The sequence below is a fragment of the Quercus lobata genome, chromosome 5 (genome assembly GCF_001633185.2).
Source record: "Quercus lobata isolate SW786 chromosome 5, ValleyOak3.0 Primary Assembly, whole genome shotgun sequence".
Taxonomy (NCBI): Eukaryota; Viridiplantae; Streptophyta; class Magnoliopsida; order Fagales; family Fagaceae; genus Quercus; species Quercus lobata.
In genome coordinates this window covers 62,680,414-62,824,592 of record NC_044908.1, presented here as the reverse complement: position 1 = coordinate 62,824,592, position 144,179 = coordinate 62,680,414, and the positions used below count along the sequence as shown (strand labels likewise).

At 35.1% G+C, this 144,179-nt stretch overlaps 10 protein-coding genes across 12 annotated transcripts; 4 read left to right on the top strand and 6 right to left on the bottom strand.

Annotated features, from left to right (window-relative positions):
• Positions 1–7,076: 7,076 nt before the first annotated feature.
• On the bottom strand, positions 7,077–15,421 carry LOC115990912 (MDIS1-interacting receptor like kinase 2-like). Its single transcript, XM_031114680.1, has 3 exons — positions 12,889–15,421; positions 7,582–7,623; positions 7,077–7,366 (listed from the first exon to the last, which is right to left on the bottom strand). Exons 1-3 carry the CDS (start codon positions 15,419–15,421, stop codon positions 7,077–7,079), a joined length of 2,865 nt encoding a protein of 954 aa, XP_030970540.1.
• Positions 15,422–29,866: 14,445 nt separating this feature from the next.
• On the top strand, positions 29,867–31,689 carry LOC115990911 (desiccation-related protein PCC13-62-like). Its single transcript, XM_031114679.1, has 3 exons — positions 29,867–30,192; positions 30,483–30,708; positions 31,318–31,689. Exons 1-3 carry the CDS (start codon positions 29,867–29,869, stop codon positions 31,687–31,689), a joined length of 924 nt encoding a protein of 307 aa, XP_030970539.1.
• A 16,567-nt stretch (positions 31,690–48,256) lies between these two features.
• Positions 48,257–54,861, top strand: LOC115992534 (probable RNA 3'-terminal phosphate cyclase-like protein). Its single transcript, XM_031116737.1, has 4 exons — positions 48,257–48,976; positions 49,166–49,341; positions 49,718–49,931; positions 54,146–54,861. Exons 1-4 carry the CDS (start codon positions 48,440–48,442, stop codon positions 54,353–54,355), a joined length of 1,137 nt encoding a protein of 378 aa, XP_030972597.1. The 5' UTR covers positions 48,257–48,439; the 3' UTR covers positions 54,356–54,861.
• A 2,478-nt stretch (positions 54,862–57,339) lies between these two features.
• Positions 57,340–62,153, bottom strand: LOC115988498. The gene is made up of 5 exons (XM_031112072.1): positions 61,578–62,153; positions 60,621–60,833; positions 59,553–59,701; positions 59,396–59,464; positions 57,340–59,288 (listed from the first exon to the last, which is right to left on the bottom strand). Exons 1-5 carry the CDS (start codon positions 61,764–61,766, stop codon positions 57,776–57,778), a joined length of 2,133 nt encoding a protein of 710 aa, XP_030967932.1. The 5' UTR covers positions 61,767–62,153; the 3' UTR covers positions 57,340–57,775.
• A 14,780-nt stretch (positions 62,154–76,933) lies between these two features.
• Positions 76,934–79,258, bottom strand: LOC115992301 (putative FBD-associated F-box protein At3g50710). The gene is made up of 2 exons (XM_031116454.1): positions 77,937–79,258; positions 76,934–77,834 (listed from the first exon to the last, which is right to left on the bottom strand). The coding sequence occupies exons 1-2, from the start codon at positions 78,900–78,902 to the stop codon at positions 77,373–77,375; spliced, it is 1,428 nt and encodes a 475-aa protein (XP_030972314.1). The 5' UTR covers positions 78,903–79,258; the 3' UTR covers positions 76,934–77,372.
• A 3,908-nt stretch (positions 79,259–83,166) lies between these two features.
• Positions 83,167–83,643, top strand: LOC115990910. The gene has a single exon (XM_031114678.1). It carries the CDS (start codon positions 83,167–83,169, stop codon positions 83,641–83,643), a length of 477 nt encoding a protein of 158 aa, XP_030970538.1.
• An 878-nt stretch (positions 83,644–84,521) lies between these two features.
• On the bottom strand, positions 84,522–94,480 carry LOC115989792 (small RNA 2'-O-methyltransferase-like). 3 transcript variants are annotated; one of them, XM_031113664.1, is made up of 10 exons: positions 94,267–94,478; positions 93,311–93,572; positions 93,054–93,143; positions 90,735–91,198; positions 90,370–90,615; positions 88,489–89,444; positions 87,685–87,836; positions 87,493–87,609; positions 86,622–86,738; positions 84,522–85,264 (listed from the first exon to the last, which is right to left on the bottom strand). In XM_031113664.1, the coding sequence occupies exons 1-10, from the start codon at positions 94,272–94,274 to the stop codon at positions 84,821–84,823; spliced, it is 2,856 nt and encodes a 951-aa protein (XP_030969524.1). In that variant the 5' UTR covers positions 94,275–94,478; the 3' UTR covers positions 84,522–84,820. The 3 variants fall into 3 exon arrangements, with proteins under 3 accessions (XP_030969524.1, XP_030969522.1, XP_030969525.1); XM_031113662.1 differs by having other exon boundaries at positions 93,311–93,585; positions 94,267–94,477; XM_031113665.1 differs by lacking the exon at positions 84,522–85,264 and having other exon boundaries at positions 86,628–86,746; positions 93,311–93,585; positions 94,267–94,480.
• A 13,335-nt stretch (positions 94,481–107,815) lies between these two features.
• LOC115990909 lies at positions 107,816–108,694 on the top strand. The gene has a single exon (XM_031114677.1). It carries the CDS (start codon positions 107,816–107,818, stop codon positions 108,692–108,694), a length of 879 nt encoding a protein of 292 aa, XP_030970537.1.
• A 4,455-nt stretch (positions 108,695–113,149) lies between these two features.
• On the bottom strand, positions 113,150–115,581 carry LOC115990908 (putative FBD-associated F-box protein At5g56700). Its single transcript, XM_031114674.1, has 4 exons — positions 114,748–115,581; positions 114,294–114,437; positions 114,018–114,188; positions 113,150–113,224 (listed from the first exon to the last, which is right to left on the bottom strand). Exons 1-4 carry the CDS (start codon positions 115,579–115,581, stop codon positions 113,150–113,152), a joined length of 1,224 nt encoding a protein of 407 aa, XP_030970534.1.
• An 8,819-nt stretch (positions 115,582–124,400) lies between these two features.
• Positions 124,401–125,894, bottom strand: LOC115990907 (F-box/LRR-repeat protein At3g26922-like). Its single transcript, XM_031114673.1, has 3 exons — positions 125,006–125,894; positions 124,761–124,904; positions 124,401–124,676 (listed from the first exon to the last, which is right to left on the bottom strand). The coding sequence occupies exons 1-3, from the start codon at positions 125,882–125,884 to the stop codon at positions 124,401–124,403; spliced, it is 1,299 nt and encodes a 432-aa protein (XP_030970533.1). The 5' UTR covers positions 125,885–125,894.
• Positions 125,895–144,179: the final 18,285 nt, after the last annotated feature.

Below are 144,179 nucleotides of genomic sequence, written 5' to 3'. Positions count from 1 at the left end.
TATGCCCATCCCAAACCCACCCATTTAACACCCCTAATTCCAAGAGTCTCTTTCCATCTCAAGAGAGCTTAAAGTTCGGTGTTGCTTCAACTAACTTTAATTATTTTATAAATTGATTATTTTATAACATGCTAAAAGTTTCTTGGTTTGGTGGCATAACTCCCTGGAATAAGTGAGTTTGCTTTTGAGTCATTGGCTCCTTTTTGGCTTTTGGGGGAGAAATTGAATTGGGAAACTAGTAATTATTCAAAACATATAACCTTGTTGGATGAGTAGTAGCTTTGAAGAGGATCGTATTTTGAGCAACTGATAGATATTTCCCTTTCATCAAAGTGCTTATAAATGTTTTTGAATGGATGGGGAGTGCAAACATGCATTGGAGGAGATGGAAGAGTACCTAGGCAAACCTCCACCAATTCACTTTACATTAGTGAAAATAATCACTGATAGGTAAAGAATGTATTGACCCCTTATGATGAATTAATTGATTAATTAGCCAAGTTTATTAATTAATCAAATTAACATGCAAAATGCATGGTAGCACAAACAAATCCCCAATTAACTAAAGTGTAGTGGATATTAAATTGATACGGTGATTTGTTTACGAATAGGGAAAAAGTACACGGCAAAAACCCCACCAGGTGATTTTAAGGTCATCACTCCTGAGAATCCACTATTATCAAAACAAGTGATTACAAGTAAAGGAATCCCAGTACCTTATACCAACCTATAGTTGAACCTTTACCCTAATACCCAATTGGACTTGTTCTGTAGTGACAATCTCTTATTTTCAATGCATGGCTTCCAGTATGTGACTAACCAATAGATGCGCAAATGTCAGTATGCAACTTGATCACCAATTTGAGAAGGATGTTGGTTGTAAAGTTCTTTAGTTTATTACACGATGAAGATCTCTAAAAAACTGAGTTTCATAAACCTCGATAGATAACCATCTATCAAGCTAGCTATCGAGCCATGAGTTTCAGCAGCTTTTAAACCTTGATAGATGTTAGCTTTCGAGTTTTAAAATGCAGCACTTTCTCACTTGATTTTTGGACAGACTTGCATGGCTTTAACACTTGAACTTGAAACCTTGTTCCTTGAAGTATTAAACACATCATAGATCTACCCAATTACAAGTAAAGTGCATTTTGTCAAAGGATTAGCCAATTACATAAAATATTGACATATGGTCCTAACAAAGAATCACATATGTCCTAACAATCACAAGAAAATGCAGGCCCTACTTTTAAGCTCACGCCATTTTTGTATGGACTGTCCACACCCTCAAGAAATCCCTACACAAACCAAATGTCAAGATGACTCATTCAGTCGTCTATTGAACTAAGTGCATTTGACATTGTGTGGGCTTTAGCAAACTTTGTGGTTGAATTCACACTTCAAGAGGACAAAAAGCAAGAATGTACAAAAGACTCCCAAGACAATGAACAAAGGGAAGATCAATATTAGGTCATTGATCACCAAGTAGGCAGAGCATGGTTGGTGTTAACTTCCCCTAAAAACCAAATTAAGCAATATGTTTGGAATTACCAACCACCACTAGCTAGACTAAGTACTAAGCCTTAATATTTAGACGTACTAAAGCTCATGAAGGCGGTAGGGATTAACCGGGTAGTTGTCAATAGTGACTCACAGTTGGTCATAGAGCAAGTGCACATAAGCTATGAGGCAAAGGAAGACTGAATGAAGAAATACATGGAAAAGTTCAAAAGGTTTCAAGGTAACTTTGTTAAGTTCAAAATCAAGAATGTACCACACGAGCAAAAATGCATAGGCAAACAACCAAACTAGCATTGACACTAGAGCTCAACCCTCAAAACTCAGTCCTTAGTGTACTCATGGCTAAGCCATCTATTTTGAAATGAGTAAATTAGATTTAACCACATTGTCAATAATATAAAAAGTTGACTATCAACATTTTGGTTTTTATTTATAGTATTGATGACATGGTTATATTCAATTTACTCATTTCAAAATGGACAGATAGAATTGTATTGATGGGTCTTAACTATAAAAGACCATATGTTTTCTTGGACATTAAAACTAAGCTAATCACTGATGTATTTTAATTTATGAATTTACCTTGCAAGTGCAATTTGCAATTTACCCTTTTATTTTTCAATATTTAAATTTTTTGTTTTTATTTTTTTTCATAAGATGCTTAATTGACTCTAATATATTATGTTTACTTTTCATATACCATTTTAAAAATCCTAAAGGGTTACTATGTAGAAAATTAAGAACCATTTGCTTTAAATACAATATTTAATAAAAAAATTATAAACATATGTGTATACATATTCATATACATATACACTAAATTTCTTATAGGCTAAATTAAAACTACACCCCCTAACTTTGCCTAAAATTCAACTAAGTTTTATCACTTTAATTTCTTTCAATTTAGTCCTTTTAACTTTTAACTTTATTCAATGTTGTTAGATGATCAACATTAAGTGCCTAAAATATTTTTTTTTTAATAAATTTTCTCACAGTATAAAAATTCATAATAATAAAATTTGAAAAAAAAATATTTAATTCATTAAATTCATATGAAAATTAAAAAAAAAATTTAAAAATGAAAAATATGAAAAGAAAAAATTTCAATCCCAATTCATCGTTACCATACTTGCAATAGCATTGCCAGTACTTCGTAGTGTGAATTATTATAATTAAATTGTCCCTGTCATGAAATGCCGTAAATAGTAGGAGTTGGATGATGGTGAATAAAAAATGATCTTGGTAATATAGTAACGGCAACAATTATAGTTAATAAGGATACACCAAATCTATTCCCCATTCATTTTCCTATTAGTTTTATCCTTATTTTGGACCAATAAAAGCAAGTTGTGTCGTATTCTATCAAATAGAGATAGTGTAAATTTATTCATAAAATTCTCTCTCCTAAATAAATTATATATTAATGTGAAGATTTACCCCCTTTTCCTTTTTGTTACCGTGGATTTTCGTAATTTATCTAGATCTCAATACCAAAATATATAGAAATTTATCCAGTTTATAAATTTAACATAGAAGAAAGTAACATTAACTATGGATTAGAACACCTTCTCAAAAAAAAAAAAAAAAAAAAAAAAAAACTATGGATTAGAACATATTATTTTTGTTTTGGGTAATATTGGATTAACTAGAGTGGATAATCAAACAACTTCTTAATCAAGAAGAATTGTCCTATAGAGGAACTACTGTTATTAGGAACATCAATTGCCATGAATATGGCACTGTAAAACAATCAAAACATGTGAATTTTTTTATAGGAAAAAGCAGGTCAAATAGGATAACATTGAATATTACAAAAGTAAGTAAAATATGACCTTTAAATATTGGAATTTTTTTAGAACCAAACACTCAAAATGTATGGCTAAAAAAAAAAAAAAAAAAAAAAAAATTAACATAGATCTGAACTATATATGTGCTCAATGAATTTTTTTTTAATATTTAGATATTTTGTAGTTACATTTTTTTTTTCTTATAATGCTTATTTAATCATAACATATCATGTTTATTGTTCATATACCAATTTAAAAATCCTAAAGGGTTACAAGTGTAGAAAATTAAGAACCATTTACTTCAAATACAATATTTATATAAAAACTTTATAACCATAACCATAAACATATACATGAGAATTTTTTATATAGGCTAAATTACAAATCACACCATTTAAATTTTACTGAAGTTGAATTCAATTCTATGACTTAAATTTAGTCAATTCACAAATCTAACTTTTAAGTTCATTCATTTCCTCCTATTAATTTATGTAATTAGATTTCTTTTTCTTCTAGCAAGTAAATTTATTGAACCATGAAATATTTGCTAGCCAACACAAGTGTAGGGGCGAAATTCCCAAAGTCAACAATGGGCCTGGGGCCCCACACAAAGCCTAACCATGACCCAAAGGGGAATAGGGGCCCAAAAGACTTCTGGCCCAATCCCGTGGAGCCCGGTTTGTTTTAAAAGACGTCCGAGGAGGAATGTCTCCTAGGACACACCAATATGGGCCCAATGTGCGTCCCTTCCACAGTGAAAAACCATCCCAGACGAACGTGGATAGTAGGATGAACCTCACACAGCAGGAAAGAGGAAAATGTAAGACGTCAGGGAGAATCCACAACTGCCGCATTAAATGCAAGAAAACTACTTTTTCAGCCGCATTAATGTGGAGAAGACAGACAAATAATGTTACATTGGCCAGTGCAACTCACAGAAAGATAAGGAAGATGTTCGATGGGACAGGCACTCAAGTGAAGGTCCAGATGGTTAACAAGTATAAGGTCCTTATCAATTTAAGAAGGCTATATAAGAGAAGGAAATCCCCATGAAGAGGGGATCGGAGAATTGAGAAAAAGAGAGAAAGAGAGAGAGAGGTGAAAGAATTCTGTAGTCTGTAACCAGAGCAAGAGGTGCACTTATACGTCTCCTCGGATCGATACCCTGGGAACTAAAATGGAATATTCTCACGTTCAATATGTTGCATGGCATACTTCTAACTGACATTCACTTCGTCTAACCCTAATTCTGTAACCCGCTCTCTACAAATTCATTGTCTGGGGACTTTTGGGCCAGAATCACTTACTTGGTGGGCCTGGGCCCCAAATACCGCCCCTACAACAAGCATCTGAGATTGTGGGGGCTATTCTCTGGTATGAGCAGAGGATTGTTAAGTTAAAATGACTTTCACAACAAAAGTTTTTATTTGTTGTTTGGAAGTAGTAGTTAATTTACCTTTCTGAATTTGCAGCGACAATTCTTAAAGATTTGTTTAACCACCATGGACCTTTATCAGTACATTTCCATCATAATCTTCTAGTATATAATGCAATGTTTGCACTAATGCCCATGGGTGGTAAAATTGATGATAGTGTAAATAATAGAAAGGAGCCCTATGTTTTTTGGTTAAATGGTCAAAATCATTAAAGGCTCGATTGACTTCTTGTTACCAGTTGAAGGGGTTAAATAATTTGACTTCTGGCTTGTTTGGGGATTTTAAATGTTATGAGGTTGTGACGAAATTTGTTTGAATAAAGGTATTTGTTTTTCCAATACTGTAAGTTTAATTCTTTTTTCCCCAAATTCAAAGTGTGTTAATATATAATACTGTGAAGGTGTATGATTTACTTTTGATGATGTTATATATATATATATATGGTATATAATTAGATAGTTAGATATAATATTTAAGGGTTAGTTAAAGGGTGATAAAAAAAAATTGTAAAAAAGTCAGTTATTTTTCTCATTTTCCATAAAAGTTTCTCCAAATATTTCGTAAATCAATACCAAAGGCAAATGTTAACTTTTCCCAATATTCTCAAATGTGTAAATGGAACATTCAGATTCTTACTAGTAGGAGTAGGGGAAGAATGTGTACTTTTGCAAGTAGGGGTCGCTACTGTCCCTGCTATAGCAAAATGGTGTCGTGGTGGTGGAATGAATATCTGTTGGGAACTTACAATTATTGTAGCTGAATTGAAGGCAGAGCCAGCGAGTTAGATTAGGATGTGCCGATGAGGTTGGTGGTGGTGATCTGGCGTTGCCGGAGGTTGGTGGTGGTGGAAGGAGATGAATATCCATTGGGGTTTTAATGGACAGGTGGCCTGTTTTGATTTGTGGAGCATGAGGGTGGTATATAGGGTTTGGGACAGAAGATTTTGATTCCCAAAAATAAAAAATTGTATTTAAATGTAAGATGATCATAATTTTATAGCGGGTGAGGCTTAGATCCAGTACATCCAATGCACTAGATCCGTTGAGATGGTGACACGTGTTTAAAAGTGTACATATGTCATTATTTCAATAGATCCAACGCAACTGGACATTGGACCCAAATTTCACCCTTTATAGCAATTGTTCAATCCCTTCCATAAGTGGTTGAATTCATTGAAAACGGTTAACTTTCTTATAGACGGCTTTAATGGTTAAATCCCTAGCAATCTCCTTATTCAATTGAGTTGTAGGACCCAAATCAAATGGCACAGAGCTCCCACTTTTATTAATACCTAAATCCAACAAAATCTTGTTTCTTTTGTTTGAAAAGAAATTGACCCATCTGAATGTTGTTTCCTATCTTAGAATAAGGGTGGGTTTTTCTTGTCCAAAAATAATAATCTATATCTATATTTATATACTTTATAATAATGGAAGCATAATATTTAATGTTACTATGCTCTTGTTGCACTATATCATCGTCCGCATCATTTATTTCTTTACTATTTTTAGTTTCCCAATTTTTTGTTATTTATTTATTTTTTTTAACAATGCAAAATATATAAAATGCTGATATGTTTATACACCATGACTTTACACATTCTTATGGTGGTTCTAGCTATCATTTAATGTTAGCAATGTGGTTTGTGGAGAAGGTATTTACATGGTTTGTGATACTTAGAAGTTGAAAAACTACATTGACATTTATTTTTATATCTCGAGCTTGATAATGCTATATACTTATTTTCCTCAATTAATGACCAAAACTAATTGGTGATATTTCCCAAATGAGATGTGATAGTTACATACTTTACAACTGAAATCGTGTTTTGAAACACATAATTTTTTTGGTTATAATTGTAAAAACTTGATTTTACAAAACATGATTTCAACTGGAGTGTGTATAGTGGTATATAATTTTGTGTGCGCAACAATAATTAGCGTTCTCAAATTGTTTCCTTTGGTGGTCTATGTTGATCCGATGATATCATTCTTGTTGTACCCATGATACCAAGAAGGCAACAAGTTGTACTAAATTTATCGTAATTCATATTATTTCATTAATATCAATTCTATCTAAAGAAAATGCGAAAAGGTTCTCAAGAAAGAAAAATATAAAATAACACATTGTGTATTTGTGTGGATATTAGGATGTCTTAATTTTTATATAAAACTAAAACACTGCCCACTATTCCATCTATACTTCCTCATTCATCAGCATGCATTGAACTACCATGGTTCCTCTGATTATGAAGCATATCAATACAGACTAAAGATTATAATGGAAACTTATGAGAGAGAGAGAGATGCCAGTTGGAGTGAGTAACATTTACTTAAGCTTTCAATAGTGCCTGAGACACCACACGCATGGTGGGTCTGCAATTTGGAGTTATGTGTAAGCATGACAGTGCCTGCTTCACTACGGAAGCCACATCTTTCTCAAACAGAACAGTAGGAGGTGGAAGACGTAGATCTAGCAGTTCCTTTAGCTCGATGCTCTGTTCAAGTGTACTTAAAGACGATATAAGCTCAGCTGGATGTTTTCCCATGATCACTTCAAGTGCTAGAACACCAAAGCTATAAACATCACTTTTTTGAGTCACTCTCATTGTGTATGCTAGCTCTGCAACAAAATACAGTAAAAGAAAACATCACAACATTACATACTAACATTGTTATATTACAAAGCTATCTAAATTGCCAACTTCTATTGCTGTCAACTGACCCAATTACTAAAATTTGTTCTTTCTTATAGCTTTACCCTGAATTGAAATTGTGGAAACAACCACTTTTCAAATAAAATAGTAAAGTAAAAACAGAATTGCAAGGCAAGCTTACCAGGAGCAACATATCCATACGTGCCTGCCATAGTGCAGTGAACTGCTAAATGGCGGATAACTTAGTCGTATATGAGGCGACTACCCTCCTAGAAATTAAGGGAAAGAGAGAGAGATAATTTAGATTAAAGTTCTGCATGCCTCTTATTTCCTCTTGCTGTCATTAAATACAAACTGGACTGAATTTCAAATACAAAAGATAACTGAATCCTAAGGGAGTTCTATCACAAGATAACTCCTTATTAATTGATAATGACAATCCTAAGATAACTCCTTATCCTAATCAAATAATAGATTAAATAACAATTCAAACGATACTAATCTTGAGGCATTATTCTTATTAGAATTCTTTCTCTAGCCACCTTTTGTTGCAGCTACACCACTTGACTCCACGTGGTCTTGGGACATAACATTCCGTTCCCCTAGAAGACGAATCTTGTCCTCAAGATTCAAATGAGGAAATTGCTGCTGGAGGTCCGAAAAAGATTCCCAAGTAGCGTCTTCCTCTGCTGTTCCGGACCAACGCACTAGTGCATCTTGAAGGACTTTCTTCCCCACTTTGCGCCAGCGAAAATCCAATATCCTAACAGGTTCGAGCTGCAAGTGACCATCATCTTTCATTAGGGGCAGTTCCATAGCAACACGGTCCAAAGCACCCAATTTCTTCTTAAGCTGAGAAACATGAAAGACCGGATGAATCCGCGAATGATCTGGAAGTGCCAACCGATAAGCTACCTTGCCCAAACGTTCCACAATCGGATATGGGCCATAGAACCGCGGGGAAAGCTTCATGTGTCCACGAGTGCGAATAGACATCTGACGGAAAGGTTGAAGGCGAAGATATACATAATCACCAACCATAAATTCTAGCTCGCGTCGATGTCGATCTGCATTAAGTTTCATCCGATGCTGGGCTGTCACCAAATTTTCCTTCAAAAGCTTAAGTATCTCATCCCGTCCTTTCAATGATGCCTCCACCTGTGCAACCGCTGTAGTGCCATGTTCGTAGTTATGAATGGTGGCTGGAGCTCGACCGTAAACCGCCTCAAAAGGAGTCATACGAGTGGCAGTATGGTAACTGGTGTTATACCAATATTCAGCCCATGGCAGCCATTGCAGCCACTGCTTCTGCTTGGAGCTGGCAAAACAACGCAAATATGTCTCAAGGCAGCGATTAAGAACTTCCGTTTGTCCATCAGTCTGCGGATGATAGGCAGAACTCATGCGTAATTCAGAGCCTTGTAGCCGAAAGAACTCCGACCAAAATTGGCTTGTGAATATAGGATCCCTGTCAGAAACAATGGAGCGTGGCATGCCATGGAGGCGCACGACTTCTTTGAGAAAGATCTCTGCCACTCCCTTTGCTGTGTAAGGGTGTTTCAAGGCAATGAAGTGACCATATTTGGATAAGCGATCCACCACCACAAGGATCACAGAGAAGCCATTTGAAGATGGAAGACCCTCAATAAAATCCATGGACACATCCTCCCACACACGATTTGGAATTGGTAACGGTTGCAGTAGTCCGGCCGGAGCTAAAGAGTCATGTTTATTGCGTTGGCAAACATCACAACGCTGCACATAATCTTGAATATCCTTCTTCATGCCGACCCAATAGAAGCTGGCAGCAACTCGTTTGTAGGTGCGAAAAATTCCCGAATGTCCTCCAATAGGAGTATCATGAAATTCATGGAGCAAGGCATTCTTGAACCGAGAGTTTTGAGGCAAAACCAAACGACCCTTAAACCACAACTGCTCACCTCGAACTTCATAACCATGGTTACTGGATGGATTCTTGGACAAGGCTTCTCTCATGGCTGTTAATTTCGAATCAGTTTGGGCTTCACGCTGAATATCAGCAAACCAAATGGGCTGCGGGTAGGTGATGGACACGAGTTCGCCATGTAAACGAGAAAGAGCATCGGCTGCCATATTCTCACGACCAGGGCGATATTCAATGTCATAGTCATATCCCATTAACTTCACAATCCATTTTTGTTGGTCCATAGTGGAGATACGCTGCTCCAAGAGGTATTTCAAACTCCGATGATCAGTTCGAATGCGAAACCTCCGTCCCACCAAATAGTTTCTCCACTGGTTGACAGAAAGAACAATGGCCATGAGTTCTTTTTCATAAGTTGATCTACCCAAAGCTTTTCCAGAGATGGCCTTGCTGTAATAAGCCACCGGTCTGCCTTCTTGCATAAGCACAGCACCTAGACCAGTGCCTGAGGCGTCGGTTTCTACCACGAACTGTTTGGAAAAATCAGGCAGCATGAGTACTGGGGCTTGGACCATGGCTTGTTTGAGGGTGTGAAAGGCCTTCTCAGCTGCATCAGACCAGCAGAAACCATCTTTCTTCAGCAATTGCGTGAGTGGAGCTGCAATGGTACCATAGCCACGGATGAATTTCCGGTAGTAACCGGTTAACCCAAGGAATCCACGTAAGGCAGTGGTGTTAGTAGGGACCGGCCAGCTCTCCATGCTACGAATCTTTTGTGGGTCTGCAGCCACTCCTGCGGCACTAATAACATGTCCCAAATATTCTACTTCTTTTTGGCCAATTAGACACTTAGAGTGATTAACATATAATTGATGTTTCAGTAAGGTGCCCAAAACAATTTCTAAGTGAAATAGATGCTCATTCCAAGTTTTGCTGTAAATCAAAATGTCATCAAAGAACACTAGGACATACCGTCGTAGTAGTGGTCGAAAAATATCATTCATCAAGGATTGAAATGTGGCCGGCGCATTTGTGAGGCCGAATGGCATGACCATAAACTCATAATGGCCATCATGAGTGCGAAATGCTGTCTTGTGCACATCTTCTGGCTGCACTCGGATTTGGTGATATCCAGATTTAAGATCCAGTTTAGTAAAATATGCAGCGCCATGCAACTCATCCAATAACTCATCTATGGCTGGGATTGGATACCGATCCTTCACCGTTACACGATTTAGAGCCCTATAATCCACACAAAAGCGCCATGAGCCATCTTTCTTTTTAACCAAGAGAACTGGAGAAGAAAAAGGGCTGGTACTTGGTTGTATAATACCGGTGGAGAGCATCTCTTTGACAGCCTTTTCTATCTCATTCTTTTGGATGTGTGGATACCGGTAGGGCCGCACACTTACCGGGCCGCTTCCAGGCTCTAGAGGAATACCGTGGTCATGGCTATGGGGTGGTGGTAGTGTGGTGGGTGCCTGAAACACTAACTGATATTTTTGCAAGAGTGCATCCAAGGCAATTGCTTGGTCCCTAGATGGTTCTGTGAGATTAACTTCTATGGAACCTCCTGAAAGTTGCATTACACCAAACTTGACGTTGTTTGATGCAAGTCTTGCAATAGATTGCAAAGACTGGTGCTCCACCGTTCCTGTGCCTTCCCCTTGGAGAACAAACCTTTCATCCTTGCACCAAAATTCCATGGTGAGACGCTGCCAATCATGTAACACTTGCCCGAGACTTTGCAACCACTGTATACCCAACACAACATCAGACCCTTGTAAATCTAACGGGTACATGTTGGTTTTGAATCTGTAGCCTTGAATCTCTAATGGTACTGCTAGATAAATTTCATCACATCGTAGTCTTTCTCCATTGGCCACCATGACTTGGAAAACTGGTGCCGGTGCCTTACAACAATTCATACGCTTAGCAAATCTTAAACTGACAAAGTTATGGGTGCTGCCACTATCAATAAGGATGTGTAACTTCCTTCCATGAATCATGCCAGTAACTCGCATCGTTTGGGGTGTGTTGACACCTGATAAGGCATGGAGCGAAATTTCCGGAGTTGATTGTTCTTCTTCCCCTTGGACGAGCTCCATTGTTTCCAAATGTTCAACCGTATCATCCATTGTCTCCAAAAGGAATATTTGCTGTCTCTTGCATCGATGCCCTGGACCAAATCGCTCATCGCAGTTGTAGCACAAGCCTTTCTCTCTTCGAGCTTGCATTTCCGCCCATGAAAGTTTCTTGAATGTTGGGTTTGAAGGTCGAACCCCAGATGTGGTTGGTATTGCAGGTTTAATTAGTGTTGGTGTGGGAAGCAAAGAAGGTTTATACGGTGGTGGTTGTGATGGGAAATATTTAGGTGGTGTTGCTATGGAAGATGTGTGCTTCAGCCTCTGAATTTTATCTTCCTACAGCCGGGCCAAGCTTGTGGCGTGAAGCAAGGTGGTGGGGCGGAAAAGTTTAACTTCTGTCCGTATCTCCTCCTTCAATCCGCCCACATAGCTGCCCACCAATGCTCGTTGGGGCCATTGACGGACACGAGCGGCCAATCGTTCGAACTGCGTTTGGTACTCTCGCACCGTACCTGTTTGATGTATCTTAGCCAACGCTTCGTCAAAATCTTCATAGTCGGAAGGCCCAAACCGGATGCACAAGGCTCGAGTAAATTCCTCCCACTGCACGTTTGGCTGCGACTGCTCATACCATTGGTACCACTGCAAGGCGTCATCTTGCAGATGAAAAGATGCCAAGAGCACCTTCTCGTTCGGTTCGGTTCTCTGATAGTGAAAGAATTGTTCAGCCTTGTAAATCCATCCTGTTGGGTTTTCCCCATCAAAGCGAGGAAAATCTAAGCGCGAGAATCTGGTCTGTAGGCTGCCGTGTTGAGTGCCTCGACTTTGTCCTCTAGAACTTTCTCCAATCTCATGATTCTGATTGATGGAACCATTGTCGCGGTCACCATTGTTGTTGGTCTCGTCCATTCGCATGCCCTTTGCCTCCAAGGCTCGACTTATTTGGGCAACAGCACTAGTGAGAGCATCAAGTCCTGCCTTCATAGTAACAAACTCCTCCTTTTGAGACTCAACCTGTTGCCGGATAGAATGGGTGCTAACTTCCAAGGCCGACAATCGGTCATCATTGGTGGTTGATCGTGTATGGGGTGGGTTGTTTGCCATCTGGCTCTGATACCAAATGCAGTGAACTGCTAAATGGCGGATAACTTAGTCGTATATGAGGCGACTACCCTCCTAGAAATTAAGGGAAAGAGAGAGAGATAATTTAGATTAAAGTTCTGCATGCCTCTTATTTCCTCTTGCTGTCATTAAATACAAACTGGACTGAATTTCAAATACAAAAGATAACTGAATCCTAAGGGAGTTCTATCACAAGATAACTCCTTATTAATTGATAATGACAATCCTAAGATAACTCCTTATCCTAATCAAATAATAGATTAAATAACAATTCAAACGATACTAATCTTGAGGCATTATTCTTATTAGAATTCTTTCTCTAGCCACCTTCTGTTGCAGCTACACCACTTGACTCCACGTGGTCTTGGGACATAACACATAGCTGTCCAATTACTTGACTCAGGCTTCAAAAACCTTGCTGTGCCAAAATCAGAGATGCAAGCCTCAAACTCACTATTCAAGAGCACATTTTTGCTTGAGATGTCTCGATGAATGATCGCTGGAGTGCAATCATGATGCATGTAAGATAAAGCATTAGCTATATCCCTAACAATGTCCACCCGCTTGCTCCAACCTAGCTTTTGGGCTTCTTCATCATTGCATAGGACATTAGCCAAGCTTCCTCGCTCGATGTAGTCATAAATTAGGAATTTGTGCTGTCCATGAGAACAGAACCCATAAAATTTTACTATGTTTCTATGTCGTATATCTGATAACACTCGAATTTCATTCTTGAAAGTCTCCACCATCTCTTCCTCTTCTTCACCTTCCAAGCACCACACTCTCTTTATTGCTAGTACATGTCCTGTTGGCATTTGCGCTTTGTAAACTCTTGCAGTTCCACCCATCCCAATGCAATACATGTCGTCAAAGTCATTGGTGACTGTGATGATATCTTCATATACAATCTTCCCATCGAAATTCAGTGCTGAGAATATGTTTCCACTATTTGATGTTGTTGCTTCTTTTGACTTGCTTTTGAATTCGGCTCTACCTGAGAGAGTTAAAAACCCAACCAAAATAGCAAATGATAACAACATTCCAAACAAACAAGCTCCAACAATGATAAAAACTCTGCGTCCAGCAATGCTATGAGCACCATTCTCCAGTGATGTAACATTGCAGGGCCGCAAACGTTCTACTATGCCACATAAATCTTTGTTGTTGCTGAATGCTGTTAGATTTGCATGGCGAAAGAAATCATTATCAGGAAGTGGACCTTCCAATTCATTGTATGATAAATCGATGGAGGTTAGTCCTGTCATCTGGTTGAATAAGGGAATGGAACCAGAGAGCACATTGTGAGAGAGATTCAGGTACTCCAACATTATCAAACTCCCAAGTTGAGGAGGTATGTCACCAGTGAGTCTATTTTGACTTAGATCAAGTAAGCCTAGGTGGGCTAGATCACCAATGGTATGGGGGATAGTTCCATTGAAATAGTTCTTGCTCAAGCACAAATTGCGCAGCCTTGAGCAATCCCCAACTTTTTCTGGAATTTGTCCGCTCAGCCTATTGGCAGACAAGTCTAGATCCTCAAGATTGGAAAGGCCACCAATTTCAGGTGGCAACAGACCTGAAATTTGATTGTCTCTCAAGTGCAGGAAGATGAGATTAGATAATCTTCCCAATTGCTTTGGTATTTCTCCAACAATTTGGTTAGAAGAGAGATCAAGCAGACCGAGTTGGTTCAATTTGCCAAGCTCACTGGGTATTTCACCGGTGATCTTATTACCAGCGATTCTCAGTGATTTTAATTTTCCACACCCTCCCCATTGAGGTGATAGCACCCCCTTCAAGTCGTTGTAGCTCAACTCAAGGTAGTTGAGATTTGGATACACTCCAAAGTCCTGGTCTAACATTCCAGTAAGTTGGTTTTCATGGAGTCTTAACCTTGTGAGGCTTTTGCAGTTTCTCAAGCTTTTCGGGATAGGACCTGAGAGGTTGTTAGAGAATGCAGTGAATACTTGAAGAGGTGCTTTCTGACAGACTGGTGGTAAGTGACCGGAGAAGTTGTTTTCATTAAGTTGGAGATTCTCTAAGGATGAGAGATTTGCTAATCCTTGAGGTACAGGACCGGATAACTGATTTTTAAACACCCGCAAATTTTTCAGATTTTTAGCACTCTGAATTGTCTGAGGCAAGGGGCCGGAGAGTCTATTTTGATTTAGATATACTATGGTCACTTGGCTGAGGTTACCAAGAGATGGGGGAATAGGACCCATAAGATGATTTCCACTTAAAGCCAAAGCATCCAAGTTTATCAAATTTCCTATTTCGGGTGGAATTGAGCCAAAGATGTGATTATTCATCAAAGCTAGTTCTTTCAAATTTGTTAAGAGGCCTATTTGGGAAGGTATTACCCCAGTAAAATTGTTGTTCTGGAGCTCAAGAAATTCAAGCCTTGTCCAGTTGGAGAATAGTCGTGGGTCTAGTTCGCCATTTATCAAGTTATTGCCCAGATAGAGCAATGAAAGGTTAGTGAGATTGGTGAGGGAAAGTGGAAGATTACCAGAATGAAAATTCATTGAGAGATTAAGGTGGGTTAGTCTGGAGAGGGTACCAATTTGGGATGGAATGGGACCAGTGAGAAGGTTGCAACTGAGATTGAGACTAACAAGGTTTGGAAAGGAAGAGAAATCTAAACTGCTGAGATTACCTCTTAACCGTGCGCTTGGCAGGCTTATTTCTGTGACACTTCCGGCCATGTTGCAAGTAATTCCGAACCACATGCATGGGCCTGTAGTAAGCTTTTCGTTGATATTCCCCGGCGTCCATGACTGCAGAGATGTTTGGTTTCCAAGGCTCCCTTTCCATCTCAGGAGAGCCTCAGCCTCAAAGTTTGGTGTTGCTTCAACGTTGAATGATAACAGATAACATGCAAGTAGTGCAAGGAAAATTATGGACATTGTGTGTTTGTGTACCAGTGTAAAACAATATTTTCAGTTTTCCAAGTAGGTCACTATTGGGGTTCCATATATGAATGGAAGGTTAACTTTAAGCACCTTTTATAAGCATACAATACGACCAGTCTATACAAAAACAAATCTTTAATTTGTTTTATTTTTTGTATTTCATTTTATGTTCCATCAATCACGTTATCTTTATAACGTATTAAAAGGGTTACTAAATTATGAGAAGGATTACGCATCATTTTCTGTTAAAGAAGAAATTATTCACGCCTATATTTGGATTCTTTGAATCAAACGCCAATTGATTATGACTATAAGGATAATAACTACTTTGTTTTTTAAGTTATAGTCAAACATTGTATTATTCTTAATGAGAAGACTATGACTATAAGAATAATAGAATAAAAATAAAATAAAATAAAAGGACTGTCTATAAGAATAATAGAATCTTTGACTATGACTAATTAAAAAAACAAAAATCAAAAATTAAGGGGAAACATTTTTTATGTGATCTGTTGTTAATAGTACATGTCATTGATCATTAAAGTGACGATGGTATATATCTGACCAAGGAAGATCTTATAATATGAGAAAGTATAGGAAAAAAATTTGCATCATAACTTTTGTCATAACAATAATGTGATCGATTATGAATGGTGGGGTAAAATCATAAAAGTGGATTTATATGTAAGTGATTATCCATGCAACTCACAATCAACAATTTAAACAAGTTGTAACAAAATTTGTGACAAATGTAGGATTGTAAACGAGTTGAGTAGAGTTGAGTGTTTAAAATTTAGGCTTGTTCACTTAATTTTAATTCAAACATTAGGTGTGCTTGAACATCATCAAACAAGTTCGAGCTTAATTCATTTTCTTGTAAAATACAAACTTGAACTTGTTTACGAGTTACTTAAGTATCTATTCCTTTTTCCATTTATAGTAAAACTATAGCTAAAACTTTTTACTATTTCACAAATTTATGAATTTTTACTATAAATAGATTGTTTATATTAACAATAAATTAAAAATAATAATTTGATATCATATGAACCTATTTACAAACTTATAAATTTCAATCTCCAGTCTACATAGGTATATTTTTGGAAAAGTATACATATAAAATATATGATTTTTGTAATTAAATCGAGCCTCTTGTTAATGAGTTTGTTCATGAACACATTTTTATATTTGAGCTTGGCTTATTTAGTAGTTGCACCTAAACTTGGCTTGAGTTTGACTTGTTTGTTTAACAAACGAATATAAACAAGACTTTTCCCATGTTGAGCTCAAGTTATTTATAGACAGTTTGGTTAATTTACGGCTTTAGACAAATAGTGTGCTCCTAAAAAACTTATTGTTTATAGCTTGTGGGAAGGGGAGGACTTTGAAAAATGCTTTTACGAAAACTAATTAAAATTTTATTCTTTTTGGCTTTGGTCCCCCAAAATTATGAACTCCTTAGGCTTGAAATAATTTTATTTTTCTTTTAAATTTTAATATTGAGGAGGTTTAAACTTGTAATGGAGCAAAGTTGTGTCATAAATGAGAATAAAATAATAATTAATCATATTATAGAGATATCTCTTATTTTCATATGTCTTATTTTCTTTATTTTTGAGGAAAAAAAAAAAAACACTCTTGAAGTTTTCATATTTTATCTGAAAATTTCTTGTTGAGTTTTAAAAGCTATAATACTAAGAAGTTAATTATTAAAAAAAATTAAAAAAAAAAAACGAATATAAAGTTAAGTTTAAAAAAGACATGGAATCAATAATCTTCATATGGTGCTAGTTTACTTCTTTATCAAAAGCATGATACTTTTTACTAAAACCTTTTTTTTTTTTTTTGAAAGCTTTTACTAAAACCTTTTTAAGCAAATACATACATATAGTTGTATTTTTGTTATTAAAATCTCGCCCCCCATGCTAAAATTCCTTGTCCGCATGTATATAAGGGCTGGAAAATGTCTAGAGTTTATAAACAGGATAAAAAGGCTTGCTTGCAACAATGTATGTTTTTTTTTTTTTTTAGCACCTACGTAGTAATCTTTCAAATTTTGATAACTAATATATGTAAATTCACATCACTTTAAAATTTAGGCTAGGTTATATATGTTGTGTATGAACACCGGTGTTCATACACAACATACGAAATTGATGGAATGCTTTTTTTTTTTTTTTGGTTAAACCACCCGGTATCCGAAATTGATGGAATGCTTTATATATCACAAAGAACTAACTTACATGATTACATTTCTAAAACCTATAAGTTAACGTCCCTTATATAACAATGATAAGAACATGTGTTAATCTAAAAATATATAATTGCAAATGCAATCCATACTTAAGCTCAAAGAAGGACTGGATTTATTTCTAACCACAAAAAAAAAAAAAAAAAAAAAAAAAAATGTTGAATTTCTATTTAGTATTAGAATATAAAGGGTAAACTACAATCTATACTCCTAAAATTTATGAGTCTTTAGATTTTAAACTATGAAGTTTCAGAATTTGTATTTTATTCCTTGAAACCATTTTCTGTTTGCATTAACAGTCCATCCATTCATATTTTCCATTTAGTTTTACATAAACTTACCAAGGATGTTTAATCCACCCAATAAAAATGATGTCACGTCATTTTTGTAACCTAAAAAACTTTAAATAATTAAAACAAAAATGATGTGCTGTGATGAAAATGATGTGATATCATTTTATTGGATGAATTAAACGTGTGTGCCAAGCTTATGTGACATTTAACATAAAACAATGGTTAGAGGGACTGTTAATGCAAACAGAATACAACTTTATGGGAGTAAAATTCAAATTTTAAAACTTTAATATGTAAAATCCAAAAACTTATGGAGTGTAATTTGCACTTTAACTGAATATAAATATACCAAGATAATTAAGAATCAAAATTTCCATTTTAAAAAGAAAATAACCCAAACAAGCTATCAAGATAAATAGCTAAACAGTTATCTTTGAATTAAAGGTTTTAGTTGTTATAATTCCAACTAAGGGTATGTTTGGGATTTCCTTAAGAAGTAAGTGTTAAGAATTCGTATTGCTCTAGTCTATGTTAAGGGAGACTTATGGTCCGTTTGGATTGAGGGGAAGGGAGGAAGAGTGGAGTAGAGTAGAGTAGATTTAACTCAAAATTAGCCTGTTTTTAGCCAACTCTACTCTACTTCCCTCTCCTTTCCCCCTCCATCCAAACAAGGTCTTAAAAAGCTTTGAATGAGCTCTTTGGTAAAATTTGGTACTCAGTTTGACAAGTTTGCAAAAGATTTCTGTCCCACTTGAAGTTGAAAAATAAGCTAAGAATTTTTCACTCCTACAGTCCTACTGGAATAAGAGTCTTCCTTGCTCTCACAGGAGGTGTGGGTGTCGGCTTTACCATGAATTCCACAATAGAACCCACATTGAGTAAAGAGTTCTTTCACAGCGTGATTGGGGTTGATCAGATTCGGAGGTATTGCTTTGAAAACAAAATCACCCTAATAAAATCAAACGTCAAAGCTCATCGTAGTCTTTTAAAACGACCCTATAATAGAGCAATTTGCGCATTCCAATTGGTTTGAAATTCAGGCTATTATAATTGGCTAGACAAAATCAAGCTACACAGCGCCAAATATGGAAAGCTCATGAAGTCACTGAAAACGATATTCTAATTGCAATTTATTTGTCCCTTTACGAGAAGAATTAAAATTCAAATCTTCTCTTTGCCGAAACTATTGGAAAAGAAGAAGTGGTCCATGGAACTAATATTAGACCATCAATAAAGGCTTAAAAGAATCGTCCTTGATTGGTAGTCTATATAGAAAGTAAAAACTTCAAACATTCTAGATCACTAAGAAATACAGAGGAATCTACGGGCTCCGTAATGTTAGGCATGACGAACCTAAGAAGCAAGTTAGAAATCTAATTTTGTGAAAATCAAAAGTACTTGAATCATAATTAATTTGAACACCATACGCCTATGGCGTAATGGTTACTCTACAAGACAACAACTACAAGTTTTTGTAGGTAAGGGGAGTACTAAGGATTAGAGTTTAAGTTTCTATGAGAGAGTTTCACACATATACACTTAGCAAAAATAATTAATTACATATAAATCTTTTATATTTTATATGTCCAAAAACATATAAAATTAGTGAATAAAGTTCATATTTTTGCGTGTTATCTTCAATCTTTTTCCTTAAACCAGGTTGCAAAAATTCACTTGTTAGTGTTTATGCGATTGAGTGGTTAAGTCCCATAATAATAAAAAGAAAACTAAATTATTACTATAATTAATATATATATATATATATATATATATGAGAGTCTAATAAAATCATATCTTAAGTTTCTGAGTTAATTGTTACTATAATATAAATTTATGAGTCTAAACTTTTATCTTACGTATTTTAATTTTATGAAAGAAACCACTTTAAAATCGAACATTGTCATATAAATAATATACTTATAAATTTTGCTTCGCACAAAAGAATATAACTTTTTTTTTTTGGAGGGAAAAAAGAATATAAATATGATTGGACTAAATATAAACTCATTTTAAGTGATCAATATAAAAATAAATAAATTGATTATTTGTATTGCTTTGTAAAGTTTATAAACTATATGACTCATAGGATAGTGAATTAGTGTTGTGATTCTTATCTAAATTATGGGGGGGTAAAAGGAGAATTTAGTCTTGGTGAATTTCAGAATAGAGTGAATAGAATGAGTGATTCTAAAAGCATCAAAAATGATCTTTGAACACTTGCATTAGTATATTTAAAATGGTTGAAATGCAAAATTTTGGCCAATTATCCTTAAAAATCATCCACCCTAGTTCATGTAAAATTAGCATTTTTCCATTTTAACTACAAAGCAATCACATTAACTCATTCAAAAATTTATGTCTATTTTTTACTTAAGAACTAACTTTTTCTATTTTATATAATCATTTTTAAAAAACACTCATATCATATTATCTATTCTACATTCTATTTTATTTAAACTATCGGAACTCACAAAGTTATTTTGTTAATTTGTTATAATCAATTAAAACATACCAAAATCCAAATTTTGTGTCAACTAAAAACGTGTAATGTGGATAAATAAAGACCAAGAAGGCTTCCTTATGCGGCAAGAACATCTTGATTGACAACTTTAGTGTGGATTTCTGGTCAACAAAACAAATCTATTCGAGACCCAATTAGGCCTTCTATATATATGTATAGGAACCTAACATATAATGGAGAGGTCAGAGTTGAGAGTTGAGAGTCCCTAAATTAATAGTAATATGGGTTCTAAGTGTGCTCTTCTTACGGTGGTTGTATTTTTTGTTGCTCTTACACTCTCCTTGGAAGGGAGCGCAAGAGAATTGAGGGACACTTTTAGTAATGTAGACCCGCCTTTGCCCTTCGACGAAGAGAGCGTGTCATCAACAAGGCAACTAGCTGAAACTTTTAACACTGGTCAGCCACTTTCCCTATTGCTTAATTTGTGGTTACATTTCTCTCTCTCTCTCTCTCAAAGTGTGTATATATATATATATACACACACACACATGCTTATATACACTAGTATGTTATGTTATATTATATATTCATCAAGACTCTAGTAACAAATCTTGTCTTATCAACCCCCCCCCCCCCCCCCAAAAAAAAAGTGACAAATCTTGACTATAATCTAAAAGGGTTTCATTAATTGGTACTTTTAGGTCATTTGGTAATGATCATTTTCAGAAAATTTTAATGCCATTTTTATAGGAAATATAAATAATAATAAAAACTATTGAAAAAATCAGATTTCTTTTTTTCATATTATATATAACCTAATACCCTTAAGGTATCTGTAAACTTTTCCTAATCAAGAATAATAACATTTTTCATTCTAAAAAATAATAATAATAATAATAATAATAATAACAACATTTTTAGTTTAAAAATTGTTCTATAGTTTCTTTGGAGCCAAATATTTGAAGAGAATTATTTGAATTTCAATTTTTAGTAATGCAAACATGAATAAAGTACCCCAAAAAAAAAAAAAAAAAAAAAAAAAAAAAAACACAAATTTTACTCATGATCAGATTCATGGATAAATTTAAAATTTTCTCATGATTATGTATAGATATATTTAATTCGCATATGTATTTTCGTGGGAGTAAAATGTTCAAATTTGTCATTTGTCATGTGTTGTTAAAATTTGTATTACGTATGCTATTAATTATTCTTCAAACGCTAATTTTAGACTCTCATGTCCAAACTAGGAATTTTATCCCTTTTCCAAGTGCCACTAATACATACATACATACATATATACATATATATATATATATATATACACACACATACATACACACATGTTACTCTGAATATATATATATATATATATATATATATATGCTCCAACAGTCCAACTTGCATGGTTGCAGGAACACCAACGGAGATTGCTGATACCTATCCATGGGAGTTAGGCCCTAATTCTAGTATGGTTGCTGGAGAGGATAACGCACCCCCAAAGCAGCCGAGTTAGGCTCTATATATATATGCTCACTTTGATCGGCTCGTCATAATTGTCAAACTTTATTTCTACCATATATTAATGGGTGCCTGTGTCTACCTTTACGCGGAAGATTTTCCCTTGCCCTGGATTTTTTTTTAGAAGAATATATCACTTGTTTTATGCCTATGTGTAGAAGCAAATGTGATGTAATGGTATATGCAGTAATAGTGTAATCAAGCTTTCTTAATAAAGATGAGAATGAATCAAAATCTCTTAGTATGACCTCATCAATTTGCATTTACTTATGAGCTCTGGTGCATTCAAACCACAAATCCGACAAGCCCAACTCAATCAATCTGACTTGATTTTTTAAAGTTGATAATTAAGTTAGATTTTTTCTTAAATTTTTGGGTAAGTTGCACTCTGTGGCTACCCAATTTTACTGTGAAATCATTTCTTTGATCAGGACGAGGGAAGGAAAACAAAACAATCAAACTTGAGCTAATGAGACGCACCAAGTGTAGCCAACTATCCCGGCTTGGTAAATATATACCAAATTAGGCCATGAGTTTTATTGCAAAATATAAAATTTGTGTTGGGCTTTGTGAATCTTAGTTGTGTTTGATCCAATACGACCCAAAACAAAATTGCAATGGTTTTTAATGGAAGATTTTCTAAGACTTAGTCCATGAAGCGAAAGGTTGGACCGATAGGCCCAAGCCGTAGTGCTCAATGTGAATTCTGTGCGCATGATAGAAAAACTGTTGTTTTGGAAATTAGGATTTAGTGTTGTTTTTTAAAGAGAAAACTATATTATTGCATTTTGGATTTTTCCATGTGAATAGTGAAATTCTTGCAACTCCGTGGACTTAAGTAAATTGCTGAACCATGTAAATACTATCTTGTGTGATTGTTTTCTTTGGCGCATATTTTTTTTCTATTTTTATATTTCATAGATCTGAGAATTTCGTGGACATTCCCTTCAATTTGAGGTCATTAAGTTGAAGAGATATGTTAAACCGACATGTATATATTTCAATTCTTTATCAAACGAGTGGTCAACCATAAAGATCAAATACAAAAATAGACGATCCATATCACAAAAATAAGGAAGTTTTCACATAGCTTTTCTTAGATAATGTGTCACTGATAAACTTCTTTAAAGCTTTTTGAACATCATTTGGCTTTGTAATACAATAAATATGGTTTTAGGATTATTTTTATTTGAAATGGATCCATTTCATTATTCATACAAAATATTATAAATTTAAAAGTATATCCAATGCCATATTATCTAAAATTTGGAGAAATTACACTCCACTGATCTTTTGAAGTTTAGGGGAATGACACCCAACTCCAAACTTGAAGGAAAAAAAATACTCTTTACTCTCTTGAAGTTTAAAGAAAATATCACTCCTCCCTTTATGTTTATATTAGTAACAAAATATTCTAAATTTCTATAAAATTATTTTTACCAAATTTTAACCATGAATAATAAAAATATAACCAATAAATTTAGGATAAAAGTACAAATTTTATCAAGCACCAGAAGACTTGCAACGGCAAATCTCTCCACAACCCTTTGAAACAAGAAAAAAAAAAAAAAAATGTAAAAGTCATACTTAATATTTTAAAATACTCCTTAATTAAAAATTTAATAATTGATTTTAATTCTAAAAGGGAAAATAATTTTGGAAACCTGGCCTTAAGCGAAGGGCATATTATTACATCACATTTTTAATATTAATATAACAATATTTAGTCAAATGGATGTTAAGAGGAAAAGTGTTTTTCTTTCAGATTTGAGGCGGATTGCCATCATCACTCCAAACCTCAAGCAAGTAGTGAATTTTATAGCAAGATGGCTTAACATTGACTCATGTGACAAAACAAGGGAAAATCGAAATGACATGAAAATAATAATAATAATAATATTAAATGCAAGTAGTTAAATAAAATCAAGTTTGTTATGAAAAGCATGATTAGGGTTAACTCTTTTAAGTGATTCTCCACCAAATAAATGGGCCATGTCATAACAAATGAAGAAAATGGCCAGGGTTTTCTTTCATCTAATTAAGGTGGACCAATAATTTCAAATAGTCCTAATAAGGACTGTCCCAACACAAAACAGAATTGCCTGGCCCAAGTTAAGAAACAAATACAATGAAACACACCAAAGAAAAACTGATTAGGCCAATAACAACTCACTAAACAGATTTTTTTAACCCACTTAAATTTAAATCCACATATAGATCTGAGAGAAGCCCCGTAACCCCATTTCAACTATCAAGTTAGGACCATTAATTTAGTTTTGTTATAATTTACAACTCTCATTTTCAGCTCTAACCCACACATAAGATCAAACTATTTATACTGTCGGACTACAAAACAACACAAATAAAAATTGGGAGATGAGATTTTATTTTATTTTATTTTATTTTATTTTTTTTGAGTTTTAGAAATATACCCAGAAGCACTCCCCATGAGCTTGGTCTGATGGCATACCAGTGCTGGTAGATCTGATGCATGCACTGCCGTATTATTCTGGTTTGCACTATTGTTTGTCTTTAAAAAACAAAAAACAAAAAAAACAAAAACAAAAACACACATTTTCCTTTTCTTTTTCTTTTTTTTAAATCAAAAAAAGTCCCAAAAGTTAAGCAAAATCTATAAAATTTCGAACAGTAAATTTGAGATTAAATTGAAAGCGAAAAAATGTTAAATTTAATAAGTAAAAAATTGAGAGATTTAAACATTAAATGAAAATGTGTGAATTCTTTATTATTTGTTGAAATTGAAAGTTTTGAGAAAATATAGATACTTAATAATAAATAACTCATAAATAAATTAAAGATTGTGTGATTTCTCATGTATTTAAGATAAAGATTAAAACCATGAATAAGAATAGGTTAAAAATATAAAGTTAACATGTAATTGGGAGAGAAATTGTAGAGCTTAGGCACATCATTATTCAATCAGTATATCAGGAACTCATGCACAAGGGGTATACACCATAATTGATGAATGAAAAAACAAAATACGGTGTCTACAACAGAGAACATAAATTTACAACTTGGTCTATTTGAAAATTTTTTCTTTTTCTAGTCAGCAACCAATGCATTATTGTTTTTATGGAGAGAAAGAAAGGGTAAGAATCAATTATCCAAAGTACCTTCTTGTGATTAAAATTTTTTTTATTGACTTTGTGATAATCAATGTACAAAACATCCTTTTGACCATCATAGGATAAGTATAGTTGGTTTTTTAATTAGGTTATAGCTTTGATAAAGAAATTCATGAATAATCTTTTTGATATCTCTTTACATGCTTGAAATTTCATAATTTGGTTCACTCAATTTTTGTTTGATGGTTAAAATTGAAATTGAAAAATAATTTAATGTCTCAGCAAAATTTGTGCATCAAAAATTATATCTTGGAAGAAAAATTTAGAACCTTGAAATACTTTTCTTCATAAAAAAAAAAAAATAAAATAAACTACTATTAATCAATCTTCACAAATATATATACTCTCACAAATAACTCTTTGGTGCAACAGGTGCAAACTTCACTCTAGCAACATGGTAGTCCATTACTTCAAATGACTATGTGCCAACCTCAACCCCTTCCCCCTTTTGTCTTTCTTTTTTGGAACTTGTTTTTCTCTTTCTCGTTATGTTTTTAAGTTTCAAAGACAGTAAGAAACCCTATTATGTACCCCAATAGGGGTTACATATAGTAAAATGCAATTCTTGATGTAGGCGAACTGGCAAAGATCTCAATGGTAAATGTTCTTGGGAGGTTTTTCTTTATTACTAATTGCAATCATCAAGTATTGCAAGTCCTTTGTCTATTACTGAATTTCTCCAATCTTGAGAAAATACTTCTTGGTGATCCAAGTTTAGTTTATACATGAATTAATATTATAAATGGTTTTATATTAGTCACTGTAAGGGGAACGAACATAATTACCACACTGTGATTCACCGGCCAAAGAAAGGATGCCGAAATACATGTCCAAAATAAGAAGTCAACCCAAATCTCGATACTGAAAGCCCAAGCCCATGGAATAGTTGGGCGGTCCAGATAGGCCACTGAGGTACCCATCTATTCTTTTCTAACCAAACAAATGACAATAGGTCATTTCTCTTCATTCTTTCCCTTTCTCTTAAATCAAACATAGCCTTATTCTCAAAAAAAAAAAAAAAAAAAAAAAAAAAACATAGCCTTAATCAGGGCAGAGCCAGGGGTGAGATGGGGCAGTTACCCCCCTGACTCCTCCAAAAAAAAATACCTTAACACCTGCAATGTAATGTATATTGAAGTAGTTTGCCCCTTCCAACGGAAAATAATTTAATTTTTAATAACTATTACCTGAAGAAAGCCACCCATTGCAAGTCACCCACTTTCATCATTTCCTTCTCCTTCTTTTAAATTTTTTTTTGGTATGCCCATTTGGTTTTACCCTCCAGTTTTGTGATTAAGCTTTGGCATTTTGACTTTTCTGTCCCAATTTGTTAGTTTTGTGAGCCACTCCCATGTGACTAACATTGTAATTTAAAAGTAGAGTTAAAAGTTTGCATCATTTGTTTCTTCTTCAGAGAAGGTATACCACATATTGGGTGCATAAGTCTTCCCTCTCACATGAGGGTGAATCCCACAAGTGTAGAATCCTCCCTCCCACATGAGGGTGGATCACATAAGTGCAGAGTCCATCCCCATGTGAGAGGAAGGACTCATGTATTCGATACATGGTATATTTTTCCCTTCTTCAATCTGTCCTCATGTTTCTAATTACTTTTCCTTTTTATTTATCCAGTATTATATAATAAAAAAATTATTATGGTTATTAGGTGAATTATGGATTTATAATTTTAAGATTCATGCTAATTAAAATATGGGTTTGATATATATATATATAAATATATATATATATATATATATATAATGGTAACTTAGAAACGGTACATCGGTATTTACCAATACTTAAATATTCTATTCTAATGGACAAATAGAAATGAGGTTCGAAACGGTATTCTTAATATTTCTATTTATTGTACTTTTCTTCCTTATTCTTTTTTTTTCTTTCCTTATTATAATTATAAGTATCTTGTTAATAAATGCCCTTAGGGAAAATTTAAAAAAAAAAAAAAATTTTGACATCACTTTCATAGGAATTATAAAAATGTGTCAAAAAAATTAATTAATTATTTATTTTTCCATAAAAATTTTCTAAAAATATTTCTTAAACCAATATCTTAAGGCATCTATTAACTTTTACCTAATTATAATGCTATAAAAATAACTTCTTCTTTTTCACAATTGGAAAATAATTAACTGTGAGTGATGAACAACTTACATTCGTAGACCCACCAGTTTTTCCTTCACAACCCACGGCTTTTTCCTTCACAACTCACAATCCACTACTTTAACAATTGTCAAATTGATTGTGAAAAAATTGTGTATGCATTACTATACGACAATTTAATCAGTAGGTCCAATAGTCCTAACTTTCTTAGATTGATTTTTTTTTTTTTCTAATTTATTTTAAGCAATCAATTTGTGTCTAAATTTTATGTATATAAATTAATTTCTCACTTCGATCGTTAGTAATTATGATTGATTATTTTTGTTTCTTTGTTTTAATAATATGAAATATATACCTGTAGTTACAATCGTCTATTTTTTTTTAGTATAATCAATCAATATTTTTAGACTAATTTTGGTTTTAGTATTTTTTTTTTTTTTTCAATCTTGTCCCCTGGACTGAAATTTTGGCTCCACCACACCTATGCACTACACTTAACACCCTTACTTGACACTCAGAGACTCACAAACTAGAAAGATGGTGCTTAGTTCATATTTATACTTGCTAGAGGTCGGTTAAGTAACCTACATTGAAGCTTCTAGCTTCATTTAATTTCTGTCAGTACAATTAGGACATGGCAAAATGGGCCAAAATTCACTAACCAGATCCAAATCCAAAATTTTTAACCCGAATAAAAAACGAGCCAACTTGAGATCCGCCCGGTTTTCAAACTTTTTTTTTCCCTAAAAAATATTTAGATTACGTGCCAAGATGCTAAGTGCATAGACATAAAGGCACTAAGGATTGCATTAGCACTGCCTAGCTATTTGGTAGCCATTAGTGACACTAACCATGCCCCATTTATTATATTAAAAAAAAAAAAAAAAGAGTTACATTAAAGGAAGAAAATAAAAAAGGAAAAAGTATCTACAATTACAAGTCTACACTATTAACTGTCCAACATTAAGTTAAATACTAAGCAATGGAGTTAAATAATAAGACTAAACTAAAAGTCTGACTAACACAAAACAAAACTAAAGTAAAAGAAAAGGTCTAAAAGTCCATATCATTAGTAAACTTTGAATCTGAAATGTGTAAACTTAAAATATATACTTTTTGGAGCTCCTTAGAACCTCTCTCTCTCTCTCTCTCTCTCTCTCTCTCTCTCTCTCTCTCTCTCTCTCTCTCTCTCTCTCTCGTTGTAACTTTGTATAGCTATGAGTTATTAATTTGTTAACATTATTGTAAAGAATTTTACTTAAGCTTAAAACCATCAAAATTGGGAGGATATGAAAAGATTTATGTTTTTTGGTTTGTTTGTTTTTTCCCCTTCACATGTATAATGGTAACAAATAGTCTAATAGTAGGTGCCCACTTAATGAAAATAAATAAATAAATAAAACAACAAAGGGTATTAGGTGCAATTTCTTTCCTTGATTGATTTGATTCATTCTCTCTAAAAATTTGGCATTTATTTGTCTTTTTTTAGTTTTTTTTTTTAAATGTGAAAATATTGGTCAGCCCGACCCGACTTGCAACCCGATTAGCCCGACTGCTTTTCAACCAATTTAAAATAACCTATTTTGACCCACAACCTAATTGACTTGACCAAACCCAGCCCAACCCAACAGTTTGCCAACCCTTGTTCTACAAGTTTCCAATTTCTATACTTCTCCCCTTTTATTTTTATTTTTTATTTTTTATAAGACTTCTCCCTTTTTCTTATTTCTTTCATGAGGCAACTTCTAGAACTTTTAGGCAAATTGACCCTAAGATTTAATTGTCTAGGGAAGTTTCTAGAGAAAATATAAGAAATGTTTTGTAGATATTTCCAGAGGGAGCAAGAGAGAGAATCCTAGAATGAGAGAGGCTGGTGTTGATTTCTAACAGCAATTACTTTTATTATTATATTATATACTAATAATCATAATATGCCGCTTCAGCAATTACGAAAAATATGGTAGAATTGGTTGGTATTAGACTTACTATACAGGACAACTTCCATCAATTGGTATGAGTCAAACCATATGAGTTCCTGAAAGTCACTACAAGCAATTCAAGGTCTACCTTCTTGTCCTTTTTCTCTTCCTTTATCAAATTGCTACTAATAGGATTTGAATCCATCTTTTCCTCCTCCTTTAACGAATTGCTACTAATTAGGACATACATGATGCCCTCATTAGCATCAATTCCACATAAGTTCACAACTCAAATAAAATACAATTAACTTTTACATTTTCAAACCATCCCCTATTCAACAGCCCCAATTTTACGAGAAACTACACCCTGTTTCGGGTGTATGTTTCTCCTGTCTCACATCTGGTGGGACCTACCAGTTGTGGGTCCCAACAGCTTGTGAGATGGAGGAAACATACACCTGAAACAGGGTGTAGTTTCTCCAATTTTACATGCAAAGTCAGTGTCCATATTCTAAATATAAACGATAGCATCTACAATGGCATTATTCTAAATACAAACACTGGCACTATTCTAAATATAAACAGTGGCATTAGCCGTGTGACATTTTTTTTCTATATATAACCAACCATAGATTATATATAAATATATCAGTAGCGTCATTAATCTAACATAATGTTAGCAAAAAAGTCAAAAAAAGTCAAAAAACAAAAAACAAAAAAAACTATGGCACTGACTTCTACTAACACAGTCACCATCACCAGTATACTAATCTCCTTCCTCTTCCTTCCCAAATTTTATTCTTCTGAATTCACCAAAGGCCATTTACCAGTAATAATATCGGATGTAGATCTTTTGGAATTTCCTCTAAATTTAGAGTTCTTAGAAGCTGAATTTTTTTTGTATGGCTCTTTAGGTTATGGTTTAGATAAAGTTGCACCAAATTTAACCAAGGGAGGTCCAACACCCATTGGCGCTAAACAGGCAAATCTGGATCATTTTACTCAGGATATTATCAAGCAATTTGCTTTCCAAGAAGTTGGACACTTGAGGTTTTTCTCTTGAAATCATTATTTTCTTTTTTTGTTCTTTTTTTTTTGTGGTTTAAAGGTTGATGGTTTCTAGTTAGTTTAATTGATACAGATTTTTTCCCTTGAATAAGAGATTTGGGTTTGAATCCCACCTATATTGAAAAGAAAATGTCTTAACATAATAATAAACAACAATTATCATAATTATAATTATAATGTAGATACTATAGATTCTAAATCCTATTGCAGATATAAATTTTTATTTTTCTTAAAAGAATGTCATAGTACTAACTATTAAATTCTTGATGCAGGGCCATTCAAAAAATAGTTAAAGGATTCCCAAGACCGTTATTGGATTTAAGTAAAGAATCATTTGCAAAAGTGGTTGACACTGCATTTGGGGGAAAATTGACCCCACCTTTTGATCCTTATGCCAATGGAATCAACTTCCTTCTTGCATCTTATCTTATTCCTTATGTTGGACTCACTGGCTATGTTGGAACAATTCCAAAACTCAAAGCCCCTGCTTCCAGAAGGGTAACCAAGATTTAAACTTTATTATAGATCCCTAGCAATGTTCTATCAGATAGTAATAACAATTTATTGCTTCTATGCGCATGTGTGTGTATATACATAGTTATATACTACTATTATTTTTATAGAATAATCTATCGTTTTTTTCCTAAGAAATGGTAAAGGTTGACAAATGGAATTTGTAATTTTTAAAAGTCCAAAATTAAGTTATATTTGGTGTAACTCACCTAATAATTTTTTATTGGATTACTATATATTAAAAATCCTACCACTAGATTATATATGTTCTCTATATTTTAAACATACACGCCAATTTGGTATCAATTAGATGAAATTTAATTTTTAATCCACATTCTCATTTTTTTTGCCTAATTTTAAAGTTTAAAAAAAAAAAAAAACTTTAAACATTTTATAGGTGAGATAATAATTAATCTCTAGTCATCTTTATATTTTGCATACATATAAGTTATAAGGAGACAATGCAATTCTATTTATTGATAAATTTGTCAAAATCAACATTTGATATATAGTTATTGACTAGTGTAACGTTGGTAAAAGTTACACCCACTTTAATTTAAACCAAACCTTTTTTTTTTTTTTTTGTTTGTTTAGCTTGTTGCAGGCCTTTTAGCTGTGGAATCAGGTCAGGATGCAGTTATTCGAGCATACCTATACGAGCATGCACATGAGAAAGTGAAACCATATGGACTAACTGTGGCAGAGTTTACACATAGCTTTTCAGAACTAAGGGATAAGCTTGGACATGCAGGTTACAAAGATGAAGGCCTTGTGGTTCCCCTAAGTAAAGGTGCAGAGGGAGAGGTCACGGGAAATGTGCTTGCTGGAGATGAAGACTCTGTTGCATTTGATAGGACCGCAGAAGAGATATTGAGGATTGTGTATGCCACCGGTAATGAGCACAATCCTGGTGGGTTCTATCCAAAAGGAGGCAATGGTCGCATTGCTAGATATTATCTACCTTAATTCTATGCCTATAGCTTGATGACAAGTCTTTGGTGTTTTTGGGTTCATTGTTTAAACTATGTACCGGGAAGGGATTGTGGAAGTTCTGAAATAAATGGAAAGATATTCTACTTTCATTTTGTGATTTTTTATTATTAAGCTTTTATCTAGTACTTTTTATTGTTAAGCTTTTATCAAGTATTTTCAAAAGTTAAAGACTTTCTATGGGTTCTAATTAATCAACATGGAATGAATGTTATAAGTTTTTGCAAGACATTAGTGTTAAATTACCGACTGTCCCATGTGTGAGCTAAAACTACCTTTTAATAGGTGAGGCCTGACACATGGGAATTTAAATAGGAGGTAGAGTGGAAGAAACAAGGATCGAACTCAGGACCTCTTACTCTGATACTATGTTAAATTACCAATTGTTTCAAAAGTTTAAGTTATTGGGATATGGTAAATTTAATAATTTGACCACATACTTCTAACTATCAGTAATTTAATCATTTAACCACATACTTCTAACAATTAGTAGTTTTTGAAATTACGTATCAGAATTCTGATTGATCCTCCTGCATTGTTTCAATTCCCAAACCTTAATATGCTTGGTATGTTCAGTCTTGCTTATAAATCAAACTCTCTTTTTAGGTTCCTCTCTATCTGCTCGCCTGGTCTCGAAAAATTGTCACTTGAAAGCGATTACTCTGTGGGTGTTTTCAATCATAAAACAAGTGTAGCTACTCTAAAACGTTTAAGTACTTTCGAATGCTTTAAATATGATAATTTTGATGACAAATTTGAGATAAATGCACCATCTCTTGAATACTTTAGATTTGATGGACATTTTTTTTCCTTCAAAAACTAGACAACTTAGAGCATCTCCAGCAGTGTATGTATCCGGGTATATTAGCTAAAATTTGGAGAATTTGTGTAGTGTTCATGCTCCAGCAGATTCAGTAAACCTGGATTTTTTTTTTTTTGGCTCATGAACAGTAGCCCATTAGGTCTGATGGGCTACTGTACATTAGCAATCGAATTTCTTGGATTAAAAAATTATACCAGCTATTATTATATCAATTCTTTCTCTCTCCTCCAGATTTTTTTTTCTTCTTCTCATTCTCTCCATTTCTCACATAATCCAAACACAAAACACAAAACAAAATCTAATTCTTAAAATAAAGTTGAATAAGAACAAGCAAATATGAAAAAAAAAAAAAAAAAAAAGGCCGATCTGACCCTTTTCATAATCCAAACACAGAACACAAAACAAATTCCAATTCTTATAAAATAAAGTTGAATCAGAACAAGCAAATATGAAAAAAAAGAAAAAAGAAAAGAACAAGCCGATCTCACCCAGCCTGGTGGTGGGGAGGAGGACGAGCGGCGGTGGGACGGCGGAGGTGGTAGTGCATGGTGAATGCTGATCTTCGATGGCATGGTGAACCTCGATCTTCGACAACATGGCGAACGCCAATCTCCCAATTTTTCTCCTCTCTCTTTCTGTCTTTGTCTCTCTCTTTTCTCTGATGAGAAGAGTAATTTTTTTTTTTTTTTAAGGAACAGAGAAGAGCAAATGATGTTCCTGGAAGGATCTGGAGGAGAAAAAGAAATAAAAGAAGGGGGATAGAGGACATGTGTGTAGAGGAGAATGAAATGAAAGAATAAAAAATAATATAAAGAATAAAAAATCCTAATTGAGAAATTCTACCACAATATTTTCACAATAAATTTTAAATAATAAATTGTTATTAATTAATATTGGCAAGAAAAAAAATAATTTCAGTGGTGAGTTCAAATTAGAACTAGTAACAACTTTCCACATAAATTTTGTGGTAAAAGTATTGCGAAAAATGTTGTAAATATAACATTTTTCATTAAAAAAAATAATTTTTGGGAATAAATATAGGAAGAATAAATGATGATAAAGAATGAATGAAGAAATAATATTTAAATGAAATAGGGAATGGGATAGAGAATCTATTAGAAGTGTATTTGAAAAAGTGGGTATGTAAAAACTAAATGTCATTGTTCATTCTCCAAACAGTACAAAAATTTGCTGAAGCTGCTGAAGATGCTCTTAGTTGAAGCAGATGTTAACATTCGTGAATTTGAAGTTGGTGTTAGTGTATTAATTTAAGCTTCTTGCCACACTCTATAACGTCAAATTTCTGTCATGTTTTTCAAGTCACGTAGAGGTGAGGTTATTTTTTAAAGAATGTTTTATTCCGGATCAAATTGCGTAATAACGGGATGGAACAAGGGGGGTCATAAATTAAGGGCATAATAGTCAGTTAAAATCTCACACTCACACCATTCTTTATTGAATTTATATTTTTTCGATGTTTTCTAGTGCAAACTTTGATGTTGTGATTATAATTTTGTTATGCAGTGTTTCAACTATGGTTCCAGTTCCAAAAATTGGTCAAATTTGGACGTTAAGGTGAATCGGTTGAACTAGCATGTGCTACAAGCCTTACTCGAAAATTGTGTTTTGAAAACTTGATTTCACACAACAAAATTTCATTTAGGATGTGTACGGCTAAATATTACTTAGTGTGTGCAATAATAATAATAATTAGTTCTCTAACTATTTCCTTTAGTCACCTATGTTGATCCTAGTGATTTCATTCTTGTTGTACCCATGATACCAACAAGGCAACAAGTTGTACTAAGTTTATCATAATTCATATTATTTCATTAGTATCGATTCTATAGATAATGCGAAAATGTTATCAAGAAAGAAAAAGTGTCAAATAACACATTATGTTAGGTTCTAAGAATTTAGGATCTAAATGTTTTAGAACTTCAATATGTAATGTTGGCAAACTATGATCAAAACTTAGAGTCTAGATTTAGGCTGCTCAAAGCATGTTTATTGTGAAGTTGGAATCGAGTAATTGTAGAAAATTACTATTCACTTTCTGCAAGGCTCGATCGATCGAAAATTAGACTTGATCGATCGAAGCTCGTGCAGAATATTTTTCTGCAAATTTTTCCAACTCAACTCAAGTCTATATGACATGTAGGGTTTTATGTTTTTCTTTAAGTATAAAAGGAAAAACCCTAGCCACATTTTCATGTGGTTGTTTATACTCTGCGTGTGAATCTCTTGTGAGATCTAAAGGTGTTTGCCTTCATACACACTTAGGGTTATCAAGATCAAGATTGATGTCGAGAGTTTGGTGATTGCTTCAATTGCTGCATAAAGAACTTAATGAAAAACACAAATGGGAGTACTTGTGGTTGCTGTGAATCCAAGAAAGAAGTAATTCGTGGACTCGGAGCTGTCACGTGGTTGTGATAGTAAGTTTTCTACTCAAGGTAGCAATAGTATGTTAGTGGCCTAAGTCGCTATTGTAAAACTTCAATTCTTTCATAGTAGATTTGTTTTACCTTAAGGATAGCTAAGTTAAATCCTTCACAGGTTTTTTATCGGTTTAGTTTTTCTGGGTTATCATTTCATTGTGTTCTTTATTTTCCGCATTATTTATATGATATGATATACTTGTGTTAACCTAGTTTTTGAATAATTTACCTAAGTAATCATTTGGCTAAATATCTAGGTTAATCAACTTGTTTTTTAAGGGGTCTAAAAACATACAAATTGTGTAGTTGTGTGGATGTGTAAAATATAGGATTTTTTTTTTTTAATATATATAAAATCAAAATACTGCCCACGTATTCCATCTATAGTTCCCCATTTTTCAGCATGCATTGAACTACTATGGTTCCTCTGCTTAAACTTATTCCAAATTCTCTAGCAAGGGTGCGCATTCTTCAGCATGCTTCATTTTTTTTTTTGAATGACCTGCAACCAATATTGCAAATTTTATACAATCAAAATATTTAGTGTCTCTCTCTTTTGCATATATTCTTCCAAATTATCTGATTGTTTGGTTCAATTTACTCAAGCATATCTAAATTTTTGGGAAAAAGTATTCGATTTTTTTTTGGTTATCGATCTTAACTGTGTTGTTTGTCACTGGCTCTATGCCAGGTTGGTTAATGTGGGGTTCATGGGTTTCTCCCATAACATAAGGAGAAATAGGTCTTTTTTAATGAATTCATAGGTTGTGTTTGCATGCTTTACTCAATTGCTCTTGTCCTACCTCTATGTACTCCTAGTTGAGAGGAGAACCCAACTTCTCAAGATATTCACGCAGAGATCCATATTCATTGAATACAGCTTGCTATGAACTTAATTTCAAATCTTATCGTATTTGTCTATAAATAGTAATTTTACCCCCAAACCTTGTCCAAAAGTTCCAGACCATGCATCCCACCTCAAATCTCCACCTTTAGTGAGCTCTAGCACAAAGTACTCACGCGTAAAACCTTGAATATTGAAATGAAATATTTTGGTATCAATGTGTACTATTGCACCATTTCAAAATTATGCATCCAATATAGATAATACAAATATATATATATATTTGTATTATTATTAATAAGGTTATTCCATATTATTATATTATTGTTTTTTATGGGACTTATTATTATTGCTAAACTAAATTTTAAAATTAATTATCAAATGAAATATTTTATAAGAATTAATAAATTGAAGTAATGGTATTTTTTGTAAATAGAAAGAATGTAATGGCAATTGTAAAATAAGTATCGTCCTAGAAGCTTCCCATCTACCCTCCCACGTTTTGTTCACCACACCTCCACCTGTTTAACCTTCCCCTTTTTTTTTTTTTTTTTTTTTTTAACTTTTGTATTTCTCTCTCATCTTTCCTATTCTCAAAGTCCTTACATCCCTCATCTTCCTCTCCAAGTCTGTAACTCCCTCACCAAACCTCTCGTCTTTTTCCTTTTTCTTTTTCTTACCATCATTCTCAGCTCAACTTCTTTCTACATCTTTGATTATTTTTTTTTTTTCTCATCTTTTACTTGTAAAAGTTTAAAACAGGGACGAACCTAGAGGAGGGCCTAAAGGAGCCTAGGCCCCCCCAGGCCTTTTAAAAAAAGAAATACATAGTAGGTATATTTTCAGCCCATAAAAATAAATTTTATATTTGGGCCCCTCTTTAAGTAGTCTGGCCCCTTTTTCCTTCCAAAATCATTAACCTAACCTAGCCCAATCCAGCCCAAAACATAACAAATTTTATTTAAAAACAAAACAAAATTACAAAATAAAAACCAAACTTAAAGGAAACTTTTGGATATGATAGTGGGGGGAAAGCCATGGAAGAGATGAACTAAATTAGAAAGTAGCTTGTAATCATAAAATCATCAACCTGCATTTAATTAGTTGTTAAATACAATTAAGTTAACAATTTTTTCCTAACCTAGATGTACCTAAACATAAACTTGTTTTTGAACATATGAAAGAAACTAGATTTTTTTTTTTTTTTTTGTCAAAATACACAATTGGTCCCTGATGAGAGGTAGAGAGAATGAGTAAAGAAACACATAGGTAGATAACTTTTGCTGTCAATGCCAAAGTAAACATTTTTTTTCCTTTCTTACAAAATTAAAATATTTTAAGAGTAGTGCCACTAACACAAAAAAATTTACAACAAAATCTAGGCGACAAGTTATTAATGATAGGTAAAAAAAAGTGATGTTAGTTATACATGTAGATAAAAACTAATTTCAACTTGTCACATAACCTCTATTGTGAAAGTAGTACTAAGAGGATCATATTAAAACTTTTTATAGCTGAGTTTAAAAATAAAATTTAGGGTCAAGGTTTTCAAATTTTTGTTATAGGATCAAAACAAAAAAGTGTTTAAAATATTATATATTATACTTTCCCCCGCGCACGCCGCCCGCGGGGGGGGGGGGGGGGGGGGGTGTATGGCAGATCAAGGGTTTTGAACCCCTTGGGTTGGTTGTGGCCATGGAGCCACCCTTGCCCAGCCATTCAAACTCAACTACCTTCTCTCCTCTCAAAGCCTTCACTTTTTTAGCTCCTAACTATTCCCAAGGTGTGTGCAATCTCTCATCTTACACACACAAACACCAGGTACTTATAATGAGAAATTTCGTAGGAGTTCCCCTTGGTTCAAATCTCTTCCTTTCATTTCTAAATCTGAAATATTGGTGTTAACACAAACACAAACATGGATTAAAAATTAATTTCAAATGTACGCATTAACCATTAGTTTTTTAGGTAGTGTGTGCACATGCACCTTGTAGTAGCTTAATTAGTATATATATGCTTTATCAGAGGCATTTCAAATAAATTTGTTAATAGGTAGGAAATAATGGATTTCTTTCTCCCCATCGATATACATCGGATAGAGTTGGCATTTGCAAATGTACTTTGCCCTGATCCATATACTCAGAGAAATGATCTCACAAGCACTAGAGGCATGAAAGAAAGGGAGGAAGAGCCCTATTTCTTTTCCATTCTACCACAAGTTGCATTTCATCTAGTTTCTTTTATTTTCCCACTCAATGACTTCAATATTTAATGGCTTGCCTGGTTCAAAGTCACCCTCTCGCTTAGACCCCTCATCCAAGGAACACGATACATGCAGCGAGTCCCTTGATATATGAGAGTTTAGTTCAAGTACAAAAAGTGACATGGCGAGAATCTTCTTGTTTTTGCTATCAAAGGGTCTCATATTCCAAGACTTTACTATAGCCTTATTTTCCAGAGTAAAGAGAATAAGAGGAGTAGATGAAAGTTTTAAAGGTGTAAGCCCATAACCTAGATTTGCTCTCTTTGATTGGGATATGGAAAATGTTGTGAGGATTAAAAAGAAAAAAAAGTATTTTACATTATGTATGCTTACTAGAGAGAATTGAACAGTTGAATGATATAGAGTAAATTATTATTGTGCCCTTCTTAAGAAAAGTACATGATTGAAATTGGAATGATATAAAGTAAATTATTCTTACGCCATTCTTAGTATGATTATTATTAATGAACACAAATATTACAATAAATGATGTTTAGCTTATATACCAAAGAATTTAAATTTTTACTAGTAGCTTTAAATTATAAAGTCATATACTTGCATTTAATTAGTTGTTAAATACAATTAAGTCAACATGTATTCTTTAAAAAAGAAAAGTAATTCTTTAATAAGGGTTTAACCAAATTGGATGAAATCGTGTGATTGGGACATCTAATTAGGGTTTGGCGAAACCAAAAACATTATGGATTTTGGGATTGATCAAAGAATTCAAATCTTTAATATTAGGACTTAGTCCAAATTTGAGGCTTTTGATATTCTTAATGCTTTTATGTCAAATTGAATGTCCAAGTATCAAATTAAGAGGACAAAATGGGCTTCTGCCCTTTTCCACAAAACTAATTAGCCTTTTGCCCTTCTTCCCAAACTAAATAGGGAAATACCCCTCTTTTGAAACTCGACTTTTTCAAAATCGAGTTAAACCCTATAGTGACGTTTTTAAGGACCTATAGTGGCGTTTCGTAACTTGATATCCATAAAATTGAGTTATAGGCAATTTTATTGCCTATAACTCGATTTTGTGAATATCAAGTTATAAAACGTCACTATAGGTTCTTCAAATGTCACTATAGGTCCTTAAAAACGTCACTATAGGGCTTTAGAATTTTTTTTTTTTTTTAACTCGATTTTGAGAAAGTCGAGTTTCAAAAGAGGGGCATTTCCCTATTTAGTTTGGGAAGAATGGCAAAAGGCTAATTAGTTTTGTGGAAAAGGACAAAAGCCCATTTTGTCCCAAATTAAGATGTCTAAGTTAAGAGTATTTCTTGTATTCAGTGATAGCATAAGTGTGGAATTATTCATGTCCTCATTAGAAACTATTATGTTTCGTTCACCCAGGCTCCAAGAATCTTAGAGATGAACCTAATGCGAAGTAAAGTCAGCCTATTTGGTATGTACATTGAGGTAAGTGTGACTCTACACACTGCTTCCCTTTTGTTCTTCATATTCAATGATGAACCCATTGGATATTCCTTCCATAATGGTCTTTGTCGGGGTTGATTTTTGAACGGCAAGCCTATCAACTCGGGTTTGAAACATATAAATATATAAGGGAGTAGAGTCGGACAAAATTGCCTTATGCCATTTTCATCCAAATTATATAGCCTTATACCCCCCTTCCCAAACTAATTAGGAAAATGCCCCTCTTTTGTAACTCGATTTTCTAAATAAAAAAAAAAAAAAAAGGAGCATTTTAGTGACGTTTTAAGGACCTATAGTGACGTTTTAAGGATCTATAGTGACGTTTCATAACTTAATATCCATGAAATCGAGTTATTGGCAATTTTATTGTCTATAATTTGATTTCATGGATATCAAGTTGCAAAACGCCACTATAGGTCCTTGAAAACGTCACTATAGGGCTTAACTCGATTTTGAAAAAATCGAGTTTTAAAAGAGGGGCATTTTCAATTTGGGTGAAAAGGGCATAAGGCAATTTTGTCCGACTCTACTCCCTTATATATTTATATGTTTCAAACCCGGGTTGATAGGCTTGCCATTCAAAAATCAACCCCGACAAAGACCATTATTTATCGATATAATTTTGTTTTCTTTTAGATTGTAACTTGGAAGCAAAATGGTGTATTTTTACTTGTTTCTAGATTGTAACTAAGAGCCAAAATGATGTAATTTTCTCTTTTCGGTTGTATATAGAACCAAAACTTAATTTTCCTTCCTTTTGATGTAATTTTCAAAGTTTTTCAATAAAGATGTATTTTTTTTTTCTTCTAATAAAATAAGTAATAACTCCATTATAAATCCTTGATCTAGGGGTAAAAAAATATTCAGATAAGTTATCACTCCACACCCAAGAGGGCACGAGCTTGAAAAAGGGGGGTTTCAATGGGGAAATTTGTAATCCTCAAGCTGAAAATTACTTTTTGTTATTGAGTCTTGAAGGTTACTTAGACTGTTAGAGATGTTTTGATGAGGTGATGGGTTTCTCCAATGACTTGGTTGGCAGCTTGGATGGAGGTGTTGACCATTTTGGAATAGGTTGGATAGTGGGTTCAGCGAAGATATGCAAAGAAGAAACTGATGATTGCAACAAAACATTAATTTTATATATATATATATATATATATATTTATATGTATATAAACACTTGCCAGAACAAGGGAAAAAAACAATATTTTTTTCCCAATCGTGATTAAAACAACACTATTTTTACGTAGTGTTGTTTTGAGCTTATTATAAATATATACTAGTTTCTGAGTGCTCATGCGCTTATTTAAATGCTCTTCTATTTTTTTGGGTAAAGTTAATAATTTGCATCTATCATAATTTAAAAATATATATTTTTATTTTTCAAACAAATAAAAATGATAAACTTTAGAGGTAAGTAGTAAGTAGTAATTGTAATTTCTTTTTTGGATGTGAAAAAAAAAATCCTAAATAATAGGAGTTCTCTTTTTGAATTCAAATGAAATTTGTTATTTGACATTTATGACCATATTTCTAAATGAAATTACCTTTTGTGGGGCCCAATAATCTATGGGCCAGGCCCATTTGCTCGTGAAGAGTCCGAAGGCCCAAGCCGAGGAGAGCTATGGCCCAAGCCCGATAACATAGAGCACAGGACTGTTTTGGAATACAGCCGAGGACAGTTCAGTCCTCGGCAGATCCAAAATCCCACCGGAATAAAGGGGTAAAACTGGTATTGGACTAAACTTGAAAAGAGATCTAAAATATCATGGGAAAGTCACCCTTATGACCCTGCCCAGATAAGGCTTTGCACCTAATAGAGCCGTATTCCTCAGCCTTATCAATCATCCCCAACAATTCTGGGATTAGACTGATGGGACAAATATCAGTCTTGTAAAGGTTGACCCTACACGTGGACGAAGGACAGTTAACGCAGACGAGTATAAAAGAAGAAAGTAAGTAAATCTAGGGGGGATCCATCCCACCTCTAAAAGAAAGAGAAACGACATGGGTGAGAACTCCTCAACAACACTGGAGATCACAGAAAAAACCCATCGTCGGGTAACCGGGGTAGGACCTTAATGGTCCTCGGATCAAGTCCGAGGAGACCCATCCTATGGGATGCGACGCCGTAGGGCTTAAATGTTCAAGCCCAAATCCTTTTTCTACACGAATCCCTCCAAAACCAGGACCGGGCACCGCCCTGTGACCAACGGCTAGCTTTTCAAGCCCACTCTCTACAAATCATATTGTGAGGGGTCTTTCATGCGCGAGCCCAACATCCTTATTGGGCCGCCAAAGAATTGTGTCCTTACAATTGGCGCCGTCTGTGGGGAAGCTCGCGCGTTGGCGCAGGTGGCGGTGGAATCAGCTCTCTAGCAAGCAGAAATTCCTGGGGCTTCCTCCGTCTCCGGCGACATACAGTTGTTGCTCCGGCATAAGCTTCTGCTAGGGGCTACGCCTTGCAGTGCCAAGGGCGCGGGCATCTCTAGGGGCTTCCGGCCTCAAGCCAACTTTCCCTCCCTGGTATAGGGGCTTATGGTCGAAAAATGAACCGAACAAAAAAGAAATCTCACAAGTTTTGGACAGAACCAAGGCCTTGCATGGTCCTTGGACTCAAGCCTATGGGGAAACCAAGTACAAAAAAGAAATATCACAAGTTTTGGACAGAACCAAGGCCTTGCATGGTCCTCGGACTCAAGCCTATGGGGAAACCAAGTACAAAAAAGAAATATCACAAGTTTTGGACAAACCAAGGCCTTGCATGGTCCTCGGACTCAAGCCTATGGGGAAACCAAGTACAAAAAAGAAATATCAAAGTTTTGGACAGAACCAAGGCCTTGCATGGTCCTCGGACTCAAGCCTATGGGGAAACCAAGTACAAAAAGAAATATCATTTCGGACAGACACCAAGGCCTTGCATGGTCCTCGGACTCAAGCCTATGGGGAAACCAAGTACAAAAAAGAAATATCACAAGTTTTGGACAGAACCAAGGCCTTGCATGGTCCTCGGACTCAAGCCTATGGGGAAACCAAGTACAAAAAAGAAATATCACAAGTTTTGGACAGAACCAAGGCCTTGCATGGTCCTCGGACTCAAGCCTATGGGGAAACCAAGTACAAAAAAGAAATATCACAAGTTTTGGACAGAACCAAGGCCTTGCATGGTCCTCGGACTCAAGCCTATGGGGAAACCAAGTACAAAAAAGAAATATCACAAGTTGCATTGGACAAGCCTATGGGGAAACCAAGGAAATATCACAAGTTTTGGACAGAACCAAGGCCTTGCATGGTCCTCGGACTCAAGCCTATGGGGAAACCAAGTACAAAAAAGAAATATCACAAGTTTTGGACAGAACCAAGGCCTTGCATGGTCCTCGGACTCAAGCCTATGGGGAAACCAAGTACAAAAAAGAAATATCACAAGTTTTGGACAGAACCAAGGCCTTGCATGGTCCTCGGACTCAAGCCTATGGGGAAACCAAGTACATAAAAGAAAAAACTGTTACTTGAACATTAAAATCCATCCAAGGAGAACTCCCCGTTAACAGTTGGGTTGATCCCTAAAACTGCACGGATCCCCCAGTCTACCCTCGGATCCCCAACACCAAAGGGATTGATGTGATATAGTGCAATATATTACCCAAAAACACAATCAAAGTCCCTCGCTACTCGGCCACCTTCTCGGACGAATTATTTCGAGTTTATCGTTCTCGGACATTGGTCTAGCAAGCATCGCGCAGCACTCAGCGGTTATCCCGGTTAGTTTCAAGAACTTAATTTATTAAGGCTTACCCTTGTTATACTTGATAATATATGTGAGATTAAACTGGTAGAAATCTGCGTTAAGGCATTTTTCTGCCCGGAATATCATTAAGGGCAAGCTTACATTTAATATTCACGCGCAAAGTGGTTGTTGCAGAGAAGAAAAGCATGTATAAAGAAATAAACTTATCTTTTATTAAGACAAAGGAACAGTACAGTGTACAGTGAAAAGCTAAAACAAGCTTACATCACAACTAACTACGCAAGTAAAAAAAATAATACAATAGAATGAAGAAAAGCCGAAGAAAAAAGGCGCAAAAGAGAGATTGGCTACTGTTCCAAGATGTCGTCTAAGGAAACTATTCATCGACGCATCTACATGCTCATAACTTAGGCAGCCAAAGAACCCAACTTGGGGCCTGCACCGGTGAAGAAAAGGTGTAGGGAACCTGACCTCAGGCTAACACCATCTACAGAAAAGGTGCAAGGAGCCGGAAGTTGGGGAGCCCCCGTAAAAATTTGCTTGCTACAAGGCAGGCGGCGCTGATGGCGGAAATTCCTTCTTCTGGCATACCAAAAATCTGGCATGACCAGAACCTGCTTCGGATTTTGACTAAAAGAGGGAAGAATACCATCTTCCTCCTGTCAAAACAGAGGACTGACTTGAATCTGTGCCATCCTTGTCCATACCATATCACCTTGAGGATTCGGTGCCTCTGAAGCGAGCGGAGACCTTTCATCCCCATCCACGCCCCGAACATCTTGCCTTGAGGCAGTGGCACTAGAAAGAGAGATCGCGGATATGGAAGAAATATGGTTCTGAAGGGAACATGAGAGTTCATGTGCAGATGAAGTGATCCCCTATCCTATTTATACCCAAAAGTAAACCGGTGACATTTAATTCACGCAGCGTCCCAAGGAACGCTACAGACAAAATGTCTCTGGCTCGATTTCCAACGTCGTCTGCAACCCTGAGGTTAAAGGAGTCTCGAGAAGGCGCACCTCGAAGACTGGGACGCCAAAAAGTACCGCGTGACCAAAGACTACGAAAATACCTCTTAATTTGTGGGCCCATTAAATTCGCGGCCCAGGCCCGTTCAGCATATGGGCCCAGGGACAGAACCAAGGCCTTGCATGGTCCTCGGACTCAAGCCTATGGGGAAACCAAGTACAAAAAATAAAAATTACAAATTTTGGACAGAACCAAAGCCTTGCATGGTCCTCGGACTCAAGCCTATGGGGAAACCAAGTACAAAAAAGAAAAAATCACAAGTTTTGGACAGAACCAAGGCCTTGCATGGTCCTCGGACTCAAGCCTACGGGGAAACTAAGTAAAAAAAAAAAAAAGTTCTTGGACAGAACCAAGGCCTTGCGTGGTCCTCGGACTCAAGCCTATGGGGAAACCGAGTAAAAAAAAAGAAATTACAAGTTTTATACAAAACCAAGGCCTTGTATGGTCCTCGGACTCAAGCCTATGGGGTAACCAACTGCTCGGATGGGAAAGTCCCCGGCTCAAGTACTGTAAAATGTTAAGATCGATAAAAGTGTTAGGATGATGGTGGGACACTCCACTATTCGGTAGCCTAAGGGGGTTGTTCATTTTGGCGGGTGATATATCTTTGAATGATTACTTCCTACCCCGCATAGAGCATCTAGTTCTAATCCCAGCATTGTTTCGGGCAAGTATCGTTATTCACAGGTACGCATTGCTATGTCAAGCAACTCTGCTAAAGTTATGGTGACATCTTTTTATCAGCGAGTATTTTGGCCTTATTTGTTATCGATTCAAATGCTATATTATTGTGCCGAACAGCGTTTGCAGATTTAAAAAAAAAAAGAGCATAGAGATAGAACATGCGAAATAAAATAACAACAATTTTTATTAATACGAAAAATCATTACAACGTACAAAAGGGGGCTCAATCAAGCCTATACAAAATGTGAACTGCCTAAGCAACGATAACATCCGCAGTGCAGATAAGTAAACAGTCAGGCGTCTTTTAAACTCGTCTTCAAAGTCTCTCCAATCTCTGCCTCAATACTGCTCATATTACGATAATAACCTTCTTTGGGAAAAAGATGAAAGGAGAAGGAAATAGTAAGGAAGAAATCAATGAAGAAGATGGAGGAGATGAATGAGGAAGATGGAGGACATGAGTAAAGAAGGAGGGGAAGAAGAGAGAAGAGATGAAAAGAAAGAAAAGGAGCAAAAGAGGGAGAAGAGAAAGCACCAGAATGGATCTGGTGCTGGGAAGACTAAGAAAGGGAAGCGGAGAGGGCCACCAGTGAACGAAGAGAGGAAGAAGCAGAGACACTTAATCCCTGCCTCGTTCCTGACTCCTAACACACTGGAGCCATATTAGGTATGCTCGTAAGAGAGTAGTTGGTTACGATGATGGGAATTCTCGACTCAGTCACGCCGAAAGTTGGACGTGATGAGTCCCTGCTTCGGATTTTGGCTAAAAGGAAGGGGAGACGAATCTTAAGTCTCCGCCACCCTTGCCCTGACCGAGCCATTTCGAGCTTTATTAGGATACGGTGCTTTGAGGAGGGATATGGTTCCTTCATCACTCGTTATAGTAAACGTATTTTGATGTGGGGAATAACAATTAGGTTAAGTGAACGCTAAGGGAGGTTGAGGGTTTCAGATCTCAGAAAGATGGAAGGGTGTCTGCACGAAAGTGATAGCTTCCTACTTGCCTTCTTATAGGAAGGGCAAAGTGGAAGGTATTAAGTCCATTCAGGTTTCCAAAAGAATCTGAAGAATAAAGATGTGTCCGTTCCACTTCCCCACCTCACCAGATGAGCCGCCAGACGCAAATAAGGTCTCGTAAAGGGAATGTCATTAAAGGCGCGTTTTGGACAGCCAAACGACAGGAGCGAGTCACGAGTAAATTAAAGGGAGCGCCTTGTAAGCCGATATATCTTCTGGGCAGGTGGAGAAACCGTCAGCATTAATGGAGGGCTAAATTAAAGGAGCAGTAACAAAAGCTCGGCATTGCCAAAACCCCCCTTTCCAACCAGGAGGTTGGATAGCCGGGTTTTGAGGGGCTATTGTGGGGCCCAATAATCTATGGGCCAGACCCATTTGCTCGTGAAGAGTCCGAAGGCCCAAGCCGAGGAGAGCTATGGCCCAAGCCCGATAACATAGAGCACAGGACTGTTTTGGAATACAGCCGAGGACAGTTCAGTCCTCGGCAGATCCAAAATCCCACCGGAATAAAGGGGTAAAACTGGTATTGGACTAAACTTGAAAAGAGATCTAAAATATCTTGGGAAAGTCACCCTTATGACCCTGCCCAGATAAGGCTCTACACCTAACAGAGCCGTATTCCTCAGCCTTATCAATCATCCCCAACAATTCTGGGATTAGACTGATGGGACAAATATCAGTCTTGTAAAGGTTGACCCTACACGTGGACGAAGGACAGTTAACGCAGACGAGTATAAAAGAAGAAAGTAAGTAAATCTAGGGGGGATCCATCCCACCTCCAAAAGAAAGAGAAACGACATGGGTGAGAACTCCTCAACAACACCGGAGATCACAGAAAAAACCCATCGTCGGGTAACCGGGGTAGGACCTTAATGGTCCTCGGATCAAGTCCGAGGAGACCCATCCCATGGGATGCGACGCCGTAGGGCTTAAATGTTCAAGCCCAAATCCTTTTTCTACACGAATCCCTCCAAAACCAGAACCGGGCACCGCCCCGTGACCAACGGCTAGCTTTTCAAGCCCACTCTCTACAAATCATATTGTGAGGGGTCTTTCATGCGCGAGCCCAACATCCTTATTGGGCCGCCAAAGAATTGTGTCCTTACACCTTTCATTAATAAAGGTATTTTTGAATCACATAAAAGTCCAATTAAAAGAGGAGGAATCCTCTTTTATATATATATATATATGATGTTCCTAACGAAATTAATCAACTTTTTCTTCCGTAGTAATATTCAAACTCCTATAGTGTAAATTTTTACTTTTATTTTTAAATTGGTTAGAAATAATTGCCATACAAATTGGACCCGTCAACACCCCCCCCCCCCGCCCCCTCTCCCCACCCTTACCCCTTAATGTGAGGTACTAATCGCAATTGGGATTTTATTTTATTTTATTTTTATTTTTATTTTACAGAGAATATCATGTCCTGTGAAATTCACTTTAAAAATTATATTTCAATAGTGATAATGTGATATGTCAGGTATCAATAGCAATTTCATGATGTCCTGCTCAAGGGAATGAACAAGGAATTGGCAAATTTGGAATCTCAAGTTGACTTAGTTAATGATACAGAAATTCTCATAAAATTTCCAATAAAGTTTAGGACCTTTAAGTGGTAAGCTGATATTGCTATTGGTTTTAATTTGGGCCGCCACTAACATACTTTTTCATTTACCAGTAATAATTTGTCACCTAAAATTTGTTATAAAAATATTGTAAACTGAGAAACTATCTAAGACCAAACCCACCATCGAGTTGGTGTGGTCTAGCAATCTTGGGTGATGTACAAGAGCATGTGCTGAGTGCATGATCCTAGGTTCGAGTTCGAATCTGGACGTGCTTGGGTAACCTTCCTTAGTAGCTCAAGGCTTATTAGTGTCTCTTGTGGGGTTAGGAAGCTATAGCTCACTGTAGTCTTCCTGTATCCCAGTAGAGCCCTGAACCTAACGGGTAAAATATTACTATGGTAACGCTCAGGTAGGATTGCCACATTAGCCGCTCCTATCCATTTTTTTCATCAAAAAAAAAAAAAAAAAAAAAAAAAAAAAAATCTAGGACCAAACCCACAACCAGCAGGCCCCCACAGTAGGTCTCTCCATCCAAGCCCTGTCTTGATGACCCAACCTATCCAAATGAGCCCATATACTTTCCAAGCCCAATCAACACCTAACACACCAAAGTAAGCTAAACCACAGGACCAAAGTCATGAAAGCCAGACACAAGTCCAGCCCTTAAAAACTCTCTAATGATCCAAAGCCCACACCCACACCCACACCCACCAAAGCCAATTCCGCTAACATACACTGTCACCAACCTTGGAGCGAAACGGGGTTTAGGGTTTTAGGTTTTATACTTTGTTTGTGCGGCTGAGCAGAGCAGAACCAGAACCATAACCAGAACCAAAGAAAGAGAGAGAGAAGAGCTAAAACCCAAAATGGGAAAACTTCAATACAAGAAGATGAAGGGAAGCTCGAACCTGAGACAAAGGCTAGTCCTTGCAACTCTCTCATCAACTCCTCTTCTGATCGAAGACATTCGAGCCGAACACACGCTCCCAGGTCTCCACCCCCACGAAATCTCCTTCCTCCGATTGCTCGAGAAGCTCTGCGACGATTGCTCCCTCATCATCAACGAAACCGGCACCAAGCTCAAGTACCAGCCGGGAACTATAATGGGTGGGACCCACGATCTTGTCCATGATTGTGCTCTCACTCGCTCCATCTCCTATTACTTGGAGCCTCTGCTTGTGCTCGCCTTGTTCTCCAAGAAACCTCTGACCATAACGCTTAGAGGAATTACCAACGATTCTAAGGACCCTTCTGTGGATACTTTTCGTTCCACCACTTTGCAGCTTTTGAAGCGTTTTGGGGTTCCCTCTGAAGGGTTGGACCTTAGAATAGTGAGCCGTGGCTCTGCTCCTCTTGGTGGTGGTGAAGTTATTTTGTCCATTCCGAGTGTTCATTGTTTAAATGTATGTGTTTCTTTTGGTGGGTTTGTGTTTATTTTCAATTGGGTATTCTTAATTTTTTCTAAATTTTTGTGATTTTTATTGTTTTTTGGGTGGGTTGGTGTTTATTTTCAATTGGGTATTCGTGGTTTTTCTAAATTTTTGTGTTTTTTTTTTATTGTTTTGGTTTGATTTGGTGTATATGTACTACAGGCAGTGAACTTGACAGATGTGGGAATGGTTAAGAGGATTAGAGGAGTTGCGTATTCAACCAGGGTGTCTTTCCAGTTTGACAATTCCATGATACATTCAGCTCGCGGTATCTTTAATCGATTTATCCCAGATGTTTACATCTTTTCTGATCACAAAAAAGGCCCAGCAGCTGGAAAGTACGTTTCTTTTTCATCTTTTTTTTTTTTTTTTTTTTTTAAATAATTATTGTTAGATGGTATTACTTGTTTAAATTCTCAAGCCTATAATTCCCTAGTGGTTTGTTTGGATAAAGGAATTGAAATTGAAGGATTTGGATTTCAATCTATGAAATGATAGATTTAGGGAGGGATTTGAGCTTTATTAATATGTGGATATTGATCAGGTGTAATCCATAATATGACAAGTGCTTTTGCTTGAACAAAATCTCTAAAACTCACTTCATTAAGCAACTTACAATAACAAGTGTCCCTCAAATCCCTTGATCCAACCTAGGCAGAGTTTGGCTTTCAAAATTTAGAGAATGATGATTTGATTTAATTTGATTGCTTGCAGCTCACCAGGTTATGGAATTTCACTGGTTGCTGAAACGAATGAAGGTTGCTATATCTCTGCTGATACTGCTATTTCTTATGGACGGACAGAAGAAACTGGTGAAATTGAAGAAGAGAAGAAAGAGTTGATGCCTCCAGAGGAGGTTGGCGAGCAAATTGCTTCTGTTCTACTAGGGGAGATCGAGCAAGGTGGAGTGGTCGATTCGACACACCAGGTTTGTCTTCTAAATAAAGTACCCGCTTTATTCTTCTTATTAGTTTTATCTTAATGTATTAGTAAGTTGTGTCTAGTTCATTGGACAAAGTTTTCCCTTATGTTTTTGCTAGTATAAGTAGAGTTTTGTTTTGTCTTTTGAGGTAAACATTTGGTTAAGATGTCTCTTTTGGGATATTTTTGGCACTAGAGTGCCACATAACTTTCTTTTGGATGCTGGCATAAGAGACCATGAATGGTGCTACTGCCTTAATGAGATACTTATTGTTTGCATTAAAATATAATTTGCACATGCACCCAATAAGTCTTGTCTAATTTAATTTATTTTTTATTTTTTATTTTTTTTTTCTGGTAATTTGCACATTTTCCCAATAAGTCTTGTCTCTTGAACTGATGAACACAACCGCCAGCCCATTTTTATTGGGGAGGTGCCATTTGAACTGAAGTTCATTGGCATATATTGGGAGAGGAATAATTGCACTTTTAATGGTGTGGAGCTGAAGATTTTGTTCGTGAGAGTTCTGTTTGAGTGGTTTTGCACTAAGAACATTCCGTTGTAGATTTTAAAGTCTCTCTTTCTTTTTGAGCCTAACTTTTTGAAATTGTGTCTTCAACTCATGATTTTAGGCTTAGGCAGCAAGGCTGATTTGACTTAGTTTTAACTTAGGTGCCACATTGAAACCATGACTCATGATTTCTGCCGAAAACAGAAACCATGACTCTTCATTTTGAAATCAGCTTGGCTTCAAAACCTGTATAGGCATTCAGAGCTTTAGAATCACAATGCAAAAATGAGAATTTGTTAGCAAAAAGCTGCAAATGCTCATAAACTCTTTCACCTGCTGAACAAAATTCCATTAATTTTGGGTGGCTTGCTTTGTTTGTGTGTGCTTGTAAGCTTAATATTTTAGTTTATGAAGGAAATGTCAAAATCCATGAGAAAAAGAGAATCAAATTATGGGATAAACAGGCATTGCTTTAGGCACACGAGCTTCTTTTTCTTCTTTGTGTGGATTTAAGACAAACTTTAATAGACCTTCATGGGATAATCTTAGATTCAACCTGCAATTTCAATCTGGGATGAATTCTTAATTTCAAGTGGCTGTAAGTTATAGATCATTCTTGGTGGTTATGACTATTCCAAACCACTGTCAAAATGAACAAGAAGTTCCTTAATATATAGAGCTGCACTCAGCCATAAAATCATGAAGTTCCAAATTTCCAATAAAGCTTGAGACTTGAAATTTTTTTTAGAGAAAAGTTGTGACATCCCAGATCTGTTTTGGATATTGTCCAAGTGTGTGTGTGATGAGTCCCACCCATCATTTTGTGGCACAGGGTTCCACTTTGATACAATATGTAACGACCTAAGGAAAAGTGCTAGTCACATCTATGCTATACCTCAAAAGGACTAATCACAATTGAGGTGAAGGATAACCAAATCTTGACTTAGTCTTACATTGCCTAAGGTAGGGGGAGGTCCTGAGCCTTATCCATGTAGCTAGTAAAGATTCTTAATGACACCCATCTCTAGTCTAGTCATCACCCTCCTCACAACTCTAGATCAAAAGTTAGCCCTTAAATCACTTTCTTTTCAGTAAACAAAAGAACATTAGCTGGCTACATGAATAATTCAATGTAATACTACAATCAATGGTGATGAAAACATCCACTTTCATAATTCAAGCACATGTGAGAATTCCAGACGTTGGTGCCTAATTGCAAGTGCAAGCCTCAAGCCAATAGGAGTGTCCAAATAGTGGAAAATATCTGTAAACTTCAATTAGAAACTTTACATTGTACAGATCAATGTATAGCAAATATATGAAGCTTGATGCAACAATAACTCAAACAGCTGGAAACAATGAAGAGAACACATCAAACAGAGCTATGTACTTCAATTAGAAAACTCTTTACACTTAACAGTGAACAGATGTATGTATAGGCTATAGCAGATGTACAAAGCTTAAAGGCGACCAAGACACAATGAGCAGGGAAAAAGGAAAAAAGAGAAACAATCACTAAGACCCTCAAAAAGTCCATTTAACTCCAATATCAAAGTAAAGTTTCAGAATACAGAATTTCTATATGGACATCCATTCTCTCTCTAAAAATGGCTCTTATTTAAGCAATCTTCATGGACTTTCTGGTTGAGGAGTTATGTCCTGGATAACTTGTAACCTGTTTTTCCTCATCAGTTTTCTGTTTTCCCTAGATGTAGAATCCCTTCCATTTGCCAGCACAGACGTACAGCCTTCAAAGTTCAAAGCCTTCTTTGGCAATGGTGTTGAACAGAAACAATCTGTTGATTGTGGCTTCTGTGCTGATCAAAACACAAAGAACTCCGTGCTGTTAGATTCCTTGGTGAAATAGCAAACCTAGTTGTAGAATGTCCATCTTTAAGATCAACTGATTCAAACTTGCTGCTTAAACTTATAATCTGGCTCTCTGGATAATGACTTTGACAAATTCAGTTGGACTTCAGATTTTCGTCATTCAATCCATCTTCACTATTCCAACCATCATAATACTCCATTAAATTTCTTCCACTTAATAATTCTTGTTCTTCTTCTGCAACCATATGATTTTCTGTGGTGGGTTGATGGAGACCATTTGATACACCAGGGCTATTCTTTCTGAAACATTCTTCTTCACATGTAGTCAATTTTTTATCGCGGCGTGAACCAGTAATTCCAGAACTCTGATCCCTCTCTCCATCAATGGAAGGTTCTAAAGATCTCACATGATCAACAACCGTTTGTGGTTCTACAGAACTTTAAGACTTAATTACTATCCCTTTGCAAATTTCTTTGTTTCATGATCCTCACAAGAAGCCCTTCTCCAGCTTTGATTAACAACATGCTGTGAATCATACTGTCACTGTAACTATCTTACCTCTTCTGGTCTACACTCATTATCCAGGGTTGTGATGCCAATTTTATCACTGAATCATCTTTCAATCTAGCCATATCTCTGCATGACCTCTTCCAGTCTCCATTAAGCAGTGAAGGTGAAGCTATTAAGGCTCCTTTAACATCTTGAATTTCCTGTGCTTGCACATTTTCAGTGGTTATAGTTGGCTCAATTGGAAGTTTGCGATTTGCACTGCAAACTATATTTTCTCCCCATATTTCCCTTCTCTGCTGTCCATTGCTAAATTCCCATGAACATCTTCTTGGTTGTGTAAGTGGAACGTTCAGATTTTTTCTAGTAGGAGTATGGGAAGAATATGTACTTTTGCAAGGGGTTGCTTCTGTTCCAGCTGAACCAGAAGAAATAGCTTAAGAGAACCCAAAAACTGTTATTAAGTGTAAGATGATCACAATTTTCTTGTAACAGTTCAATCCCTTCTTTAAATGGTTGAAGATATTGAAAATGGTAAACTTAAAAATGGCTTTAGTAAGAGCCCTAAAATACCCCCTTGCAATCTCCTTACAGAATTGAGCTATAGGAACCCTAGCTAGAGCCTCTTTCATTAGTGCCTGTGAAAATGTCTTTTGGTAAAGACAATCGTTCTACCATTGCTGTAGAAGTTGCTCTAATTCTGTATGTCATACAGAAGGTTTCCCTTATGCATTCTATTCAGAAAGGTTGTGCCCAAATGCACAAAGCTCCCACTTTTTATTAGTACCTAAACTCAACAGAATCTTGATTATTTTGTTTGAAAAAAATTTGATCCATCTGAATGTTGTTTCCTATCTTGGAATAATGTGGGTTTTACTTATCCAAAAATAATAATAATAACAGTGATTTCAAAACAAATGAATTCCCTTTTTGATGGATGGCTTATTTGTTTTTGTTTTTGTTTTGTAGTTTAAATTCTTCATTTTTTTTTTTCATTATTATATGACATTTTAATTACAAAACCAGGCTGAATATAATTCTCAGCAGCCAAAATGTATCAATGTTTTTCAAATGGACTGTTTCTTTCAAAATGCATTCTATTGCCAAAGTCTGAGCAGAATTGTTAAGGGTCTGAAAGCTTTTGTACAAGAGGAGTCAGTTTGCATTTTTGTTGACCCCTTGTACACTCCCTGTGTAAAAGGGTGTTCCTTCTTGATATCAATAAAACTTATTACTTATCAAAAGGAGTCAGTTTGCATTTGAATTTGAGAAGAAAAAAAAAAAAGGCATTCCGTTAAAGATAGGTTCCATTTTGCTATTATTGCAGTTTACCCTCCTCTAATTGTCTATACTTTTATGATTGCTTTGTAGGGTTTGTTATTCATTCTTTGTGCACTATGTCCACAAGATGTTTCAAAGGTTCGAGTAGGAAAGCTCTCACCATATGGAATAGAAACACTCAGACATATCAGAGATTTTCTTGGTGTTAAATTTGTTATTAAGCCAGATCCATCCACAGAGACAGTTATACTTAAGTGTGTTGGTTGCGGCTTGAAGAACCTTTCTAGAAAGGCCTCATGATGACAAACATGCAAGTGAGCAATTTCTAATATCAGCGATAAGTCTCCTGTAAGTCAAAGTGTTATCAAAGGGCCCCATACGCATAGAGTAGGAAAGAATTTGGCACGGCTTCATATGTTGTTTTGACTTGTAAACATAATGGTAACATGTAAACAGCAATACATGGTGAGAGGTTTTGGTGCTGTTCCATCATGTTCCAAACAAATTACTCTTTATTGGAAATCCTCCTTAAATGAATGTCTGTGGCACATGTTATAAATTTCAGTTGTCAAAGGTGATGAGGAATAGCGCCCCTGTAACCCTACTAGTACATGGATGGTTAATTATTGGTGTGATTTTTTGGTTTATTAAGTCATTCAAATTCAAACAAGAAAAATGAGTGAAACTATTTTTTTAGATAGTACCCATGTATCTGAAACTATACTACTTTCTATAATGATTCTAACATGTAATTGGAAGTTCCATACTTGTGCAGTTGTGCTTAAGTAGGAGTGAACTTTTGATCAGTTTGGTTTGCATGTAAAAGAAGACTCAATTTTATCTTATATTGATGTGTTGGTTTTCTGTTTTGCAATGTAAAACCTCTTTTCTTGCGCATCGTCGTTATTGAAAGAATAAACGTGTACAGAAATGTTTCTGGATAGTTTTTTATCAGTGCGGTTTGTGGAGAAGGTATTTTAAGCTGGGTCTATGCGTCTAGCCTCTCACAGCATGCGCAGTAAAAGCCGTTGCAAGAAATTTACATGGTTTTTGATACTCAAAAGTTGAAAAGTTGCATGGTAGGTTTTTTTTCTTAATCTCGTGGCTGGTAATGCCATGTACATGTTTTCCTCGATTCATGACCAGAGCTAATTGGTCAGATATTTCTCTAGCTGTTTCTTTTGGTTGCCTGTGTTGATCCTCATGATTTTCATTCTTGTTGAACCCATAATACCAACAAGTTGTACTAAGTTTAGCACAATTCATATTATTTAATTGATATCAATCCTATCTAAATATCAATTCTACATAATACACAGATATGGTGGGGGGGTCATGTATTTGTGATTTACTCCCCAGTTCCTAGGGGTGGATTCAATGGACCTTGCCTTGGTGAGGATACACGTCATCAAAAAGAAAGAAAGAAATAAGAGTATAGAATAACACATTGTGTGGATATGTACGATATAGGATTATGTAATTTTTCTATAAAACCGAAAAACTGCTCACATATTCCATCTATAGTTCCCCATTCTTCATCATGCATAACCACTAAGGCTCCTCCTCTTAGACTTATTCCAAATTCACTAGCGAGGTTGTGCATTTTTGCCTGGATTTAGGCTACTATGCTAAAAGAAAATGTTCAATTACAGGGTTAACTGACTCTCCTCCACATTCTGGCATTAACAGAGTAATGTAGGCCATTGATCCGAGTGTTTTTGTTTACTTTCCTATCATTCAGAAGACAAAACCAAACCTCCCTGTACTTAAAAGGCTCTCAACCTTCCAATTACCCACCACTTTTCGTTATTTTTTAACAAGTAATTAATATATAAGGGAAAATGTTCAATTGCTTGGAAAACTAATTCTCATTTGTATTCTGGCATTATAACAAATCAAAATAGGTCATATCCCAATTTAAGTTTATTTCCTGACATTCAAAACACAAAATCAAACCTCCCATACTTTGGATCAAATTGAAACTAATGTTTTCTATTAAAAATTATTTGAGGCCAATATGACCTAAGAGTTCAATCACATAAAGCCTTTTCAATAACTCTCTACATCAAAGAAAATTACAGAAATCATCAAAGCAGCACCCCCTCCCCCCTGCCACAAACCAGTTAGGTGATTAAAACTACGGGGGTATACGAGAGGAGACTAATTTCCACTCATCCTCAGCCTCTGTGAAACAACACAAATGTATCCTTTGGTAGAACAAGAAGTAATAACTCATATGAAATAGCTGAGAATATAAAACGGAGGTTTAAGTATCTAAGTTATCTTTAAGGTTAGCAGCCTTTTGACTAAACGATTCTTTTACTTTTACAAATTTGACACTTTCAAAGTCATTTAAGAAATTATGGTAATTTTAAAACCACAAATTTTGAACTTGAAACTGCGTCTTCAACTCATAATTTTAGGCTTAGGCAGCAAGGCTGATCTGACTTAGTTTCAACTTAGGTACCACGTTGAAACCATGACTTTCAACTCACAATTTTTGCCGAAAACAGAAACCATGACTCTAAGTTTGAAATCAGTTTGGCTTCAAAACCTGCATAGGCATTCAGAGCTTTAGAATCACAATGCAAAAATGAGAATTTGAGTGCAAAAAGCTGGAAATGCTCATGAACTCTTTTCACCTGCTGCACAAAACTTCCACTGATTTTTAGTGTCTTGCTTTAGTGTTTCTGTGTGCTTCTAAGCTTAATATATTAGTTTATGAAGGAAATTTCAAAATCCATGAGAAAAAGAGCCTTAAATTCTGGGATCAACAGGCGTTGTTTTAGGCACATGCACTTCTTTCTCCTTTGTGCGGGTTTTAGACAAACTTTAATGGACCTTCATGGGATGAAATCTTAAATTCAACCTGTAAATTCAACCTGTGATAAATTCTCATGTTCAACTGGCTCTGAGCTGTAGATCATTCTTGGTGGGTGTAGCTATTTCAACCTGTGATTTTTTTTTTTTAACAGAACAGTGTCTGTGTTCGTTCTCCCTAAACAACCCTCTTCCCTTCTCCTCTACCAATTCCTTCTTTTTTAGCCCTCCAGTCTAGTTATCACCCTCCTTGCAACTCTAGATCAAAATTTAGTTCTTGAATCAATTTCTTTTTGGAAAATAGAAAAATCTTATCTGCTACATGTTTAATTGTAATACTACAATCAATGGTGATGAAAATAGTTCATGAGAGTTCAAGCACATGCGAGAGTTCCAAAAGTTGGTGCCTAATTGCAAGTACAAGCCTTAAGCCAAAACGAGTGTCCAAATAGTGAAAATATCTGTAAACTTCAATTAGAAACTTTACATTGAAAAGATGAAAATGTTGCAAATATATGAAGCTTAATGAAGACAGATACATCAAACAGGGCTATATACATCAATTGGAAAACTCTTTACAGTAAACAGATGTATGTATAGACAATAGCAGATATACAAAGATGAACATGTAGCAAATATATGAAGCTTAATGAAGACACACACGTCGAACAGAGCTATATACATCAATTGGAAAACTCTTCACAGTAAACAGATGTATGTATAGACTGTAGCAGATATACAAAGCTTGAAGGCAACACAAACACAATGAGCAGGAAAAAAGGAATAAGGAATCACAGAGACCCTATTTTTAACTCCAACATCAAAGTAAAATTTTCAAAACACAGCAATTTCTATATGGAGATCCACTCTCTCTAAAACTGGTTCTTATTTCTGCGAGCTTCATGGACTTTCTGGAAGAGGAGTTATGTCCTGGAAAACCTGTAGCCTGTTTCTCCTTATCATTTTTTTGTTTCCCCTAGATATAGAATCCCTTCCATTTGCCTGCACAGACATACAGCCTTCAAAGTTCAAAGCCTTCTTTGGCAATGGTGATGAACAGAAATAATCTTTTGATTCTGGCTTCTGCTGCTGATCAAAACACAAAGAGCGCCTTGCTGCTAGATTCCTTGATGAAACAGAAACCCCAGATGATTCATCTTTAAGATCAAATGATTCAAACTTGCAGCTTAAACTTTTAATCTGGCTCTGTGGATAAGGACTTTGACCAATTAAGTTGGAATGCAGATTTTCATCATTGAATTCATCTTCACTATTCCAGCCATCATTATACTCCATTAAATTTATTCCACTTAATAATTCTTGTTCTTCTTCCTCAACCATATCTGCCCAGCTTTTCTTACAATTATCATGATCTGACTTTGGATTTTCTGTGGTAGGTTGATGGAGATCATCTGATATACCAAGGCTACTCTTTCTGAAACATTCTTCTCCACAAGTAGTCATTGTTTTCTCGCAGCCTGAAACAGAAGTTCCACAACTCTGATCCTTCTCTCCATAAATGGAAGGTTCTAATGTTCTTACGTGATCAACAACCATTGGTGGTTCTACAGCCACTTGAAGACTTAAATTACTATCTCCCAATGCAAATTTCTTTGTCTCACGATCCTCACAAAAATCCCTTCTCCAGCTTGGATTAACAACACGCTGTGAATCATACTCTGTAGCTGTTTCATCTTTAATTTGGGCATAACTATCGAACCTCCTCTGGTCTACACTCATTATGCAGGGTTGTGATGTAAAATTTATCACTGATTCATCTTTCAATTTGGCCAGATCTCTGCATGACCTTCTCCAGTCTCCATTAACAGGGGAAGGTGAAGCTAGTAAGTCTCCATTAACGTCTTGAATTGCCTGTGCTTGTACATTTTCAGTGGTTGTATATGGCTCAAATGACAGTTTGCGACTTGCACTGCGAACTGAATTTTCTCCCCAGATTTCCCTTCTCTGCTGTCCATTACTAAATCCCCATGAACATCTTCTCGGCTGTGTAAATGGAACATTCAGATTCTTTCTATTAGGAGTAGGGGAAGAGTATGTAATTTTGCAAGCAGGGGTTGCTTCTATTCCGGCTGAACCAACCCAATTTTCCTTCATTCTACAGCCCATGAATGCAGAACCAGAATACTGGCCTCCACCAGCAAAGCTATTAACTTCTTTTGAGTTTCTGTTGATGGGCAATGTGAAAGATACTTGCACTTGTGGCGCGAGTTCAGTCAACATCTGAAGAGCACGTTCATAGGACTTGGCATAAGACTCGTCCATTGGTCTATTTCCAGATGAAGCTCTTACAGCCTGAAGCAGAGATTTTGCTTCTGCAATCCTGTTCATGTGCAACAAGCAGATAGCCAAATTGCACTGCTTGTTCCTATCTGGCTCCAGAGAGAGAGCTTTTCTGAAAAAAAAAAAAGAAGGTATTCCAACGAATTAAAAGGAATATTTTCTTCGACAAATATATTGTTCTACATGTAGGTTTATAATTCAGAGAAGGGAAAAACTTACCTGTAATGTTCTTCGGCAGAACTATAATTTTTTTGCTGCAAGTAAGCCCAGGCCAAGTTCCCAAGTATTCTGCGTTGATAAGAGTACCAAAATCATGCAAGTGCCTTGGAATATATAACAAGTATGAAAGAAGAAAAATAAAATATGCAACATCCACCTTGAAATTTCCTGTTCGACAGTGATTTGAACCTTCTTCCCTTGAGACCTAGCTGTCTTTGCCCTCCTTCCACTAAAAGCTGTACCTTCTTCAATATGCTTCAGTTTGAGCTGAAGCATTTCAATCTCTTCTTCAACCCTTCCAGATCTCTGTAAAATATAAGAAATGCTTACATGCATGTTATTTATAATTGTTCAACAAAAGAACAATACATGACAGAAACAGCCTCATAGCAACTAGTTGATTTGTCTTCATACCAAAATATGTAACCAAAATTCTTGAACATAAAACTTACACAAAAACTCCTGGAATCTTGTTATCCATATACAAAAGTAATTTGATGCATACTAAATTAAATTTCCTGATGTTCTCTTTTTTACTAAAGAATCACCTGCAACTATATTGTTTCTTAAGAAATCACTCATTGAAGCAAACATCAGACTTGACTTTATGCATTCTCAAATGCTTGCATAATACCATAATTTGATTCCTACTCTAATATCTGAATAACATAGCTATTTTGGAAATTGAAGAGCCACTAGTTAATGAAGTCTTCACTAGAAGTACAGACACACACACACACAAAAGACTTGACGTTGTGCATGTATGTATGGCACCAATAATGTAAATTCTTACCATTTCCAGATATCAAAGGCAAGGAACAGCTTACCAACAAATTAAAATTCTTTCAGATGCCACATCAAACATGGTAATATGCATACATCAACATAGGCTGGTCTTGCCTCTGTCACTCTTAACATTTTACTATATGCTAAAACTTACACATGTTATTAAGAGTAAAACATTTTTTTGGACTATATATTTCAGCAAGGTCTTGTTAGGAGTAAACTAAATGAAATAAGACCTTTATATCAAAGTTCCCATCTCTACTGCAACAAGATCTAGTATCTTCTTATCCCTAAACCTTTATAGCTGATACAAGCATTTCACCCAACTAAGCTTTCTAAGGTAATGAAATATATGTAACTAGCTAAAATGGAAAATTACAAAGAATGGCAAGTAAAATATAGGTAACTATTTATTGGATAAAAGTGGTTTTAGTTTTACCTTGTAGAGTTCAACTAACACATTGTCAAGAGATTCCTGAGAATCATAAGAGCAGAGATGACGAAAAGATTTGATAGCCTCAATTGCCTCATCAGATCGATCCAGTTGTTTCATCACAATTGCCATGTCTTTCAAGGCACTATCAACCCGGTCCCCAGCATTTATGGCAGACCAGAACAGGGAAATTGCCTTACTTGGATCCTTGTCTATCAACTGTAGTTGGAAAACAAACATTTAATAACATATATACCAATACAGAATGGAAAATAACAACAATTCCAGATGGGTAATCTTCAAACAAGAAAATAATTACATTTTGATGGGAGAAAGGTCTGATCTCTAAATTATATACGATCGGCACACTTCAGAAAGATTTTCTTTGCCCATTCTTAAAATTTTTTGATAAATGTTTCGTTGACTACTACTTCTCTTTTCTCACAACATTTTTAAGATAAACTTCCATAACAAGATCCAAATAAAGTTTCTTTGTAAACAGAAGGAATCAGTTTGAGCTACAAAGGACAAATTTTTTTTTTTTTTTTTAAGTAGTTATACATGAAAGATCATATTAATCTAATCAATAAACTTCATATGCCACAAATTTCAGATAAGAAACAAAGAAAATAAATGAAAAATCTTTTAAAACAACAGGAACATGAAAATTAATTCAAGTCCGTACATCTGAAAGGATATTCCACGCCAATTAGACCAAAAACAAAAAAAATAAAAAACAACAACAACAACGGGGTACAGCTAAAACTACCAACAAAGGCATTCAAAATTTTACAAAAATTGAAAAATCTAGTTAATAAAAATTAATAACATTCAAGAACCAGGAAATTCAAAAAAGCAAGAGACCAAAGAAAATCCAAAGAGTGAAATTCAATTCAAAGAAATAAGAACCCATTAAAAAACCCATTAGTCTAAACCATATGAAAGCACAAAAAAATCTCCGACCTGAACATGTTTAGCCCTGACATAGGGAGAATCACCAGCAGGCACTTTATGTATAACATGGAAAGGATCACTTTCATTCGCAGGGGACGACCTCTTCCTCTCTGACATAGGCATCGCTGGCCTCGGCTTCCGTGCCAGCGGCGGCGTAGAAAAACCCCTCGCCGGAAAAATCTTCTTGTTGTTCCACATTGCCTTTTCTTAAATTTCAAACCTGGCAGTCACTTTCCCGAGAAAAATCGTCAAACCCTTTTCTTGAATTTCCAAGAAAATTGTCTTTTTCAGTTGTTGGAGGACCACTTTCTCTTTACGGATAACTTAGAGCATTCAGGAAGAGAGAGAGAGAGAGAGAGAGAGAGGGATCAGATTTTCTGAGGAGAATCTTTGAACCCGTTTCTTGAATTGAATAGTGAAGATTTGAGAGATGGGAAATGAATCTGTATGTTCTTGTGGTAAGGAAAACCACTTTCTTGAGGGGAAAATTTTCTGCTTTTGAAGATGGGTTTTCTGGGAATGTGTGAGAAAGTGAGAGAATTTTTTGAGAGAGAAAGTGAAGCAAAGTGTAGAAAGGTGAGGGGAAAGTGAGAGAGAGAAATTGAAAAGACTAGCCGTTTTATAATTTCTAGCCGTTGCCTCTTGGCACGGTTGCACGTGCGAGTTCCTTTGATATAGATGAATTAATTTTTTTTTTTTTAAATGACTGATTTTTCTTTCTAAATATCAATGTTCTTTTTTTTCACCGTTTTTTCTTTGTGATTTCAAAATACCAATTGATGGAAGAAGCATTTAAAATTTCTTTTGGTAAGTAATGAAAATAATTCAAATTTCTGTTCTGATTAGAAAAAAAAAAATTCAAATTTCCGTTCTTACGTTTTAAGAAATAAAAAGGGCTGCTTTATTTATTTATTTATTTTATTTGAGAAGAGGGTTGGTTCTTTGGTTTTCCTCTCAAATATTTTATTATATAGTTTTTTTTTTTGGCCCCAACATCTCATAATTTGTTTTTTTGTATTGGTATTTTAGTACTACTTTTTCTTTTTAAATTTCCCTCTATTTTAAGTTGTACGAGTATAACTAGTAACTAAGCCATTTTTGTTTGGGATTATAAATTCATTTTCTATTATTATTATATGTGTAATTTTTTTTTTTAGGACACATATACATGTAATATGACTAATCAATTTACAATTATAGAGTCACTTAATTATAATGCTACAATTAATTAAGCAAGACTAAAGTTTCTTCAAATTTTGTGAATTAATTAAGGAATTACTTATATTTCATGTAACTTGATAGTCTATCACTATAGTGAACTAGGCATATTAACTAAATATTTATTAACTAATTTGTTACTTTTATTGCCTTGTCAATAAAACATGAATGGTCAAAGATGAATTATTATTCAATTAAATAAGTTATTAAATATTAATTTTAAATTTTTTCATAACTTCCCTTAAAGATATTTCTAGTTTTGATATTACAAATTTTAGATTAATATTACAACTTTAAGGCCTGTAAGAACTCAATTTGTAACGACCTCAAATTGATTTATTAGGCTCGAACGTTAAAGGCCCAAACAATAAATTTGTAGAGAGTGGGCTGAAAGGCTAGGCCTTGGTTACCGGACAGTGGTTAGTCATGGTGTTCATGGTGGACGCTCAGAGGTGAACTAAGTTTGTCCGTGGACCTTGTCCATTGAGCTTAATGTTCTTATTATTCCTTTCACTTTTTGGGTACCATTGTTTCAGCCCCTTCTTTTGGCGCATGAATCCTTACATTATATAGTCATTCTCAGTTGATCCTGACCTACTATCTGTCAATCAGGCAAGCAACTACTCGAGTGCCTGTCCCATCAGCTACCTCCCTTCACTTTCTGTTAGTTGCAATAACTGAAGCCACACTATTCAGGGGTCTTTTCCCATCAATGTGGCTAGGACGTTTGTTGGCGCATTTAATGCGGAGGTGACGTCTTTTCCTTGAACCACTCCCACACTGTACCCCCGTGCGAGTCCCATTCTACTCGCCTTTTCTTCTGGGAGCACTTTGGAAGTTGCCTTTGATGACGTGTCGTTCTTCCCTTTTAGGCCTTGGGATGCCAAGGACAGGGTCATCCTCGGTTGCACCTCTAGGCCATTTGGACTTTCACTGCTTGTACTTGGCAACTACTCTCCTTGGCGCGAGCCTTGGGCCCTAATGGAAAGTGGGCCGGAACCACAAATTCTCTGGCCCCACAATAGCCCCTCAAAATCCTACTGTCCAGATCCTCGAACAGAGAGGAGGGTTTTGATGACATTAAGCCTCTGTCATAGCTTGTCAATCCTTGTCATCTATCAGTTTCAGAGACTCTTCATTTGCCCAAGACACATTCTTGGAGCCTTGGAAGGTGAAACGTGTCTCCGTTAAATGCGGGTGAGTCTGTGCTTCCCACGTTCAACGGCGCGATGGTAATCTAACGGTGGAGATTTCCTTACCTTTATGGGCGGGAAAATTCGTGTAGTTACTTTCGATGGGAGGTATAAATAATTTCTAGAACTGATTTGTCTCTTCACTTTCGCACTTAAGAGTTCTAGTGCACATATCCTGGGTTTAGTCAAACTTTCATCCAAATTTAAGTCTATCTCCAGCATAAAAAGCCTGTTCAAGGAACTTTTCCTCCTTTCTGTAAGTTTTCTACTCTCACTAACTCGTGTTTTTTCTCTTCTGGGTTCATTTTTCTCTTGTTCCTCTCCTTCTCTCGTCACCCTCTGAGTCTATTTAGTAGTTCCTAGAGATAGTTAAATTGAAAAAGTTGGTTGAGACCGAAAAGGCGATGGAAAAGTTCATTGCCGACTATAGGATACCCTCCAACATAAGTTTAAGGTACTGTAAGGAGGGGAAGTGGCATCTTAAGAGAAGGACGGGCGAGGTGGTAATTCCCCTTCTCACCTTCATAGAGGGGGGTATGAGAATCCCCATGGGGCCGGTAATGAGGAGTTACCTTAGGCATTTCCGATTAGCTCCCACCCAGTGCACTGCTAATATGTTTAGGATTCTGGGTTGTGTGGATGCCTTAAACGAAAAAATGGAGTTAAGACTAACCCATCATGACGTAAATTGATGCTACAATCTCCAAAATTTGAGGGGCAAATCCTACTACATGAATACGAGAGATGACAGGGTTCGGCTAATCCAGTGCCTCCTTGAGTCCAACAAAGGATTGAATAAGGACTTTCTTACTGTATCTGGAGAATGGCACGATGGCCTTCCTTGCCCAATTGTGGAGGGAGAACCAGGTGGGGTGTAGAGAGTAGGAGGGGGTCCATCTCTTGCGCCATCTTAATTTTGTGTGGTTCGATTACTAACTATGAATATGCCTCTTTTTTGCAGATCCACACGCCTTTCACCGACACTTTCATCTGGTCAACTGAGTGGATTTGGAGACTATTCTCCAGGCAGTGGTTTTTGTAAACGATGATGATGGTCAAGTTAGAGCCGCTCACAAAATCCTAGGGTACGATCCCATCTAGAAGTCGTTTGCCGTCCTAAAGCACGTGATTAGAGCTAACGATCCTCAACTTCAGAAAATCACTGTAGTCGAGCACGGGTTTTCGATCTCTGAAGGATCTCTTGTCTTGGAGGGTATCCCGTTGGCGGGCTCTACCTCGTCTCACCAAGCAATGGAGGACAAAGGTGATTTGGGTCTGTCTGAAGAGGGATTTGGAGTATTTGACCAAGCTGACCCATCCGAGGATCCCTCCGATGATCTGGGTGACCCTGACTTATCCGAAGCGGAACTGTTGTCGGTGGGAACATCCTCTCAAGCCGAGATGGGTTTTAAGAGAAAGCCTCCGACCAGCTTATTCGACCTCATTGAGGGTCAGCCGGGGAAGGGTGTATAGGGAAAGCCGCAATCCAGTGTTCCAACTCCCCCACCCCAGCCCCAGCCTGTCCAGACTAGGTCTTCCTCTTCCAAGTCGCAGCCACAATCTCCCCACCCCAAACTTCCTGCTCCTCCTCAATCAGCTCTGCCTCCTCGGCTTGAGCCCACCGACCCAAAGAGAAAAAGGAGTCCCAAAGGTAAGGAACCAATGGATGGGGGGAAATCCCAATCCTCTCGGGAGGGGGGCGAAGCCCCGCGAGCTCAAAAACAGTTAAAGATTGAGCATCAAGGCTAGGGGAAAGGGATTGATGCCCAATCCGCGCCGAGTGCTTGGCTTCCCGCCCCAATACTCCACGGGGAGCCATTGCTGGAAGACGCATCCATGAGAAACCTTGGAGACGGCGAAGGCGGTTATGTGGCCGACGCGCTAAAGAGGGCCCTGCTGCTTCCCACTGATATGGGAGAGTTGAAGAATATGAGGATGCAGGAGGTTGCCCTCAGCGTGAGGAGGTACATGGGTATGGTAAGGCTCCTAAAACCTATAACTCCATTGATTCTTGCTCCTAGATTCTCGTTCATAATATATTTGTCTCAATTGGCAGGCTATCCAGGCTACCTATAAGATGGAGGAAGAAGTTAAGGGGCAGAGTAAGACCGCAGAGCTTGAGTACAATAAACGTATAGATGTTGTGTGAACCCTCAAAAATTCTGAGTCTGACCTCTCGAAGGCCAAGGAGGACTTAAAGGAGGCAACCAGAGTCAGGGATAGTGCTGAGGCAGGTTTGACTGGTGCACAAAAACAGGCCGAGGAACAGATGAGGCGCCTACTTGCTGTCAAGGAGCAGATCAGTGATTTAAAGAAGAAACTGATCGAGGCAGACAATGCTAAGGGTGTAGCAGAATTTGCTAGGGACAAAGCCGTAAGGGCCAAGACAGAGGCTGAGTTTGCCAAAACCGAGGCCAAAACTATCAAGGACAAGGCTGAGGAGAAGGCTTATGATGCGGGGGTGGCTGAAACCCAGGCCCTCCTTAAAACTCAAATCCCTGGTGTATGCAGGCTATACTGCTCCCAGGTTTGGGACGAGGCCCTCAAACGAGTTGGGGTGGAGGCTTCGTCCGACTTGTGGAAGGCGGAGAGCATATTTTATCCTCCAGCCATCCGTGAGATCGCCTCCACTAGCTTCGAGACTATTAGCGTTCCATAGGAGGCTGAGGCTACTCAGTCAGAAGCTGCTTAGATCATTGTCATTCCTAGCAAGTCGACTGAGGGAAGAGAGCCTGATGAGGCCACAGAAGCACCTGGAGGTCTGAATCCTGAGATGTCTCAAGAGGCTGCCAAGTCTACAGTCAGTGCTTAGATCTCTAGTGCTGAGGAGTCGGCTATCTTTGTTCAGCCCCTTCAGGCCATTCCCCTTGCTGATGTCCCCAAGGGCACCAAGGCTAATCCTGCTCAGCCTTCCTAGGAAGGGGATGTCTCCCAAGGCCTCGAGGCTAATCCTGCTTAGCCTTCCCAGGATGTGGCCAAAACGAAATTGAAGAAGTAGAAGCCCTGGCCAACTTTTGTATTTGTTTCTAGTTTAACTGTTACTTAGTTTCCCTTTTGTTTTGAGGACTTTAGAGTTTGCTTGTAATTAAACTCTTTGACCAAATGTATGAAATTCTTTTCTTCCTTTATCCTTTAAATTACATGTTCGTTGTCCTTGCCGATATTTACTATTGTTACGAATCTAATGGTTTTTGAACTAGTTATCTTAACATGTATGAATAGTTGTGCATATGATATACTTGGGATCACATCCCAGAGTTCTAACTTACCCGCGCCCATGGGGCGTTGAATTTGTATCTAAACATACTTCTAGGGGACCAAAGGCATCATCCGAGGTGCCGTGTGTGTTGTTGGGCCGTGTCTGGTACTTAGATTTTCTTGGAGTATCTAGTTTCCCCATAGGTTTGAGTCTGAGGACCATGCAAAATCTTGGTTTTGTCCAAAACTTATAGTTTTTCTTAAAGTAGTTAGTTTCCCCATAGGTTTGAGTCCGAGGACCATGCAAGACCTTGATTTTGTCCAAAACTTATAGTTTCTTAAAGTAGTTGGTTTCCCCATAGGTTTGAGTCTGAGGACCATGCAAGACCTTGGTTCTGTCCAAAACTTATAGTTTTTCTTAAAGTAGTTGGTTTCCCCATAGGTTTGAGTCCGAGGACCATGCAAGACCTTGGTTCTGTCCAAAACTTATAGTTTCTTAAAGTAGTTGGTTTCCCCATAGGTTTGAGTCCGAGGACCATACAAGACCTTGGTTTTGTCTAAAACTTATAGTTTTTCTTAAAGTAGTTGGTTTCCTCATAGGTTTGAGTCCGAGGACCATGCAAGACATTGGTTTTGTCCAAAACTTATAGTTTCTTAAAGTAGTTGGTTTCCCCATAGGTTTGAGTCCAAGGACTATGCAAGACCTTGGTTCTGTCCAAAACTTATAGTTTTTCTTAAAGTAGTTGGTTTCCCCATAGGTTTGAGTCCGAGGACCATGCAAGACCTTGGTTCTGTCCAAAACTTATAGTTTTTCTTAAAGTAGTTGCGAGGATTAGCCCCTCGACCAAGGTGTGGGGCGTTGACTTGATGTTGGAAGCTCCTAGAACTGTCCATGCCACTGGTGCTTCGAAGTGTAGCCCCTAGTGGAACTTTATATTAGGGCAACAATAGCGTGCTGCTGGAAATGACGGAGGGGCTTTCTCAGTCCCTTGTTCGACAGGAGCTCGATCCTACCACCGCCTGTGTCAATGCACAAACCTTTCCCACAGACGGCGCCAATTGTAAGGACTCAATTTGTAACGACCCCAAATTGGTTTATTAGGCTCGAACGTTAAAGGCCCAAACAATAAATTTGTAGAGAGTGGGCTGAAAGGCTAGGCCTTGGTCATCGAACAGTGGTTAGTCATGGTGTTCATGGTGGACGCTCAGAGGTGAACTAAGTTTGTCCATGGATCTTGTCCATGGAGCTTAATGTTCTTATTATTCCTTTCACTTTTTGGGTACCATTGTTTCAGCCCCCTATTTTGGCACATGAATCCTTACATTATATAGCCCTTCTCAGTTGATCCTGACCTTCCATCTGTCGATCAGGCAGACAACTACTCGAGTGCCTGTCCCATCAGCCGCCTCCCCCCACTTTCTGTTAGTTGCAATAACCGAAATCACACTATTCAGGGGTCTTTTCCCATCAATGTGGCTAGGACGTTTGTTGGTGCATTCAATGCGGAGGTGACGTCTTTTCCTTGAACCACTCCCACACTGTACCCCCGTGCGAGTCCTATTCTACTCGCCTTTTCTTCTGGGAGCGCTTTGGAAGCTGCCTTTGATGACGTGTCGTTCTTCCCTTTTAGGCCTTGGGATGCCGAGGACAGGGTTATCCTCGGCTACACCTCTAGGCCATTTGGACTTTCGCTGCTTGTCCTCGACAACTACTCTTCTCGGCGCGGGCCTTAGGTCCTAATGGAAAGTGGGTTGGAACCACAAATTCTCTAGCCCTACAAGGCCATTTTATTCAAATTTTTAATTGAAATAATATTTTATACATTATTAAATTCAAAAAATAAAATTTAAACAATATGACAGACTCAACCCATTTCAACTAAAATGGATAAGATTTTTTTTCCTTCTCAAAAGGCCTTCATTGGGCTACCAAAGTAGCCCACTTATTGCACTTTGATCAAGTAGGGCCTGAGCCTTTCACATATCCACTTAAGACGGTCTAGCAGATTACTTTACTTCACCAAATGGGTTTTAATATTAATTGGGCTTAATAGCCCATTTTCCTTCTCTATACTAATCAATCTCTACAATCAATAAACCATTATTTACAAAAAAAAATGGGCCGATACATTGAGAAGTACTCAAAGGCCATGACATTTACAAGTTAAACAAGACAATCAGCTAAAAACTACCCAATTTTTAGTTTTCATTTAAAAAAAGAAAATTCAAATGTTGGTCTCAAAAGCAACTAAAATTATATTTACTAGATGCTATTATTATTATTATTATTATTTGATGATTTAAAGTAACATTAGTCATATAATTATCAAGTTAATTATATGAGCAATTATATAATTATCAAGCCAGTTTCACACTTTCACTTCTTTAACCAAGCAGAGACTATAAGGGTAGAATTTTTAAAGACTACTTTGTTTTTATGCTTAACTTTACAAGTTGGGCTTATGCCTAAATTTTGATAAAGTGAAATGGGTTATCAAATAAGCTCAATCACTTCAATTTGATCAAGTACGCCTTAAGTCCTTCACTTTATCCACTTAAGACGGATATGGTGGATTACGAAATGGGATTTAACACTCAATATATTCATCTACATAAATTGGGCTCCAAGTCTATGTTTATGGTCTATAGACTCTATACAGAACTAATCTAACTCCATAACCAATAATTATTATTTACATAAACTGGGCTGATAAATAAAGAACCGTGCATAGTCCCTCACAGCCCTAAACCTATAAATAATATGATTGTCTCATCTGATAATGAGCCCATTGCAAAATCCCCCTACGATTCTATCCATATTTTTCTTAATTTTAAGAAACCTTGGCTTTGCAATGACTTTAAAGTTGTTTATTCTTAAGGAACTTTTCTTCATGTTAACATTTAACAATTGGGATGCTCTTTTAATTTTATGCGTTCAATATGACATGATCATATTGATATTATACAACATTTATAATCGAAGCAAAATTTCAAATTATAAGAAGTGATCCATAATTTTGTCACTAATTAATGATGGAAAGTAAACTCTTAAAAAGACGAAATTATTAGGTCCACTAAGAGGATTGTTGACGTGATCCTCCTTAACTTTCCAACTAATAAAATGTTATTATTTATATAAATATGACATCACCTAATAATTTTTTTTTTTTTTTTTTAATGCTGATTAGGAAGCTCACTCACACATTTACATAGATGATATTGTCTTATTAGTTGGGAGAACCACGTTAGCAATCCTTCTAGTGGATCTAATAATTTTTTCTCAAAAAAGCCAAAAAATTTGAATGAATTAAAAGAGAAATTGATAAAATTTCACTAATGCTTTATTTGTTTCAACAATAATGTTTCTAAAAAATGAGTCATTTGCAATCCTTCTAGTGGATCTAATAATTTCTCCTCAAAAAAGCCAAAAAATTTGAATGAATTAAAAGAGAAATTGATAAAATTTCACTAATGCTTTATTTGTTTCAACAATAATGTTTCTAGAAAATGAGTCATTTTTCAAAAAGTGTCTTCTATAAAACTATCTCATTTTTCTATGTTTAGTAACAACCTTAGATAAGTTAAAAAATAATTTTCTAACTTCCCTTATATAGACTGCTGTGAGGTAAAGTTGTTTTCCAAAACATTTAAGTGAACAATCTTTAAAAATAAATCATACTTTTTATGTTAACTAAAAATAGTTTCCTTTGACTCATTTTCCTAATGCTATCAAACATTGAAAACAAGAAAGATTATCTTTACACAAGATTTTTTATCGAAACAAACAAAGCGTAATCTATACAAAAATCTATCTAAAGTTTCACCACCTCAATATACAAAAATCTATACAACTTATCCTAATCTAATTCAGAATCATATAACAATCACCCCATCCATCTAAACAAATTACAATAAGAAACCAAAAAAAAAAAAAAGAATTATGAAACTTGGTTTTCTTGTTGAATAATCACGTTGATGAGCATCAACTTCTATTGGTGCAGAACCTTTCTTCTTCTCAAGCCGTATGTCCCAAAACCAAACGCACAGCCTCGTCTTGATCAACTACCTGAATCTTTGTGACTTCCACGTCGGCTACCACCACAAATTTGTTGACCCCAAAAGCTTGAGAGGCATCAATGGCAAAGGACTCAATGCATGGCCTCAAACATTCACAAAGATAAGGGTCAAAACAGAAACTTTTGAGCATATCCAAGATATTCAGTTTCCGAAACTCCGATGAGGCCAAGACATGTGGAGGAAAATCAAAATCTTCGACAAAATCAGGAGAGACAATGTCTTCCACCAAAGCCAATGTTTCAGCTGGGTCATTAACATTAGCACTACTGGTCTTAAGTTGAAGTTGGTACCTCTGTCTCATTCGAATTTCAATGACTCCTATTGATTTCCGTAATGGGTCTTCAGATCTGAACCCCTCCAAGTTGAGATTGTAATCCAAAGTGCAAGTCCCCATTGATGGGTTCTGCAATCTTCATCCAAAAACTAGAGAGTTTCTTTCAAGAATCTTGAGAGACATAGAGGCTTTTTCAGCTAGAAAGAAGGCTCCTCTATAAAAACGTTGTAGTGAATTCGTTTCTACTTTCTATATTTATAAAGACCGCTCTGTTTCTTGTTTGCTTGGGGACAAAGCCACCACCTCTTGCCACATTTGATTGGTTAATAACGGCTATATTTGGTTGGAAGCTTTGCGCGTGGTAGTGTTACTCTGATTTGGCAACAGATACATGTGTCTATGGCAAATTGGCTTTAACACATTTGATCTACGCAATTTCATCAATATTATGAAGCAAGATCTATGATAATGGTATTGCTTTTTTATTTTATTTTATTAAATTTGATGGTTAGTCCCTACAATGAGCTATGGAAATTAACATGGTATTTTTATTAATTAATTTGCAGGTTTTTTTTCTTAATAATGTAGCTTTCATTTCTTTACTAATGAAACATGGATTTCCAGAGATAAATTATTATTCAAGTTAGTAATTCTAAAAATTTTCATATCACTATGTAATTTCAAAGCCCCTAAAAATATTTTTTGACATTGTCTTATTTAAAAATTAAATTCATGTGACACTTTATACCAAATTAAATTTAAAAGATACCACTGCTTACTTTTGGTGCAATGATTACTCTATAAGTATAAATATTTGTGGGGTGTATGGTGTAAGTGCCTAGGCTTGATTTGCATTGCTTATCATAGCAAGGTGAGTAAATAATATTTACTAAATATTCACACCTGTTTTTTCTTTACTAGTCACTTGGCAACTTAACACTTGTTCATTGACAACTACTTGAGTCACAGCAGCATAGGACAACACGTTGGGCCAAGCATAAGTTGGACTTTTGCCTACATTTCTATCAGAGAATCCCAATCACTCCATGTTGATCAATTAGGCCATTAGCCCTTAATTTATCCACTTAAGATGGGTCTGGTGCATTACTTCTACTTCACAAATTGGGCTTCAACATTTGATTCCTTCAACTATATTAATTGGGCTCCATAGCCCATGTTCCTTGTCTATACGTATTTTCCTTCCACCACCAATTATTATTATCTTTTTTTTTTTTTACACAAAATGGGCTGATAAATAAAGAATTCCTCATAGTCCATGACATTTACAAGCTAAACAATACATTTGGTAAAAAACTACTCAATTTTATTTTTTAATCACTTTCATTGTCAACGGATTCTGTTTCCAAACAACCCTTTTAGCCCGAAGGCCCATTACCAAACGAGCAGCCTCATATATGTGCCTTTAAAAAAACAAAAAAGTATTTGTATAAACGTTGTATGAGGATGCTTGCATTTATAAGGTTCTGTTTTTTAAGATTCCCACTTCCCAGTACTTCACTATATCTTTCCTTATATACCTTCATAGCTTGGTCATTGGTGTTAGGAATATAATCTATATATATATATATATTTGATACATTGATATTAGGGGGTGGGTTTTTTTTTTTTATTTTTTTTTTTTAACTATGGATGTTTTTATTGATAATTGTATAATGTTTTCAAATTTTTTCAAAATAAATTATATTATTGTCCCATATGATAGTGAGCCCATTGCAAAATCCCCTACTCATTTATTTTTTTAATTTTAAGAAACTCTTCTAATTTGTTGCTTTTTTTTTTGAATAATTACAAAATATAATTTGTAAAAATGGCTTTGGATTGGCTTTAAACTTCATATGACACTTTTTTTTTTCATCTTAAACATTAATAATGTTTGATTGGGTTGCTCTTTTGAACGTCTAATTTGACATGATATATTGGTATTGTGCAACATTTTTTGAACTCAAAAGCAAATTCTCAATTTAATAAGTTATCCCATTAATTAATGAAGGAAACTCTAAAGGCCAAAATATTTGAATAAATTAATAAATAAATTTATAAAATTTCACTGAGAGAGAGAGAGAGAGAGAGAGAGAGAGAGAGAGAGAGATATCAACACCAAAGTTGTAACTACTCCTAAGAGAATTAGTATTGGTGGTGCTAAAAAACTATATTGTTATTTCTAGCACCACCATATACAAAAAATAAGACTACATTGGTGGAGCCAAAGCCAAATAATTTGGCTCCACAGCTATAGTGCACAGCTACTTTTGACTGTGCATTGTAGCTTAAAGGGATAATGAAATAATAATATTTTATTTGCGTCTTCAATTAAATAATGTTTCTTTGTTTTTTTTTTTCTTTTCTTCTTTTGTACGTCTTCTAGTTTAGTCTTCAACCTCTCCCCTTTTATTTTTGCCTCCACCAATGTGGATGCTCTAAACCAAACCTATGCTAGATTCGATATGCAAATTACAGTTCTATCCTAATTTAGAATTGGACCACAGATACCCCCATCTACGTGAACAAATTACAAAAACAAACCTAAATACAACCCATGAAAAAATAAAAAATCAAATGAACCCAAAAATAGAAAAACCTTGAAACATTGTTTCCTTGTTCATTAAAATAGAGTCACAACAGCATAGTACAAGATGTTGGGCCAAGCAAGTGTTGGGCTCATACCAAAAGCCCAAACTTAACTACCTGAATTGGGCGAATGCCTACATTTCTATCAATTGAAATGGGCTATCTAAAAGCCCAATTAATCTACTTTGATTAAGTAGACCACGAGTCCTTCACTTATAGACTTTAATTTAGTGGATTACTTTTTCTTCACAAAATGGGCTTCAACATCTAATTTATAGGTTCCATAGCCCATTCTCCTTGTCCAATCACTATTATTTACACAAAAGGGGCCAACAATTTTTTTTGAGATAGTTTCAACTTATGACCTTCGTTTTTTATGATAACTCTTTATCATTAGACTAAGACATCAATTAATTTTTGGTGTGGGCAGAGATTGAATCCTAGATCTTTTATACAACTATTAAAGGTTTTACCAATTGAGCTAACTGAAACAAATGAGCCAATAATTTAAGAATTATTCATAGTCCTGACATTTATATAAGCTTTAGAACATGATGACATTTAGAAGCTAAACAAGACACTCGGCCAAAAACTACTCAATTTTTAGTTTTCACTAAAAAGGAAAGAGTTTTTATTTTTTATTTTTTGATAATCAAAAAGGAAAGAGTTTACTATTGAACTTGTTGCTACTGCTACATACTAAATTATTTTTTTATTGCAGACTTTAAGCTAATATTAGTCATACAATTAGAAATTGTCCAAACTCTTGAAAAACTCTTACTAGCTATGGCTACGAGTTGCAGTAAAGAACAGTTTTGTAAACAATTTTTGTTTTAATCACTTTCATTATCAACAGATTTTGTTTCCAAACAACCCTTTTAAACCAAGGCCCATTACCAAATTCAAAGTAAATTATATGATTATTCCGTCTGATGGTGAACCCATGGCGAAATCCCCTACCCATTATTTTCAATTTTAATAAGCCACACATTTTTTTTTCTTTTGTAATAATTGCATAATATAATTTTAAACTTGGCTTTGCAATGGCTTTAAACTTCCTATAGCAACTTTCTTCATGTTAAGTTGTTAACATTTAACAATGTTTGATTATGTTTCCCTTTTGTGCGTCTAATTTGACATGAAGGAAACTCTCAAAGGCCATACTTAAATGAATTAAAAAGAGAAATTAATTGATAAAATGTCACCAAAAAACAGAGGAAAAAGAAGAAGAAGAAGAAGAAGAAGAAGAAGAAGAAGAAGAAAAAAGCTGTCAACACTAAGTTGCACCGCCTCTTAAACCAAACCTATGCTAGACTCAATATACAACTCTATCCTAATTCACAATTGGACAACAATCACCTCCATCTATCTAAACAAATTACAAAAGCAAACCTAAATGCAACCCCAAGAAACAAATAAAAAATCAAATGAACCCAAAAATAGAAAAAACCCATAAACTTGGTTTCATTGTTGAATAATCACATTGATGAGCACCACCTTTTGTTTCTGCAGAACCATTCTTTTTCAAGCCGTAACGCCCAAGACCAAACGAACAGCCTTGTCTTGAGCAACCACCTGAATCTTTGTGATTTCCACGTCGGCTACAACCACAAATTCGTTGACCCCAAAAGCTTGAGAAGCATCAATGGCTGGCCCCAAACATTCACAAAGAGAAGGGTCAAGGTAGAAACTTTCGAGCATATTTAAGATGTTGAGTTTCCGAAACTCCATCGAGGCCAAGACATGTGGAGGAAAATCGAAAACTTTGAAAAAATCAGGAGAGACAATGTCTTCTACCAAAACCAATGTTGTTGGGTCATTAACAGTAACACTGGTCTGAAGAATTTGAAGTTGGTACCTCTGTCTCATTCGAATTTCAATAGCTCCCACTGATTTCCCTAATGGGCTTTCAGACCTGAACCCCTCCATATTGAGATTGTAATCCAAAGTGCGCGCGGCCATTGATATGATCTGGGTTTTTCTTCAATCTTAATTCATCCTAAATTAAGAGAGAATTTCTTTCAAGAATCTTGAGAGAGAGAGAGAGAGAGAGAGAGTGAGTGAGTTCTTGAGAGTGAAAGAAGGCTTTTTGCTATGTAATGTGCTTTTCAAAGCTCGCATTGTGAGGCGGTTCAATTTATAAGGCTACTGACCGCGTGAGTTGCTGTTTCATGTTTTCCTTGGGGCCAAAGTAAAAGCCACCATCATACCAATATCCCCAGAATGTTAATAACGGCTATTTTATTTTTTGTGCTACCCAAACCCCAAATCCTTTTTTTTTATATTATATTTTATGTAAAAAAAAAAGTCGCTTTTAAGTTTTTTATCTATCGCTAGCACATTTTATCTAAGACAAAAAATATATAAATATATATATATATATATATATATATATATATTTAGAGAAAACAAATATTTTTGGTTGCTTTAAGTGAGCCAATGCCTCCAATTTGATAAAATAGATTATTTCAAGGGACGTGCTAATGTTTTGAGTAAAAATGCTGATATCATATGTGCATAAATTGACCACTTGTAGTAATGTAATTCCACTCTATGCTTCAAAATTTTCATTCTGGCACTTCTGTTTTATTTCTTTTTTATATTAGCTATGCAGTCCATTCCCATTAGTAATATAACTGTTAAATGACAAATAATTGTCTTCCATTAAGGCTCGTCGATCAAATAAATTTAAGTGTTACTTGATTACTAACAAAAATAGACAGCAAATCAAATATGAAAAAGGAATCAACAATTTATAAATTTTGAAACATACCAGCCAATATGAAAATAACCCAAATTTTAAGGTCAAACCGTTCTTTAGTCTACATATTAACCAGGGAAAAATTTGCCATGCACCAAATGCATGTAATACCCCTCATTAACTAGAAACAGGTACAAACTACAAAGAACAAAGAAAATCTGAACAGTCAAAATCTGTAGTTAGTTGGTGGGGTAACCCAAAAAAATAAAAAAGGTTTTGTTGGGTGCGTCCAGCTTAGGCGAGGATATCTGAAAAGCCATTAACTTCTGTTTAAACATGTTGGACACAGAAATGTTCAAGTTTCTGCATTAGCCATTAGCACTCAACCCAAATCAAACTAAAAGAGGCATAGAAACAATGATTAATTTCAAAAGTTGAACCACTACTGCTAGATAGTCCAGCTCAATTTCAAGGTGAGTAATGCCCAGATCAATGGTTACGGCCCACCCATCCCACGGTAAAAATTTATACACAAGATGAGTATCCTAGCATTATCACAACAGAGCTCGTTCATCAAATGCAATTTCACAAGTTTGAGAGCTCTTTGGGAACTTCTGTACTATCGTGCTTAATGCCTCGCAAACGCGAAGCTTCTCCTCTGATTCTAGATGACCATCAACAGTTATTTTCAATGTCTTTAATACTCTTGCCACCTTTAAGATTTGTCTAACAAGTTGCATCTCGTCTTTATCCCCTAAAAATCCTTTATAATGACAGGTCGTTAGGTGCGATGACAGACATTCAGGAACATCCAGTGGCTCCTCCCAAGAAGTGTCAGGTGTGGGCTGGCCATAGGAATGTTCAGGGCACGATTCAAAGGCAAGTATCTGTAGCTTTGGAGCCCGTCCAAGCAAGAATCGTATTGCATGCCACTCAAAATAAAGACATCCATTGAACTTCAAGGAGAACAAATTATGAAACATGGGAACATTGTCACCAAAAGCATGGCAGAGGATCTGCAAGCACCTCAAAACAATCACAAAGTCACAACTCAATCACAACAATATTATTATTATTAAGTATTTTCCCTACGAGAAAGGTAATGTGGCCTCAATTACCTCTGTGGTTTTTGTGGACAAACTCAAGGATTTGACATGAGCGAGTGGTCGAATCAAGTCCCATACCCTCTTTGCATCATCTTCAGTACTAACACCATTAACTATCTCAACTTGAAGGACTAATGCAACCAAGTGAGAGAGGTTTTCCAATACAACATCCTCGACCAAATGACCCTTGAAAATTAAGTACTCGAGAGCCGGGGTGTTTATGTGGACTTTGAATGATGAAGACTGAAAATTATAATTAAAGCAACATAAATACATTCTTTTGAGTGTGGGTACTTGTACAACGATGTTGAAGTTGCCTTGATCTTTACGCAAAAACACATAGAGGCACAAATCTTGGAGGACAGGGCAGGCAGTAAGGATGGCAGATAGAGATTCAGAGTTTGCATAGTTTAAAAGTGCAAGATGTAGAATCCTTAGACTTGGGAACCTAGCATCAGAAGGTGGATTGAGAGAAAAGTTGCCTGCCAATTTGAGAGCTACTAATGTTGTAGAAAAGAAGACACTGCGGGGAAAATCTAGCAGAGTGTCATTGCAAATATTTAGACAAAGCTCTTTCAAACCATGTGGAATGGCGGCGCGGACCCATGTGTCGACATAGAAGGGATGACAATGTGTGAGCCAAACAATGCTCAACGTGTGGAGGGGCATGGGATTGGGAATGGCGTTGCGAAGAGTCCATATTCTGGACACTATATCCACGAAGCTCAAGTTAAGATTGGGCCGGTTTAAGTCTGTTTCTATTAAGTGAAGTTGTGGAACGAGAGTCCATAGAGTCCTCCACCTGCTCGACAAAATGCTTGTGGCTACAGATTCTCGGATTGAGAGATGGGAGAGGATGTGGGTGAGGAGAGAGTCCGGCAGAGTGCTGATAATGTCAGGGTCAGCAGTAGAGGCATTTTGTCGAGCAGAAGATAGGCAACTCTTGCAAGACTTGGTTCTCGCATTTCTTTGACTCATATCTCTCCTTTCTGCACTCTCAATTCTCTGTCTCTTCCTTTCTACTTTCAATCTGCTTCTGATTTCGAGCTCTGAATCTGATTCAGTATGCGTCTGTGTGTGTGTTTCGCTTTGAGGAAGTGAGTGAGTACCGTGTGGAAATGGGCGAGAAGAAGAGATTTTATAGAAACAGTGGCAAGCGTTTTGATACGTACACAATTTTTGGGAGGAGAATTTTGGTTGTTTGTAACGAAACACTTACATAATCGGAACAAAAGTTAACAAAGATTTGACGGAGGAAATCCTGACTTCTGTGAACATTTGGATTTGATTGAGGAAATCCATCCTTCTGGAAACCAATTAGGATCTGGTTTGATTAAGCGTGCATTTGGGAGGGATGAAAAATGAAAATTATTTTACTATTCAGCTTATTTTTATTCATGAGTTCACTGTATTTTTTGGTACTATTTATAGGTTCACTGTACTTTTTAGTACTATTTATAAGTCTACTATTTCAACTAACTTTTATCTTTATGTACAGTACTTTCAGTAATAATTTTTCAGTTTTAGTAAAATAAGCGGTATCCAAACACATCTTAAACTTTTTAAATATCTTTATTCAATAATATCTGGCTGCTTTTATACCGGTTGCTACAACTTAACAATCGAAAAATAAAGACCTTACTATGTTTAAATAACTATATATTAACAAATATATATCGTTTTTTCTAACTTGTTGAGATGTATAGTATAAAACTTGCATTATGTCAAAATCATGGTTATCAGTATCTTAATCCAGATTTTAAGATCTTACGATTCTAAGATCCTACATCCCTAAACCGTCTTTGATCTTATTAGGATTTTTACTAAGGCCAAATCTATGTGGGATCCTGATCCAGATCTTAGGATTTTATAGAATCCCAATCTTTGTGATGTAAAGGAAAATGAAAAAAAATTTTAAAAAAGTTTGGGCATCCAAATGGAGTCCAAATGCCCAAAAATTGATTTTAAAAAATGTAATAAATAGATTCGCTTAGTGGCCTTAGCTAATTATATATATATAAGGAAAAATTAAACCCTACGGCTCACGTCAGTAATAAGTCATCACCTTAACGACTTAACCTAATAAAAAAAATCACAAAAAAACATAAGAGAAGAGAAGAGAATAGACTACTAGAGAGTTGAAGGCAAGTGCAAGAAGCTAAGAAACTCATCAGTGAGGCAACTGTGAGAGAGACCATAGACAACAACGGCAATTATCTAATGGATGATGCGGGCCATATGGTTGTTAACAATGACAATAATGTTATTTATAATTATCAACCGTACTTTGAAGAACCCATCAAATATAACCCAAACTTGGTCTTGATGATTGAGTACGTTTGTGGAGTAGTTTAAACATTGTTATTTGCTTTGTTTTGTTTATTTAGACAATATGAATGTTTTGAGTCGTTTAACTTAGAACTTGGTATTTGTGAGTTGTAATTTTTGAACTTTGAACTTTGTTTATGTATTTTTAATTTGGTACTTTACTTTTTATTAGTATGTCACTAATTTGTGTCAAAAATTACTTTTTTTTCAATATTTCTTTAATATATATTTTGAATTACAATTATGGGTATTTTTTAATCAGAAAGTAGGATCTTATGATCCTTGTGCCAATCTTACGATCCGATTCTCGAACCCTCTCACCCATCCTGTTTAGGATCTTGATCCTGGTAACTTGGTAAAAAATTATCTTTTCTCCTTTAATGACTTTAATGATTCTTTCACATATCATCATTATTTGTGATTTTTTTTTTTTTTTTTTGACTTTACAAAATCTATTATACCCAATCTGATCATGCAACCACACAAGGGGGTTTCAAAGGAAAATAAAGTCTATAGAGTCACACTAATCTTTACAAGATATTTCACAACTATTAATGCGACAAAGTTGTGAAAGGTAGATGATAAAATGATGTCAGCAATTGACCCATATAAAAACCAATAAAAACTTGTAAACCTAACTTATTGTAAAAATTCAAAATTGTTTCTAAAAAAAAAAAAAAAATCTTATTGTAAAAATTGTTGTGTTCATTGCATTACTTAAAAAAGAGGTAAAGAAAGTGTTAAAAACGCCTACAAAACTCAACCTCAAGTAATATAGATTTGAGAATCTAAATAGCATAATCAACATGTAGAGGGGTGAAGCAGCTTCATCAAGCTCAAGAAAAGACTGAAACCAAATCACAAATCCAATGTCCAATCCAATGTTAGTTGGCATATTATTATTATTATTTAAAATTCAATTGAAAAACTCTTACAGGTTTTTTTTTTTTTTAATATTAAGTATTTTTAATACACATCGAAAAATAGCTATTATCAATGCTAGCTATAACTCCATCTATGTGAAAAAAATTACAAAATCAAACCTCAATACAAAATCAAATGATCCCAAAAATAGAAAAACCCAGAAACTTGGTTTCCTTGTTGAATAATCACATTTGATGAGCATTACCTTTTGCTTCCGCAGAACCTTTCTTTTTCAAGCCGTATTGGCCCAAAACCAAATGAACAGCCTTGTCTTGATCAACCACTTGAGTCTTTGTGATTTTCACGTCGGCTACAACTACAAATTCATTGAGCCCAAAAGCTTGAGAAGCATCAATGACAAAGGACTCAATGGCTGGCTCCAAACATTTGCAAAGAGAAGGGTCAAGGTAGAAACTTTCGAGCATATCCAAGATGTTGAGTTTTCGAAACTCCGGCAAGGCCAAGACACGTGGAGGAAAATTGAAAACTTCGACAAAATCAGGAGAGAAAATGTCTTCGACCAAAGCCAATGTTGATGGGTCATTAACAGAGCACTGGTCTGAATAATTTGAAATTGGTGCATCTATCTCATTCGGATTTCAATGGCTCCCATTGATTCTCCTAATGGGTTTTTAGATCTGTACCCTTCCATGTTGTCCCAAGTGAAAGCGGCCATTGATATGATATGGGTTCTTTCAAGAATCTTGAGAGAGAGAGAGAGAGAGAGAGAGAGAGAGTTCTAGAGTGAGAAAGAAGGATTTTTGTTATGTAATTTGTTATACTAACATTGAATTGGGAGACAGTTCTATTTATAAAGCCAATGACAGCATCACTTGCTGTTTCTTGTTTTCCTTGGGGCTAAAGGAAAAACCGTCATACCAATGTCCATAGAATGTTAATAACGGCTATATTTATTTTTTGTGCTACCCAAATCCTTTTTCAATATCTTATCTTCTTAATATCCCCATGGAAAAAAAGAAGGTAAGATATACTATCGTAACTCCTCATTGGTCTATATGTTTGGTGTTAATGAGCGTTGCATGATTCAAACTCAAGCACCAAAGGCAAGATGGATGAGGTGCTTGACCACTAAACTCTCACACCAAAGTTATGTAATGTCTTATTAATCCATCGTGATTGTAAACCCATTGCAAATCCTTTATCCAAATTTTTAATAAAAAGAAATCAATGTGAACTCATATAATTTGTTTGAACTTTAGGTAAGTCTATTATTAACTTAAAAAAAAGGAGGAAATTTTATTTATACGGTTTAAATGATGTCCCGGCATGAGAACTCAAGTGATGTTTGCACTTTATGAATGGTAAGTGATATTTTGTGTTTGGGGCTAAGAAAGATAATTTTAATTTCAACTTTGGGACCAAGCTATGTTACTGACTTTATCATTTGTTAATTGTCAGACAGGATATATAGTTCTTTCAAAGTTTCTAGCTCATATAAAAACAGATTCTCCACACACACAAAAGCTTATACCAACCTCATATGGGTTCTAATTTTTGAAGAAAAAATGCCGAAATCTTTATTCAATAATACTTGACCAATCTTACAAAAATAATAATAATAATAATAATAATACTTGACCAACATAAAAAATAAAAAATAAAAGACTCCACAATATATACATTCTAAAAACAAGGAAGAAGGAACCAACAACTCCCAAACAAAATACAAATATACAATCAACAACTTCTAGTCATGGGACTCACTTTCACATAATCTTCTACTAAAAACTAGGACACAACTAAACCAAAATGTAAGGACTAATTATTATCGCCTAGTGTCGGACCTCTCCTCCTGTAGGAGCTATCCCTCTCGTGAAAACGAGCCTTACCTCCCTGGGATATTCCTAGGGTTTTTCCATCATCCTAAAATCTTTCTAACCTTCTTTACCTTTCTACCACCACTTGTCACATAAAATACATTCGGTATAACGTTGTGGTGGCTGTTCAGTAGTGCTTGAGGAAAACAACCATGGCTGAAGATGTGATTAATAGTACGGTAAACCTGAAGTTGACGGCGGAGGAAGAAGAAGAAATACAGGTTTCGGAGGAGGGCAGAACGGAGGAAATGGATAGCTGCGTTTTAAGCTTGATAGGAAAATTCCTTACTTGTAAACCATACAATCGAAAAGCTGCTAAAACTACCCTCCAGAAAGCGTGGGGATTAGATAAAGAGTTGCAGATATCTGAGGTGGGCTCAAATCTTTTTCAATTCAAGTTCCAATCTGAATATGATCTTGATCGCATTCTCCGGGGAGGGCCGTGGTGTTTCGATAACCAACTGTTGATGCTTACTCGGTGGAAGGCAGGAATGAGCGCTAAAAATGTAGTTTTGGAGCATGCATCAATGTGGATTCAGATATGGGGAGTCCCATTCGATATGATGGCCTCAAAGGTGGCGATGGAGATAGGAAATAAGATGGGTGTTGTGGAGGATGTTGAACGGTGACGACGAACTGATGAACAAAATCTTTTTTTACGAGTTAAGGTTGCGCTTCCTATCTCGAAACCCATCCGAAGAGGTGGATTCCTAATGGGGTTGGATGGACGGAGGCATTGGGTAGACTACAAGTATGAAAGGCTGTCGGTGTTCTGCCATTTCTGTGGAGTTCTTGGGCATGATCTTAGACACTGTCCAGCACACTATGAAGAATCAAAAAAGGCTACCACGTTGGAATATCAATACGGAGACTGGCTAAGGGTGCCCAATGGAAGAAATCGATCTCCTCCGCGTCGACGGAATGCAAGTCCGTATGGTGATGATGTGGTTGAAGAGGAAGAGAGGCAGCCGGCGGAGAAGAGTGGAATAGGAGCAACAGTAAAGACGGCGGCGAGGGTTTTTGCTCCTAGTAACGGACACACAAAAAAAACTCCTACTACCAAGAATTACAAACGACTCTAAGAACAAACTCCTATGACACATCTACAATGACTCGACACAATTAAAGGGAAGCATTATCCCATTTCCTCACGATCTATTATGACTCGTTCCCTTTTCTATGTAAGAGGACATAATTCAATCCTTGCTTCAAAAAGAAAAAAAGACCTAATTTAATCCCATAACATAGAATACCACCATCTATATGGATAAACCCCTAATTCTACAAATAGTGTAGTTTTACAACAAAAATTTAACTAATTCAGGACTCTTATTTTTCTCACCCTTCTTAATTTTGCTATTTGCATGCAACAACACTAAGTCACACAAACTCATTACATTTATTGCCAGGACGAGACTTGCCACAGGTGTAGATTTTGGAATCAACATGGGAAGAAGATTTAAAAATAAATAATTTAATAAATAAACTTCGATCTGCAGTGAGTGAATGGACCAAAGAAAGCATCAGCTGATTTGCAGGTATGATATCCAAAAATATGGGTCAAAATAAGTCTATATTAAGCAATTGAAAGAAGAGAGCCGACAATGAATTTGCAAGGGACAAGAAATTGCTTTAGTTTTGGGGGCACATCTGTATGCATACACATGCATTTTCTTTTTGATCCAATCAATATTTCCCTACCTAAAAATTGGTTACTCAGTCTAGGAGGCCTAAAGCTCTAATAAAATTAAACGCACTACCCCGGTTGACACGTTCCAAATGGACTGTATAAGGAAGATGAAGTTGTCAGCTAGAAGATGCTGAACTACTCCACTCCCATATAACTTGGTAATGATGTCCTGTATCTGCATTCTTAAAAAGATCATCTCCCTGAGGAGGGCAAATTCTTCTGAAGACAGCAATCTGGGAAGCAAACCCTGGTTCCGAGTCAGCAGATCCACCTACCCCACTGAACTCAACGCTGTAATTGTGCTTTGCAGCTAATTCAGTTGCCCAGTGGTTGAACTGCTCTCTAGTCCACTCAAATTTGTGGTCATGGTTGCGAAATTTACAGGATTGTGACTGGGTTTTCTCATCTGGATCCTCTTCTTGGCTTGGTGGACTAGATTTCTGGAGTATCACATTGTATTCATAGTTTGGAGTTGAAACAATAAGAACCTTTGGACAAAAATAACTCAGCACAACATCTCCAAACAGACATGCCTGATCTTCTTCCATATGCTCAATAACCTGTAATTCCAAAGATTCAACTGTCAATCAGGACCAGTAAGGAGCCAGTTTATTGTTTTGGATGAAAATATATAGCATATAATTTTGGGTAAATTGTAAAATACACCCCTAACGTTTGGAGATGATTGAATTTTACACCCTAAAGTTTCGGAACTTTGATTTTACACCCTTATGTTTGGTTCCGTTAGCAAATCACCCCCTCAGTTAGTTTTTTGCTGTTAACTGCCATGTCATCTTGCTGATGTATTTTTTTTTATTGCCAAATAAGCTCCAAAACGACACAGTTTGGCAATGAAGTGATGACCTGGCACATACAAAACGGTATCATTTGCCCAAAGAAAAAAAAAAAAATCTGCAACTTCACCGTTTCCCCACCAAACAGAAAATCTCAAAGTTGATCCTCATCAACTTTTTCCTTAACAGGAATGGCAAAGAGCTTAGCCCAAATGATAGCGCCACGAATAGCAGTAGAAACCTCCTTGCTGTTATCTCAAAAAAAAAAAAAACCTCCTTGCTGCACTTGACACCGAGCCCGACGTGGCCGTTGTTATCACCAACGATGACGAAGGCCTTGAAGCAAGTTCTCTAATTGGCACGGGTCTATTTTTGAACGGGCAAGATCTTCATGACCTCGTCCTTGAGACCAAGGCAGAGCTTGTCCACGATCTGGTGCTCCTTAATTGTTAGCGAGTGGAGGTAGATCTGCTCCAGGGATTTTATCTTATCGGAATGGACGAGGCGTCCAAGCTTTGTGACTGGCACCCACTTCTCCTCCTCCTTGCGTCTCCCATGGCGGCGTCCACCAAGTCCGCCGTCGCCTCTGGGCGTCTTCCACAAAAGCCTCTGCCGAAGCCTCCACACTCTCCTCCTGCTCCACCGCACTCAGCCATGATTAGGATAGGGAGCTAAGGGCTGGGTTTTGTTTGGTGGGGAAACGGGGAAGTTGCAGATTTTTTTTTTTTTTTTTTGGTTTTCTCTTTGGGCAAACGGCACCGTTTTGTATGTGCCAGGTCATCACTTCATTGCTATTGAAACTGTGTCGTTTTGAGGCTTATTTGGCCAAAAAAAAAAACACGTCAGCAAGATGACATGGCAGTTAACAGCAAAAAACTAACCGGGTGGTGATTTGCTAACGGAACCAAACATTAGGGTGTAAAATCAAAGTTTCGAAACGTTGGGGTGTAAAATTCAATCACCCCTAAACGTTAGGGGTGTATTTTGCAATTTATCCTATAATTTTCCATTGTATTTGCCATTTAAAAGGCAGGAATGGAAACATTTCAACAGCTAAAATAAGGTAACAGAAACTATGCATTTTAGTAAAAAATTAAGTGAATTGAGAAGGGTAATAGAATACCTCTAAGCAAGTGCCAATATCAAACCCACATAATCGGGAATCAAAATCTGTGATGGAACCATCATAAAGAATGGCAGAATTGATGCCTGTATTGTTGCTCAGTTTTGAGTGAAGAATCTGCAGTACTAACAAGAATCAAGATCCTCAGATAAAGCACGTGGTTAACTGTAAAGGAATGAAACATCATAGTAGAAAGAAAAAACAGAGATAAAATCCACAAACTTTTACATAAGGGAGAACATTTTATTTTTTTAATTTTTTTTTAACAAGGATGAAAAGGTTTTATTCTTAATGTATACACCATGCAAAACAGATGGATGAAATTAAATGCACTCAAACCAAGGAAACAAAGTCAAAAGTATCCTCTAAAGATCTGCAACCTTTAAATTGGTTGTTTTTTCCATCAAAAAAAAAAAAAAAAGGTTATTTTTTAGGCAAGTGTTCAACTCTACAGCGTATACATCCATTTGGTATGACATCAATTTCCTAAATGGAAATGACAAGAGGTTTAGGCTAACACCAACGAAATCATTCTCGTAAGAAACCAACAACCACATATTGGCATGCATTCCAGCATGACTAGTGTTTGTGTGTGTCTATAATATATATATATATATATATATATATATATATACACACACACATTCAGCAAAGGACCAACATTTTCTTTGTAAGGTTCTCAATGATTAGACTGGCCAATTAAACAATGAAACCAGTACCCTTGAACATAATCAAGGTATTTAGCAGAAAATCTGACATTATGCACTCCAATAGGTAATAAACCTAAGATGGAGTGACCATTACTCAAAAGAAAATTTTGGGATTTAATAAGGAAACTATGCAAAACTGAGCAGCTGTAAATGGTTCATACCTTTGCTGCACGACCTAGACTCTTCTGTGAAATATCAACACCAACAATTTTTTCCAGAGCAGTTGGATAATTTAATAACGAATCCAATAAACTACCAGAGCCACATCCAAAGTCAACCTGAAGATAAAACAGAGATCAACTAAATTTAACATATCAGCACAGAAAATTCACAGATGAGAAATGCTTGCATACCAAAGTAGTGGCACCAGATTCTTTGATGCGTTGCACTGCATATTCCACACGTTGCTTTGAAAGTGGAGGGCTGAAAAGAGCCTGCTCCATTCTGTCTTCCAGAGGTTCTGTTACCTGCAACAATCTTATAGAATACTCCAAGCAGCAGGATTCTGCATGTAAGAGAACAAATAAGACAGTGCACAGTTAGTTAGATCTCAGAATCAATACTCGAAGTAAAAGAAATGAAAGAAAATAGATAGGCCCTTACTACAGGTTGGTAATCAGTTACAAATGAAATATGTCAAAAAGTTCACTCATAAGTTGCCACATAACATAGAATTTGTTATATTTCTCAAAACATGTTCCATTGTCTTAGAGAAAACAGTTTTGAAGGAAAAGAGAAACTGAAAGAAGTTGTTTCCCTCATTTTTAATCATGCATCTCTTGTTGACACTAATAATAAACCAACATTGCTGTATTGCCTCCTTGCAGTAAAATAGGATGTATTTTTCATAATCTCCTACCAACAACAAGGAGCAATGAGAGAATTCTCAGTGTGCAGCTTTTTAAGATTTGATCTTCTTTTTCACCTCAGTCAAATGATTTCTTTTTTTAACAGATGCAAATGTTTAACAATGTCAGCCAATCAACAGGGCATGACCAAGCAATTGCATGCCTTCAACATAATGAAACCACCTTGCAATCAACTTTGAAACTGAGACTGAGAACATCAATATAAAAATTCAGATTGTTAAGAATTCATCGATTTCATAATTACGAGTCAGATTCATGTAGCTACAATGAAAGGATAGGGAAGCTCACTTGAAGATAACAATGAAAGAGTCCTTGCAGAATTAACAGCTGCAGCTAAAATAAACTCTTCAGGGGGCAACTCTGTTTTAAAACAAGCAGACTGACCAACGGACATCAGAGTCACAACTAATTCAAGATGGGGAATAACTGCTCCAACCCCTATCTCAAACTCAAACTTGGGATTACTTTCAAGATTTTCCTTCATATGTTCACCTTCTGTTACCAAAAAAACAGAATAACTAATACATAACAAGGACCCATTGGAAGGGCAGACACCAGAATCTGGTCCCTCAATGTTTAAAGATTGAACTCCTTGTTCTGGCATAGTATTTAGCATACTCATAGTGTTTGGTTCTAGAAATTTGACCCCTTCAGTCTCAGCATGGTGAACAGTATGAATTGATCGAGACAACACAAACTCCTTAAGAAAATTTTCATGAGAAAATTGAACATCGAGGACATTGGCAGTACTATTTAGCTTCTCTGAAGGCAAGTTTAGGTCCTTAAAATACATGTTTAACCAGGAGATAATTTTTAAAGAAGTGTTCTGGATGGAATCATTCTGCTTCTTAAACGAATCTTTGGGGGAACATTCTATAATCAAATCCTGACTCTTCGAAAATATTTTTATTTCACATTGATAGCTGACTGCTGATTCAACTGATTCCCTGGCATCAGTAGAAATAGCACCTCCACTTGCACGTTCTGTCTCTTCTTCAGATGAGTCTGTAACCTTCAACTTCTTGCTTGATCCAGGTGACTCAGACACTGCTTTTAAAGGAGTACTTATAGTAGAAAAGACTGGTTCAGATAGCCTATGCTGACGACAGAATGTAAACAGGACATCTCTTGGCAAAGAACCCCTCCAATTTGTTCTTGTAGTGAATGCCAAAGGAAACTCTGCTGTTAGCACTGCTTCTCTGGACAGCTTGTAAATTCCACCTGGTATCTTACTTATGAGCATCCTGAAATCCATCTAATTATGACTAATTTAGGCAAGGGTGCATGGTTACACAATAATTCAGCAAAAGGCACAGTAGCTGTACATGTGAAACTTACTCTCCACCTTACTCTTTGACAAGAAGGCTAAAAAAATATGAGAAAAGAAAAAAAAAATTTGGGAAACCTTCAGAGGTTTCCTAAACAACTCCAACCTCTTGGAAGGCTTCACAAAAATGGTGATCTCCCCTATGATTTTGTAATTTGTAATTTTTTATCATTTGCGCAAAAATAAAAGTAATTAAATGGTTAATACAATTATCATAATGCTAAATATTAGACTCTACCCAACTGAGAGACAATATTAACAAAACAGTACTCCAAAAAAAAAGAGCTAATTAATTATAAAGAGTAAAGATATGAAACAAGTTAGAAATGTAGACACAAATAAAACAGAATATGTATCATAATATACTGAAATGGCATGAGGAAATGAAAAAAAGATTCATAAATTTTGTTCAGACAATTCACCAACAAAGTATCCATGAAACATGATTTGTGGAATTTAAACTGATCATAGAGCAAACTGCACAAAAGTACTAAATAAATGCAGATTCTTTATGCTTCTGCATTAATTTGGATAAAACATAACGATCAAGTATCATTTGGAGTTGACAAGGCAGGTTCTATAAACACAGGTGTAAGAGTTTGGAAGGCATGTTACAGTCAATGTATAATTAAATGACAGTCAAGGCAACATCCACATTGAATCTTTTTAAGATTTCTTAGATTTATTGAATTTCATATTGTAATTGGTTAGGATTAGTGGGTTACAAATCCTGTGTAATCTAGCAGTCCTTCATTTAAGTATAAAATTATCATTTTTGAAATCACTTGAAAAGGATCAATATGGTAAAAAAAATCAATAAAATACATGAAGTCAGAAGAGACCTATAATATGATTGCACGGATACATCTTCATAGAAAAGGTCTTTGGACCTCCAAGTGAATCCAATGGATGCCAAAATTGCGTCACCATATATATCTTGACTGGACAAATAACTTGCCCTTGCATTTAATGATACTTCAGAATGAAGAGCTTCTTTTGCATTAGGATGATCTGATGATGGCTCTATCAGATATGACTGATGAGCAGCGAAGTACAATCTTGTCTCAGAAGAAGCTTTACCAATAGCCCTGTTAAAAAACCAAGTACTGGATTAATACCAAAAGTAAGACTCAGATATAAGAAAGCCACTTTAAGCATTGAAAATTTCCTTCCTCCTAGGCTCTGCTATTAAATGGCTTCACCCTACCTGGAGATCAGAACCTTAGCAGCATCTGCTAAGTCAAGTTTTTTGGCAATAACATCCAGGTAATACCCTGTTGAGGAAATATCAAGAATCACAAGTTCAATGGCCTTTTCCTGTGAACATGGAATATGTATGGCTTCAACTAAAGTGCTTTGTGGGGCGCCAGATTGTTGGTCAACTGATGACTCTATAACTTCAGGAGGGTATAAATTTTTCCTCCAAATCGAAAGCTGCCCCTCAGACGTAGCAACAAGCTCAGACAATCTTGAAGCGGCCCTCATAATCAATGGAATAACCAAGAATGGATTTGACTCCACCTTTGGATTAATGCATTTGCAAAGACTGTTAAGCTTTGAATCATAGACAGCCATGACAGAAAGCGGAACCAACCCACAAAGATCACCTTCTCTCTCCAAAGCTGCTCTTAAGTGACCACTAATGGGGTGGGGTGGATCAGATGAGAGGAACTTTACCATGACACAAAAGCAACACAGAGAAGGTCAGAGACAAAAAATATACCCAAGGTAACATAGAATTTTATTTCCAAAAATGTTTGCAGCAGGATGTATTTATACTATAACATCAACGAAGGTTTAGAAAACAAAATGAGCCTATAGAAGTCATCCTCTATCTGTATAGTTGCTCTAAAATGACACCTCACAAGACACAGATAAATTAATTATATCAATGCCAACATAGAAAAGCACAAAGCTACATAAAAATCAAATCAAGGTAAGGCTCCATAAAAAATCGTATAAATGCTTAATTGTCTAAGTAATTTAATAAGCAATCCATCGGCATGTAAAACTCAGGGAAAAAGAAGAAACGCAAAGCACAGTAGTCAGGGATTCAGATTGCCCCAAAAAGGCCAAAAAAAGAAATATCATGACGCACTAGTTACATGACTAAGGGCATGTTTGGTACACAAGAATAGATTCAAGAATGGAATAACTATCCTTTGTAATCACCATTTAGTTGCTTGGTTACGGTTTCATTACAGGGAATAGCTATTCCTTAGCAAAAGGTCCTTAATAATTATTCCTTAAGTCACGTAGCTCAAAAAATTGAAATTCCCCAAAAAACGATTGTTCTCTCTCACTATAGTCGGGAAGAGTAAGATTATTTTCTTCAATAAAAAGGTAACATTTATAATTATTGATTGTTATATTTAATTATTAAAAAGAAAAAAAAAAAACTGTTGACAAGTATAAGTCTAATCAATTGTATTATGATATGAATTTTAATTAAGAAAAAACAAACAAACAAAATTACAAACTCATTTTTCCATATGTATTAATTTAAATTTCAAATATGTATTAACTTTTTTTTTTTTTTTAATTGAAAATGTATTATTTTTTCACCCCAAAAAATCAAACTTGTTTTATATATCAACTTTTTCAAGTAAGTGAATTTGTCATTTTTTAGATTTTTTTTTTTTTATAAGTTTCCACATGTGAGCTTCTTAGAATTAAATATTTAGGGGAAGTTTTACTTATCAAAAAAAAATTATTTAGGGGAAGTTTTAATCGTTTTAGACATTTATGGAGATAACAACTTTGAACAAAGGACAATCCTTTTTTTTTTTTTTTTTTTGGTAGAAAGGAAATTCAATAAAACTAAAGAACCAAAAAAGTTTCAGGACAAAGCCTGTTACAAACACACCATTCAATCCGAAAGATAAAAATCTAACAAGTCCACTGGTGGACCATCATACAACACAAAAATGGAGATTTGATTGAGTCCCAACCTCGCCAAACTATTAGCACATCTGTTAGTTTATTGATTTTACAATAATTTTATCACACATAAGCAGATGTTAAGTGAGATCAACAAAGAGAACAATATAATTATATAAGAGTATTTTAGGAAATTTGATTGGGATATGACCCTCATTCTATCATCAAATCAAGCTATACCAAACTATGAATTACATATTCAGTCATTTATTATCACCAACACATGCATAGGAATAATTATTCTATTACAGCACCACCTGCTTTTATTCTTGTTTATTCATCAAAAAAAATTACTCTATTACAGCTTCTTGGATTATGTGTAATACTTACTCTTATTCCTAAGTAATTATCATTACAATATTACCAAAGATGCACTGTTCCAACAAACTATATATTAATTAAAATAGAAACAAAGTTAGCTACTCTTAGTTATTTGAATTCCAAAAATGAATGAAGGTACAAATCCCTGTGTAGTAGGAAAAGAAAGATTGAAAAAAAATATATATATATACATATATATATATATATATATATAAATATATTAAAAAAAGCTATTCACAATTTTTTGCCAATTCAAACCACTAACCTCATTTGAGAATAGATATGTGAGACGTTCAACTAATAAATCTGATGCTTCCTGTGGAGTGGGACTATCAGTTGAAATTTGGATGCCTAGCTGCGGAAGAAGTAATTTAACCCCCCAAAAAAGGACAAAAATGGTTATTACCAAGTGTTGTTCCCACAAAAGTAGATATCACAAGTGAGACAATATATGAAGTACTGGCCAGACAATGAATAAGAAAAATAGCAGGGGTAATTAATGGAAAGGGCGATGAACAAAACCTTCTCTATAGCCATCTCTGCAGCAGATTTCTCAGCATCCTTCTTTCTCTTAAATATTCCTGACTCAATTGTAATTTCTGGCAGCTGCAAGATGCAGCGGTAACTACAGGGCCCTTTCTGTGGGATGGCCAACCCTGGGCATCCCTTTTCATAAGATTCCTGTACTTCCTCTACCTTATAGCAAGCCTTGCTACCAAACTTTTGGAATATAATAGATTTAGGTGCAAGGTTTGTCTTCTTGACCACATCAGCCGGGGATTTTCCGTTTTCCATCACTATCATTTGAGCATTTGAATATAAAAATTACCAAATTACAAATTTATCACATAAATAAAACAATATCTCAAAGATGGTTAAATTTCATTAAGGAAAGGGGTGATATATAGAAGATTAGCATCTATTTGGTAAGTAGTATAAAGTATTAATGTAGACACTGCATTTTGGATGCGGTTTCTCACAATTAACCAAGTTTATATATAGCAATTAACATAGTATGAAAGGGTTTTTATTTATTATTATTATTATTTCTTACTGAAACAATATGGACTTTCTTCTTGCAAGTCAACAACTAAGGAATGAAGCAATAAAGTCAGAATTTTGATAAATATGAAAATGTGAGAAAATTTCAACAAAACCCCATAATTTATTTACTCTTTTTATGTCCCTCAATTTTCTCAGCGAAGTTAGCAGTAGGCAATAAGTTTCAAAAGTCTTCAAATAACTTGCATGGTGATCTTATATAGGAAAGACCCAAAAAGATTTGATTTTGAAAACAAAGGACATAAATTTAGGCAATTTTAGCAAATGGGTCTGAAACCAAGCAATGCAGTAAGCAATTGGAACAACATTAGACTCAAAATTGAGCAAGAAAAACTCAATGGGTTTTCGTCCAACAAGTTAAAAACACAGAAACAAAAGAAAAAAGAAAAAAGAAAAAGCATAGATTAAAGCCATACCTAAACATGGGCAATGGGAAATTGTTCAGCTTTTTGGGGTTTGAGTTGAGTGTGATGTTTGTGTTTGTGTTCTGTGGGGTTTTGGGCTTCTGGGTTTACTTCTTATAGTTCTTACTTGGGGGGTTTTGGGAAAGCAAAGAATTTTTAAAGAGAGTTAAGACTTAAGACTTAAGAGAGAAGGGGGCACTGAAGTGGAGTGAGAGCGAAAGGTTAGTGAGTCCAATCAGAACTTAACAAAAAAAAAAAAAAAGTCACGCCTTTCCCACTGGTCTTGAACGTGGCAGTTAAGGAGTTACCTTTTTCTTTTTTCTTTTTTAACACCATAAACAAAGCCACAATTTTAGTCCAGAGTGATAGCTTTTACTTGTAATATCACATTTTCTTTACAACTTATAGATTATCACATGGATAATATTGCGGCAAAAGTTGTGGATTAGCTTGTGCCCCTCTTCTCTCTTTTTTTTTTTTTTTTTTTTTTGTAGTTAAGGTGAGGGAAGGAATTTCCTTTTATGGTTCTATTCTCTTTTTATTTTTTTTATTTTTTCCTTTTTAGGGAAATAATGAAGTGTACGTATGGTACATACAACACTTAAAAATTGTGCATTCAAACTTCAAAATTCTATGTAATTTAAAATGAGAAAATTTTCATAATTTAACTAAAATCATATAATTTGTTTAGTTTAAAATAAGATAATTTAGCTAGTTGAAGGTTGAAACTCAACATTTTTCAATATTTATCAAATTTCTTTTTTTCTTTCTTACGTGACAAACTTTATTTTAATTCATTCTTCCACTACTAGATCAAAACATCAAATTAGGGTGGGAAAAGGATTTTTATTACCGAAATTTTTAGGTAGTATTATTTAAAACATAAAAGGAACACTTATTTAATAGCTTTCCTATATATAGAGAAAAGGCTCAACAGAGGAGAGGAGAGGAGAAAGTGATCATAATGTATTAATTTTTAATATATTTCAACAAAAAAAAAAAAATGTTGATACCACAACATTTATACCACTTTTGCAACAACTCGTCACATAGGGAGTTATAAGTGGTAGAGAAAAAAAAATATAAATAAAAGGTCCATATTTCTATCATTCATAATTCACCATATGACAAGTTGTGTAAAATATTGAACCTTTTCCTTTACTCTTATCATCTTCCTCTGTCTCCCTCAATTTTGAAACATATTAAACTTCTTAATAAAGTTTCCAAGATAAAAACCACTCGAATCTAGAAGCTGGCAAAAAAGAATTAAAAAAAAAAAAAGCAAAAGAATATTGTTTGCGATGCCAACTAATTAACAAAGTCTCATATTTCAATACAATAATTATCGAAACAAAGTAGAAGAGAAGGGAAGATTAGGAAAAGCAAACCAAGTTCAATGTATTCAAGAGGTGATGGTGTAAAAATTCTATTTCTATTTCCTTTCCTTTTGTAATTTAATCTAAAAGCAGAGTCCTTTTTCTCCAAAAAAAAAAAAAAAAAAAATTCCTTTCCTTTTCTTTTTCCAAGTGTCGTTTTTTTTCTTTTACAAAATTATATTTTAGAACCTATAATTTAGAGGGTTCTACAAATAAAACCTTGAAATTTTGAAAATAATAAACTAAACCTTCAAATTTAAAAGATACAACAAATTAAACCTCGAGTCCCACAGACACTCACAGTCACACCATTAGGCATTAGCTCTAACGTTACATTAAATAACTTGAAATTTTTGACGTTGTACGTGTCTGTTAGACTCATGATTTAAGTTGTTAGGTTTATGAAATTTCAAGATTCAATCGGTCACCTTTGAAACTCTAGGATTCAATTGGTTACGTTTGTGCAATGAAATTATCAAAGCCAATTTATAACGTTTGCATTATTATGATATTTTCGGTGTGTACTATGAGAGGCTTTTCCCTCAAACCTCTATTGATCTCATTTAGTTCCTAATATTATTCATTGTTTAGGATTCAATTGGTTACCTATCTTGAAATGTGCCCCCCCCCCTTCTCTCTCTCTATTAAGGTGTGGTTTGATAATAGAAGTTTTCGTATCGTTTTATTAGGTGAACCATTTGAGTGATAGTCTTATCAAAATACTAGTGATACACGTAACGTGTAATATTACCAATTATTGTCATGTGGCATGAGGTCGATAAGTCAACACCAAACACTCCTTTTTTCATTCAGCCAAAATAAAATTACAAAAAAGTTTTGAAGAACTTATCAAAATTATGTTTAAATTTGAGGACATATATTTGTGTGAAACTGTCAGAATAGATATTAAAATATTACCCTACAACACTGCTTTCATAACAACCCTTTTAAATAGAAATCATCTATATTATTTTGAATGTTCTACTTTCTCCGCTCCAATCATGATATGACATGTATTTGATTAATTAATTAATTATTTTAAACCTTGATTATTTTATAAAGAAAGCAAAATTTGTGGGACAAGCAATGATTGGTAGAGTATAAAGTGAAACATTTAAAATGAGACAAGTTATGATTTAAAAAAAAAAGAGAAAAATTATCGTTTAGCTTGATCCATCGAATGATTAAACAATTATACTCACGGAGATTTCTCTGCACATATTTACAAAAACTCATGGTACATACAATGGTTACAATGTCATGGTAAAAGGTAGAACTACCAATGGACCTTGACACTGCAAGAGCTCCCAAAACACACTGGCCATTTCATTGTATGACCTTGCCTCAATTCTTGCATATTTCATCTGATTGGCTGGAAACAATAAAATCAAAGTATGAAAGCAAATCAAACCCTTGACTATAACTTGGCCAAGTAAAATCAGGTTATACATGATCTATAAATAAATCCTGTTTCAGACACTGAAGCCAGAATGATCTCAATTAACTACATCCAATTGTGCAAACAAAATACACTTTATAACTCAAAGGAGTCAAATACAGAATTCAAGGGGAATACATTCTCAAAAACACTCAGGCTGTCTCCTTTATTGACATTCTTCTGCTATCTTTGAATCTGGCTACTTGCTGCCATAGTTCACCAAAAGGCACCTATACTTGATTCCACCAAGCCTTTGCAACAATCTGAGCATGACCAACATTTTCAATTCGCGCAATATCGGGCAATCTTATTTCAGACTCTACATCCAAAGTTCACAGCTCCCCTCTAATAATCCCACTAGTGTCATGTGCAACAGACAATATTCTGTCTTCCTCACTTCGCTGCATCACATCATCATTAACAATTGAACTGTTTCCATTCTCTGGCAATATTCTCAACAAAATGCCATCTGGTGCTGACATGGTTAATATGCTTAGACAAGTTCACTCTTAGCATCATTGCAATTTCCACTTTACATTTCCATTATCAACTTTTTTTATGATCCAACTGATCTTGTTTCCCTCAAAACCATGAAAAATATTAGTTGGAACTTAAAAAGACTTGGTACATGAAAACCTGGACAGTGAAGCCTCTTTCCTAGATTTTTTGCCCACTTTGTTTCTGGGCTTAGAGTAGGCTTCAAAGAGAGAGAGAGAGAAAGAGAGAGATTTGTATCAACGGGGAAATGCTTTTCACTATGCACTTTATCTAATAGTATCATTCAAAGCTTTTTCAGGACACTGGTTGGAGCATCTCGAATTCAGAGCCATTTTTCCTCTCCATTTTGGAGAGTAAAGCCACAAAACCGTTCTCCAACAGTCTCTCTATTTAACTGAATTTCTTTCTGGAAAGCTATACTGTGATTATCCAAGAAATAATAATAATAATAATAAAATCATTGGCTCTTCTCCTTCTCTCTCATCATTCTTTCTCAAACGTTTCTGTATTCCAAAACCCAGCTGCTCCCTGAAGCATTGCTATACACTCTCTACTCACTCAGCCTCCTTCAGACTCCACACCTACTTCTCTTGCATTCATGCTGTCTACATCTGAGAATACATCAAACTCCACACCTCCAGGTTGCTGTGTGTGTGTGTGTGTGTGTGTGTGTGTGGTTAGATGGATTAGAACTTGGTTGATCTGGGTTTTACTACATGGGTTCTACTAGATCATGTTTTGTTTAGATTTATCCTGGGTTTGTCTCATATCTTGGTGGCCTGAAACTAATTTTTGTCTACTGATGTTATTTTATATCCTGGGTTGTTGTTTTAAAATCGCATTTGGTGGTCTGAAATATCTCAGACTCTCTTTATGATATCATTGTTTAGGAGCAGATGTGGTTATCCGCTGCTCTTTTTAATAGGTACAAATAATCATGACTTTGTTGTGTAGAATTTTCAGAGCTTTCCTTGCATTCTGTTTTTGTTTTAGATCTTCTTGTTCCGATGAACATTTCTATCAATTATTCCTTTATTTATCAAAGCTCATTCTCTTCCCAATCTCTGTTGAGATTGCTGCCTTAGTCCTGTTATATCATCAGTTTAATGGCTTTGTCATTTTACATTTGGAGTTGGGCAAAGGCTTCAAGTATATTAATTTAGCTCAAAGTTAGATTTTTTTCCCCCTTAGGCTACAAAGGACTTTTTTATTATTTGTTTATTGAAGCTTCTATACCGTGCTTATTCTAAGTTTCAAAACTAGTAGAGTAAAAAGCAAAACCTCAGGTTAGATAACATTGTGTCCTTAGAGACATGCATGTACAACCTCTTGGTAAACTGTTAGGCACTGAAATATAGCATATGTATAAGATTCAATTCTATGGTGAATAGAACATTTTGTTACAAATCTGTGGGTGTTTGTCACATATTGGATCAATGCATCAAAGTGGTGTGACTGAGGAAAACAAGGTATGCTTGGGTTAAAAGAGAGTGTAATTGAGCAGCCCATAAGGCAGCAAGATTCTCTTGCTTCCCTCTCGAATGTTTTTGTTTCAAAAATCACAGTCAGCCTGCCGACTTAGTGTCTGTTTGTAAAGCTGACTACTGTCCAGTTTAATTCAATGAAGATTGAAGATTATCAAAAAAAAGAAAAAAAGAAAAAGAAAAAGGAAAGCAAGGTATATCTTTGCAAATTGCGTTAATGTGTCAATTGTTCAACTTCCAACTGTTAATTTTTCAGATTGATAAAGGCAAGACTTCTCCATCAACAACTCCATAATTTCCATATTTGAGCATTTTTGGAATGAGGCACACACCAAAAGGATTGGATCTTAATCACAAAGATAGGCCAAAAAGAAGGAAAATTGAGACAACATCTTCCTCTTCTAATCTAGAGTTGATAGATTTAGGGAATGATGATGTGTCACATGCTCCCTTTATAGACTTGGAGAGACTACCAGGTAAGATGGCCGACAAAACACGATAGAACAAACAAAAGAACAAAGAAGGTACAAGTTCAAATGTGGAAGCCATGTTGTATGTCATGATGAAAGAAAGAAGGAAATTGTGTGAAATGGAATTGGAATGTCTTGAGAAAGGACGCATTGCAAACCACGAGCTGGAGAAGAAGTGAATTCGTGCTAAGGAAGAAAAAATTGCGTTGGAAAAAATGAAATTGGAACTAGAAGTGGAAAAATTGGAAGTAGGGAGGGAATGGATAAAAGAGGAAAGGGAACGGATAAAAGAGGAAAAGGAAATTATGATGATGGATATAAGTTGACTCTAGTGCAGCAAGAATATATTTTTCAAAGCCAATTGGAAATCCTTGCTAATCGAAAGACTAGAAAATAGAAATTTTGCAATAATTTGATCCTTTTGCATGTTTATGTGATTGGTGAGGAAGGTATATTCGAAGAGTTGCAGTTTGCTGGAATCTTCCTCTCTAATTTCTTTCACTGCCTTGGGTATTTTGGGTCTATGGCATGCCTAAAGGATATATGTTGTTATAATGCTAACAATTTCTCTGTTTTAATCTGTTTTGTGCTTCTAATGTTATTTTTAGTTGTCATCTGTATATTATCGAGATGAATATGCAAAATAGCAAGGATCAAATCGAGGAATGATGAATTTGCTACATTTGATTTCGAAATTTTAGCCTGAATGTATCTAGGTTCAATACTAATATGAGGATTTGACCTCCAAAGAAAAATTCAAAGGTTGGCAATTCTAGCAGGCCATATGTGTTAATATAAATTTTATTTGATAATGGAATTTTTTAATGACTTGGACAAGACTAACATAGAATTGATAAATTTCAAATTACAATAAAGACTAACATAAATAAATAAATAATACAAGCATTAAAAAAAAAAAAAAAATTATGATTGGCTGTCATTATCACAAGTGCTCCACTAGATCCAATTGAAGTTGAGAATGAGTTTATCTATTTCTAATGTTATGATTTGTTTGAATGAAATTCATGAGTTTACTTCAGTGGTATGCTCGTGTGACATTGTTATAGCCTTACAGGGATGCTTTTAGGTACTCGTTCATAATCAAAGCATTTTGCTCCATCAACATCATATTCATCTTCAATAATCATGTTAGGCAGTATCATGTATGTCTTCATAATGTAATTAGGAGTTGAATGACTCCAAAGATGTGCAAGCCCACACATGATTGCAAATCGTGCTTGAAGCACTCTAAATGCATGGTCCACATCATTCTTTGTTAACTCTTGAGCTATAGCAAAGAGTCGTCTTTTATTGCCTTGTGGATTTGGGATTGTTTTTACAAAAGTTGACTAATACAAACAGGAAAATGCTAACAAATGCCCTTAGGGCATTCGTTAACAATTCATTTAAATAAAGTTTTTATGAGAAAAAAAAACGATTAATGTTTTGACAATTTTTTTCATTTCCCATAAAAGTAATGTCAAAACTTTCTAAAAATTGATTGTTAACTAATGCCCCGAGTGTACCCGTTAGCATGGCCCATACAAATATACCATCAGCAAGATAGTATCACATCAAATAATTGTGACCATTGATTGATGAATTCACTAAATGAGCACGCATTTGAGTGAGCTCAGTAATACTAATCTTAGTTTGGTTAGTATTAATTCATCAAATTATGTATTTAATTTATTAAATTAACATTGGTTTGGTTGGTATTAAATAAATGTATAATAAATATTTAAATATAAAAGATCCTACTTAAACTCAGAAGACAAAGAAAAGAAAATTATGAGTACAAAGACTAACCTTTTGCACTACCTTCATTGCTACAACTGATGCAAAGCTCCTACACATTCTTTGAAGCTCCAATCTATGCTTAAGGAAACCATAAAGGTAAGGATACGTTACATGGAAGAAAGACAGACAGCCGGCACTGAAAGATTTCAGTTGGGTAACAAATGGACTAAACAGATTGTTCAGGTCCAGGAGGGTTCTTTCATAGCCCTATGTATATTATATCACATGTTTGGGGATGAATTATTCAAAGATGAAATGACAGAAGGAAAAGGAAATGAAGCAGAACTTGTTTAAGCATCAGCAGCAGCAGCTTGAGACAAATTTTGAGAAGTTATCGTTCCTAATAGAGAATCCTTTTGATCAATATGCAGAGGATGAAGTTAAGGAACTAAGAATGCAGATCATTAATCTTTCTGCAACTATTGGCAATCTCTGAAGAAAATTGTATGAATGCATTGAGAATGATTTGTTGAATTCTCTTCAGCAGGAAAATCACCACATTATTCCTTACATGTCAAAGGGGGTAGAGAGAGCATCAGAAGTTCCTGTTTGGTGGGACACTAAGGCCTATGATACAGAACAGAACTTAAGAAAGAGGAAAGGAACAATGTAAGTGGAACCTTGTCATCAACCTTCATCTGGCTTTGAGAGTTCAATTGGGGACAGACACTCTTCTCAGAAACGAGCTAAAGGGTGAGCTCTTGGACACTACCTCATTCATTATCCAGTCTTGCAAACAGATTTGAACAATAGAAGGTCAATTGTTATGGTAGCCAAAATGTTCATCGGTAACTTTAGGGCGGTCTATTGTTAGGACAAAATTGATGACTTGCATGTAACCGGAGTTTGATACTTTATCCTTTTTTGTTCTGTTTCATCTTTATCTTTTGGTCAAATAAGCTTTCTTTTCGTTTCACTTTCATATTTTTCTTCAGTTCTTTCAAGATCTTTATCAATCTACAATTTTTATACTGTGGTCCACCAGCAGTATGCATCTACTTCAAACTTAACACTAGGGCTATCCATCTTGAGAACTTTATCTCTATATGTACATCATAGGTTAGCCTATGATGTACATCATAACCTATGATGTACATCATAGGTTTCCTTACCGTCTCTGCATTTTCAACTTATATGTACATTACAAAAAAGAGAGAAACAAAAAAGCAAAAGGAGGGGGGTGAGATTGGCACATAGTCATGTGAAGTAATGGAGGTGCCATGTCCCTAGAATGAAGTTCTCACCTGTTACACCAAATGGTGCATTTGGTTCGCTGTGATGTACCATTGATGTGATGCATATTACAATGATATAGTATTAATGTTTTTGGTTTATTTTATTTGTTCTAACATTACCATATTTAAACTTACAAAATATATCACATCATCTTAATCTCATTATATTCCTAAAAAATTTAGTGTTGTATTATTGTATTGAGATTATATTAATGTAAGATTACAATAACCTAATATTATGGTGTAATGTAACATCATGGCAAACCAAATGCCCCTAAAGAGTTATTTTGTGAGAGTACATATATTTGTGAAGAATGATTAATAAATAAAAAAATTAAAAAAGAAAAAGTATTTCAAAGTCTATCTTCCAAGATATATAATTTTTGAGGCCAAATTTGACAGAATCATTCAATTATTTTAGAATCTCAATTGTCACAGTCAAACTCCAAATTGGATGAACCAAATTCCAAAATTTCTTGCATATCAAGAGCTATCAAAAGTTTATTCTTGAACAATTCTTCATCAAAGTTTTAGCCTAATTCAAGAATCAACGAAACTTATCTTGTCACATGGACGCTTTGTTCATCCATTTTCACAAAGCCAAGAAACAAATTTTATCAATAGAAGGTATTTTGGACAATTTACTCTTTCCCTCTCCATCATATAATTTAGAAAGGGACAAAATATGAAAGATTATTATTAACCAGAAAAGGGTTATCTCTAGTGTCTATAATAAACAAAAATTAAGTATGCCTTCAAAATTAGTTGCTAAGCACAGTCAAAGAAGTATACCTCATTAACTTTAAGAACACATGTCATAGATAGTTTCTCAAAGACAGTTTCCTTTAGTTCAATATTTCCGACACTAATTGTTGATGTCTACAAGACTCTTGCCCCTTTTAGAATATATTTCATAAATTCCATTTCATGCTCCGATCCTTCAATTTCACTAGAATAATTGATTAAGATTAATTATGATTGATCCTCCTAATTAAGATTGTCAATCTTAGTTAATTTTGCCTTATCACTTAAGAACCACTAATGTACTGCAAGAGAAAACACCACAAGGCAACTTCAAAGGTTTCCAACTACCATTATGATAGTAAATATCAAGATCGATCGAGTTCTTCCACTATACGTGAAGCAACATTGTTGATCCATGTTCTGACAAGACTAGAACAGCATGGACAAAAGTTGTGCGTGAAGCGAAAAGTCTGGAGATACGGTGCATTGTGTTGATCAAGAATTCTGGACACAATATGCACACAACTGCTGACAGTGTCGAATGTTTCTCTGGCAATGTCGAGTTTTGGGACGAGAGTCCAAAGTATAGCTTCCACCTGCTAGATAAAATGCTAGTGGCCATTGTGTTTTGGTTGGAAGAAACGAAAGGATGTGGATGAGAAGACATTCTGGTAGATCACTAATCCTGTCTAGCATTGTCATTTTCTTGGTAGAAAGTTTGCCGTGTTTTGAGTTTGATTCTGCCATGCATAATATGGTAAGAAGAATTGAATCGATGATTCAATTGAGTAACAGGATTCTCCAGTTTGGGCTGGAATTTTCAATATGTTAATATTATCCTTTTTTAAAAAATTTAATTCTAAATTTAAGAGTTTTACAAACACACGTTTCTCCCACTATGTCACATACTCACGTTTAAATTGTATATGCTCTTAACTTTTTATTCTTTTTGTGGGTTTCTGACTTCTAATTACCTTAATTGATAAAATCTTTAATGGTTGAATATGAAATCTAGGATTTAATCTTTGTCTATACCAAAAACGTCATAGGTTGAAACTCTCTCGCAAAAAAAAAAAGTGCTTCCTAATAAAAAAAATTAAGATTTTAAATAAATAAATACATCTATACGATTAAGGATTAGATGGAGTGTGCTAAATTATCAAAAAAAAAGAAAAAGTGTTCTATGTTTAAGGAATTTTAATGGCGAAAATGGCCAAATGGCCATCAAATTCTAACTATTTAGTTAATAGACCCATTTTGAAACTATATAGCTTATTAGCAATTCGAGTTTGAGAGACTCGATTTACAAACAAATTTTTTTTTTTTTAAACTTTGAGTTTCAAGCGTAGCCTCACCTCACCGGATCGGATCAGATCACAGAGGGAGAAAGAGTCAGATCAGATCAGGGAGAGGGAGACTAGATCAGAGAGAGGGAGACCAGATCAGAGGCCGCACGACCTGGGTCGCGCGACTTGGGCAGCGCGACCTGGGTCGCACGACCTGGGCAGCGCGACCTGGGTCGCGCGGCCAGGCCGTCGCGCGACTTGGGCAGCGCGACCTGGGTCGCGCGGCCAGGCCGTCGCGCGACTTGGGCAGGTCTCGTGCGACCTGGCCGCGTGCGAGCCTGGCCGCGCGACCCCTGGCCGCGCGCGAGCCTGGCCACGCGAGTCAGGCCGTCAGGCTCGCGCTGCCTGAGGTTCGCCGCGGCCTGGGTGGATCTGATTTTTTCTGGGTTTTTTCTTAGTCGTCTTTTTTTTTTTTTTTTTTTTTTCTTCTGTATCTGATTTCATTTTAGGCTTATAAATCGAGTTTTGCAATTGAAATATGATGAAAATCGAGTCTTAGAGACTCGATTTTGGAATCCAAAATCGAGACTCTCAAACTCGAATTGCTAATAAGCTATATAGTTTCAAAAGGGGTCTATTAACTAAATAGTTAGAATTTGATGGCCATTTTGCCATTTTCGCCAATTTTAATTTTAGTTTAAAATACAAATTACACTCTCTAAATTTTACTAAAATTCATTTCAATCTTTTTACTTTACTTTCATTTAATTCAGTACCTAACTTTCAAATTTATTCAATTTAGCCATTTTGTACAATTTCGTTGAAAATTTTCCATTAAAAGAATATTTTTCTCACTTGATAAAAAAAAAAAAATCAATAAAATTAATAGAAATATTTTATAGATTTTTTATGTGAGATTTTTTTTATTTCGCAAAAAAATATATTTTTTTTCATTAGTTAATTGCAAACTTAATGACAACAATTAGACAAAAGCCTTGAATTGAACCAATGCTCTTAGAGCATCTGTTAACTTTTTACATTTATAAATTACATGTACTGTTGTGAAATTTTAAAATACTCGCAAGTGTACGAACTGTACCGAAGTATAGTTGGACAAGAACGAGGTCGAACCCACAGGGACTTATATGAACGTAGGAAAATTAATTAAACCTTAACCAAATTAATCCTAATCTAGTTTAATAAAAATTGGTTGTTTGCAATTAAATAAACTAAACAAATAATAAAATTAAGCAAATAGTTAAACTAAGCAAAAGATAAATTAATCCTAATCTAGTTTAATAAAAATTGGTTGTTTGCAATTAAATAAACTAAACAAATAATAAAATTAAGCAAATAGTTAAACTAAGCAAAAGATATAAAATAATGAAAAGATGCAAACAATCAAGAGAAAGGAATTAAGGTTTTGGAATCCGTCTTGTAAATCATATTAACATATATTTATGATCATTAATTTTTCCTAACCATTGCATGATAATCTAGAAATCAATCTTGCTATCATGGAAAATATCATCATTAAAATCCTTATTTTAAAAATCAAAAGCATGTTCTTCTTCGCTTCTTAAGTATAAAATCAAATCATCAATTGTATCCGTAGCCAAACAAATCACAAGCGATATCCAATTTTATAATCAAGAATTAATAAACCAAGCATTCAATTAATTAAGACAAATCCTAAATCATGAGAAAAACATGATTGAACTCATATGTAGAATCTCATCTTAGTAAATTGATATGAAGCAAGAACAAATTTAAATCATTAAAGAACAACTATTGTGGGAAAAATCAAATCACATAAATATTATTGATAATCCTTAACAAGGTTTCATCCTCAACCTTAATTATAAATTTAGCTACTCATAGTAATTGAAAGAAAACACAAAAATAAAATACTAAACATTAAACTAGACAAATAAAATAAAACTAACTATCATGGAAGAAAACCAAAGAAATTGCCGCACTTTCTATACATTCAGCCCTCAGCCCTAGCATTAGCCTCCCTGAATTTTTCCCTAAAGAGCCCTTAAATAGTTCAAGGAATCCTATTACAAGTTGAATTCTTGTTTGGAGAAAATCCCAGATTTTTAGGCTTCACTTAACCAACTATTTTGGCCCATTTAACGTCAGAATTTGGACTTTTGGTGAACAACAAAGTTGTAGCCCTTTAGGTTATCGTTCCAGCCAACTTAAATTATCTCAATTAGACATCTGAGCCGAAAGTTATGCCAAAAATACTAACTGAGTGCAGTCTGGAATCCTAATCCGAATTGGACTTGGATTTGGTGCAAATTTCCTTTGATTCCTTGCTCCAATTGGACTTAAATTTAATTGGGTTGGTCTTTTCTTGAATTCATGCCTGGCTGAATGTAAGTTGGCTTGGTTCAATTGACCTAGCCCCACTTTGCATGTAAAACCCTTGTTACCTACAACACAAAGATATTATATAATTAGTCATAAAATAACATAAAAGTAAGGATAAATATGTAGATATGTGAGTACTTTATTGTATATATTTCATGCACATCATGTACCTTAAGTTTTGTTTCGCTATAAAACATTTTCGGAAAAATATTATTGTTACTATGATCACTTGAAATTCTAAATAAACTATCGTAACACAAACATACAAACTATTGCCAAACTAAAGAGGAAGATTTTTATTGATTTTGAAATATTATGTCGAGGAATCTCAAGTACTCAAAGGAGTATACAAGAGAATCACCCAGAAGAAACTAAGAAAGAAGAAGTGGAAAGAGAGAAGTAGAATTAGCGTAAATGCATATGGTACGTACATTCAGATCCAAAGAAGTCACAAATTTTTATTTGTCCTATAGACGCAGAAAAGTGAGTAATATTTTCAAACTGTCTACATTGCAAAAGGAGGACAAAAGAGGAAGAGAATAATAGCGAAATCATAATCAAAGCGATAAAAAAAAGTGAAAAGATTATAAGATGAACGGGAAACCTGTCCATTATGGTTCCATATAGGAATACACAAATGTTGACATGATTTTAATTCACTATTTCTATTGCAATGGATAATTTAATAGGTTCTGCATCAACCTTCTAATTCATGTCATTATAGCAGACATATTTCAGTTTTAAAATATTTTTAGTATCTTTTTCTCCTCTACGTAGGAGCTTTTTCTCTCACGCTCAGGTGAGTCTTCCTTTCCACTGTGTACACACAGTGGACTTCCAAAACACATAACATGGACCAAGAATTCATTGACCGATTACAAAACATGCAACTCACAGAGGAAGAAGGTGAAGTAGTGCACATTCGGTCCACCAGTAGAGAGAAAAACATTGAAGACTGTTCCCTCACCTTATTAGGCCGTTTTCTTACTACTCGTCCTTACAACCAGAGGGCAGCAAAAGCACTACTAAGGACGGTGTGGAAACTAGGGAATGATTTGCGAATAGTGGACATGGGAGAGGGGCTGTTTCAGTTTAGATTCAAACTTGAGAGCCAACTAACATGGGTATTGAACAACGGTCCATGGAGTTTCGACAATATCTTGTTAGTCCTCCGACGGTGGGAAAGGGGTATGACAACCAACTCAGTGATTTTTTCAGCTCTCCCTATATGGGTCCAAGTGTGGGGACTGCCGTTCGACTTGATGAACGAAGAGGCTGGCTCGGAAAACGGTAAAGGTTTGGGGCACGTTGTGGAGGTGGACAAGAAAACATTCCTATCCGACCAAGCGCACTTCATCAGGATCAGGGTCGAGCTTCCACTGGAGAAACCAATTCGGCGAGGAGGGTGGGTTGCTAACCCGAAGGGCGACCAAGTACGTGTGGGCTTTAAGTACGAGAGGTTGGTGGGGTTGTGCTACCAATGTGGGAGATTCGGCCATGAGATGAAGGACTGTCCATCTCCAGGACCCACACAGCAGATGGCGAGAATGTATGGGGAATGGTTGAAGGCTGGAGTACGGAGGAAGGAGAGTGCATCAAATCGGACAACCAGCAGCCCATCTATGCAACAAACGACGCTGGAGACAAGGAGCCGAACCACAACCCATGTGGAGACTGCTGACGTCACCGGCATTAAAAGCAATTATGACTCCCATAGGTCGATTACTTAGACAACCAAGCAATCAATGATTGCGGCTGTAACGTCTGAGCATTTACTTGGAACGCAATTTCAGGAAACCGACCACATCAATGCTGATGATTATGGGCGAACTGAAATCACGGGAATGGAGATTAACGGGTCCAGAATTATGGCAGCCGATTCGTTGGACCCAAGCCTCATCAATGTGCCAGTTAAGTATGATGAACAACAGGCACGTGACACACTCTCAACTCACATAAACCAGCCACGTGACCCACTCCCAAGCCACTCAAACCAGCAGCCACGTGACCCACCCCAAACCCACGTTAACCAGCCACTCCTAAATCACTTAAACCAGCCGTATGACCCACTCCCAACTCATCTAACCCAGCCACGTGACCCACTTCAAACTTACACCAACAAACCACGTGAGAGCCCACCATGCATGGGCAAGAAACACAAACCACGTATCTATGGAAATAAAACTTCTGGAACAAAATATCATGCCACAAAATAACCCAAACCCACACAGACGCTAAAGAAATTATAAGCCGCAAATTAAAAAGAGACAAGCCTGAGAACAACCTACCTTTGGAAGAAGAACTGAAACAGAATGAAAAGAGAAGTAAAGCCATGGAGTGTAACCCAGAAAATATCATCATCAAAACAGTGGAGGCTGCTGGAAAGCCCCGCCGAGAACAATGAAAATCATAAGCTGGAACTGTCGGGGGCTTGGGAACCAACGTGCAGTGGATGTGCTCTCTCATCTTGTGAGGGAAAAAGCTCCCAAAATCTTGTTTCTTATGGAAACAAAACAGTCCGTATCAGAGATGAAACAGATTCAAGCTGGTTTACCGTATCGAAGTATGTTTGTGGTACCTAGTATTCATCGTAGTGGAGGGTTGGCTTTACTATGGATGGAAGAAATTGAGTTGCATGTCCAAACTTTTACCTTAAATCATATTGATGCGCTTATTATGGATGACCCAGCAAACCCATGGAGATTGACAGGTTTTTACGGATGGCTTGAGGAGCAACGAAAGTAGGATTCATGGAAACTCTTGAAACATCTCCACTCTAGGCACTCAGCACCCTGGCTTTGCTTTGGGGACTTTAACGAGATCCTCCAATCAGAAGAGAAGCAGGGTCGACTACCAAAGCCACTGGCCCCAATGCAGCACTTTCGGATGGCACTCCTACACTGTGGTTTGGCGGACCTGGGCTTCCAAGGTAATATCTTTACTTGGAATAACGGTCGGGAGGGAGATGCTTATGTGCAAGAAAGATTGGACAGGGCATGCGCTACGATGCTATGGAGAGATAAATTCCTCCACAGCCATGTCGCTCACCTATAAGTAGCGTATTCTAATCATATACCAATCCTCATCACCATACAAACCTAGAGGCAGGCCAAAAAGAAAAAAATACCACATCGGTTTGAAGAGAGATGGGCCACTCACCTTGACTGTGTTAATGTCATCCAGATGGCTTGCGAGACCGAGGTGACCCCTGGTAGCCCAATGGCGATGCTGTTCGAAAAAATAAAAAAATGCATGTTTGCTCTAGTTGATTGGGGCCGTGAGGTTTCTGGATCCTCTAACATGCAATTGCAGGAAAAACAAAAATTATTGGAGGAACTTTGCTTACAAGATAATGTCGACTATATCAGCTCAATTAAAGAACTCAAAGCTGACATTAGCAACCTGATTCACCAGGATGAGCTATTCTGGCGACAACGGTCTCGATCAATTTGGCTACCTGCTGGAGACAAGAACACGAAGTATTTCCATAATCGGGCCAGCCAACGCCAACGCAAAAACCATATCCATGGTGTATTCGATCGAGAGGGTCGGTGGTGCAATACGAAGGATGGTATAGCCAGGGTGGCCGAATCTTATTTCAAGGACCTGTTTGCAGCAACCTCAACAGTCAATATTGAAGGTGTTGTACAAGCTGTTGAAAGACGGGTCACCCCATAAATGAATGACAGACTCACCCAGCGGTACACTCCTGATGAAGTCTGTACTGCCCTTTTCCAAATGCACCCATCAAAAGCACCAGGGCCAGATGGTATGTCTCCCTTTTTCTTTCAGAAATACTGGCATATTGTAGGTCATGATGTCACTAAAGCTGTCTTATCAGTTTTGCACTCAGGTCATATGCTGAAGAAAATGAACCATACACACATTGTCCTAATTCCAAAAAAGAAGGACCCCACACACTTAGTGGACTATAAACCTATTAGTTTGAGTAATGTTTTCTCGCGGATAATTTCCAAGGTTATTGCAAATCGTTTAAAATATATTTTGCCTAATGTTATTTCTGAATCTCAGAGTGCATTTGTGCTAAACCGTCTTATTATTGACAACATAACAGTTGCATATGAGCTACTACACAGAATGAGAAATAGAAGAAGAGGCAAAGTGGGGCACATGGCGTCAAGCTTGACATCAGCAAAGCCTATGACCGAGTGGATTGGAATTTTTTGCAGAATATTATGTGCAAACTGGGGTTTGACCAAAGATTGGTGCAAGTAGCCATGGAGACTGTCACAACGGCCTCTTATTCAGTCCTAATTAATGGTGAACCAAGGGGCTTCATTACTCAATCTAGGGGTATTAGGCAAGGAGACTCATTATCTCCTTACCTATTCCTCCTATGTGCTGAGGGCCTATCGGTATTATTAAGGAAAGCTGTTGAAACTCGAGTGTTACATGGAATCTTGCCAAGTCAACATGGGGTATGCATATCCCACCTCCTATTCGCCGATGACAACCTCCTCTTTTGTAAAGCCACAGTAGGTGAATGCCAACAGCTGTTACATATTTTGGGCCAATATGAAGTAGCCTCGGGTCAAGCCATCAACCGCCAAAAGACAACCTTGTTTTTTAGTAAGAATACAAAGCCGGAAGTTAGAGCATTGATCCAGCAAATGTTGGGGGGAAGAATAATGACACAAACCAACAAGTACCTTGGCTTGCCTATGGCTAGTGGAAAATCAAAAGTGGCCACTTTCAAAGACCTACAAGAGAAGATTACAAAACGAGTGATGGGATGGAAGGAGAAGTTCATCTCAAAGGCTGGCCGAGAGGTTCTAATTAAAACGGTGGCACAAGCAATCCCAACATATGCCATGAGCATATTCAAATTGCCCAAATCCATGTGTGACAACATCAACTCCTTGCTAGCAAAGTATTGGTGGGGACAAACAAAAGAAGAAAGGAAGATCCACTGGATAAATTGGAAGAAACTTTGCACACAAAAAAAGGAGGGAGGAATGGGCTTTCGTGACCTCCATTCTTTTAACTTGGCAATGCTTTCCAAGCAAGCATGGAGACTAATCCATGACACGGACTCACTATTTTACAAGGTTTACAAGGCTCGATATTTTCCAAACAGCTCCTTCATGATGGCGAATGTTGGGAACAATCCTTCCTTTGTTTGGAGAAGCCTTTTGGCAGCAAGGGACATAATTTTTAGAGGCTCAAAGTGGCGGGTGGGTAATGGTAGAACAATTGGAGTGTGCACCCATAATGGCTCACACACAAGCCAATACCACGAACAGAGGCAGTGTTGGATATGAGAGTTTGTGAACTCATAGACGAAGACGCTCGGCAGTGGGACCGTGGGAAGCTTGATGCCATGTTCAGCCAGAGGACGAGGGAGGAGATTCTATCAATACCACTTGACCATTTGCAGTCCCAAGACACGCTTGTTTGGATTGAAAACGCAGCCCAAAAATTCTCGGTAAAAACTGCGTATCGAGTTGCTCTCCGCTCCAGTACGCAGAGTTGGGTAGAACACTCTGGTGCTCGGGAGGATGGGCCAACCTGGAACAAAGTATGGGATCTGAAAGTGCCACCGAAGGTCAGGATGTTCCTATGGAGAGTTGTTTCAAACTGTCTTCCAACTAGAGACAAGCTGCATCAACGCCGAGTGAATGTGGACACACGGTGCGAATTCTGCCTTCATAATACTGAGACTGTGCACCACATCTTATGGGAATGCCCTTTTGCCCAAAATGTGTGGGCTCTGTTCAGTGGCCGAACCCAAAAGTGTAGCAACGTTGTCAGCGACTTCTTCCTCTTGTTTCGGCAAATGCGGAGCAAGCTCAGTCAGCAGGAGTTGGAGAAATGGGCAGTCACAGCATGGGCTATATGGGCCGCGAGGAACAAATTTTATTTCCAACACTACCAAACTCACCCAAAGGTGATAGCAGACATGGTGTGTGGACTGCTTGCAGAGTATCAGAGGTTCATGGACACTCAGGGACAAGACTAGGCTTCTACGTTTTGTTTCACTGTGTTTGCATGTGTTATGTTCCTATAATTTACGTAGCCATTTCTGTTTTTGGCACCTCCCTGGGCCCACCATTGTATGTATTTCGTTACCATATTAATGCAATTCTATCGTTTGGATCTCAAAAAAAAGCAGACATATTTCGCATCAAAATTGCTTCAACATTTTAGGTCTAGCCGCTTCCATATCAAATTCCAAACTCATTTACGATATATGTGCTCAGATAGCCTAAAAATGGGTCATCATGACTACTATAAACCATCTATATCATGAATTCATATACTAAACAAGGATCACCAAGAACATTTCCTCCAAAATGGAAGAAGTTAAATAATAAACAAAGTTCTTGTAGTACTTGATGAATACAACCAGCAATAAGGAAAACTCTCCCAAAAACATTTACCTGGGAGATCTTCACCATTTCGTCTACAGAAAAAAGTGCATTTTAATATATTTAACTCCTATTGGGGTATATGGAGTTTCTTACCAAGTTCAAACAAGGAAGGCAAAAGGAGGGAAGAGGCAAGCTTGGCACATGGTCATGTTAAGTAATGGAGGTCTTATGCCGCTAAATTGAAGTTCGCACCTGTTACACAAAAGATTTATTTGTGAGAATACATACATTTGTGAAGGTTGATTAATAGGGGAAATAAACTATTTCAAAGGTTCTAAGTCTTAATTTCTCCCAATATTTTCAAAAAAAAAAAAAAAAAAAGTACGTCAGTTATTATAAAGCCAAGAAACAATTTTTATCACAAGGTACTTTTTTTTTTTTGCTGGGTAATTGGTTTATAGGGGGATCGAACCCCTGAGCTTGACAAGGCACTAAGGCCCGGGTACCACTCAGGCACAAGGCTCGGTGGTTTCTCACAAGGTACTTTTATTAAATGACTCTCTCTCTGTTAATCAATTAGTTTAGAAGGGGAAAAAAAAAAACATTAATAACTAGAAAAGAGTTATGTAACTCTACCATGTGAAGAGAGTTTGTAATAAACTGAAATTATTTGCTGCATACTTTTGAAATTAGATGCTAAGTACCAGTCAAAGAAGTATACCTTATTAACTGTAAGAAGACATGTCATTGGGCGCTTCAAGATACTTGCCTCTTTTAGAATGTATTTTACAAATTCCATTTCATGTTCCAAACCTTTAACTTCATTAAAATAAAAAGTTTCAAGGTGTGATGACAGACAAACAGGATCAGCTGGTGACTTCTTCCAGCATAACTTGTGTGTAAGGGAACGACAACATTGATGCCAACATACAAACCAAATCATTAGTGTAAGTTAAGGGAAGATCGGTGAAAAATACATCATATTAAGTAAACTAACCTTATTAGTAACATCAAGAACTTTTAGATTAGGAGAATTTTTGAGCAAGGCTTGTAGCATATGCCAGTTCCACGTATTCACTATAAAGTCTAATTGTTCCAAATTTTGGAATTGGGAGGGATAAGTACAACCATTGCTGAGACACTGCACGACAAAATTATAATCATGCCAACATAAAAGCTTGTACTACAGGATGTGTATAAAACATAAATTCAATAGGGAACGAGGCTTTATTATGGTCCGTTTGGATTGAAAGGAACGGAGGGAAAGTAGAGGAGAGTTGGCCAGAAATTAGCCTAATATCCGGCCAACTCTACTCTACTACCTCTTGCTCCCCCTCCCTCCCTCCTCAATCCAAAGAGGCCTTAACTGGCTATTAGGCCTTTAATTTAGGACCTGAAATTTGAAGAAAAACAAAAATTTCTTTAAAAATTAAAAAAATAAAGGAACTCACCTTTGAGTAACCAGAAAAAAATGACAGTAATTTGGCATTATAGAGTGTGTCAAGAAGCTTGAATACCCTATCTGCATAACATTCCTCCTCCCAATGCTCTCCAGCTTCAAATGTACAAATATTAATATCTGCATGAACTAAGTTACCTAGTTCTTTAAGGAAAATGATATCGCCCAAATGACCATTAAATTGAAAGTACTCAATAGCTGGGGCGTGTATCTCAAGTTTGTAATTAAGTTCATTGTCTGGGTTTATCTCATTATCGTAGTCAAATTGTACACAATCATATTGAGATATACTTAAACTTTTCAGCGTAGGTACGCATATTTTGTAATTGTTAACACCCTCTGAATATTCTCTTTCAAATGACAAATCTTCAAGTACAGGGCAGCCAGAGAGGAGCCTAAAAAAAGAGTTGGATTTATAAGCAAGACGGAATAGACCAAGTTTCTTTAGGCTTGGGAATTGAAACGACGGAGGAGGATCAATCATAATTCTGCCTAGTAACTTCAGAACCACTAATGTCTTGCAATAATAAACTCTATGAGGCAACTCCAAAGGTTTCCATTCGTCATTATCACGGTTAATCACAAGATCGAGTTCTTCCACTTCACGCGCAGCAACATTGTTAACCCATGTATCAACAAGATCGGAACAGCAATCAGCAAAGTCGTATGTAATGCGACAAGTCTGGAGGTACGGTGCTTTGTGTAGATCCAAAAATCTGGAAAAATGATCTGCAGTTTCACAGAATAATTCTAATTTGTTGATTTCGAGTTTTGGTACCAGACTCCAAAGGAGCTTCCACCTCTTTGACAAGATGCTAGTGGCCATTGACTCTTTGGTTGGGAGGAAATATAGGATGTGAATGAGTAGACATTCTGGTGGCCAAATGGCCATTAAATTCTAACTATTTAGTTAGTAGTTTTGGTTTTTAAACTATATTTTTTACTAGCATTTCGAGTCTAATAGACTCGATTTAGAGTCTATAAATCGAGTTTTTGGGACTCGATTTTCATGAGTTGTTTACATTTGATGTGACACTTTTTCCACATGCATCTACATGGAAATCGAGTTTCTAAGACTCGATTTACATTTAAAAAGAGAACAAAAAAAAAAACCACAAGGACAGCAGGAAAAGAAAACCACAACAACGTGTTCATCAGAGAGAAAAAAAAAAAAAAAAAAACCCATAGAGGCGGGACCTGGTCAGCCGGGCATGGGTCGCCGGCCTGGATCTGTCGCGGCGCCTAGGTCGCTGGGTCGGCTTAAGCTGATCTCCATTTCTTCTTCTTCTTTCTTTTCTTTTTTTTTTTTTTTTTGCATTTTTTCCGCTATTTCTGCATTTTGGGTCATTAATAATATTATTTTTGGGTTAGAAATCTAGTCTTAGAGACTCGATTTCCATGTAGACGCCACCTGAAAAAAGTGCCACATCAGACATTAACAACCCATGAAAATCGAGTCCCAAAAACTCGATTTATGGACCCTAAATCGAGTCTCTTAAACTCGAGATGCTAGTAAAAAATATAATTTGGAAACCAAAACTACTAACTATATAGTTGAAATTTTATGGCCATTTGGCCATTTTGGCCCTGGGTAGATTACTGATCCTGTCGACCACTGCGTCGTTTTCAGCAAAAAGTTTCTGGCGTTTTGATTTTGATTCAGCCATCAAAGGCTAGTGTTTGTAAGAGGTAATGGTTTGAATTTTGAAGTAAGATTTTGCTAAGATTGAAGAAAACTGGGGTTTTGATTTATAACTGGAACCTATCAACGAGTGTCAAGGTAGAATTTAACAGGGGAGCCGAACCACTTTTTCAACATTTAAGCCTTTTAACTTCGGCTATTTTTCAATGAAAGTGGAATCCCTTTCAGCTTTCAAGTCTCTTAAACTTACTTTTTTAGGGAACTGAACCACTCTCATCATTTATGCCTATATCTCTATTTTTGTTATTTTTCAATGCAGGTGGTCTTCCTTTGAAGTCCCAAGACAAAAGCCTTTATAACTTACTAGATTTTTGTTTTTCAAGAGATAATGCCTTTTCTTAAAATAATGATAATAAATCTATAGTTGCAAAATAGATAATAGAGTAGAAGTGATTCAAATTTCAAACCCTAGTTGGAGAACATGCAATACTAAAGGAGCTTTTGATCTCTTCAATGTTTAAAGTAATGGATTAATGCAATGTGATAGAGGAGTTCCGAACAGGAAGAATCACGTTTAAAACATCTCATTCGATTATTACAATTTATGTTCCATTTCGATTGGCTTTATCAATGCTAGTTGAGTTGCATATGCTTCGGCTTCCAATTGACTTAATTGAGCTTTGCTCTATAATCATTACGGTCCACGCAAAAATGACGTTCCTTTTATCGTTTCTTCCAACAACAAAATTCATTATTTACATGTAACGACATTTGATAACAAAATTAGATATAAAAATGAGATTTTACATAAAATTAAAGCACTTCAGAGACACTTGCCATCAGGATATTTGTAGCTAAATTAGAATACAATTAAATGCCAACTTGGATTTTTGGAGAGAGAGAAAATAAAAAAATAATTTTATTTTGGTTTGGCGATGAGTAGTCCTTGATAATTCGAGCGAGGTACTGCTCATTTACTAAATTTTCTTGTTACTCTGTCGAGCTTGGTGTGAAGCATTTTTTGGGTTGGTTTACCAAAATACTTGCTACTTTTAGCATATGGTGATGTTGTGCAAATGCTCTAAGAGGGGGGGAGGAGAGGAGGGCGGGGGCTTTAGCTAAGTTAGACAAAGGTGAAGTAACTAAGGGGAGGGGGGTCTGTTAGTGTTAGAAATTAGATAAAGGTGAAGTAACTAAGTTGGGTTTTGATTTATAACTGGGTCCTTTCAACGTGTGTCAAGGTAGAATTTAACAGGTGAGCCGAACCACTTTTTCAACATTTAAGCCTTCTAACTTTCGCTATTTTTCAATGAAGGTGGAATCCCTTTCAGCTTTCAAGTCTCTTTAACTTACATTTATAGGGAGCTGAACCACTCTCTCATCATTTATGCCTATATTTTTTGTTATTTTTCAACGCAGGTGGTCTTCCTTTGAAGTCCCGAGACAAAAGCCTTTATAACTTACTAGATTTTTGTTAAATAGTGATAATAAATCTATAGTTGCAATAAATAATAGAGTAGAAGTGATTCAAACCAGACATGGCAAAACGGGTAGGTTGGGTTGGGTTCAAATCAGGTTGGGTTGACTCATATTTTTCAGATGAATTTTAAAGAGTTACACCTTTTTTAAACCATTAGATCTAAGTAGATCCAACAGTAAAAAAAAACTATTATTAATGCTAATATTTTAATTAATCTCATTTATTATTCCTTATTTAATACATTCTATACTTATTTCTAAACCCAAAAAGATTTGTACGGCTGACTCTTTCTCTCTCTCTCCTCCATGGCTCTTCCACCCCCACAACCATGCCAGGTCGCCGGCAGCTAAAAAAAAAAAAAAAACCACAGCCTGCCGTACATGTTTTTCTCCACTGCATTTCTCTCTTTGGTCCTTTAACATGTAGATGATAATTATAGTTGGAAAGTATTACAGTCCTTGGTTCTCTTTGATTCTGAGGAGATTGAATTTAACCATTCTTTTAAAATTATAATAGGTTGGAGATTGTAATTACTTTGATGTGATTATATAGTTTTTTTTATAAGCTAATGTTAAGTTCTTTGAATTTGAACAATGAAAAGAAAAATTAATCTCAGTAATAATCATTACTTCAGTTTTTTCTACATTCACAATGGTACAAAAGATTTTGAGGATAAGACCTCAGAATATGCTAAAAAAGAGAGTAAAAAAAAGCTAATAACTGAAGCTAAGAAACAATTTTATAGTATGTGTCCAATGACAAAATTCAATGCGCTACCATGCCAATGACAAAACATTAACAAGTATTGCTCCATCTGTTGAATTCGTATCCACTCGTCCTCTGTGATGTTGACGCTATTTCCATCCATGACCAATTGCTTTTAGGCAGATGGGTTCCTTTATTATTCTACACCATTTTTGTTTTGCCTCGTTACCATTAACGAGTACTACACCATTTGTTGAATCTGCACCATCTGTGGCTTGTTTTTTTTTTTTTTTTTTTTTTTTTTGGGTTGCTGGCGATTTGACCATGGAGGTGGAAGAGCCTTGGAGGAGATAGAGAAAAAAATGTGCAGAGAGAAAGAGAGAGAGATGTGCAGTGGAGAAAGAAAGAGTCAGCCGTATAATTTTTTTTGGGTTTAGAAATAAGTATAAAATGTATTAAATAATGGATAATAAATGAGATCAATTAAAATATTAAAATTAATGATAGTTTTTTTTTTTTTTTTTTTTTTTTTTTTTTTTTTTTTTTTTTTACCGTTGAATCTACTTAAATCCAATGGTTTAAAAAATGTGTAACCCTTTAGAGTTATACCAGGTGTAACTTGAACCTATCTCATATATATATATATATAAAGAAAACAACATGTCTTGGCCATTTAGAAAGTCATGCAACAAATTGCTTGATGTAAAATGCTTTACTTTGAATTCATCACTTATATCAAGAATGAACTCAGATAAACTTATTAATACATATTCAATAATTTTAAAATTATACAAATCCTAACATTGCTATCTAAAACAAAATAACACAAAGATAAGTAAAACAAATACACAAATTTTATTTCTACACAATATCAACATTTCAAAATATAAAACAAAATTACAAATGACTTATTGGATAACTCATTTGACAAAGAATAAAAACATATAAGAAATTTACAATCTTGAAAATTAATTTTATAATCTATTATTAATTGTGGTTAGCACTCTATTTCAATTTGAGATATATATTAAAATTTGATTGTTTACTTATTTATACCTGGTCTCTTTTATGAATATCATATCATTGTCAAGCAACACACACTTTAGGAAATATAATAATTTATTTTGAAAAACCATTTATTTTGGACATAAATTGTTAAAAAATAGGTCTAAACATTCATAATTTATACTAATTTGATACTTTGGCTTCACTATTTTCACATTTATGAATGTTTCTCACACATGTCCACAATTTTAAATCTATGTTTTTAACTCTACTGTAATCAAATTTGTAACCAAATTACAAATGACTTATTGGATAACTCATTTGACAAAGAATTAAAACATATAAGAAATTTACAATCTTGAAAGTTAATTTTATAATCTATTATCAATTGTGTTTAGCACTCTATTTCAATTTGAGATATATATTAAAATTTGATTGTTTACTTATTTATACCTAGTCTCTTTTATGAATATCATATCATTTTTAAACAACACACACTTTAGGAAATATCATAATTTATTTTGAAAAACCATTTATTTTGGACATAAATTGTTAAAAAAGAGGTCTAAACATTCACAATTTATTCTAATTTGATACTTTGGCTTCACATTTTCACACTTGTGAATGTTTCTCACATATGTCCACAATTTTAAATCTATGTTTTTAACTCTATTGTAACCAAATTTGTAACCAAATTACAAATGACTTATTGGATAACTCATTTGACAAAGAATAAAAACATATAAGAAATTTACAATCTTGAAAATTAATTTTATAATTTATTATCAATTGTGTTTAGCACTCTATTTCAATTTGAGATATATATTAAAATTTGATTGTTCACTTATTTATACCTGGTCTCTTTTATGAATATCATATCATTGTTAAGCAACACACACTTTAGGAAGTATCATAATTTATTTTGAAAAACCATTTATTTTGGACATAAATTGTTAAAAAATAGTTCTAAACATTCATAATTTATACTAATTTGATACTTTGGCTTCACTATTTTCACACTTGTGAATGTTTCTCACCCATGTCCACAATTTTAAATCTATGTTTTTAACTCTACTGTAACCAAATTATTTTGGCATGTATTTTGCTATTTGATATCTAAAATTTTTTACTCATTACAGAATACTCAACTATTCATCTTTTAATTAATTTGCATATACAGTTATGTAGATATCTCAATTGTATCTTTAAAACTCACAACAAACAATTAAACCAATATTATCTTAATTTTATTATTTTTTTAACCAAAAAGAAAGTTTTAAAGAATGGTTCGGGTCTTGGGTCGGGTCGGGTTGACCCGTAAAAAACACGGGTCAAGTCACGGGTCAACCTATTTTTGCTTTGGGTAAAAAAAAAAGGGCTTTGGGTTGAGTATTTTTTGGTTCGGGTAGGGTCGGGTCAGAAAATTCTGACCTATTTTGCCATGTCTAATTCAAACCCTAGTTGGAGAACATGCAATACTAAGGGTCTGTTTGGTTGGATGGGTGGAAAAGTGAGATAATAGAAAATGAGGAAAGAATAGAAAAATTGGAGGATATAAAAGATTTAGTTTTCTCTCATATTTGTTTGGTTGGGAGGATGAAAAAGTGAAGAGATGGAAAACTATAAAAAATAAAATTGGTATAAATTTACAATTATGTCCCTATTAAATAAAACAAATGACAATACAATTTTTTATACACATTTATTTATTTAAAAAATTATGCATGGAAATTTCACTTTTCTTTCTTTTTTTTTAAATTTCAAAGGCACAGGCTAGAACCAAAAACAGGCGGGAAAAAAACAACAAGAAAGGAAATATCAGATGAAAAAAAAAACCCCAAAATAATATGAACGTGTGTAGATTAGTAATAGAGAAAGAAAAAAAAAGGGGAGAAATGAACTATAGAAGAAAGTAATAAAAACAAAATAAATAAAAAGAAAAGAAAAGTGAGATGAAACAAAAAATCCAAAACAACATGAATGTGCATAGAATAGTAACAAAGAAGAAACAAAAAATGTTAGCAAAGAAGAATGTGCAAGGGCATTTTGGGCAGCTCATGTTAATGAGCTTCTCTCCCTAGTTTTCTTTATATTTTGTGGAAAAAACTTTTTGATGGGCTCGGGAAGAAAACACTTTTGCTCCACCACATTTTTTTCCATTCCCCCTCCCAGCCAAACACCCATTGAAATTTCTCTATCCATTTTTCTCTCCTAAATTTTCCATCCTTCCTAAAATCTTTCCAAACAAGCAAACTCTAAGGGTTCATTTGGTTGGAGAGATAGAAAAGTGGGAGGATAGAAAATATTTTAATTTCCCTCCTTTTTGTTTGGTTGGAAGTGGAAAAATGAAAAGATAGAAAAAGTAAGTTTGTATAAATTTACACATATACCCTTGTTAAAAAATGATGTCCAATTAAAACAAAAAAGTGATAAACAACCAAAAAGAAAAAGAAAAGCAATCACCTAAATTTATTAAAAAATAAAAATCATGTCCATAAAAAAATCACAGCTGAAAAAAAAGAAGGAATATTGGACAAGCCTGCCTAGTAAATTAAAAAAAAAAAAAAGACACAATGAAGAAGAGGCAGGGAACGTCCAGAGGAGGGAAAAAATTTTTAAAAAAAAAGAAAAAGAAAAGGGGCAAGCAACATCAGAGGAAAAAAAAAAAAAAGTGCAACGTGGACGAAGCCCTTATTTTTCATCCACTTTATTTCACCTCTAAACAAATACACTCTAAAAGAGCTTTTGATCTCTTCAATGTTTAACTTAATGGACTAATGCAGTGTGATAAAGGAGTTCCCAAACAGGAAGAATCACGTTTAAAACATCTCATTCGATTATTACAATTTATGTTCCATTTCGATTGGCTTTATCAATGCTAGTTGAGTTGCATGTGCTTCGGCTTCCATTGAGCTTTGCTTTATAATCATTACGGTCCACGCAAAAATGACGTTCCTTTTATCGTTTCTTCCAACTGTAAAATTCACTATTTACATGTAACGACGTTTGATAACAAAATTATATATAAAAATGACGTTTGACGTAAACTACAAGCACTTCAGAGACACTTGCCATCAGGATATTTGTGGCTAAATTAGAATACAATTAAATGCCAACTTGGATTTTTGGAGAGAGAGAACAAATACAAAATAGTTTTATTTTGGTTTGACAATGAGTAGTCCTCAATAATTCGAGCGAGGTACTGTTCATAACTAAATTTTCTTGTTACTCTGTGGAGCTTGATGCGAAGCATTTTTTGGGTTTGGTTTACCAAAATTTTTGCTACTTTTAGCATATGGTGATCAGGGTTTTAAAAACTGAACCGAGAGTCTAACCATTTTTTAAATAATTTCCGGTTCAACCTTGTTTTTGACCGGTTTTAGGAGTTTTTACTGGATCGGACTGACTCCCAATTCCCGTTGAATCAGTTGGACGGGCCAGTTCGGTCCGATTTTTAAAACATAGATGGTGATGTTGTGCAAATGCTCTAAGGGGGAGGGCTTTTAGCTAAGTTAGACAAAGGTGAAGTAACTAAGGGGAGGGAGGTCTCTTTTTTTTTTTTTCTTTTTTGAGGGGGAAAACCGGAAATTTTATTAATGTAAGCTTATTAAATCGGCTTGTAATACAGATACAAGTGAAATATTCTCCATCCACACTAAAAAATCTGAAATGCCTATTGCATATCTAGCCAAAATTTTATATTCTCACAGTAAGAGGGGGGGGGGGGGTATTTTAGTGTCAGAAATTAGATAATGGAGAACAAAAGTCAGAAAATAATAGTGAAAGAATTGAAGTTATTAAAAATGTGAAGAAGTATAAGAGTGAGATGAAAACCTATCCATTATGATCCATTAGGATTTAGGAATATACATGTTGACATGATTTAAATTAATTGTTTTAGTTGCAATCGATGACCTAACAGGTTCTGCATCAACCATCTAACTTTATCACCATAGTAGACATCCAAACCACTTTTAACATTTTCGGATCTAGAAGCTTCCTTATCAAAATTCAAACTCATCATTTGAGATCCATGTGTTTAAATACGCAAAAAATGGGTCACTATGACTACTATAAATTATCCCTAACATGAGTTCTAAATTAAAAATAAATCACCAAGAACTTTTTCCTCCAATATTAAAAAGGTTTTCAATAATAAACAAAGGACTTGCAACACTCGATAAAAACAACTAGAAATGAGGCAGAACCTACCAAGAACATTTACCTTGGGGATATTTGTCATCATTTCGTCTACATCAAGTGCATTTCATCATATCTAGCCCCTATTGGGTACATAGGGTATCTTACAGTTTCTGCAACTTACCATACAAAATGAGAAAGAAAGAGAAAAACAAGTTCGAAAAAGGAAGGCAAAAAGGGAGGGGGAAGGGAGCGAGGTTGGCACAGTCATTTTAAGTAATGGAGGTCCCATATCACTAGACTGAAGTTTGCACCTGTTCCACCAAAGAGTTATATGTGAGAGAACATATATTTGTGAAGATTGATTAATAATTTTTTTTTTTTTTAAAGTATTTCAAAGGTTATAACATTTGAGGTCACAAATTGAACTAAGACATTCAATTATTTTACCATTTCAATTGTCACAATCAAACAAAAAACTTGAGAGAATTATATTTTAACTTTCAGGCATAGAAAGAGGTATCAAAAGTTTATTCATGAACATGTCTTTAGCAATGCTTTAGCCTGATCAAAAGAAGTGACTTTGGATAATTGATTCTCTCTCTCCGTCAATTAAATTATTTGCAGCGTGCATTCGAAATTAGTTGCTAAGTAGAAGTCAAAGAAGTTTACCTCATTTTTTAACTGTAAGAAGAGATGTCATTGAGCGCCTTCGGATCATTGATAGTTTCTGAAGAACACCTTTTTTTAGCTTAATATTTCTAACTCTGATTGATGCTGTCTTCAAGGCTCTTGCCTCTTTTAGAATATATTTTATAAATTCCACTTCATCCTTCAATCCTCCAAATTCGCTATAATAAAAAGTTGTAAGGTGTGATGACAGAAAATTAGGATCATTTGGTGACTTCTTCCTGCATCTGCATAACTTGTGATTACTGGAACCATGCCTCTGATGACAACATACAAAGCATATCAATTATTCGTATTAATAACATCAAGATCAGCTAAAAATACATCACATAAGTAAACTAACCGTATTAATAACATCAAGAACTTCTAGATTAGGAGTATTTCGGAGCAAGGCTTGTAGCACATGCCAGTTTAATGCATTCGCCATAAAGTCCAATCTGAGCAAATTTTGGAATTTGAAAGGGTAAATAGAACCGTTGCAGAGACACTGCATAAAAAAATTATAATCAAAAGAAGCAAACATCAAAGCTTGTACTAGAAAATATCTATAAAATATAAATTCAATAAAGAATGGAGTGAGACATTAACCTCCGGGTGACCTGAAAATAATGACAGAAATTTGACATTATAGAATGCAGCAAGAAGCTTGAATATCCTATTGGCAGCTTTAAGTGTACAAATATGAATATCTGCCTGAACTAAGTTGTCTAGCTTTTGAAGGAAAACGACTTCACTCAAATGACCATTAAACTTAAAGTATTCAAGCGCTGGGGTGTTTATCTCAATTCTGTAACTGCAATCAGAATCATCGTAGTCTAATAATTTAAAAGAATCATATTCAGATACTTCGATAGCTATACTTAAGCGTTTCAGCATAGGAACACATATTTTATGATTAAAAACACCCCCCAAGCATTCACTTTCAAATGACAATTCTTCAAGAACAGGACAGCCAGAGAGGAGCCCAGAAAAAGAGTCTGATTTATAATCAACATAGAACAAACCAAGTATCTTTAAGCTTGGGAATTGAAACGATGAAGGAGGATCAATCACAATTCTGCTCCGCAAATTCAGAACCACTAATGTCTTGCAAGAGAAAATTTCATGACTGTGGTACAACCTCAAACGCTCAAAATCCCAGTACTCATCATCATATATCTCGAGATCAAGTTCTTCCACTTTCCGCGCTGCAATGTTGCTAATCCACGCATCTACATCAGAACGGTTACCACAACTGTATGTGAGGCGAAAAGTTCGGAGGTATGGGGTTTTGTGTAGGTGAAAAATTCTGGACACAGTATGCGCATGCTTGACAATGGGGTGGAGCTCTTCAGTGTTGATGTCGAGTTTTGGGACGAGAGTCCAAAGGTCTTTCCACCTGCTCGACAAAATGCTTGTGGTGATTGCCTTTTGGGTTGGAAGGAACGAAAGTATGTGGATGAGAAGAGATTCTGGTAGATCACTCATCCTGTCTACCTCAAGTTTCTGGCATTTTGATCTTGATTTTGCCATCAATGAGTCCCAAACTCTCAATTGTAATATTGTGATCTTGTTTTTTTTCAGAAGAAAATATTGTGATCTTGGTAGATATAGAATTAATGTTAACATCGATTTATAAAACCGACACAGAGTTTGTGTTTGATAGGGACACAGACTCAATTTGTGTTTGATAGGGACACAAGACTTTGTGTTTGATAGGGACACAGACTCAACATAAGAGATGTGCCTTAAATTTGGCCTAAGTTCATTACTAGCCAAAGCCCATGGAAAATCATATCTGAACTCATTCCAAGCCCAGTGCTCAAGCTGACCCAACAAAATCCCAAGATCAAGTTCGTTGATTTTACTTTTTGAATATCTTTTTTCGATAGATATGATATGAAATATATAGGACTTAGGAATCCGAGTGAGAGAGAATGAATGAATGGACAAAAACAACCGACCTATTAAAACAATCTGGACTAGGAAACCGAGTCAGGGTAGAAGTAATCAGGACCTAAATAGTGATTATAAATATGGCTTGTGAGTTTTGACACAAAACAAAAATTTCAGAAAATCTAGTAGTGATTGTAGTCAAGATCACAAGTGTCGTTTAACTCCGAAATTTCTTCTCTTAGCCTTCGGATTAGTTTTAGTTTATTTCTTTTCTGGTCGTGCTTAATTTTCCAATACTCAAATCATGTCGAGTTGGACAAAATATCAAGGACAAAGTCTCAAAAATTGGATTTGCGGAGGTACTAATCGTAACCAAGCCCAGGACGGAAAATATAGTGTGCCATCTTGGGAAAAAAAGTTTTGCTTTGTGGTGGGTTCGATGCCATGGATTAGGTTGTTGGAGGCCAAAAAGAACATATCCAAATTTGACAATGTGATGAAGTGGGACGATTCAGCAGGAAAGAAGGCCTTCCACGATGCAAAGAGAAGGTTTTAGGCAAAGTTTAATGGCTTCCCATGTAATATTCCCTTGCCTGATCCAGATATATATATTGATAAAATTGATTGGGACTCCAAGATTGATCCTCAACTTTTATTGGACGTGGAAGTTGCTATTGATTAAAGTGGAAGAGAATAATGTGATTGACAATTCTTTTCAATTAATTTTGGACCATAGTGATTTTTTAACAAGCCCAGAGTATTGACTGGTATGATTGTCGGAGTTGAGCGGATGGTGATGTTGAATAGAATCTACAATTTAAAAAAAAAAAAAAATTTGTGTTAAATTTGTACTTTTTATGTAATTTTTGAAATTTTAGGTGTAGGGTTAGTATTTTCATAATTTTAGGTGCATATAATGTTTTTCTAGTCAAATTAGAATTTTATGATGTTTTTCTAGCTACTTTAGGAGTGCTTTAGGGTTTTCTAAGCATCTCCTAACAACCTTAGGACTAATCTTTTATTTGAACTCATTGTAGCCTTTAAGGCAATTCAATTTTCAAATTAATAAAATTTTAGACTTTTATATTTTTATTTTCTTGTAACTCTCCCCATGGATTCAAGGTTATCTTTCAAAAGAAGTGTATTTTATTTCTTATGACTTTCTGGTTACATTAGTTGGTATCATAGTCTTGTCCTTACCATGGTCTGACAGCTTATTTATGCGACAATAATCACTCCAATGATGATGAAGTTAATGGAACAATCCTCGCCAGGGCTAAATTCCTCCACATAATGAAAAGGCATGTGGTTGATTTTTGGTTTCCTTGTAAATATAATGATATGTTACACACTATACAGTTGGTGTTTATAGATCATTAATTTCATATGATGAGGACTATATTCAAAATTTTATAGGCCAACCACATACATCAAGATTATCACCCAAAAAATTATATATATATATTTATATAAAATCTAAAAACTGAAGCTTAATATTTATTATTGCTACACTTTTATTGAATCATATCAGTGGCCACATCATCTACCTATTTCCCACTAATTCTCTCAACTATTTGCAACCATAATGTGCTTTTTATCTTTCCATCTCCCCACTATTCTCAACCTGAATGTCACTCTTCATCTATCCCTTCCACTTCCTTTTATTTTGACTCTTCTTGTCCCCATTCTATTACTATAAATATGTCATTCTCTCTCCCATTTTATACACATTTTCTCACATGAAAAAGATTATTATTCTCTTTCTCTTTCATGTTTATTTTTGTGTGAATTTTTTATTTTTTGTATCCCTACTTTAGATTGATGAATTTATTTGTTAATTAGAATTCTACTCTGAGTTGATGCAATTTGGTTTTGTGTTTTTAAGTTATTATCATTTTTCTTTTCTATGATTGTTTAATGTTATCATATTCCATATAAAGTTAGTTTACATTTTACAATAATATAATTTTATTCCATTATATAGCATGGCTTGGATAATTTGGTGTTTGACTCATGAATATATTTTTTATTTTGACACTCTTTCTTCTCATTTTATTTTCTATTTATCTCCCGAAAAAGGTGATTTCTCTCTCTCTCTCTCTCTCTCTCTCTCTCTCTCTCTCTCTCTCTATATATATATATATATATATATATAATTTATTCTTTTTTGCAACTTTACTTTAAGTTGATGAATCATTGTATTTTTTAAAATACTATTTTGGGTTAACAAATTTGGTAAGTGTTTTTTTTTTTTTTTTAACATAATACTTAGTTATTTTGGAAGTGAGATTTTGAATTTATATCAAAATACAAGCTTGGCCATGTATTTGTACATGTATATCAACTATTAAAACCATCCAAGATGAATATATATAGACAATATTTTTGTTTTAATTTTTCATTGATTTATTATTTAGTTATAACATCAAAATCGAAGTAGATGAATTTGTAAATCCAATATATTTATATATTTAATATTGTCAAAAAATTAAAAGTAAAAAATAAATAATAAAAGGAATAATAATGTGGCCAATGAGTAGGCTGAATAGAAGGGTAGCAAGAATAAATGCGATATGAAGGTCCAGTTAAAGACAATTAAATCTTAATAATTTAATTATAGTTTATGTAGCCTTTTTTTTTTTGTTAGATCACGTTCTCTTTTCGTTGTTGTACTAATTATTTTCTTTCATTTCAATAGGTGAAGTGTTCAATTTTAGACATAAAGTCTACTTTTTTCTACATATTATTTTAAATGTCAAATTTATAATATGGCATAGTCTCTTAGAAATGTTTGAGAAATATGCAGTTCCAATTTCATGTATCTATATTAGTAAACAAACACAATCAATAGTTCGAAACTACTTCTACGATAAGCAAAATTATAAATATGATAATCTCTTTTAAGAGAATGAAAATTTTGAATAATATATTTAAAACTTAAAAACAGTTTAATTGTACAGGAATAAAATTAGGAAAATATTGCACACAATAACATAATTTAGCAAAATATAGACCGCCTAAAAAATGAATAATATCAATCAAAAAAATCCAAATAATAAAATGATGGTATAATTTTTGAGATATATATATATATATATATGAAAAATAGTTTTAGAAATTGTTTAATTTTTTGGGAAAACAAATAATTTTCCACAAAATTTAGAGAACAAATTAATTATATATTATATCATAACTACAAAATAATTATCTATTCCAATGTTTCGCGTAGGTTTGTGACTAGTTTAAATAAAATCGAAGTTCAAGCATCAGGAAAAGAAATAGATTTGGGATTGACAAGACAAAGCTAGATAATGAAAAGATTAAAGAAAATCATTTTTTTTTTTTTTAAGAAACAAAAACACACACACAAGAGAAGAAAATCAAGTTTACCATCACAAATTGAAAATTTTTATAATTTACATGAGAATTATCTTGAAGTCAATTGGAAAAAGGTGGATATTCTTGCTAATATTTATGAAGATTACTGTAGGGATGAAGGGCCTAAGAATGTATATTGGGCTGTGGGCCTTGTCTGAGGACATTTAGCTGTCCGAGGATGGTTAGACCTTAACGAAGACGTACAAATGAGTAAGTTATGAAAGGATTTTGGTCATAAAGATTTGAAAAGTAGTTCGAGGGGAAATGCCTCCTCGGCTAACAGAGTAGAGGCCAAAGTTTGACATGCCGTCAAGAATGATACACTAGACAATTTTACTGATAAGGATAAGCATCAAGAGAGAATAGGACAAAGGGGAGCTAAGAAATATCTAAGAGAAAGCTGCTATCACTGCATTAAATGCTCTACAGCTAACTCCTTGACCACATTTATGTGGAGGTAATACCTGAATAGTAATATTCAGCCTTATAGCTACCCCCAAAGACTTCAGGAAAGTGCTGATAGGACAAGGATCAAAGCTAGCAGCTTGATCTATACGTGGAAAGCTAAAATGAAGAAAAAGATGGTAATATAAAGAAGAAAGACCCCATTACAAGGGAGGCATCTGAGAATCTGTAGAAAGAAAAAACACTGTAGTAATAAGAACTGTAATCAAGTTCAAGAGAATTATATACACGAACTATTCTCCTCGGACTTTGCTGAGGAAGATTTTCCTTGCACAAAATTTGTTTATCTTTGTTTTCTTGTCATCTTTAACCTACTATGATTGTTGTTCAACTCATTGAAGTCTAGTTTCCAGCCCACTCTCTACAAATTCATTTTGTTGGGCTCTTTGGGCTTTAGTCCTTTTACTTTTTGGGCCTAGGAACCAAAATGTGCCCTTACAATTACAATGAAGCAAAATATCTTGAGGTAGAAATTGTAAAAAAAAAAAAATCAAAGATCTTAATGATATCAAATAAGATAATTGCCTATCTCAAGCTCCTATTATTTTAATGGGAGATGATACATTATAGATTTTATTTCAATTGAAAGATTTGATTCAATTGATCATTCATTTTTATTTGGTGAATCTTGTCAATCGCATGAAGACCAAGGAAGAATAATTTCAAGTTGCTTAATTGATGACTTGCAAGTTTGGAAAGAAGACAAAAGAATTAAAGCATTCCAAATATTTGTTTGTTTGGCATTAAAGATTTTAGATCTCGAATACAAATTTGAGGACGAGTTTTTCTCAAGTGGAGGGATCTAATGTAGGATAAAATCTACAATTCAATTTTTGTTATCTATTAATTTTGATATTTTTAAAGTAATTTTCAGAATTTTAGGTGGAGGGTTACTGTTTCCTTGATTTTAAGTGCATCTAATGCCTTTCTAGTCAAATTTGGGTTTTAGAGTGTTTTCCTAGCCACCCTAGGGGCTAGGAGTGCTTTAGGCTTTTCCAGGCCTCTCCTAGGAGGCTTAGAACTACATTTCTATTTGAATCTAGGAGGCTTAGTCAATTCAGTTATCAAATTGAAAAATTTTCAGTAGAATTCTAGTAACGTACTTTTCTTGTGGATTCAAGGTTATTTTTTAAAAGCAAACATGTTTAATTCTTGCAAATTTCCGTTTGTGTCATATGGTGAGAATAAGAATTGGGAATGTAGCAATTTTCTTGGAGATGAAAATTTAAGGAATGGAAATGGTGCAAGTAGTTACCAAAATAATAATATTAATGACAATTATAGGAAAGGTGTGAGGAAAAAAGAATGAGAATCATAGCAGAAGAGAAGAGTACTATATGGCAATGGATGTAAGTCTCCTAGGTGCATAAATCCAAGGTTTCAAGCAGATAGGTATCAAAGAAACATGAGGGGAGAGTGAAAGGGTATTCGTGCATGCCGACCAAATAGGGTGATGGTACGTGGAGCTTGTTATTAAAAAAGAAAAAAAAAAGGGGGGGGCGCATGGTGGACCTATTAGAAAAACTAGTTGCTACTTGCTCATATCTTTTGAATTGTTGGCACTTCTATTATGATATTTTTTTTTGTTTTTACTTTCAACACTAATGTAGTTTCTCTTATTCTAATTGGAAGACATTGTAAGATGTTATATATATATATATAAATATATATATATATATATATAAATATATATATATATATATATATATACACATACTTGAGAAGAAGATGTTATTTGCTATTTGATTAGTAAACATACGTTTTTTTAATAATTTTAAAATAAATAAAAAACTTGAAGTTAAAGAGGCAATGTGATCTTCGATAATAAAAAAAAAAAAAAAAAAAGGAGAAAAACTGACATATTTTAGCTCCTTTTGATGACTATAATCTATATACAACAAGAATCAAGGCTGAAATATGTGTTATGTTGTTGAGAAGAGCTTAGTAGGATAAATTGATGCATTTATGTTCACTAGTACCCTTAAAATTAAGGTTTTGTTTTATGTTTGGCCATAGTCTAGATCTCATTATCTTACAAAGGCCAAAGTCCTTCAAGGATAATATGGTCCATGGATGGCAATTTTTTTTTTTTTTTAATTTATCATTTGTTTAGTATTTTTCATGCTATGGTTTTGTCTCCTTTATCTCAACTTTATTTTGCTTTACACTAACCCATCCAATAAAAATTACAACATCCCAACTAGGGATAGCAATGGGGCGGGCCAAGGCCGAAGGATGAGGTTTTCAACCTTGCCCCGCATGGTTTTGTCTCGCTCCATCCCCGTCCCTCCCCACATGACGAAGAAAATTTTCTTACCTTATCCCCGTCCCTTAGGGCCCCACAAAGCACCTTCCCACCTCATAAAACTCTACTTTTTATTAATTTGCTCTTAAACTAATTACAATTAAAAAAAATTATTTCATTAATAAAATTACACTTGAAATTACAGTTAAATTTATCCCATCAAATCAAACTAATTTTTAGTAAAAACTAAATGATATTATCCAAGTATTTAACAAGATAATATCACAACAAAAACAAAAATCTCATAGTATAACAAATAACAAAATAGAGGCAGGATAGTCATATTAGGTAGAATAAAACAAACTAATATTAATATGTTTGTTTAAATAGTAGTATTTTAGGATATCAGAAATTTACAATTATAACCTTTATCAACGTAGGGGGGGGTGGATGTAAAAAGTCTAAACCAATCCCCGTCCTGCCCTATGATGCAAGGCTAAAATCTCAGCCTATCCCTACTCCACCACCATTGTGAGGCAGGAATAACTAGTGCGGAGTGAAGCGGGAAGGGACTAGTCAAGTGGGGCGGGACAAAATTATCATACCTTCCCAAGAACAATTGTTTAAAAAAAAAAAATCCATGCCCTTCACTTCAATTGCACGGTATAATTTTTAGTTAAAATGTGATTAAGCTAGCCTCGATCAAACTTGATCAACTCTAAGATTTTACTATAAATTGATTAAGTTCACCGATATGCCAACATCCAATCTGCCAACACACATCACTTCGCCAATAGCAGATTCACTCCCAAAACCAACTGCCAAGTCTCAACTCCCAAGCCGCTTTGCTCTCTAACATAAAAAGGATAAATAACACAAGGTAAAGAAACGAAAATTTGGGAAAGAAGTCAGTCATTATAAATTCAATTCATGAATCAAGACGATTAAATAGATTACTTAAGAGCGCATTAAGTTTGTTTTGATGCTTTCTTTGAAAGCTATATATGTTATGTTAGGGTCCAATAAAAAACTCCACATAAAAAATTTTAAAAAAAAATCTATTAAAAACCAGTAAACTAACATAAAACCATACCTTCTCAAAAAAAAAAAATAAATAAATAAAAAATACTGTAGTCCCTGAACTCTTCTTGTGGATTCATGGTTAACTTTCAGAAGCAAATGTGTTTAGAACAAAAATTTGTGTCATATGATTAGAACAAAAATTTAGAATATAAAAAAACCAAAAATCAAAACATACATAAAAGAGTTCAAGAATTAAGAATAAAAAATAATAAAGAAAAACTTACATAAGAAAACCAAGAATTTAAAGGGCCATCCATTGTTTTACTTATTTATAGTAAACTTCTTTTGGCAAAATATTATGCACACAAATTCAGAAGCAAAGATAAGTAAGTAAGATGAATTTATTAAATTAAAACATAAGCATAAGTCACATTTTGAAAAAAGAAATAATAATAATATAACAACTTGAGGTGTATTGTGTGAGATTTAATTATAGAAATGACTTATTGGTTAAGTTCTAAAAATTTTGATAATAGATTTTTAATTGGAGTAGAGTTTAAATTTCAGAAACTTAGATGATAAATATTTATCTAAATTAAATTATTGTTATATCTTTTTTTTTTTTTTTGATAGCTTGTTATATCTTATCCCTTGGTCAAGAGCTCTGTAGCTTAATATTCTAATAAAATATTAATTTAATAAGATGCAACTTGAGAGAAAAAAACAAAAACCAAACCGTGGCATGTCTGAGATTTAAGTTTAGAAATTTTTTATAATAGACTTTTAGTTTGAATAGAAATTAAATATGTTTTGAATCATAGTTAAATCATGCAACTTGGGGGGGGGGGGGGACACAAAAACAAAATGAAAGCATGGGTTGTGTGTGGGATTTAAGATTAGAAATTTTTTATAATAGACTTTTAGTTTGAATAGAATTTAAATTTGTTTTAAATTATTGTTGTAAGGACTCGATTTTGCGACGAACCTAAACAGTATTGGGTTCGTACGTACAAAGGCCCAAACAATATCATTTGTAGAGTGTGGGTTTGAAATGCTAGACCTTGGTCACCAGACGGTGGGTTTTTCGTGATGTTCTTATATGGTTAAGTTTTCTTCACCCCTGGAGTCTTTCTCCTGGAGGTGGGCTGGGAGGCTCCGGTTTCTGGCCATTTTTCCCAGCCCCTTCCCTAGGTCACTTATTTTCCCTTTTATACTGGCCTGTGTTCGCTGTCCTTCGTCCACGTGTAGGGTCAAACTTTCCAAGACTGATACTTGTCCCATCAGCCCATACCCAAAGTCGTTGGGGGTGGTTGTAAAAGCCAAAGAATGCGGCTCTGTCAGGTGCAGAGCATTGAATGGCCGTAAGGGCAGCTTTCCCCGGATATTTTAGATTTTTCTTCCTAGTTTTAATCCTATACCGTTTTTACCCCTCTTTCTGGTGGGACTTTGGGTCTGCCGAGGACTGAACTGTCCTCGGCTAAATCCCAAGGCTATCTTGCCGAGCTTGGGCCATAGCCTTCCTCGGTTTGGGCCTCTGGCCTCCTCACGGGTAAATGGGCCCGGCCCATAAATTATTTGGGCCCCACAATTGTTAAATCATGCAACATAAGAGAAAAAAAAAAAAAACACAAAGGCAAAAACGTGTGTTGTGTGAGAAGAAAGTTTAGAAATTTTTTATAATAAACTTTTAATTTGAATAAAATTTAAATATTGATAGGTTCCAATATTTGAATATCATAATATTAAAATATTGATAGAATAAATTTCATATTTTCTAATGTTTGTATTTTTAAATTTCACTTGTCAACCAAATTAAATAGTTAAACATGCATGGCACTATACATGATTTTAGTACGACAACTATATTTATTTTTGAGTCAAGTAGGCATAATAGAAAGAAATCTCATAAAAGTGGTCACGACCATAACGGACACCGTTTTAGGAAGAAATTCGTCGGATACACTTCTCGGAGATGGAAGTGGAGTGATTTCAGGAGCAACAGCTCCAGTTCTTCTGGTTTGCACTAAAGTGCCTTAAGTAGCCCTCGAGGAGTCCGTTTATTCTCTCCGTCTGAGCTTTCAAAGATATACCGACCATAGGTATCTTACCATCAGATACCGGTTTCAAAAAAAAAAGTAGCCGAACCGAAGGAGCTCTCACAAATAGAATTTGAGTACCACGGGGAAAAGCTAGCTGGATAAACAAGACAGGGATCACCCGCTCGGCAATGCTACCTTGGGGAGGAGACAAAACACTTTAATACATGTTAGTTAATTTCTCTATAAGAAAATTTTAAATTCATTGGTTCATTCATTATTCTTAAAACGCATGGTGGATAAAAATACAGTTCTATATAAAATGAAGAAATAAAACTTTAAAAATTTTCAAGTATACTAACTTTAAATAAATTAGTTTACAAAATTTAACAAATCGAGTTTTAATTTAGAATGTTCATCTTCTAATGTTAACAAGACACTATTCGATGGTGATATTGTTTGTTAGTGCTCTAAATGGGAGAGTTTAAAAAAAAAAAAAAAAAGGTTTATGAGTGCAAAATTATTCTCTTGTTTGTATATACGTTTATGTTTATATTTACGTTTATTTTAATTTATTTAAATGACTAGCTTTGGTTTCATGGTGCAAGCACGTGTTTTTTGTTATATTAAACAAATAACATAATTTGTAATGTTATATTTAATATTGAAATATAAATACAAAATATTACAAATTAATATTGATAATTTAAATTCAATAATAATGTTGATCATAGATTTTTTATTAAAAAAAGAACTTGAATATCACAAGCTTATAAAGTTAGTATACAGCGTACAAAAAGATGCCTCAAAAAAGAATTTTTCCATATATAACATTTTATGTATACGTTTTTACTAATGTAGCATTGTAAATTGATTCCACAACGATTAAAAAAGAATATATATATATATATATATAGAGAGAGAGAGAGAGAGAGAGAGAGAGAGAGAGAGAAATTCCATTAGTGTTGTATAAATTAACCAAAGTGGAGAAAAGCCATTGATATAGACTTGAGAAAAAGGCCAAACAACACATAAATTATGTGCAAAAACTACTAAATGAAAATTTATATTTATCGTAAAATTTCCATTTTTTGTTTTTTGGGTTGTTAATTAACTGAAAATAATATTAATTTTTCACACATGTTTTTGTATAATCTTTATTTGCATTACAAAATTTCATCTAATTATGCTTCATTTTTCCTTATCTTATAGGAAAATTTACAATTCTATGGAACTTTAGCCCACCAAGCTGTGTGAATATTGTAATTGTTGAAATGAGATTTCCAAGTTAATAATAAAATCCTGTAGTAGCGATTTTTTTATTTATTTTGGTTGGCCAAAACCTATTGGCCAGTGTAGGAGAGCAATGCCAACGATCTCTCTCCCAATATACATTTTGACTACATCATTTAAGATTGTCATCATTATCGCCATGACGATTCTGCCGCAATTAGCGTTAAAGAGGAAGATCTGAATCTTGTTTCTCATCTTGGTTGCTACGAATATCAGTGCGCCGATAAGAGTTTCTATATATTGAATAGGAAAATAACAAGTTTCTGATGAATGCATCTTTATCCTTACCATACTTTGAAAACTAGATATAGGACTAGACAATGTTAAATTTGTATTTTCTAATGTTTGTATTTTTAAATTTCACTTATCAACCAAATTAAATAGTTAAACATGATACTATGCATCATTTTAGCACAGCTATTATATTTATTTTTGAGTCAAAGAAATTTCAAAAGAAATCTCATAGAAGTGGTCAAAGTCATGTTAGTTCCCCTATAGAAATAGTTTACAAAATTTAACAAATCGAATTTTAATTTAGAATGTTAGTCTTATAAGGTTAACAAGACACTCAATGGTTATATTGTTTGTTAGTGCTCTAAATGAGAGAGTTAAAAAAATGTTTATGAGTACAAAATTAATCTCTTGTTTGTATATATATGTTTATATTTATGTTTATGTGTAATATTAATTTATTAAATGACTAGTTTTGGTTACATGTATATTTTTTTATATTAAACAAATAACATAATGTGTTATGTTATATTTAATACTGAAATTTGTTTTAAATTATAGCTATATCATGCAACTTGAGGGAAAAAATAAAAAACAAAAACAAAATTGTGGGTTGTGTATGAGATTTAAGATTAGAAATTTTTTTATAATCGACTCTTAGTTTGAATAGAATTTAAATTTATTGAAATTTAAATGATAAAGTAACTTTGATTAATTTGTGAGAGTAGCCACTTTCTAAGCCCAACTTTTATGATATAGTATATGATATGATGATATAAGATGTTATTTTCTATTTGATTAGTAATCATATGCTTTTTTAAAAATAATTTTAAATTTAAAAAAAGAGGGAATGCAATATTTGATTAACAATTGTTGACACCTCATTTTGCAACCCACATTTAACCTCACATGGAGGGTAAAAGAGTAATTTTACCTTGGAAATAGGCATTTTAAATATGGCCACTAGATCTTTAATTTCATTTCGTCAAAGTAATCTAAATGTTGTAACGATCAAATTGACTGGTCATAAACCTTAATTGGATCATCATATTGAAAGTTATCATCTAATCAAGTTTTAATGACCAAGATGCACTGTCACAAATTAAGTCTGATTATATGTGATTATAAACAATTGATTCCAATTGGTTATAAATTAATTTGAAATTAATGATGTGACATAATTTGATTGGCTAAGACTGTCACGCCCCAAACCTAAAAGGGTCCAAAGTATGAGAAAAACATCTCAAAGGAATCTGTTGATTTTTCCATTTTGACAATTCAATCCGAAAATCATTATCAAAGTACCAACATCAATAATTATAATAAAATTTTCATTAATGATACTCCCAAAGTAAGTCAGAGCTCTATGCAATAATTACAAAGACCATTAGCCACAAAAGAATGGAGGTCTGAATAAATACAATTACATATCATTAACGTGTCCCATCATGGGAAATAAAGTCATGACCACTATAACATACAAAAGAATGAATCAAGCCTACTCTAGGATATACATCATCTAAATATCTCCATCACAAAAGTCCAGCCTCCATCAAGAATTAGTCTAACTACTGCTAGCCACAAAAACATGTCTCAAAACGATCATTGCCTACTCTGAAAATTTTGGTAAAAGAATGGGATGAGACAAAGCCCAATAAGTAGTATAATTAATGGGGGTAGGGGAAATGCAAATTTCATAATGATGAACAGTTTACAAAGCATGTTTTAGTTTGAGAAATTTCTAACTAAATATTGCAAAATCATTTTCAATAATAATGTGACAAGAATGGTTAAATAATGAAACACAAAATTTCTCAAAGTAAATACCTTGAAACTATATACTATAATCTATGAGCACTAAAAATATTATTTCAAAGCCATAAAATCTAACATAAGGAAAATTATCACAAAGATAACACACTATCACATAGACCAGTCAGGGGATCCACTCATTCACAACTAGCATGATTTGTCCTCTCTGATATGCAATCTCTTGGCCCCATGGATGGTAGCCTCACCCATACCCTGAAGATTTTGTCTCTCCCCCCATGGGTAGCAAGGAGATAGGACCTCTTTTGCATGTGGTCTTTTGGCCCCATGGGCAGCAACCTCACCCACACACAATCAAGGAACCTCTTTCCCCTATAGGTTGCAGGAAAGAACACATCATCTAAAGTGAAAAGGCATTGACCTAAATCTAATTCCATTTTCATAAGGACTACGGAAGCCAAATCGAGTGATCACCAAGAAATCACACATGGCAAAGAGTCAAAACAACATAAAGTTCATAGGTTACATACACTTTCAAATACATAGTTTTTATCCAGGTAGTTTCAAAAAAACCTTAAATAACCAAAATTTCCACAAAGTTTGTAAGGTTTTCAAATTCATTCTTTGTCCAAAAAGATTTTCTATCAATTTCCCAAATAATGCAAGACAAGATAAATAAGCACTTTTAAATTTTCCAATATACCATAAAATCCATGAATTCCTTGTCAAAGATTAAATCTAACATCGCCAGCCAGTTCCAATAAACACTCAACCAACTTATCATCTTCTTCAGCTGTCCATTGAAATTTAGTTCCTTTCTTTCCTTCGTTGACAAGTTCACTATATGTATTTTACATGTCTATGCAAAAGTTGAACATTATACATAATTATCCAAATAAAAATGTAAGTACTGCATTTTTAAGAAAAAAATTATACAAGAAATTCATGATGGTAATTAAGGTCAACAAATTGTGTAAAGGAACAAAAAACATGACCAAAAAAATACCACCAACTGAAATTATATTATAAAACAAATTCTTGGAATTTTTAAATAAATAACAAAAACCATATTCCAAATTGAACATAAATTGTAAATGAGAAAATTACAAATTACGTAACTGTAATATCAAATTGAGTAGCACCTAACTATATAATAGAATGAAAAGATACCAAGTAAACATCATCTCAAATTCAATGCCTAGAGGCCCTCCATTGTTCGTACATTTCTTCAGCCAACTTATCTCTCCAATCACTCCATGCATCAGATGCCTCCACATACCATATATGCTCACCATCCAACTCTTGAGCACCTGAGTTGTTAGACAAGGGAGAGTTCTCTTGAGGGTCAAGTGACATCTCTCTTCTTATATAGTTGTGGAGTAGTGCACAAGCTGAAATGATCTAACATTGGGTCTTGATTGGATAAAATGATCTACTCCTAAGTATTGCCCATCTTCCTTTTAGTAGGCCAAAGGCTCTCTCAATGATATTCCTAGCAAAAGAGTGTTTCATATTAAAAAACTCTTTAGAAGTAGGTTGGTGACCTTGCTTCCAATCATTTAGGTGATATATTTGTGCTCCATAAGGTGCAAGAAATCCCTCACCGTTGGTGTAACCAGCATCACACAAGTAGTAGTAACCTAACACCATTTTTAAACTATAATAATTTAAATAGATGTGTCCAGAAAAAAGTAGTGATTAATAAGTATTTATTTACCTTGAGGGACTTTCAATCCATTTCTCCTAGAAATTGCATCCCTCAAAACTCTAGAATCTGCAGCTGAACCCTCCCAACCAGGCAATAGATAGATAAATTGCATATTGTGCGAACATACTCCTAGCACATTGGTGGCTATTTCATTTTTCTTGGTTCGATATCTAGGCCTATCTTCAATTGACACATTGACTAGAATATAGGTTCCATCTAGCGCACCTAGACAATTCTATTATAGGACTTATTCATTAAATTTAAATCAATAATAAGAAATACATAGAAACACTCTAATCTAAATAGTAATGTGCCTTAAACCATTTCCACCTTTCATCAATACAGTCCTCAAGTATAGGCTCCGGTTTCTTAAAAAGGATGCTATGAAGATGAAGGACAGCATGCAATACAGCATTGAAGTTTCTACTTATACTCTCACCCGACCGAGCTAATTGTCGTGCTACAACTCTATTTTTTGCATGATGTGCAAGTACATGTAGAAAAGATGCTACCATCTCATCCTTTTCCATATTCTTAGATGGCCTCAAACCCCATGTATGTGGAGCATGTCACAAAGTTTTCTAAATGCACTCCTGTCCATTCTTACATTGTTTATGGATGCTGTATCATCCATCCAAACCATTTGATTCGTATTCACAACTCTCACATTTGCTCTCTCTAATATTTGGTCAGCCCAACCTCCAATTCTTCCAACTCTCCTATTCCTAGAAAGAATCACTATTGCACACATGTGCACTAACATCATCCACATTTGACGTAGTAAATCTAATTGATTTAGCAACACAACTAAAATTTTCTTTTTATGATTCCTTGGTGGTTGAGCCATCACTGCAATCATACACAAGAAATAAAAACTTGACATTTAAAAAAATTACAAATTATTAAAATAACTGCTACTAGACTAGCTACCAGTGTGACATATAGCTGTGTAACTAATATAATGGAAGAAAACTACTTGGGATACTTACTAATAAATTCTTATTAGCTAAAAAAATCTATTGTTTTTAATCTTAGATTAGCTATTGTCTATAAATGACCAGTGCAAAAAGAGTAAAATGAGTTTCCTCTATTATATATTCTCACAATAATATCAAACCAATGAATCAAGGCTTGAAAAAAAATAGCATATACTGTGTTTAGGACTAGTTGGTTACACACCCTATGTATTCTGAATAGTCCTTATGCAGGCAGATCATTATCAAGCAGATATGTAGCTACCGTGAAACCCCCACAAAATATATAAGGCATCTACTCATAACATTCTTCCTAACTATATTATATACTCACAAAATCACTACCATTATGAAGCATCCCCCCAATTAAATTCATGAAATTCATTAAGGAAACAATATAATAATATATATCCACTACAATAAAATAATATATATCCATTACAATAAATAATAATCACAACAACCGCCACAACCACAGCCACAGAATAGCAAATTATAAATTTTGATTTAAATGATCAATTAATCAAAATTATAATACTTTTGTAAAAATATTCCAAAGAACATACATACATACCAATTTATATCCACTGCTAACAAAATTCATGTTCACTATGTTCTAGTAAGATTTAAAATCTCCATACACACACCAATCAAACATTTCACAACACTCAAACCAAAGCATCACAAAACAGCTAAACAATTAATTATAATTTTGATTTAAATGATCATTTAACCAAAAATACATACAAAAAAGCTCACTCAATGCACAGACCACTCACACACTAGTACTCACACTACACTGCCAAAAAGCATGATTTCACCAATCTTATCATTCTCCAATCAAAAATGAAACTTCAACAAATTTAGAATCTTTTCAATAAAGACCCAATTGCAAACACACACACATCGGTAAAGAAAGCAAATTGAGACCTATATGCAAACACACACAAACCCAAATGCAAAATCAACAGATCGGCGAAGGATGATGGATGAACAGGGCTGGGCTTTGAAGGTGGGTGAGGAGGAGGATGAATCGGTGAGGATGATGGATGAGGAGGATGATGGGTGAGGATGATGGATGAATCAGTGAGAGTTTGACGATGAGAGAGAGGTAAGAGTCTGAGAGCTTTGAGAAGGAGAGAATGAGTGTGAAACAAAAACGGCTAAGTAAAAAGAAATAGAAAAAGAAAGAAAGAAATATTATTTGCATGAGAGTGTGAATAAATATATATATATTTGAGTTTAGCTTTGAGCTATGCCTGTGCACTATAACAAGAAGCTAAAGATTTTTAATTATGGCACCACCATTGCATACAAATATGATAGGTTGTTAAAAATTAAAAATCTACACATTATGTATCATTGTATAACAAACATCAAAAGCACTAGATAGGATACAAATTATTGACAATAGTAGGATACAAATTATTGACATGTATCGTAACATATGAATCCAGAAACAAAGCCATTAATCTAAAAAAAAAAAAAAAGATGAAGCCACCAATCCAAATCTATATTTCTAGCAACTAAACAAAATCAAGATTTGAGATATGAATAGATACATTAACAAATTTTCATGAAAATAAATTCATTAATAATTTGTTGAGCAACACACACACAACAGTAAAAGTGCATACTTGGCAATAATAGAGGGTTCCCTTCTAACTTTTTTTTTTTTTTTCTACACATAAAAGCTAAATAGAACTCTGTCAAAAAATATATTAATAGAGTTGTCTATCCTGTTTATGTTGTTTTGGCGGGAAAAGATAAAGATAAGAGAAAAGATATTGATGATTTGTTTTATATTTTATCTTAATTGCTTAAATGATAAGGAAAAGGGGATAAAATTTTCAATTCATAAAAAATACAATTTCTTTTAAGTTTGGGAATCTAGATAACCACTTGTTTTAAAAGGAATCCACATTTCTACTAAGAATGGTTTAAGGGGGGAATCTAGATTTCCTTGGCATCTGATTCCCCGGCGTAAGTTACAACCAAACAAGAGAATCTTTAAACATTCTTGGGAATCCTAAAACATTATCTCGTACCAAACACCACTAAGGTATTGATTGAGACTCACTCTCCCTCTCCTAGTTCTTCTCTTCTACTTCACCTTTAGGACCTCCACCAAGATCGCCTCCTCCTCCGCTGTGTGGATCTTGCATGCAAGTATAATCCATTTCCCTAACTTGTTTTTTATATTGCTATGATGAGAATTTAAGATTAAGGCATGCTAGTGATTATTTAAATTCCTTGAATAAATGATTATCTATGTAATTTTCAATCTCTAGATTGTACCTAGGAAATAAAGTCATGTACTTGATCTTAAATTGTATCTAGGGCCAAAACCATGTAATTTCCTATGATCAATGTACATTCATTCTCAAATCAATAAAATCATGAATTTTTCAATTATGGTTTTCTTATTTTTTCTAATAATTAAGTAAGTGGTGACTTAATTGTAAAACTCTTAATCTAAAGGGAAAAATGTAATCAATCGAACCTCCATTTTGAGAGGTAATAATACAACTCCACCCATTCATATGAGTTTGGCCCAAATCAAATCAATTCCAAAATAGGCTAAGAGCGTAGTCTCTCACAACAATTAACATGTTTTAACTCCTTTTGATCACACACACACACACGTATAGGCGAAACTACAATGTTGGTCCCTTAAGTTTACTTTATGTGCGCAATTGGTCCCTCAAGTTTCAAGGGAGCACAATTAATCTCTCAAGTTTTAAAATTGAGTTGCATTAGTCCT

Excerpts from the sequence above, each read along its gene's own strand:
- LOC115990912 (XM_031114680.1), bottom strand. The coding sequence starts at position 15,421 with ATGTCCATAATTTTCCTTGCACTACTTGCATGTTATCTGTTATCATTC. Across the intron at positions 7,624-12,888 it reads AAGTAATTGGACAGCTATGT|TTCACTGCACTATGGCAGGC; the intron begins GTTATGTCCCAA and ends GCCATTTAGCAG. Across the intron at positions 7,367-7,581 it reads GTATGGATATGTTGCTCCTG|AGCTAGCATACACAATGAGA; the intron begins GTAAGCTTGCCT and ends ATTTTGTTGCAG.
- LOC115990911 (XM_031114679.1), top strand. The coding sequence starts at position 29,867 with ATGGCACTGACTTCTACTAACACAGTCACCATCACCAGTATACTAATC. Across the intron at positions 30,193-30,482 it reads CAAGAAGTTGGACACTTGAG|GGCCATTCAAAAAATAGTTA; the intron begins GTTTTTCTCTTG and ends TTCTTGATGCAG. Across the intron at positions 30,709-31,317 it reads AAGCCCCTGCTTCCAGAAGG|CTTGTTGCAGGCCTTTTAGC; the intron begins GTAACCAAGATT and ends TTGTTTGTTTAG.
- LOC115992534 (XM_031116737.1), top strand. The coding sequence starts at position 48,440 with ATGGGAAAACTTCAATACAAGAAGATGAAGGGAAGCTCGAACCTGAGA. Across the intron at positions 48,977-49,165 it reads CGAGTGTTCATTGTTTAAAT|GCAGTGAACTTGACAGATGT; the intron begins GTATGTGTTTCT and ends TATGTACTACAG. Across the intron at positions 49,342-49,717 it reads AAAGGCCCAGCAGCTGGAAA|CTCACCAGGTTATGGAATTT; the intron begins GTACGTTTCTTT and ends GATTGCTTGCAG.
- LOC115988498 (XM_031112072.1), bottom strand. The coding sequence starts at position 61,766 with ATGTGGAACAACAAGAAGATTTTTCCGGCGAGGGGTTTTTCTACGCCG. Across the intron at positions 59,702-60,620 it reads TGTTAGTTGAACTCTACAAG|AGATCTGGAAGGGTTGAAGA; the intron begins GTAAAACTAAAA and ends TATATTTTACAG. Across the intron at positions 59,289-59,395 it reads TCTGCCGAAGAACATTACAG|AAAAGCTCTCTCTCTGGAGC; the intron begins GTAAGTTTTTCC and ends TTTTTTTTTCAG.
- LOC115992301 (XM_031116454.1), bottom strand. The coding sequence starts at position 78,902 with ATGAGTCAAAGAAATGCGAGAACCAAGTCTTGCAAGAGTTGCCTATCT. Across the intron at positions 77,835-77,936 it reads TGTCCACAAAAACCACAGAG|ATCCTCTGCCATGCTTTTGG; the intron begins GTAATTGAGGCC and ends AGGTGCTTGCAG.
- LOC115990910 (XM_031114678.1), top strand. The coding sequence starts at position 83,167 with ATGGCTGAAGATGTGATTAATAGTACGGTAAACCTGAAGTTGACGGCG.
- LOC115989792 (XM_031113662.1), bottom strand. The coding sequence starts at position 93,583 with ATGGAAAACGGAAAATCCCCGGCTGATGTGGTCAAGAAGACAAACCTT. Across the intron at positions 93,144-93,310 it reads CAGAGATGGCTATAGAGAAG|CTAGGCATCCAAATTTCAAC; the intron begins GTTTTGTTCATC and ends CTTCTTCCGCAG. Across the intron at positions 86,739-87,492 it reads GTCTAGGTCGTGCAGCAAAG|ATTCTTCACTCAAAACTGAG; the intron begins GTATGAACCATT and ends TTAGTACTGCAG.
- LOC115990909 (XM_031114677.1), top strand. The coding sequence starts at position 107,816 with ATGGACCAAGAATTCATTGACCGATTACAAAACATGCAACTCACAGAG.
- LOC115990908 (XM_031114674.1), bottom strand. The coding sequence starts at position 115,581 with ATGGCCACTAGCATCTTGTCAAAGAGGTGGAAGCTCCTTTGGAGTCTG. Across the intron at positions 114,438-114,747 it reads TTTTTTCTGGTTACTCAAAG|TGTCTCAGCAATGGTTGTAC; the intron begins GTGAGTTCCTTT and ends TTTGTCGTGCAG. Across the intron at positions 113,225-114,017 it reads GTCTTCTTACAGTTAATAAG|ATGGTTTATAGTAGTCATGA; the intron begins GTATACTTCTTT and ends TTCATGATATAG.
- LOC115990907 (XM_031114673.1), bottom strand. The coding sequence starts at position 125,884 with ATGAGTGATCTACCAGAATCTCTTCTCATCCACATACTTTCGTTCCTT. Across the intron at positions 124,905-125,005 it reads TATTTTCAGGTCACCCGGAG|TGTCTCTGCAACGGTTCTAT; the intron begins GTTAATGTCTCA and ends TTTTTTATGCAG. Across the intron at positions 124,677-124,760 it reads TTCTTGATGTTATTAATACG|AGGCATGGTTCCAGTAATCA; the intron begins GTTAGTTTACTT and ends TGTTGTCATCAG.